We start from the raw sequence: 144,179 nt of genomic DNA on the forward strand, positions 1-144,179 counted from the left end.
AAGTATTTGAAAAGTCAACACAATTTGAACAAGAGACATGCTAAGTGGGTTGAGTTCATAGAGTCCTTCCCTTATGTAATCAAATACAAAAAGGGCAAGGAAAATGTGGTTGCGGATGCACTTTCCCGCAAGATTACTCTTTTACTCACCCGCTTGGAGTTTCACATTTTGGGTCTTGAGGAGATCAAAGAACTTTACCCATCCGACTCTTTCTTTGGACCAATCTTTGCAAAGTGTTCCGTTGACCGAGGTTTTGATGATTTCTATTTGCATGATGGCTACTTGTTTAAAGTTAACAAAGTTTGCATACCCGAGTCTTCTCTTCGTAAGTTGCTTTTGCAAGAGTCACATGGAGGTGGCCTCATGGGTCATTTTGGACGCGACAAGACTCTTTCGATGCTATCCACACACTATTATTGGCCACGCATGAAGCGAGACGTGGAGCGCCTTTGCAACCGTTGCACCACTTGTTTACAAGCTAAGTCAACATCCAATCCCCATGGTCTTTACATACCTTTACCCATTCCATATGCACCTTGGTCGGATATAAGCATGGACTTTGTGTTAGGCTTACCAAGAACAAAGCATGGGCATGATTCAATATTTGTGGTAGTGGATAGGTTCTCAAAAATGGCTCATTTCATACCATGTCATAAGAGCGATGATGCTTCACACATTGCTTCATTGTTTTTCAGGGAAGTGGTTCGAGACGTCAAGTTCATGAGTTATCTATGGAAATCGCTCATGGCAAAGTTTGGAGTCAAGCTTTTATTCTCATCGTCCTCGCACCCTCAAACCGATGGACAAACCGAAGTGGTCAATCGAAGCCTCTCCACACTCCTCCGCACACTTGTGAAGAAAAACTTGAAGTCATGGGAAGATTGCCTCCCCCACGCGGAGTTCGCCTACAATAGAGCCAAACACTCCACAACATTACGGAGTCCCTTCATGATCGTCTATGGATTCGAACCTCCAACGGCACTCGACATCCTCCCACTACCTCTTCATCAAAGGACCAACATGGACTTCGACGAGCGCACCACCGCCATGAAGAAACTACATGAAGAAACAAGAGCAACCATACAAGACCATGTCTTTCGCCAAGCTACCCGCCTCAACGCCAAGAAGAAAGAACGAGTGTTTGAAGAAGGAGACCTCATTTGGGTTCACCTAAGGAAAGAAAGGTTCCCTCAAGAACGCAACTCCAAGCTCAAGCCAAGAGGAGATGGGCCTTTCAAGGTACTCAAGCGCATCAACAACAACGCCTACGTCATCGACATACCGACATCCAAGTACTTGGTGAGCAACACTTTCAACATCTCGGATCTATCCCCACATCATGGAGATGAGGAGGAACAAGAGTCGAGGACGACTCTCTCCCAAGGGGGGGGAGATGATGTAGCCCCGCTCGCCAACGACACTACATCAAGGCCAACAAGTCCCCCAAGTGGACCAATGACACGGGCTCGAGCTAAAGCAATACATGACAAGGTGAACTCACTCCTCACTACCCTCGACCTCGGTACACCATTGGATGGAATGCTACCTCATGCCGAAACACTTTGTGTGATTAGGTACGTGGAGCATCAAGACCCCGGAGAGGATGAGACGCCATGGTCAAGGGAAGGAGAGGAGCAGCGGAACCTGAGGATGATCATGAAGCCGAAGCCGACGTCGCCCGAAGAGCTCCAAGGAAGAGACGGACGCTGGCCGGTCCAGGACCCGGTCAGACCGGATCCACGACCGGACGCCCCGGCCACAGGCCCGGTCAACCGTGCGCAAACCAGGCCAGTTCCCTCGTACCGGACGACGACCGGACCTAGGACCGGATTCTTCGCAGATTCCCGGTTGGCGACCGGTCGACCGGACAGCCCGGTCACAGGCCCGATCAGACCGGACCCCTAGCCGGACAGCCCGGTCACTGGCCCGGTCTGACCGGACGCACAACCGGATCCGACGGGAAGACCCCACCAAACTGCCTTAACTTATCCATTCGCGTACCTGTTCGCCCTTGCTGGCTGTGTGGCCCTATATAAGTAGCTGGAACCCCTCCTTTACTTGGCAGACTTGTTTAGAACTCAAACCTACCTTTGAGCTTAGTCTCCCTTGGGTATCATCCCTCTGTAATGAAGGCACTCTTGTTGTTGATTTGTGAATTGCTAAGTGAGATTCTAGTGCAAGGCACTCTCTCTCCCTTATCAATCCCCTTCTCTCCAACACCAATCTCTCTCCGGGAATTCTGCCGCGTGCCTCTTCCTTGGAGATTCTATTGGCGTGATCTACCGAGTCACGGGGGTAAGTATCGGGTGTATCGGGTTGATGTGCGTGCGTGAGTACCGGTGTTCTTCGTGTTCCTCGTGTTCCTCACGTTCTCCCTCCTTTTCCCCTTGGTCCTTGGGTTGAATCGCGAGATCGGGCCACATCCGGGATCTCAGATCTCATCAAAAAGGTAAGCATCGATCCTTCTTAGTCGCTCTAAAATGAAGCTGAATTTTGGGAGGTTTTTGAAATTTCCATGTTTGAAACCCAAAACCACTTCTCTTCATGCTTGACTTCATAAGACGAAGTTTAGGGTCGATAGGGGGTAGATACATGATTTGTCTGGTTAATTTGGATATATCTAGACCTTGTTTATCAACTTGAATGCTTACGATATGACATAAGAACACTATGTGCTTTTTTTTTATTTTTTTGTGCCATTTGAAACTTGGTCAAATCCTAGGTTTGACCAAGATTTAAACAAGTATAGAACATGAAAATGAAAAGGGAAGCCTGTATCCTTCTTAGTCACCCTAAAATGAAGTTTTGGGAGGTTTTTGAAATTTCCATGTTTGAAACCCAAAACCACTTCTCTTCATGCTTGACTTCATAAGACAGAGTTTAGGGTTAGGGGTAGATACATGTGCGCTTTGGTTTTTCATTTTTCTGTTTTTTTATTTTATGCCCATTTGAATCTTGGTCAAATCCTAGAGATTGACTTCATAAGGCAGAGTTTAGGGTTAGGGGTAGATATACACATGATTTTTCTGGTTTGAATATGTCTAGACCTTGTTTATCAACTTGAGTGTTTACTATATGACATAATTAAGAAGGCTATGTGCTTTGGTTTTTCATTCTTTAGATTTTTTGTCTGAATTTTTATGCCCATTTGAATCTTGGTCAAATCCTAGGTTTGACCAAGATTTAAATAAGTTTAAAACATGGAAATGAAAAGGTAAGCATCGATCCTTCTTAGTCGCTCTAAAATGAAGCTGAATTTTGGGAGGTTTTTGAAATTTCCATGTTTGAAACCCAAAACCACTTCTCTTCATGCTTGACTTCATAAGACGAAGTTTAGGGTCGATAGGGGGTAGATACATGATTTGTCTGGTTAATTTGGATATATCTAGACCTTGTTTATCAACTTGAATGCTTACGATATGACATAAGAACACTATGTGCTTTTTTTTATTTTTTTGTGCCCATTTGAATCTTGGTCAAATCCTAGGTTTGACCAAGATTTAAACAAGTATAGAACATGAAAATGAAAAGGGAAGCCTGTATCCTTCCTAGTCACCCTAAAATGAAGTTTTGGGAGGTTTTCGAAATTTCCATGTTTGAAACCCAAAACCACTTCTCTTCATTCTTTACTTCTTAAGACATAGTTTAGGGGTTAGCGGGTAGATACATGATTTGTATGGTTTGAATATGTCTAGACCTTGTTTATCAACTTTAATGCTTACTACATGACATAAGAAGACTATGTGCTTTGGTTTTTCATTTTTCTGTTTTTTTCTTGAATTTTCTGCCAATTTTGTTTGACCAAGATTTAGACAAGTTTTACACGTGAAAACGAATAAGTAAGCCTGGATCCTTCTTAGTCACTCCAAAATGTACCAATTGATAGGTGCGTTAACTTTGCTTCATGGAAAAAATAATGTCATGTAAATGAGTTAACTTGGATTTCCTACCCTTGAATCCATAGGAAACTTTGTTCTAATGCACTACAATAATCAACCGAGTTTTTACACCAACAGGTCTGTCACTTACGTGTGGTGCCCATGCGTGAGGTCCCACACTTCAGTGAGCACAAGTCACGTGCAATAGGTACGCAAACTCCCAGCCATTTTCTTTGTCAAGAGAAGACGCATCAGGATGCGTATTGGAAGTCTGTGGGTCCTTCTGGATCCTTCGGTCGTCCCTCTCACAAAAAAAAACAAATCTCTCTCATTCTCGGCCTCGCTCGACTCGCTCGCTCGCACCTCCTGCTCACTGACAAACCCTGCACAAAAGTCAACATCATCACCCGAAAAAGGGGAGACACCATAATTCTCTCCCTTCTTCTCTCCTTTCGAGTGATCCCTCTTCCTCCGAGTTTCACTCGACGGGCAAACACACATGTGCTGCATAGTAATAATAAAAAGGTAGAAAAATCGACCTACGAATCTATAATTAAATAGGTTAAACTAGGGTTTTGCCCAGTACTACAGATCAAGGTTCAAAAAATCCAACTACGGGGTTCGAACAACCCCATTTCTAATCCAAGATTTTTTTCGACCTCATCCAATGGCCTCAAACTATAGGCCGGGTTAGCATCTAGTGCAGTATGTGTGAGAATGTATGCACTATGTGTGCTATAACTTGTGTGTCTTTCAAATTTGAACCAAATTTGAATAAGTTTGAAATATTTGAAATGGGGCTTTTGGCTTAAACGTTTGAAACCCAATACGACTTCTCCTCATGCTAGACTTCATAAGACCGAGTTTAGGGTTAGGGGGTAGATACATGATTTGTCTGGTTTGAATATGTCTAAACCTTGTTTATCAACTTGAATGCTTACTATATGACATAAGAAGACCATGTGCTTTTGTTTTTCATTTTTCTATTTTTTTAAGAATTTTATGCACATTTGATTCTGGTCAAATCCTAGGTTCAACCAAGATTTAAACAAGTTTCAAGCATGAAAATGAAAACGTAAGCCAAGATCCTTCTTAATTAGTCACTCTAAAATATATGAAGCTTTTGGGACGTACTTGAAATTTCCATGTTTGAAACCCAAAACCAATTCTCTTCATGATTGACTTCATAAGACAGAGTTTAGGGTTAGGGGTAGATATACACATGATTTTTCTGGTTTGAATATGTCTAGACCTTGTTTATCAACTTGAGTGTTTACTATATGACATAATTAAGAAGGCTATGTGCTTTGGTTTTTCATTCTTTAGATTTTTTGTCTGAATTTTTATGCCCATTTGAATCTTGGTCAAATCCTAGGTTTGACCAAGATTTAAATAAGTTTAAAACATGGAAATGAAAAGGTAAGCATCGATCCTTCTTAGTCGCTTTAAAATGAAGCTGAATTTTGGGAGGTTTTTGAAATTTCCATGTTTGAAACCCAAAACCACTTCTCTTCATGCTTGACTTCATAAGACGAAGTTTAGGGTCGATAGGGGGTAGATACATGATTTGTCTTGTTTGAATATGTCTAGACCTTGTTTATCAACTTGAATGCTTACTATATGACATAAGAGGACTATGTGCATTGGTATTTCATTTTTTGATTTTTATGCCCATTTGAGAATCTTGGTAAAATCCTAGGTTTGTTGAGCAAGATTTAAACAAGTTTAACATGTGAAAATGATAAGGTAATTAAGTCTGGATCTTTCTCTTAGTAACTCTAAAATGAAACTTTTGGGAGGTTCTTGAATTTACCATGTTTGAAACCCAAAACCACCGTACTTCTGTTCATGCTTGACTTCATAAGACAGAGTTTAGGGTTAGGGGTAGATACATGATTTTTTTGGTTTGAATATGTCTAGACCATGTTTATCAGTTTGAATGCTTACTATATGACATAAGAAGGCTATGTGCTTTGGTTTTTCATTCTTTCGATTTTTTTCTGAATTGTTATGCCCATTTGAATCTTGGTCAAATCCTAGGTTCGACCAAGATTTAAACAAGTTTAAAACATGACAATGAAAAGGTAATTAATCATGGATCCTTCTTAATTAACCAGCCAGTCTAATTAAAATGAAGCTTTTTGGGAGGTTTTTGAAATTTTCATGTTTGAAACCCAAAACCACACTTCTCTGCTTCATGCTTGACTTCATATATAATTAAGACAAAGTTTAGGGTTAGGGGGTACATGATTTTTCTGGTTTGAATATGTCTAGACATTGTTTTTATGAACTTTTGAATGCTTACTATATGACATAAGAAGACTATGTGCTTTGGTTTTTTATTTTATTTATTTTTTTATTTTATGCCCATTTGAATATTGGTCAAATCCTAGGTTTGACCAAGATTTAAACAAGTTTAAAACATGAAAATGAAAAGGTAAGCCTGGATCCTTCTTAACTAGTCACTCTAAAATGAAGCTTTAATTTTGGGAGGTTTTTGAAATTTCCATGTTTGAAACCAAAAACCACTTCTCTTCATGCTTGACTTCATAAGACAGAGTTATTTATGGTTTTAGAGGGGTAGATACATGATTTGTCTTATTTGAATATGTCTAGAGCTAGACCTTGTTTATCAACTTTTGAATGCTTACTATATATATGTATGTGACATAAGAAAACTATGTGCTTTGGTTTTTCATTTTTTTGATTTTTTTTTGGAATTTTGATGCACATTTGAATCTTGGTCAAATCCTAGGTTTGACCAAGATTTAAACAAGTATAGAACATGGAAATGAAAATGGAAGCCTTTATCCTTCTTAGTCACCCTAAAATGAAGTTTTTGGGAGGTTTTTGAAATTTCCATGTTTGAAACCCAAAACCACTTATCTTCATGCTTGACTTCGTCATAAGACAGAGTTTAGGGGTTAGGGGGTAGATACATGATTTGTCTAGCTAGCTAGTTTGAATATGTCCAGACCTTGTTTATCAACTTTAATGCTTACTATATGACATATAAGAAGACTATGTGCGCTTTGGTTTTTCATTTTTCTGTTTTTTTATTTTATGCCCATTTGAATCTTGGTCAAATCCTAGAGATTGACTTCATAAGACAGAGTTTAGGGTTAGGGGTAGATATACACATGATTTTTCTGGTTTGAATATGTCTAGACCTTGTTTATCAACTTGAGTGTTTACTATATGACATAATTAAGAAGGCTATGTGCTTTGGTTTTTCATTCTTTAGATTTTTTGTCTGAATTTTTATGCCCATTTGAATCTTGGTCAAATCCTAGGTTTGACCAAGATTTAAATAAGTTTAAAACATGGAAATGAAAAGGTAAGCATCGATCCTTCTTAGTCGCTCTAAAATGAAGCTGAATTTTGGGAGGTTTTTGAAATTTCCATGTTTGAAACCCAAAACCACTTCTCTTCATGCTTGACTTCATAAGACGAAGTTTAGGGTTGATAGGGGGTAGATACATGATTTGTCTGGTTAATTTGGATATATCTAGACCTTGTTTATCAACTTGAATGCTTACGATATGACATAAGAACACTATGTGCTTTTTTTATTTTTTTGTGCCCATTTGAATCTTGGTCAAATCCTAGGTTTGACCAAGATTTAAACAAGTATAGAACATGAAAATGAAAAGGGAAGCCTGTATCCTTCTTAGTCACCCTAAAATGAAGTTTTGGGAGGTTTTTGAAATTTCCATGTTTGAAACCCAAAACCACTTCTCTTCATTCTTGACTTCTTAAGACATAGTTTAGGGGTTAGCGGGTAGATACATGATTTGTATGGTTTGAATATGTCTAGACCTTGTTTATCAACTTTAATGCTTACTACATGACATAAGAAGACTATGTGCTTTGGTTTTTCATTTTTCTGTTTTTTTTTTGAATTTTCTGCCAATTTTGTTTGACCAAGATTTAGACAAGTTTTACACGTGAAAACGAATAAGTAAGCCTGGATCCTTCTTAGTCACTCCAAAATGTACCAATTGATAGGTGCGTTAACTTTGCTTCATGGAAAAAATAATGTCATGTAAATGAGTTAACTTGGATTTCCTACCCTTGAATCCATAGGAAACTTTGTTCTAATGCACTATAATAATCAACCGAGTTTTTACACCAACAGGTCTGTCACTTACGTGTGGTGCCCATGCGTGAGGTCCCACACTTCAGTGAGCACAATTTTGGGAGGTTTGAACAAGTTTAAAACATGAAAATGAAAAGGTAAGCCTGGATCCTTCTTAACTAGTCACTCTAAAATGAAGCTTTAATTTTGGGAGGTTTTTGAAATTTCCATGTTTGAAACCCAAAACCACTTCTCTTCATGCTTGACTTCATAAGACGAAGTTTAGGGTCGATAGGGGGTAGATACATGATTTGTCTGGTTTGAATATGTCTAGACCATGTTTATCAAATCCTAGGTTTGACCAAGATTTAAACAAGTTTAAAACATGAAAATGAAAAGGGAAGCATGTATCCTTCTTAGTCACTCTAAAATGAAGTTTTTGGGCGGTTTTTGAAATTTCCATGTTTGAAACCCAAAACCACTTCTCTTCATGCTTGACTTCATAAGACATAGTTTAGGGGTTAGGGGGTAGATACATGATTTGTATGGTTTGAATATGTCTAGACCATGTTTATCAACTTTAATGCTTACTATATGACATAAGAAGACTATGTGCTTTGGTTTTTCATTTTTCTGATTTTTTTTTAGAATTTTGATGCACATTTGAATCTTGGTAAAATCCTAGGTTTGACCAAGATTTAAACAAGTATATATAGAACATGAAAATGAAAAGGGAAGCCTGTATCCTTCTTAGTCACCCTAAAATGAAGTTTTTGGGAGGTTTTTGAAATTTCCATGTTTGAAACCCAAAACCACTTATCTTCATGCTTGAGCAAGATTTGACCAAGATTTAAACAAGTTTAAATCATGAAAATGGAAAGGTAAGCCTGGATCCTTCTTAGTCGCTCTAAAATGAAGCTTTTGGGATGTTCTTGAAATTTCCATGTTTGAAACCCGGCCAAAACGACTTTTCTTCATGCTAGACTTCATAAGATCGACACGGGGTACATACATGATTTGTCTGGTTTGGATATATGTAGACCTTGTTTATCAACTTGAATGCTTACGATATGACATAAGAACACTATGTGCTTTTTGTTTTTCATTTTTTTGTGCCTATTTGTATCTTGGTCAAATCCTAGGTTTGACCAAGATTTAAACAAGTTTAAAACATGAAAATGAAAAGGGAAACATGTATCCTTCTTAGTCACTCTAAAATGAAGTTTTTGGGAGGTTTTTGAAATTTCCATGTTTGAAACCTAAAACCACTTCTCTTCATGCTTGACTTCATAAGACAGAGTTTAGGGTTAGAGGGGTAGATACATGATTTGGCTTATTTGAATATGTCTAGCTAGACCTTGTTTATCAACTTTTGAATGCTTACTATATATATATATATGACATAAGAAGACTATGTGCTTTTGTTTTTCATTTTTTCGATTTTTTTAATTTTATGCCCATTTAAATCTTGGTCAAATCCTAGGTTTGACAATGATTTAAACAAGTTTCAAATATGAAAATGAAAAGGCAAGCATGGATCCTTCTTAGTCACTCTAAAATGAAGCTTTTGATAGGTTTTTGAAATTTCCATATTTGAAACCCAAAACCACTTCTCTTCATGCTTGACTACATAAGACAAAGTTTAGGGTTAGGGGGTAGATAGATGATTTTCTTGTTTGAATATGTCTAGACCCTTGTTTATCAACTTTAATGCTTACTATATGACATAAGAAAACTATGTGCTTTGGTTTTTCATTTTTCTAATTTTTTTGGAATTTTGATGCACATTTGAATCTTGGTCAAATCCTAGGTTTGACCAAGATTTAAACAAGTATAGAACATGAAAATGAAAAGGGAAGCCTGTATCCTTCTTAGTCACCCTAAAATGAAGTTTTTGGGAGGTTTTTGAAATTTCCATGTTTGAAACCCAAAACCACTTAATCTTCATGCTTGACTTCGTCATAAGACAGAGTTTAGGGGTTAGGGGGTAGATACATGATTTGTCTAGTTTGAATATGTCTAGACCTTGTTTACCAACTTTAATGCTTACTATATGACATATAAGAAGACTATGTGCGCTTTGGTTTTTCATTTTTTTATTTTATGCCCATTTGAATCTTGGTCAAATCCTAGATTTGACCAAGATTTAAACAAGTTTAAAACATGAAAATGGAAAGGTAAGCCTGGATCCTTCTTAGTCGCTCTAAAATGAAGCTTTTGTGATGATTTTGAAATTTCCATGTTTGAAACCCAAAACCAATTCTCTTCATGCATGCTTGACTTCATAAGACATAGTTTAGGGTTAGGGGGTTAGATACATTATTTGTCTAGTTTGAATATGTCTAGACTTTGTATATCAACTTGAATATATTATTGTACCATGTCTCCACACAGCCCAAAATGCACATATTTTCAAAAGTTTTCATGCATGAGTACTTGTAACTAGTAAAAATAGAAAGTAAAAATAGGAACCCCATGTATGAAGGATACTAAAAAGAACTCTTTCACATTTTTTTGGTATAGATTATGAGTTTGCTTGGCTTCATACACAAGTGAGTACATGTCATGCCAAATTAACACGAAATTTAGTTATCATGACCCATTTTTGGCAGGCATTGTGCATATCGCCTTGAGAAACATCTTTGCGAGCAAGTGTATTAAACGTTTATTCACATATAATGGATTTTTTTACTTTATTAGTGCACACAATGACAGAATCGGCCAAATGTGTATGATTTTTGTGAAGGTGCTAGAAAAACAAGATGCACTACGATGAAGCATGAAAGGAGGCAAGGGGAGGAATAGTGAAGAGGTGGGAGAGACCGAGAGATGAACCGCAAGGTAATTAAAAAATTGGGGCCAAAACGATTCCAACTTCCTAGGCATTGACCAACTTTGCCCCTCTTAACCCAACGTGGCAGTGAACCCGTATAAGCAACAACTTCCTCTTACTCCGCTTCTCCGAAATGGTAAGAGAACCTCTCCAGCTTAAGTGACCAATCGACATAGCTATGGCCTTCCGACTTGGCTCTGGTCGCCGCGCGCGTAGTCCTACCACCGACGAGGAAGCGGAGCATCAGCGCCGCCTTCGCTTCGTCCATCGCGCACCAAGGCATAACCCGCCCGCTCTGCACTGGCCGGTTGTTCAGCCCGCGGCGGCGGCGCTGGCCGTGGAGCCCCTCGCGAGCCGCTTCCCGTGCGGGCCGATGGATGCAGAGGCAGGGATGTCCCACGCAACCGCGCATGCGACGCCCGCTCGGCCCTGGCCGGCTTTTCCGCCCGCGCATGCCGCATGGTTTTCTTTGCCAGCAGGTGAGATCCCCTTCCCGGCCGGCGCGAACGATGCGGAGGCAGGGAGCTCCCGTGGCCAGCCGCCTAATCCGACCGCACTTCAGGCGGTGCCGGCCGTGGAGCCAGGCCGTTCTTTCGAAGCGCATCACGGCGACGCCCTTTGCAGGAGCAACACCGCCAAGGAGCTCGTATATAACGTGATGTTCCCGGCACTCTATAGATGCCGGGATGCTCTGCAAGCTTTCGTGCAGGCTAAGAATGCGGCGGCTGCAAATCCCAGGGACGCAGCATTGCAGCGGCGCGCCGATGAGGCTAAGGTGGCGCACGCTTTCCACCAGGCGTGCCTCGACAGGCTTAACATCCAGCACGGCTTCGTGCAACCGCCAAACGCCGCTCCAGCTAAGATCCAAAAATACTCCGGTGAGCATATCACTCCGGAGTAGAACAATCCAATTTCTAGTACTGTAGGAGTACTTTATTAGTGCACAAACCTGGCGAAATTAAAGGTGTGTTCTTTGTGTGTGATGTAAATCTAAAAATTTGAAGGTTCTAGCAAAAACATTTCTTCACAAATATTCGATGTGTTTGCTTGGCCTTATCTATATATCCGGTGAGCATATATGGATGCCAAATCCTTTACAAACTTTATATTTTTTAAGTGATCGATGTGCATGCATCTATCTCGCCATGGTAAATTAATGAAACAAGTTGCATATTTGCCAGAATTCCAAACTTCGTGAGCAGTATAGAGATCGAGACCTTAATTAATTATTATGAGTAGGATGCATGCATGGCCATTTTCTAGGGTTTTAAAGGATACTAGAGCTTTTCTAGGTTAATTTGCAACTATATGTATATTTGTTTTCTAGTTCTGGGCTGATCATTAAACTCAACATTGAGTTGTAGATTATGTGAAATTAGTACATGCCATAAAATATAGTAATTTTTTATGTACCCTACGAGGCAGTACGTGTGGTGTACCCTTAATTATTAATTGGTAGACATGTACCGTTGGCATGTTTGAAGAAAATTTGAATTTGGAAGAAGTTTTTAAAGTAAAATTAACGCAAGCACAAAATCATGTGTGATGGTGAAATTTCTAGAACAAATTAATACAAACCTAGTAATATGAGTTTGTTTGGCTTTCTGCCCACAAGTGAGTATTGTGCGCATGTACTTTGATGCAAAATCCCGCCATACAAAACTTTTTAGTTATCATATGACCTCAAGTTTGGAAGAGATCGTATTTTAAGCAACTTCACAAACAAGAGATTCTAACAATTATATGCATGCATGAAAGAATGATTTCCCTTTTTTATTACTGTACAAAAATGGCTAGATGTGTGTTAATTGTGAAGGAGGGCTACCAAATTTTAACAGTTGCACATTATTGTCATTATTCCACCTTTTGGAAGCAGTAGGGTAGACATGCTTTCCGCTTGGTAGGATGTGTTAGTGCCATCAATTTTGTAGATATAGGTTCAAGGATTTGTTCATCTTAATCTGCAACTATATATGGATTTTTAAGCTTTTGCCTAGTAATTAAACTCATAATTGAAATAATGTAGGTTATTTAACTACATACATGCCATAAATTCTGACAGGAAATACTTGGACGTGCCTTGCGAGGGTGGTAACAAACAAGAACACAATGACCAAACTTCAAATGCCAATCCACCCACCAAGCTATACGATTGGCATGTACAATCGATCGACTCCTTCTAATCAAATTTGAATACAATAGAAGAAGTTTAAAAAAAATTCAAAATGAGATCAACTTGTGCATTGAGTCATCCTTTGTTATTTATTTGCTTGTAAAAATAGAAACATAGGCATATGAATGTATTCGAAACACTTCACTTTTCAACGGGGAAGGGACCCGAGAGAAAAACAAAAAAAAGATTACAATAGTAGTACTCCTTTGAGAAGGCAGTAGAAGAAGGATCCTCGAAGAGCCAAATGCTTTTATTATCCGCAGCTGTTCGGCTCTTTTCCTTCTCGTGTAAGCTATCGCGCAATGATTATACTAATGGTCGGATGGTAGTACAACCATTTTCGCAAACTTCTGCGCCCTTCGTCATGTCAGCATCGTATCCCAGTGTGCAAGCAGTCTGCTCGAATGAAATACTCCTAAGTACGTACGGTATTCCCTCCAAAGACACACCACACGGTATTCCCTCCAAAGACGCACCGTCGCCCTGATCTGCTCGAATGAAATACTCCAAAATACTTCTGCGCCCTTCGTCATGTCAGCATCGTATCCCAGTGTGCAAGCAGTCTCCTATGAACTGGAGACGACATTTTGTTGAAAAGTGTCGGTGCATGCTATATACCACACTAGTATGAGAGTTTTTACAGCATTATTCCGATTTCCACAGAATGCATTAAATTTGGACGCGATGCCACACTGACAAGAGTGGTTTAAACAAGGCCATTATTTTTATTATGTTATATTACTACAATACTCCAAGGTAGCACTAGTAGCCTTTGGTTGTACTCTGCCGGTCGCGCTGCCTCATTCGACCAGACTTTATTCTTCTTCTCATATATATATACAAAATACTGTCTGCCGAGGTTCGATGACCGCACCGTCGCCCCTCTCCGCGCCGCCGTCTTGGGCCGCGCCACCATTCTCCCCGCCGAGTTCTCCCCCGTCCCCGACGCACCACCGTCAAGCACCACCGGACCGATCTTCGCAGGTATGTACATCTCCAACCTCCGGCGAGTACAGAGGTTCATCTCGGTCATTGTGTTCGATATAACCTTAGTTTGGGGATTGCAATGTGAGTAACTTACTGGGTTTTCTAGGAAATGAAAACGGCGTCGCTCGATGCCTACACTGCGTCGGCGGATACATGGAAAGCGGAGACGGATGCTCTGCATGCATCGGCGGAGACATGTAAAGCGGATGCGGATGCGGATGCGGAGGCAAAGGCGAAGGCGGTGGCTAGGACGGGCCCGGGCGCTGTGGCGCTGGCAAATGCTCGTATCGAAGCTGCATTTTGTTGGAAAGTCTTGGCGCGTGCTTCGAGAGTTTTGGCGGCGCAGCCGGGAGAACCGTCGGAGGCTTCGAAGCTGGCTGCTTTGAACGCGTCGAGAGCTTGGATGGTGACTTGATCTAAGGCGGCGCTTGTTGCATATGATCGTGACTCGTCAACCCCTTTGTAAGTTCTACCTTCCCCAACTACAATGAGGTTAGATCTGGTGGATTGGGTTTTTTGCCCAAACCAGACGTGATGATGCATTGAGATGTTTTTGTATTTTTGATGATGCATTCTGCTTCTTTTGTAATTTGGGTGATTCATTATGCTTTTTAGGTAGTAATTTTTCTGATGCACTCACCTCTTTAGGAATTTTTCATGGTTTTTTTTCTGTCAACCTAGCTAATGCTCTCTGCTGTTTAGCCAAAAGTTGGATGATGCATTGTACTGTTTACATATATTTTACTCTGATGATGCATTTTGCTCTTTTAGCCTTTTAGGTAATTTTTCTGATTCCTTGAACAGTGTGGGAAATTTCGATGAAGAATTTTGCTGTCAACTTAGATGATGTATTGTACTGTATACATTTTATTACCTATATCAAAGCTAACCCCATCTGATGTTACCACAGCGTTTTGGGTCCTGTAGAGGTCTCTTTTTCCTCCAATCGTGTTGACACGTTAGCAATTATTACTGTATATGCGAGATTGCCTTCCGTTGGTGCGTCCTATTTTTGTGGTGTTTTTTTTTTGCAAATTAAGGGCTTCATTGATTATGCAACAGGATTACAATTGCATTGTCCTGTTTACAATATTTTGATTTTGCTGATGCATTGTGCTGTTCACATTATTTTGATTTTGCTGATGCATTGTCCTGTTTACATTATTTTGATTTTGCTGATGCATTGTGCTGTTTACACTATTTTGATTTTGCTGATGCACCGTGCAGTTTAGGAAACTTTGATGATGAATTAGATGATGCATTTTGCTGCTTAGTCAAATTAGATGTTGCATTTTGTTTTAAAAAATAGATGATGCAGTGTGCTGTTTACATAATTTTGACGATGCATCGTGCGATTTGCATAATCCTACCAGCTTCAGTCGAAGGACAGCCTCAACAATCAACGATCTGCCTGGAGATGTAGTCTCTCAGATTCTTGTCAGGCTTCCTCCCCATCCAACCTGCTTACTAGCTGCATCAGGCACCAAGAAAGCATGGAGGCAATGTATGGGAAGCAATTATTTCAGAAAGCTAACTGTGTCACACAACGGAGGAAACCCGTTGCTAGGGTTTTTCACCAACAACTCCGAGGACAATCGATTCATCACAGAGCATGATCTTCACCCGGCCATCTTGAAGATGCTGGCAATCCCGTCTCAAGTGAACGGTCCCAAAATCTATGTCCTGGGATGCCGCGATGGTATGGTGCTACTCCATTCTAATGTATCCAGTGGGTATATATCAGTCTGGGATCCAATTAGGCAAGTTCTCACAGCGATACCAGAACCACCATTGTGGCGCAATCACACAATTGAAAGCAGCGGCTCAATTCTCTGTTCGAGAAACAACTCTGAACCGTTTACACATTGTGGCAAGTTCTCAGTTGTTTGGATAACAACTAAACGTTACGATGCACAGGCTCATATCTACTCACCAGATTCAAAAGAATGGCAGTTTCTAGCTCGATCAACTCCGATGCTGTCAGAGATTGACCATAGACCGGCAACTCTCATAGGGGGTATTTTGTACTGGCCAACGAAGTCTAGATATATCATTGAGCTTGACCATGCAAAGAAGGCTCTGAAATATATTCAGTGCCCTCATGAGACGCATGATATATTCATGCTTAACATTCACATCTTCAAGGGACATAATGGAGATGTTGCCCTTGCTGTTATAAGAGACTTCACCCTACAAACATGGGCCAGTACAAGATCATCAATAGGCGATCACGAGTCATGGACATGTCATATAAATTTTGAATTGGATACTTTTTTTGGCCTTGACACATCATTTCCATACAATTGGAAACATGCAGTAAGGTTACTCTGCGTATTTGAGGACAAAAATGAGCTGGTTGTACGGGCAAAGGAGGGAGTATTCCAATTAGATATGAGCAACTGGCAGTGGAGAAAGTACAATTCTGCTAGACGTTGGTGCACTTTACATCCCTACTCAGTTAGACCGGGTTAGTCATTCATATGTAACCTTTGCATTCATTTACATATGACTTTTGCTGATCAATTTGTTCATATCCTGACAAGAATCGACCTGATCCAGAGTGCAACATCAAGGACACGAAAAAGAACGCGTTGTCAGGAACCCATCTAATTCAAAGTTCAACATCCATAAGAGAAAAGGAAGTCGCATATGAAGGAGCAAGGCTTGTTTGGGCAAGAAGTGATAGCCCAGCTTTTGTTTGGTCTGATGTCTTTTAGTTTTCGTTCTGGTGGAAATGTCGCTGCACCATTTGTTTGTACGGCAGCTCCATAGTGCTAGCTGCTAGTACGTTGGCGCTGTCCTACGTCTGCTTGTTTTGGGGGCATAAACATGCCACGAAACCTTTGTTTTATGTGATCAAACGGTCATCTCTGCATGTATATGTTCGGGTTCTGATGAAACCTTTTTTGTGATCTGTACATATATTTGAGTCAGTCTGTGTTTTGTTTTATGATGGGCAGGAGTATTTGTTTTACTACACCATTGTTTATCCGAATTGTATTACTCACTCTATTCAAAAAGTTAGCGGCTCACCTTTTTCCTTCAAGATACGGATGTATCTACACACTAAAAACATATATAGATGAAACCATCTTCAGACAAAGTTTAGTCACTTATGTATGGACGGGGGTAGTATTATTTATGTTGTGCTCCCAAACAAGCAGACATCGGACAGCGCCTGTTTAAAGTTCATATGTGTAATCTTATTCCCTTTGGAAGTTAAGCATTAAACTCTACTAGTACAACGTGGTGGTCTTGTGATGTAGTACTCTTTTGATGCATTTGTGATGTAGTAGTACAGTACTTTTTTTTGAACTGGTATAGTACTATCTAAGAAGAGTACTCCCTCCGATTCACATTCATTTTACACCAAGAAATATGGATCGGGGCGAGGGAGTAAATTAAACATGGCATCTCGTGCATGAAGCTTGACAGATCGATCAGGTTGGCTAGAATGGCAATACAATGCTCCTCATTAGGCAAATGCATGCCATGTACGATAGTATACATCCAGTAAAGAAGTCTATACTGACATAAAAAAGACTACATTGGGGATGAGAGTCAATTGGGGAATCTACAATACATAAAATCTTGCTCGTAGCTGATTTTGGCTAAGAGGGTTTTACTCACATTACACGTGCCACTTTCCTTGTCTGCAAAACAAGTTCCAATAAAGGAAGAGGAAAGAAGAGGACATTGTGGGCGAGATTGAACACCTTTTTATGTGTTAAGCTGAGGCTTTGTTTAGCTTAGGATTTTGACTTAGGCCTAACAGCTCAGCACACCCAGAAATAAATTTCCTTGCGCGCACCACTGTCAGCAAAAATAACAAAATTAGCACGCAAGATTAAGAACGAAGTGAATTTAAGTAAATTGGTTAGCTTTTCAAGCAATATATTCAGAGAAAGAGCACACATGTCCGGCTAGAAATAATCGTAAGAGAAGAACAATAAATCTAAGGCATCCCACTTCATATGCAGAAGGGACGCGACAGCGCATGGATTCATACCTTGAGACGTCTCCACCTCGATCTCACATGTGACTGCTTCTCGGTGGGCGGTGCGCCACGCCATGTAGAAGATCTATCAAAAGAGGAGAGCCCGATGACGCTACCGACGCCTCAACCTTGATAGCACCGGCTTGTTGCTCCGCACCGAGATGTGCCACGTGCAAGATTTAGCGGATGCGCCAATTTTAGAGATATGTCATGATCGTTGTAACAAATTTCAACATGATGATGATTTGATCCTGCACTCGGCCTTGAACATAAGTACTAGTACAGTCTCACAATTTTTTTTTATCATTATACTTTGCGAGATTTAGCGGATGCGCCAAATTCAGAGATAGATCATGATCATGGTAACACAATTTTCAATGTAATGATGATTTGATGTTGCACTAGACCTTGAACATAAGTACTAGTACGGTCTCACAATTTGGTATCATTATACTTTGCAAGTTTTAGCGGATGCGCCCATTTTCAGAGGATCATGGTAACAAATTTTCAACGTGATGATGATTTGATGTTGCACTCGACCTTGAACAGAAGTACTACTACTGTCTTACAATTTCTTTATCATTATACTTTGCAAGATTTAGCAGATGCGCCAAATTCAGAGATAGATCATGATCATGGTAACAAATTTTCAACGTGATGATGATTTGATGTTGCACTCGAACTTGAACAGAAGTACTAGTACAGTCTCACAATTTTTTATCATTATACTTTGTGAGATTTAGCGGATGCGCCAAATTCAGAGATAGATCGTGATCATGGTAACACACTTTTCAATGTAATGATGATTTGATGTTGCACTCGACCTTGAACATAAGTACTAGTACGGTCTCACAATTTTGTATCATTATACTTTGCAAGTTTTAGCGGATGCGCCCATTTTCAGAGGTACATCATGATCATGGTAACAAATTTTCAACGTGATGATGATTTGATGTTGCACTCGAACTTGAACAGAAGTACTAGTATGGTCTCACAATTTTTATTATCATTATACTTTGAAAGATATAGCGGATGCGCCAATTTCAGAGATAGATCATGATCATGGTAACAAATTTTCAATGTGATGATGATTTGATGTTGCACTCGGCCTAGAATAGAAGTACTAGTACGGTCTCACAATTTTTTTTATCATTATACTTTGATATAGCGGATACGCTAATTTCAGAGATAGATCATGACCATGGTAGTGACCAATATTCAAGGTGATGATGATTTGATTTTGCACTCGGCCTTGAACAGAGGTACTAGTACGGTCTCACAATTTTTTATCATTATACTTGGACCTTAGCGAAATTCAAAATCTCATAGCGGCAAAACTTCCCGCCTACAAAATACAAAAATTTCACACGCTTCTAAATTCCCATTCTACCCCTGTGGAGATGACAGCAAAGTCGGTTGGTGGGGGGGTCTGCCCGTCATTTTTTGGATCACCACCTCCCTAGCCCGGAAACCCTCCCAAAAAAAATTCATTTCCCTCAGACCACCCACCGGAACTTCCCAAGTCCCTCTCTCCCACCTCCACGACCACCGCACCGGAACATCCCCGCCGGACTTCCCTGGCCTACCCGAGGCCTCGCGATCCTCGTCATCCGGCTGCCTGCCGGAGCCGCTTCATCGACGCCGTCATCAACCGGACCGGATCATACCCGCCGAACCTCGAAACCATATGCTCATCCAGCAGTCTACCGCAGTCGCTTCAGCTGCGGCATCGTCCACCCCACCGGAGCCGCTTCGCCGGATCCGTCGTCCACCGCATCGGATCTTGCTCACCGACACCGCTGTGCATGAACCGGATCTGCTTCACCGGCGCCGTGCATGATCTAAACTCTTCTACTGTCGCTTTTCTATTGCTTGCCTGCAAGTTCTTGTTTAATCTTGGGGGAACCTGTTTGTGCTAACGACGCGCCGTTACGTTTTTGCAGACGAGATGAGTAACCATGAAGTGTAATGGCCGTCTCTCCAACCCCAAGTAGCACATGTAGCGTACTTCATCACCGGATCTATCAACCCCAGGAAGATCTCACGTGACTCCCACAGAGTGCTTCTCCTAATGTAAGTCCCTTGTTTTAGCGCCATGTTCTGGGTTCAGATGCTTGTTTGTCTGAAGCTCTTTTAGTTCATTCCTAGCTATGACCGTAACACCTTGCTATTTTCTACTTCATTGCTAACTTTAAGCGATTGAACATTTTGGTTTGCATTCCCTGCTCTGTAGATGTAGCCATCATAACTTCTATCTTGATATGACGTTGTTACAAAAATTATAGGTATTATAGTAACATCCTGCTATTATTTAGTTCATGGCCAATTTTAAGTAATTGCACATGTTGGTTCGCATTCCCTGCTCTATAGCTTTTGGCATCGTAACTTCTATATTTGGTTTACATTCCCTGCTCTGTAGATCTAGCCATCATAACTTTATCTTGCTCAGTCGTTGTTACAAAAATTATGGCCTGCTACTATGTTGTGTGTGCCAATTTTTTACTCCATGAACATGTTGGCTTGCATTCCCTGTACTACAGGTGATGCCATTGTTTTGTATCTAGTTCATTGTAAGCTAACAAAGTAAGGACTTAGTTTGGCATGCTATCACTCTGCTATCTAGCCTCGTAGTACAAATAAACTTGTCATACTACTAGATAATAATTTTGCGTGCCATCTTGTTCTTCAAAAGCTGCATTATTGACTTGTTTCTCCGACTTGGCATGACGCTCACATATGGAAAGCTGAACATATTGGTTTGCATTCCCTCTTATACAAGTTCACAGTGATCCCACTATATTCTCGTATCTGGTCCATCCTAAGCTCCAGCATTAACTATCCTCTATGTGTTGCTCATTACAAGTTTATATCCCGAAACATCTTGATTTGCATCCCCTTCACTATAAGTTCAGGAGTATTATTTAGTTCACGGCCAAAATGAAGTAATTGCACTTGGCACATGTTGGTTCACATTCCCTCCTCTTTAGCTTTTGCCATCGTAACTTCTATTTTTGGTTTACATTCCCTGCTCTGTAGATGTAGCCATCATAACTTCATCTTGCTCAGTCGTTGTTACAAAATTTATAGCCTGCTACTATGTTGTTCATGCCAATTTTGTACTCCCTGAACATGTTGGTTTGCATGGGACTCGACGTAGTAAGTCTCGTTTCATTCTAACATGCTCTGTTATATTGGCTGTTGGTATGCGGCATGCACTCTTTGTTTGCTTATTGTGCGCATTACAATGATCTTGTTATAATGACGAAATGATGAGTTCCAAATTCTTTGCCAAACAATATTGTAGTGTCTTTGCCTTTCCATTGTTGCTGTCTTAACTTGTAATGTCTTTGTTTCAGATATAGGTGCTGCATGGACAACTTAAAAGATTGCTGGATCGCTTCATTGTATTGCTAGGTTTAATTAACATTCAATTTCTCTGGGTTCTGTAATATTTTTTCAATGCCTTGCAGCTGATGTAATATTTAGTTAGTTTTTATAGTTCTTTCGCGCATTTTTTCTTTGGTGCTTGTGGTAAGTGAGGCTATCCGACAGAAATCAATGCTGCGTAAATATTCTCAGTATCTAAATCACGAATTCCCATCCCTTAAACGGCCCAATTAAGCGAAATCACATATGTGCCTGCCCGCAAAATCCTAAAGCGCATATTATGCCGGCAATATAAACAGCAACTAAACGGGCTGGCCCACTTGTTTTAAGGTGGACCCCACCCACTACTGGGCCGGCCCACTAAATGGGCCGGCCCTTTAAGAGGAAAGTGGGACTCACCTATGTTTTTTTTTGGCCCGGCCCACTATCTTGTTGGGCCGGCCCACTTGCTATATGGTGGACCCCACATACTAATTGGGCCGGCCCTTTAACAGGAAAGTGGGACCCACATGTGCTTTTGGCCCGGCCCACTATTTTGTCGGGCCAGCCCACTTACTATATGGTGGACCCCACATGTCAAATGGGCCGGCCCATTAACAGGAATGTGGGACCCACCTGTGTTTTTGGCCCGGCCCACTATCTTGGTGGGCCAGCCCACTTGCTATATGGTGGACCCCACATACTAAATGGGCCGGCCCTTTAACAGGAAAGTGGGACCCACATGTGTTTTGGCCCGGCCCACTATTTTGTTGGGCCGGCCCACTTGCTATATGGTGGACCCCACATACTAAATGGGCCGACGCTTTAACTGGAAAGTGGGACCCACCTATGTTTTTGGCCCGACCCACTAGCTTGTTGGGCCGGCCCACTTGCTATATGGTGGACCCCACACACTAAATGGGCCGGCCCTTTAACAGGAAAGTGGGACCCCCCTGTGTTTTTGGCCCGGCCCACTTGCTTCTTGGGCCGGCCCAGTTGCTGTAATGTGGACCCCACATGTTAAATGGGCCGGCCCTTTTAAGTTTTGACCAGTCAACCTTAGAGTTTAGGCCCGGCCCACGTAACTAATGGACCAGCCCAGCTATATATTTGACCGGTCAAACTATGTCATCTGGCCCGGCCCGCTTAAGACGTGGCAGGCCTCGTGTGGGCCTACCATCTACCACGGGGTTTCAGCCGGTTAACGCCGTTAACTGCCAGTTAACGGCGTCTGCCACGTGTCAGTTTGCATGACGTCAGCAGTCAACGGGCTCCCGAGAACACTTCCGCAACGGTCCGATTTTCCGTGGCGGAAGGGCGCCCAAACGCGACGGACCGAAAAAATCGTCGTTGGACTTTGCCTGACGCAGTTTCGACAACAGAACCCATATCGTCGGGTTAGGCCCATAGGCGACGAAAAATGCCCCTTAGTTGACGATTTTGGGATGTTGTCTATCAGAACTTTTCTTGTAGTGCATGAGAGTGCTCACGCACATGATCATCTACATCGAGCTCGTCATTTGGAACAACAAGAGCGTCCCCGCCATGATCGCCATCGACACTCTCCTCCGAGCTCAAGAAGGCGCCACAAGCAAAGTGCCAAGCTACATGAACCATCATCTAGGCATGTTGAGGATCGTCATCGACACTCGTCACCTCAAGATCGTCGTCGACCATCACCACCTCATGATCGCCATCGAGATGCGTCACCACATGATCATCGCCGACACAAGTCCCCTCATGTTCGCCATCGACATGCGTCACCACATGATCATCGCCGACACAAGTCACCTCATGTTCGCCATCGACCAACACCTCCCAAGGATCTTCGACGACACCCCCCAAGACATGGTGATGATGCAAGAAGACGAGAACCTCGACATGAGGCGGCCAAGGCTACAAAGAACAACAACACCAACCATATGGTGTCCACAAAGCCTAGCGCCACCACCAAAATGGCATCTCCAAGACCGCCTACACATGAGAAGATCTCCAATGATGCGAGGCAAGACGCTACATCAACAAGGCAGATGGTGGCAAGTGCAAATAAAGAGGAACCACCTATCATGGTGCTTCCCCCTCCTACCGCCACCACCACAATGGCGCCTACAAGAAGCTCAAACCCCAAGATGAAGACCATGGAGTCTACACTTCAAGATGAAGGACGGTCTACACAACTTTATGCCAACATGACAATGATTTGTCCACCAAGACCACGTAGCTCCCAATGCTTTCGTTGCACACAAGACGGTCATCATCTTTGGGAATGCCCCAATCTCCATTGTGATGTGTGCACATCCAACAAGCACATGACATGGGAGTGCAACACACCTCAAGCCCACAAGCTCTACTTCGCCCAATTGGATGCCCAATTCGCCAACAAGACACTTCAACATACCATCATCTTCAAAGAATGGTGCAAGGAAATGGACAAGATGACGACTATGAAGCCCATACTTCAAGATGGAGCACGAGAAGGCCAAGACAAGAGTGATGTTGATTCGAGCCTAGCTCTCAACAACACCATAGCGCCATCAAATGGTGTCCACATGGGAGGCGATGGAGTTGAGAATGGTGAGTATGGGATGATCCCTTCACCAATGGAGGCGCATGGAGTTGAGAATGGTGAGCATGGGATTCTCCCTTCACCCACGGAGGCGCATGGAGTTGAGATGGTTGAGCATGGGAAATTCCCTTCAACCACGGAGGCGCATGGAGATGAGCAAGTCGAACCTACTCCTACATGCTTGATTGATGAGTTGGTACCAACCCCATGTGAGCATGAGAGCCACTTAGCCCACTTGAGCGAGAGTGATAGTGAGTTGAGTGACTTCCACCCCATATGTGAGTTTGAGTGCTTCCATTTGGAGGACATGAGTGATACACAAAGTGAGTTGAGAGAGGTAGTTGATAGGTCCATGGAGGCCATTTCACATTCTAACAACTTAACCTCTACCTCTAGTGTGTCTTCTTATGTTGCAATAGGTTCCATGGAGGACGAGTTCCCGATCATGGAGAACATGTACAAGGTGCATGAAGATGATAATATCACACCATGCTTACAAGAAGTCAAAGATGTCGACCACATGGATCCTACCACTTCCACAACACCTACCTCAAATGAGTCGGACTACAAAGGTACCTATATGGGTGTTGATGATGCCATGATCCCACTAGTGGACATGATGACTTATGAGTGCATGCATGATCTTGAGAATACAATTGCTATGCCACATGCTTCGTTCATTCCCCCATGTGATGCTTTGCTTGATAACATTGTTGATCATGTGGAATTACTTGCTTGTGACAATATGGTCATGCCATGCTATGAGAGTTTCACTTTCTCTCCTATTGCTTGCAATATGTCGAACAATTGCTCTTTGCCATGTATTGCTTGCAATGAAAATGATGTTGCTAATGCTTGTGTTGTGACACCCTTGATGAACAATTGCTCTTTCCATAGGGTTGTCGACAACAATGATAACATGTTAAACATGCTTTGCCCAAAATGTTTACACTATTCCATGTTCCTTGCATCCAAGATTGTGAATAATGACTCTTTCTTATGCTTGGTATGCAAGAATGCTTATTTCATTGTCCATGAGATGGCCCCCATAGCCTTCTCAATTTTTGATGATCCTAAGTTACCACATACCATGAATGCACCTTCTTGCCATATGCACCATCACCATGCATTTCATACTATCTTGCTTGACACTAATGGTGATGTGCACAAGACATGGAACATCATGATGGATGATGTATTCATCTACCATGCACACACGCTTTTTGTTTTCTCCATTGTGTGTATAGGTACCCGAACGATAACATCCACCGCCACGGAGCATGAGTTGACGACACGTGCCATCGAGAGCTACCCCACCAAGGACAACCTCCATCACCAAACCCGCGGGATTCAAACCAAAGGGTATGTTTCCCAACGCCTTCGCCATCGTGTGTTTCCAACATTTCTTGTCGAGTTTCCGGTTTGGTCCAATTCCTCGTCACCTCTTTTGCTTCTTATGCAACATATCTTGAAAGATCTTGTTGGCACAATGGTTGTTGTATGTATTGATGATATCATCATACGCTCCGAGAACCTCAAGGATCATGTCATACATGTGAGAGACACCTTATGCACCTTGTGCCACATGTCACACCAAAAGTTGATCTCCTTTGGATTTCTCATTTCATCTTTGGCAATTACAATGGATTCTTTGACACTTGAGGATACCCATAATAGGCTCACGCCAACCATACTTGCCCAAGCTAGAAGTCTCCATAGCTTTGCCATTGCACATAACAATTTTGCCCCAAATTTTGCCGCCGATACTTGCATTTTGATTGTTCCATTTGTGTGGGACAATGCTACACACAACATTTTTGACACATTCCAAAGCAAACTTTTACATGCACAAATTTTTGCCCTACCACATTTGGGATACATCGACACTCTTTTGATTTCCATTTTTGCCAAATGCCTCTTGGATAAACGACTTGATGCATCGTATTTGATTGAGAGCATAATACAAGTGAGTTCAAGATCAAACCCGGCTCTAATACCTTTCCCATGCTTTGCATTGAACATGCCGAACAATTTCTCTTTCTCTTGGTTCTTTTGCAAGCATAATGATGTGATTCTTACAGTTGGTGTTGCCTCAAACAAGTTAACCAATTTCTCTTTCATTTGGTTTGTTGGCACACATGGTTGCGTAAATGTTGTTTTGATAAACATGTTGGAAGATATGTTGTATGGTGCACCAAATAGGAGGACCAATTTCTCTTTCCAATGGTTGGTGTGCACACATGTTGATGACATTTTGGACACTCTTTCGTATGTGTTTTTGCCAAATTCTCCACTTGTTGCTTCAAGGATGTTGAACAATTTCTCTTTCCGATGCCTTGAGAGCAACAATGAAAATGACTTTCTACATGAGATGGACACCACGGTTGTCTCACAATTGGGAGTTTTTGTGTTTCCACATTTGGAAGATGTTCATAAGGAGTTCTTCCACATTGACCTTGCACATGCCTTATTCTTGATATATTTGTGTTGTGCTAACGGTGTTGTGAACATGAATGGACATTTCGTTGATGATATGCTCCTCAATCACGCACACATATACTTTGCTTGGTCTATGGTGTGTGAAGGTACAAGTGACTTGTGGATGAGCGTCAACGAATGGGTTCAACCCCACACTTCGACTACACAAGATCTCTCCATGAAAGCACACCGACACTTTGATAAGGTGACCTCCTTCTACATAAGGCCCCTTGCTAAATCCGTTGAACATTGGCTATGCTTTGAGTGTTCTCTTGCTTCTCTTGTGCTATTGATAGGGCTCTTGACAAGTGACGAGACATTCAAGCGTGGTTGTCATCTACCTCCTATACAAGTTTGTCAAGAGCTATCGTCGAGGACGACTCTTTTTCAAGTGGGGGAAGATGATACGGGGCGACCTTCGGTCTTCACCGCATCATGTGCTTCATCGCCAAGACGGCACGCTAAGGTGAATCTTCTCCTTTACGCGTGCCTCGAATCGCCCATTTGGGACGATATACTACTTCATACTCCGTCATGTCTTGATGATAGGAACTCGACGACAAGTACGGAGGGAAGAGAGGATGCCATGGAGGCCCGAGGACGCAAGGCCGATGTCACGGAAGCATGGAAGAGAAGGAGAAAGAGGAGCTGGACGCTCCAGGCCGGAACTTCCGCCCCACCGGAACTTCCGCCCCCAAGGACCGGAACTTCCGCCCAGATGCCGCCAAGATGCCTTCCAGCGCCCAGAGAAAAGGATCAGGCCGGAACTTCCGCCCCGAGGGACCGGAACTTCCGCCCACTCGGAACTTCCTCCCAAGTTCCGCCCAAGTTCCGAAATTACGCCGAAACGCCCCTGGATGTTACTGCAAGGAAATTGGCCATTTTCGGAACTTGGCCGGAACTTCCGGCCGGACCGGAACTTCCGGCCCCGAAGACCGGAACTTCCGCCCATGACCGGAACTTCTGCCCAAGACGGCCGGAACTTCCGCCCTACCGAACTTCAGCACAACAACACTTTTCAGCGTGTAACTTATCCCTTCGCCCCCACCTATAAATAGGCTAGTTGGCTCAGATCTGGGATTAGACTTGATGTGAAATTAAACCTGAGCATGGCTCACCTTTGTGGGAACCCTACCTAGATCTATGATCTTGTATCCCCACCCGGGCTCCTTATCGACTCGTGAAGATCTCTTTGGCGACTTCTACCGTTTGTTTGATCTTTTGCTTGCACTTCTACCTATTTGGTCTTTTGCTTGCACTTCTATCAAACCTTCCGGTCTTTTCGCCCTTCTAGATCTCCCGAGCTTCGATTTGTGGATCTCTTTGCGGGACTTCTACCGGAAGGTCTTTTCCTGCAACCTCTATCGAGTTGGTGTTTCGAGCCAACGAGGGAAAACTCGAATTGTGTGCGTGTGTGTGTTGTATCCCCGCGATTCCCCCACGTGTTCATCGCGTTCATCCACCTACCCCCACGTATCCCTTCAAATCCGTGAAGATCGGGCACATCCCTGGGCTTAGCCCTTATCACCGGCTCTAATACCTTTCCCATGCTTTGCATTGAACATGCCAAACAATTTCTCTTTCTTATGGTTCTTTTGCAAGCATGATGATGTGATTCTTACCGTTGGTGTTGCCTCAAACAAGTGGGCCAATTGCTCTTTCATTTGGTTTGTTGGCACGCACGGTTGTGCAAATGTTGTTTTGATGAACCTTTTGGAAGATATATTGTGTGGTGCACCAAATAGGAGGACCAATTTCTCTTTCCAATGGTTTGTGTGCACACATGTTGATGACATTTTGGACACTCTTTCGTATGTGTTTTTGCCAAATTCTCCACTTGTTGCTTCAAGGATGTTGAACAATTTCTCTTTCCGATGCCTTGAGAGCAACAATGAAAATGACTTTCTACATGAGATGGACACCACGGTTGTCTCACAACTGGGAGTTTTTGTGTTTCCACATTTGGAAGATGTTCATAAGGAGTTTTTACACATTGACCTTGCACATGCATTATTCTTGATATATTTGTGTTGTGCTAACGGTGTTGTGAACATGAAAGGACATGTCATCGATGATGTGCTCCAATATCACACACAAACATATTTTGCTTGGTCTTTGTTGTGTGAAGGTACAAGTGTCTTGCGGATGAGCGTCAACGAATGGGTTCAACCCCACACTTCGACTACACAAGATCTCTCCATGAGAGCACACCGACATTATACTAAGGTGACCTCCTTCTACATAAGGCCCCTTGCTAAATCCGTTGAACATTGGCTATGCTTTGAGTGTTCTCTTGCTTCTCTTGTGCTATTGATAGGGCTCTTGACAAGTGACGAGACATTCAAGCGTGGTTGTCATCTACCTCCTATACAAGTTTGTGAAGAGCTATCGTCGAGGACGACTCTTTTTCAAGTGGGGGGAGATGATACGGGGCGACCTTCGGTCTTCACCGCATCATATGCTTCATCGCCAAGACAACACGCAAAGGTGAATCTTCTCCTTTACGCGTGTCTACAATCGCCTATGTGGAACGATATACTACTTCATACTCCGTCATATCTTGATGATAGGAATGCGACGACAAGTACGGAGGGAAGAGGGGATGCCATGGAGACCCGAGGACGCAAGGCCGATGTCACGGAAGCATGGAAGAGAAGGAGAAAGAGGAGCTGGACGCTCCAGGCCGGAACTTCCGCCCCTAATGGCCGGAACTTCCGCCCCACCGGAACTTTCGCCCCCAAGGACCGGAACTTCCGCCCAGATGTCGCCAAGATGCCTTCCAGCGCCCAGAGAAATGGAGCAGGCCGGAACTTCCGCCCCGAGAGACCGGAACTTCCGCCCACTCGGAACTTCCGCCCAAGTGCCGCCCAAGTTCCGAAATTACGCCAAAACGCCCCTGGATGTTACTGCAAGGAAATGGGCCATATTCGGAACTAGGCCGGAACTTGGCCGGATCTTCTGGCCGGACCGGAACTTCCGGCCCCCAAGACCGGAACTTCCGCCCCTGACCGGAACTTCCGCCCAAGATGGCCGGAACTTCCGCCCTACCAAACTTCAGCACAACAGCACTTTTCAGCGTGTAACTTATCCCTTCGCCCCCACCTATAAATAGGCTAGTTGGCTCAGATCTGAGATAAGACTTGATTTGAAAGAAAACCTGAGCTTAGCTCACCCTTGTGGGAACCCTACCTAGATCTATGATCTTGTATCCCCACCCGGGATCCTTATCAACTCGTGAAGATCTCTTTGGCGACTTCTACCGTTTGTTTGATCTTTTGCTTGCACTTCTACCTATTTGGTCTTTTGCTTGCACTTCTATCAAACCTTCCGGTCTTTTCGCCCTTCTAGATCTCCCGAGCTTTGATTTGTCGATCTCTTTGCGGTACTTCTACCGGAAGGTCTTTTCCTGCAATCTCTATCGAGTTGGTGTTTCGAGCTAACGAGGGAAAACTCGAATTGTGTGCGTGTGTGTGTTGTATCCCCGCGTTTCCCCCACGTGTTCATCGCGTTCATCCACCTACCCCCACGAATCCCTTCAAATCCGTGAAGATCGGGCACATCCCCGGGCTTAGCCCTTATCACTGATCCTTGCTGGTTGTTACATCGCCTTCCTCCTGTTTGGTAAGAACTTGTAAGAGCTTTGTATTTTGCTTGACGAATTGCGCGTGAACCACCATATTCCGTAGTTTTGTAGGCATATACATTTGTGCTTTTCTGTACTAACCATGTCAGGACTAGTTGATCCGGCCGCTGTTGACCCGGCCAAGATGACTAGTGAGCAGTTGCATGCTCATTTCACCCACCTTTTGGGCGGACACGCACGCGACATCGATGCGCGTATTGGTGATGTTGACGGCAAACTCACCGACGCGCTGGACAAGCTGGATGGCCTCGAGACAGCTTTCAACTCCAAGCTCGACGCCAAGTTCCAGGAGCTCTTGACTCGGTTGCCGCCACCTCGCGACAACGTGCGACGACGCGCACGCCGCGTCCCTATTGCGGATGTGCCTGCGGGTACCGCTCCTGCTGCAGCCGCCGCACCTGACGCGCCTTCGGATGAAGGATACGAGGATTATGGAGGGAACGAGGACGAGCATGTAGATGAGAACGTGCTGGATGACGAGGAGGTCCAACAACCTGCACCTGGTCATCCACGACAACTGAACCGCAACGTCGCCCACCTCCACGGCCGGTACGTGACGATGATCATGTTGCTAAACTTAAATTGAATATTCCGCCATTTGAGGGTAGATATAATCCTGATGCATATCTTACATGGGAATTGGAAGTAGAGCGACGCTTTGCATGTTTACGCTATCCTGATCATTTGCGTGTTAGTGCTGCTACTTGTGAGTTCACAGATTTTGCATCTATTTGGTGGTCTGAGCATTGTAGAGTACACCATGCTAATATTCCTACTACTTGGGTTGGTTTAAAACTTTCTATGCGTACTCGTTTTGTTCCTCCACATTATCAACGTGATTTGTTAAAGAAATTGTCTCGCTTAGAACAAGGAAAAAATTCTGTAGAAGACTATTATCAAGAATTGCAAACTGGCATGATTCGCTGTGGTATTGTAGAGGATAATGAGGCTATGCTTGCACGTTTCTTTGGTGGTTTGAATAAAGAGATTCAACATATTTTAGATTATAAGGAGTACAACACTATTACTCGCTTGTTTCATCTTGCTTGCAAAGCTGAACGTGAAGTGCAGGATCGTCAACCACCATGGAGAAAAGCTAATGTTTCTGCAGGTCGTACATCGTCATGGACTACGCGACAATCAGCGCCACAATCTCGTGGGGCTACACCAGCACCTTCTACCTCCAAGTACACCGCGCCTGCATCACGAGCAGCACCGGCTGCTACTTCACCACCATCTGCTGGTCCTCCTCGGAGTTCATCTTCGGTGACCTCCACGGGGAAGACGCGCGACATACAATGTGGCAAATGCTTGGGTTTTGGACACATAGAGAGAGAATGCAGAACCAAGCATGTGATGTTGGTGCGTGAAGATGGCGAATATGATTCTGCAAGTGACTTTGATGAAGATACATTGGCCCTTATTGCTGCACGTGATGGTGCTAATTCTGATTCTAAGAGAGAGATGGAGGTAATGGAAGCTGACACTGCTGATCAGTACAGGAGCTTAGTTGCACAACGTGTGTTGAGCATGCAATTGAGCAAAGCTGAGCATGATCAACGCCACAATCTGTTCCAAACAAGAGGCGTTGTCAAAGAGCGAGCTATAAGGATCATCATTGATGGAGGGAGCTGCAATAATCTGGCTAGCGTTGACATGGTGGAGAAGCTTTCTCTTCCTACAAGACAGCGCACACATCCATATTACATTCAATGTTTTGAGAGCTCTCGGAAGCTCAAGGTAACAAGAACTACACGTGTGCATTTTACTATTGGTACATATTCTGATTTTGTGGATTGTGATGTTGTACCTATGCAAGCTTGTTCTTTGTTACTTGGTAGACCTTGGCAATTTGATAGAGAATCTGTTCATAATGGTAAAACTAATCAGTATTCTCTTATGCATGATGGAAAGAAAATTGGTCTTAAACCTATGACTCCTGAACAAATACTAAAAGATGATCTTGCTAGAGCTAGTAGAGTAAAAAACGAGGAGAAACATAAGAGTGAGGATCAGATTGTTGCTGCAGATTTTGTGCCACATAAGATTAATATTAAATCTGATTCAAACCATGCTACTGAAATTCGTTTGAAAAATCCTTGTTTGCTTGCTAGCAAATCTGATATTGCTGAACTTGATGTGAACACTACTCAATGCTATGCTATTATTTGCAAAGAAGTTCTATTTTCATTTGAGGATATGCCTCCTTCTTTGCCACCTGCGGTTGCTAACCTTTTGCAGGAGTTCATTGATGTGTTCCCACAAGATGTACCACCTGGACTACCACCTATCCGTGGGATAGAACACCAGCTTGAATTGATTTCAGGTGCTTCGCTGCCCAACCGTGCGCCATATCGTACCAATCCTGACGAGACCAAAGAGATTCAGCGACAAATTCAGGTTCTCCAAGATAAAGGTTACATTCGTGAGTCTCTTAGCCCATGTGCTGTTCCTATTATCTTGGTACCTAAGAAGGATGGTTCTTCACGCCTGTGTACTGATTGTAGATCTATTAATAATATTACCATTCGTTATCGTCATCCTATACCTCGTTTAGATGATATGCTTGATGAATTGAGTGGTTCTATTATGTTCTCTAAAGTTTATTTGCGTAGTGGTTACCACCAGATTCGTATGCAATTAGGAGATGAATGGAAAACAGCATTTAAAACTAAGTTCGGTTTATATGAGTGGTTAGTAATGCCTTTTGGTTTAACTAATGCACCTAGTACTTTCATGAGACTGATGAACGAAGTTTTACGTGCTTTTATTGGACATTTTGTGGTGGTATACTTTGATGATATTCTGATTTATAGCAAATCTTTGGAGGAACATTTGGATCATTTACGTGCTGTTTTCAATGCTTTACGTGATGCACGTTTGTATGGTAATCTTGAGAAGTGCACCTTTTGCACCAATCGAGTTGCGTTTCTTGGCTATGTTGTTATCGCGCAGGAATTGAAGTTGATCCAGCCAAGATTGAGGCAATTGAGAGTTGGCCGCAGCCAAAGACGGTCACACAAGTGAGGAGTTTTCTTGGCCTCGCTGGTTTCTATAGGCGCTTTGTGAAAGATTTTGGATCCATTGCTGCGCCGCTGAATGAGCTTACAAAGAAGGATGTGCCCTTTGTGTGGGGCGATGCACAACAAGATGCCTTCATGATACTGAAAGATAAGTTAACACATGCTCCATTACTCCAACTTCCTGATTTCAATAAGACTTTTGAGCTTGAATGTGATGCTAGTGGAATTGGTTTGGGAGGTGTGTTATTACAAGAGGGCAAACCTGTTGCATATTTTAGTGAGAAATTGAGTGGGCCTAGTCTGAACTATTCTACTTATGATAAAGAATTATATGCGCTGGTTCGGACATTAGAAACTTGGCAACATTATTTATGGCCTAAAGAATTTGTTATACATTCTGATCATGAATCTTTGAAGCATATTCGTAGTCAAGCTAAGTTGAATCACCGCCATGCAAAGTGGGTTGAGTTTATTGAGTCTTTTCCTTATGTTATGAAACACAAAAAGGGTAAAGATAATGTTATTGCTGATGCTTTGTCGCGCCGTTATACTATGCTATCTCAACTTGACTTCAAGATTTTTGGATTAGAAACCATAAAGGAACAATACTTGCATGATGTTGATTTTAAAGATGTGTTGCTGAATTGTAAAGATGGTAGAACATGGAACAAATTCGTCCTCAATGATGGATTTGTGTTCCGTGCTAACAAGCTATGCATCCCAGATAGTTCCGTTCGTCTTTTGTTGTTGCAGGAGGCGCATGGAGGAGGATTGATGGGTCACTTTGGTGTGAAGAAGACGGAGGATGTACTTGCTGCACACTTCTTTTGGCCACGTATGCGTCGAGATGTTGAGAGATTTGTGGCACGCTGCACTACATGTCAAAAAGCTAAGTCTCGACTTAATCCACATGGTTTATATATGCCTCTTCCTGTTCCTAGTGTACCTTGGGAGGATATTTCTATGGATTTCGTTTTGGGTTTTCCTCGTACACAGAAGGGGAGGGATAGTATCTTTGTTGTTGTGGATAGGTTTTCTAAGATGGCACACTTTATTCCATGTCACAAAACTGATGATGCTACACATGTTGCTGATTTGTTCTTTTGTGAAATTGTGCGTTTACATGGTGTGCCAAATACTATTGTTTCTGATCGTGATACTAATTTTCTTAGCCACTTTTGGAGATGTTTATGGGCTAAGTTGGGGACTAAATTGCTGTTTAGTACTACATGTCATCCCCAAACTGATGGACAAACTGAAGTAGTAAATAGAACATTTTCTACTATGATGTGGGCTGTTTTGAAGAAGAACTTAAAATTGTGGGAAGAGTGTTTGCCTCATATTGAATTTCCTTACAATCGTTCGCTGCATTCTACCACTAAGATGTGCCCTTTTGAGATTGTGTATGGTTTTGTTCCACGTGCACCTATTGATTTATTGCCTTTACCATCTTTGGTGCAAAATGATTTGGATGCTACACAACGTGCTGAATTGATATTAAAATTGCATGAGACTACTAAAGACAACATAGAACACATGAATGCTAAGTATAAAATTGCTGGGGATAGAGGAAGAAAGCATGTTGTCTTTGATGTTGGTGATCTTGTGATGCGGGCTAAGCCCGAGGGTGTGCCCAATCTTCACGGTTTGACCCGGGTGAGTGTGATTACGGAGGGGGGATTCGCGGGGAAGTGGATGAACGCGAAGAACTCGATACAAACACACGCACACAACACAATCGGTTATCCTCGCTGGCCCGAAACACCAACTCGATAGAAGTTGCAGGAAAAGACCTTTCGGTAGAAGTCCCGCAAAAAGATCGACAAATCGAAGATCCTATGAATCTAGAAGGGTGAAAAGACCAAACTCAATAGAAGTGCAAGCAAAAGACCAAATAGGTAGAAGTGCAAGCAAAAGACTAAGATTGGTAGAAGTCACCAAAGAGATACAATAGGATTCGATAAGGAGCCCGGGTGGTACAATAGGAATTAACCTAAGGTGGGGGTTTCCCAAATCCACAAAGGGATAGTAGAGGCATAAGCCAATTCATCTAAACATCATCTCTCCCTCATGAATGTGGGGGTGGAGGTCTATTTATAGTGAACCACTAAGGAGGGGTAGTTTGGGGAAACTAAGATACAAGCACAGCCATACATGGGGCAACTTAGGGTTAGGTTTGGGACTGGTCACGACCTCGGCGGCAGTGCCGGCGTGGGGAGGGCGGCAGTGCCGGCCTGTGTAGGGCGGCAGTGCCGGCCCTGGAGCTTCCAGCTCCTCTTCCTCCTTCTCTTCCAAGCTTCCGTGACATCGGCCTTGCGTCCTCGGGTCTCCATGGCATCCTCTCTTCTCTCCGTACTTGTCGTCGAGTTCCTATCATCAAGATATGTCGGAGTATGAAGTAGTATATCGTCCCAAATAGGAGATTCGAGGCACGCGTAAAGGAGAAGATTCACCTTAGCGTGTCGTCTTGGCGATGAAGCACATGATGCGGTGAAGACCGAAGGTCGGGCTGCATCATCTCCCCCCACTTGAAAAAGAGTCGTCCTCGACGATAAATCTTCATGAACGTGTAGAGGAGGTAGATGACACCAACGCTTGAATGTCACTTCACTTGTCAAGAGCCCTATCAATAGCACAAGAAAAGCCAAGCAACACTCAAAGCATAGCCAATGTTCCACGGGTTTAGCAAGATAGCGCAAGTAGAAGGAGGTCACCTTAGTAAGATGTCGGTGTGCTCTCATTGAGAGATCTTGTGTAGTAGATGTATGGGGTTGAACCCATTCGTTGACGCTCATCCACAAGTCACTTGTACCTTCACACAACAAAGACCAAGCAAAGTATGTTTGTGTGTGATATTGGAGCACATCATCGATGACATGTCCTTTCATGGTCACAACACCGTTAGCATAACACAAATTTATCAAGAATAAGGCATGTGCATGGGCAATGTGTAAGAACTCCATATGAACATCTTCCAAATGCGGGAACACAAAAACTCCAAGATGTGAGACGACTATGATGTCCATCTCATGTAGAAACTCATGTGCATTGTTGCACTCAAGGCATCGGAAAGAGAAATTTTTCAACATCCTTGACGCAACAAGAGGAGAATTTGGCCAAAACACATAAGTGGTAGTGTCCGAAATATCATCAACATGTGTGCACACAAACCATTGGAAAGAGAAATTGGTCCTCATATTTGGTGCAACACACAACATATCATCCAAAAAGTTCATCAAGAAGACATTTGTACAACCGTGTGCGCCAACAAACCAAATGAAAGAGAAATTGGTCAACTTGTTTGAGGCAACACCAACGGTAAGAATCACATCATCATGCTTGCAAAAGAACCACAAGAAAGAGAAATTGTTCGACATGTTCAATGCAAAGCATGGGAAAGGTATTAGAGCCGGGTTCGATCTTGAACTCACTTGTATTATGCTCTCAAGAGCTTGTTTGGTCAACTCGTGCTCAATCGAGGTTGACCTTGTCTTCCGTGTACCTACACACACAATAGGCAAAGCAAAGAATGTGTGTGCATGGTATATGAACACATCATCCATCATGATGGTCCATCTCTTTTGCACATCACCATTAGCGTTAAGCAAAGCATCATAATAGATATGGTGAATATGCGGGGTAAACACATGAACATGCTCATCATGGATATAGGCAAAGTCTCCAAAATTTGAGAGAGCTATGGGGGCAATCTCATTCACAAGCATATTAACATCATTGCAAACCAAGCATTGGAAAGAGCAAGTATTCAACATTTTGGTTGCATTAATGGGAGAGTATTGCAAGCATTTTCCACAAAACATGTTCAAGATTTTAGCATTGTTGTCGACAAACCTAGGGAAAGAGCAATTGTTCGGCAAGGTTGTCACAACACAAGCATCATCATCATCATTGCAAGCAACACATGGGAAAGAGAAATTGTTCAACAAGTTGCATGCAATGGGATTTATATTGAAACACTCATAGCATGGCATGATCCTATTGTCACAAGCAAGCATACCCACATGATCAACAATGTTATCAAGCAAAGCATCACATGGAGGAATGAACAAAGCATATGACATAGCAATTGTATCATCAAGATCATGCATGCCCTCATAAGTCATCATGTCCACTAGTGGGATCATGGCATCATCAACACCCACATAGGTTCCTTTGTAGTCCTGCTCATATGAGGTAGGTGTTGTGGAAGTGGTAGGCTCCATATGGCCTCCATGTTCATCTTCAAGAAAGCATGGTGTGATAGCATCATCTTCATGCACCATGTACATCTTCTTTTCCGTGATCGACGTCTCGTCATCCATGGAACCTAATGAGACACAAGGAAACACACTAGAGGTAGAGGGTAAGTTGTTAGAATTCGAAATGGCCTCACATGACCTATCAACTACCACTCTCATCTCACTCGGTGTATCACTCATATCCTCAAGGTGGAGGCACTCAATCTCATGTATAGTGGATTCACTCATCTCACATATAGTGGAGTCACTCATCTCACATATAGTGGAGTCGCTCATCTCACATATAGTGGAGTCGCTCATCTCACATATAGTGGAGTCGCTCATCTCACATATAGTGGAGTCCATCATCTCCATGGCAATGACGTCGTCGATGTCCGAGCAACCTAGCAAAGAGGAAGACAACACAAGAGGAGTAGAGGTTAATGTGTTAGAAATCAAAGCGTCCTCACTCAACTCATGTGGTGTGGCACTCTTGCTCTCAAGGTGTTTGAAGTAGGATTTGCACTCGGCTTTATCTTGGGTGGTCATATTGGCTTCAAGAGCTTCTAGCTCGGCAAAGTAGGCTCTCATCTCGGCCTTTTCTTGTGGGGTCATTTTGGGTGGCTCTCACTAGGAAGGGTGTATGTATGTGGTGGAAGGAAAACTACCAAAAGGTCAAAACTCGCAAACCAAAATCGAGAAAATGGTTCAAGTTAGAGAATAACCTGATATAGGCTAAGCCCAGGGATGTGCCCGATCTTCACGGATTTGAAGGGATTCGTGGGGGTAGGTGGATGAACGCGATGAACACGTGGGGAAACGCGGGGATACACACACACACACAGATACAATTCGAGTTTTCCCTCGTTGGCTCGAAACACCAACTCGATAGAGATTGCAGGAAAAGACCTTCCGGTAGAAGTCCCGCAAAGAGATCGACTAATCGAAGCTCGGGAGATCTAGAAGGGTGAAAAGACCGGAAGGTTTGATGGAAGTGCAAGCAAAAGACCAAATAGGTAGAAGTGCAAGCAAAAGATCAAACAAACGGTAGAAGTCACCAAAGAGATCTTCACGAGTCGATAGGAGCCCGGGTGGCGATACAAGATCATAGATCTAGGTAAGGTTCCCACAAGGGTGAGCTAAGCTCAGGTTTTCTTTCAAAATCAAGTCTAATCTCAGATCTGAGCCAACTAGGCTATTTATAGGTAGGGGGCGAAGAGTTAAGTTACATGCTGAAAAGTGCTGTTGTGCTGAAGTTCGCGGTGGCGGAAGTTCCGGTCATCTTGGGCGGAAGTTCCGGTCAGGGGCGGAAGTTCCGGTCCTGGGGGCCGGAAGTTCCGGCCGGGCCGGAAGTTCCGGCCAAGTTCCGGCCAAGTTCCGAAATTAGCCCGTTTCCTTGCAGTAACATCCAGGGGCGATTTGACGGACTTTCGGAACTTGGGCGGAACTTGGGCGGAAGTTCCGACCGGGCGGAAGTTCCGGTCTCTCGGGGCGGAAGTTCCGGTCCGATGCTTCTTCCTGCGCGCTGGAGGGCATCTTGGGGGCATCTTGGAGGAATCTGGCCGGAAGTTCCGGTCCTGGGGGGCGGAAGTTCCGGCCTGGGCGCTGTAGCTCCATCTTCATCGTTTCCAGCTCTCTCTCCAACGTCTTGGTCTCCATGGCTTGTGTCTTGGTCGATGTACCTGATTGAACATAGGGTATTCGCATGAAGTAGCAAGCCATCCAAGGGGGTGTCAAAGTCATAGGTAGAGAGGAGCGAATTCACCTCTTGGCGTAGTGCTTGGGCTCGAGCTCGTGTCATTGGACCACGAGGAGGGCTTGTCGGTCTTGATGTAGTGTCGACCTTGGGTGGGGCTGCATCATCTCCCCCCCTTGGGAAAGAGTCGTCCTCGACTCGATGTTCTCCTCATCTCCATGGTATGGTGAGAGGTCGGATACATTGAACGTGTTGCTCACCAAGTACTTGGATGTTGGTATGTCGACGACGTAGGCGTTGTCGTTGATGCGCTTGAGGACCTTGAAGGGACCATCACCTCGGGGCTTGAGCTTGGAGTTTCTTTCTTGAGGGAAGCGGTCCTTGCGAAGGTGTATCCACACTAGGTCGCCTTCATTGAAGATCCGTGCTTTTTTCTTCAAGTTCAGTCTTGTGGATTGACGGAGAACTTGTTGCTCGATCGTTGCCCTTGTGTCTTCATGGAGTTTCTTCATGTATTGTGCTCGCTTGTCGATGTCCATGTTCACTTGCTCATGTAGCGGAAGAGGAAGAAGGTCGATCGCCGTAGGTGGTTCAAACCCGTAGACGACCATGAATGGGCTTCTCATTGTTGTGGAGTGCTTGGCGCGGTTGTAGGCAAACTCCGCATGTGGGATGCAATCTTCCCATGCTTTCAAATTCTTCTTGACAAGGACTCGTAGTAGTGTGGAGAGGCTTCGGTTCACCACTTCGGTTTGCCCATCGGTTTGGGGGTGCGAGGATGATGAGAACAAAAGCTTGACGTTGAACTTGGCCATTAGTGTCTTCCAAAGATAACTCATGAACTTGACATCTCGGTCGGAGACAATGCTTCTTGGTACACCGTGGAGTCTCACAATTTCCCTAAAAAACAAGGAGGCAATGTGTGAAGCATCATCCGTTCGGGAACATGGTATAAAATGAGCCATTTTTGAGAATCTATCCACTACCACAAAGATGGAATCATGACCATATTTAGTTCGAGGTAATCCTAGTACAAAATCCATGCTTATATCGGACAAAGGAGCATAAGGAGTAGGCAACGGTGTATAAAGACCATAAGAGTTGGAGGTGGACTTAGCTTGTAAACATGTCGTGCAACGGTTGCATAGGCGCTCCACATCGCGCTTCATTCGTGGCCAATAGTAATGGGTGGAGAGCATAGAGAGTGTCTTGTCACGTCCAAAGTGACCCATGAGACCACCACCATGCGATTCTTGTAAGAGCAAAAGGCGAAGCGAGGACATTGGAACACAAAGTTTGTTGCCCTTAAACAAGAATCCTTGGTGCAAATAGAAATCATCGATGCCCTTTTCAATGGAACACTTCGCAAAAATTGGGCCAAAGAAGGTATCGGAGGCATATTGTTCTTTGATTTCATCAAGACCCAACACATGGAAATCCAAACGAGTGAGTAAAAGGGTGAGCTTGCGGGAAAGGGCATCCGCAACGACATTGTCCTTGCCCTTCTTGTATTTGATTACATATGGAAAGGACTCAATGAACTCAACCCATTTTGCATGTCTTTTGTTCAAAGTGTGTTGACTTTTCAAATACTTCAAAGATTCATGGTCGGAGTGAATAATGAACTCTCTTGGCCAAAGATAGTGTTGCCAAACTTCAAGAACACGAACCAAAGCGTAAAGTTCCTTGTCATAAATAGGATAGTTGAGGCGTGCGCCGTCCAACTTCTCACTATAATATGCCACGGGTTTTCCGTTTTGCATGAGGACACCACCTATTCCAAGGCCACTCGCGTCACATTCTATCTCAAATGTCTTAGCAAAATCGGGAAGAACAAGTAGTGGTGCCTCGGTGAGTCTCTTTTTCAATTCATCAAAAGCTTTTTGTTGTGCTTTGCCCCAAACAAACGGAACATTCTTTTTTGTAAGCTCGTTTAAAGGGCAAGCGATGGTGCTAAAATCTTTCACAAAGCGGCGGTAAAATCCGGCGAGTCCATGGAAGCTTCGAACTTGACCAACATTTGTGGGAGTGGGCCAATTGTGGATGGTCTCAACTTTGGAAGAATCAACTTCAATCCCGTTGGCGGAAACCACAAAACCAATAAAAACCAATTTGTTTTAAGCGAAATGGCATTTTGGTAAGTTGGCAAAGAGCTTCTCGTGGCGCAAGATGCATAAGACTTCTCTCACATGTTGAACATGGTCCTCGAGATTTTTGCTATAGATGAGGATATCATCAAAATAGACAACCACGCTCTTGCCAATGAGAGGTCGCAAAATGTGATTCATAAGACGCATGAAAGTGGAAGGAGCATTGGAAAGACCAAATGGCATGACGAGCCATTCATAGAGACCAAGCTTGGTCTTGAATGCCGTCTTCCATTCATCACCGATTGCCATGCGAATTTGGTGGTAGCCACTACGCAAATCAATCTTTGAGAAAATGGTGGCACCACTCAATTCATCAAGCTTGTCATCTAAGCGCGGAATGGGATGTCGATAACGGATGGTAATGGCATTGATAGGTCTACAATCCATACACATCCGTTGCGTCTCATCCGGTTTAGGCACAAGAATGACGGGAACGGCACAAGGGCTAAGGCTTTCTCGAACGTACCCTTTAGCGAGGAGGTCTTGTATTTGGCGTTGAATCTCCTTGGTATCTTCGGGGTTGGTGCGGTAAGCGGCGCGGTTTGGTAGTGGAGCGCCGGGTATGAGGTCGATGCGATGCTCGATGCCCCGAAGCGGTGGTAGTCCATGAGGTAGCTCGTCGGGGAAGACATCTTGGAACTCCTTCAAAACAGACAACAAAGACGAAGGAATGTTGGTTAAGTTGTTAGTCTCCTCCGAGGGGCCCTTGCAAATGAGCACGTAGTGTAGGGTGGTGGATGGGTTGTGGTGCACTTCTCTCATCTCACTCTTGGTAGCTAGGAGGACACTCTTCATCTCACTCACATATGGTTTGTGGCGCTCACTCTCTTTTTGGTGGGTCACTCTCTCACCTCTCAACTCACTAGTGATAGTGGCTTCCTTAGCCCTCGCTAAAGCCTTTGCATTGTCCGCAATTACTTGGCTAGGAGTCATTGGGCGTAGGATGTATGTCTTGTCGTTGACCTTGAAGCTATAGGCATTTGTGTAGCCATCATGGTTGGCTTTCTTGTCGTATTGCCAAGGGCGACCAAGTAACATGTGGCACACCGTCATAGGCACGACGTCACAATCAATGGTGTCTTCATAAGCGCCAATCTTGAAGGATATCGTGACGGTGTGTTGGATCTTCACATTTCCATTGTCGCTTAGCCATTGCACATGGTAGGGATGGGGGTGTTTCCGGAGCGGAAGGTTGAGCTTGGTGCATAGTTCGGTGCTTGCAAGATTGTGGCAACTCCCTCCATCGATGATAACCTTTATTGACTTGCCATTGATTCCGGCTCTTGTTTAGAAGATATTGCACCTTTGGTCTTCATTGGGAAGTGCATGGGTTGTCAACACTTTGGTCACCACAAGAGAAGGGCTTGCATCATGCACACATAGGACTTGCTCTTGGTCTTCCAAGGCATCATCTTCATGAGAGGTTGCGGCTTGTACCAAGGCTTCATATTCACCTTCACTCAAGTACTCCACATCTCCATCATCTCGAGTGATCATAACTCTTGTGTTCTTGCATTCAAAGGATTTATGTCCTTGAGCACCACACTTGAAGCAAGTGATGTTACTAGATCCGGTGGAAGCTTTGGAGGACATGGTTGATTGCTCCGGCTTGAAGCTTGGTGTCTTGATGGCACTTCTTGCTTGCTTTGGAGGATCCTTGGAGGCAAGTGTACTTGTGTTCTTGATGCTTGAGGAGGCATTCATAGCATTTCTTGCGGCGAAGAAGGTCTTTGTCTTTGCACTTGCTAGGTCTTCTCGCACTTGGCGCTCGGCCCTTGTTGCTTGGTGGAGTAACTCAACCATGTTTTTGTAGGGCAAGAATTCCACTATCCTCTTGACGGGGATGTTTAGGCCATTCAAGAATCTTGCCATAGTTTGCTCTTCTCGCTCATCCACATTTGCACTCATCATTGTCATGTGCATCTCCTTGTAATATTCCTCAACGGACTTGTAGCTTTGCTTGAGTTGAGTGAGCTTGTTGAAGAGGTCACGCTTGTGGTGAGTTGGTACAAAGCGGGTGTGCATGACTTCTTGCATCTCTTCCCATGTGTCAATGGGTGCTAAGTCTTCCTTCTCACGCTTCTTGTTTACCTCTTCCCACCAAACATTTGCATATCCTTCAAATTCAAGTGATGCCATGGCAACTTTCTTTGCTTCGGAGAAGTTGTGGATGCGGAATATCTTATCAACCTTGAGGACCCAAGACAAGTATGCGTCCGGATCTTCCTCTCCTTGGAACTTGGGCATGGTGAATTTGAGCTTCCCAAAGATTTCTTCCTCATTGCGGTCATTGCGTCTAGGAGGTGGTCTTTCTTCACCATGAGCTTGACGTTGTTGAGGTTGAGGTTGTGGACCTTGAGCATCTTCATTGTTGTTTCTTTGTTGTTGAGGAGGAGGTGGTCTTCTATGACCTTCATCTTGATCATCATTGTTGTGGCGTTGATGAGGCCTCACACTTTCTTCACTTGATGCTTGTTGATGATTTGAGTCTTCTTCCATCTCAACATCTCGTGCTTGATGAGATGGTCTTCTACCATGAGGGCGATCATCATGATGACGACGGTTGTCTTGACCATGACGCCGTGGTACCCTATCACGAGGAGGTTGATCAACATTGATGATGCGGCGGTCTTGGTTCACTTCTTGTTCGGCATTATGGTGGTGCCTTTGAGCATTGGCCACTTGAGATGGGCGAGGTTGCCCTTGATGTTGACGTGCCTCTTGCTCTTGGCGGAGCCTTTCTTGCTCACGTGCATGAAGGAGATCTTGATCATGACGAAGACGTTGTTGTTCCTCTTGGAATTGAGCATGGAGATGTTCTTGTTGAAGGCGTTCTTCTTCAAGGCGTAGACGTTCTTGGACAAGTCGAATTCGTGCTTGCTCCGCTTCTTGAGCTTGTTGTTGAAGCACTTGAGCATCCACATTATGGTGGCGTGGGTCTTGATTGGAATCATGATGCGACGATGTAGGAGCTCGTGACCTTGAGCTATGAGAGCGTGAAGACCTTGAATGGTGTCTTCTATCTTCTTGACGGTTGAGTGTATGGAGGATGTTGTCCAACGCCGTCTTCATTTCTCTTGTTTCTTGACCTTGCATGGCAAGTGTTGCCTTCAACTCATTGCCTTGAGTTTCAATCTTCTCATTGAGTTCTTGAACTTGATTGTTGAGGTCAATCCTTTGCACTTGAGCTCTTTCTTCATAGCGGACGTTGGTATCCTTGAGCATGGCTTCAAATTGATTGAGCTTGGCGTGGACGGCTTGAGTAGCTATCCAATGTTGGTGCCGCGTCATCGGTAGTTGGTTCCCTTCTCCACTAGACATGGTTACAACTAAAACAAGAACTATGTGGTGGGTGGTTAGGAAAGACTACCAAAAGTGTCAAAACTTGCAAACCAAAATCGAAAAGATGTTTCAAGTCGAGGAACAACCGATATGTATGCACACACACAAAACAAAACTCTATATGGTGTTAGGTATGGATGTGGAAAGCCAAATGGAAGAACCAAACGAAAAGTCTATTGTCAAAAGTGGGTAAGATCCAAAAGTCACAAGTCAAAGGCGGTGATCACAAAAGGCATACACAAGGTGGAACACACGCGTGGGACAAAATGGGGTTAGCGCGACGGAAAAATGAGCACGAACAAAAATGGTCCTAACGAAGACTACTAGCTCGGTGTCACGCTAACGCAAGAGAGACCGTGGCTTGGTTGCAAAATTGAGAAGCAACAAGATTTGCGCAAGACGCCTCTCTTCTCTTTTCTCTCTTTTGCTTATAAGCTTTGGACTCTTTTGTGTATAGGTGTCACTCACACTCTTTTTCTTTTTCTTTTTCTCTTTTTTTTTGTATGCTTAGAAGCTTTCTTTTTCTCACTATCTATGTAAGTATGTCACACGTCTTTTGCCTATCTTTTCACACGAGCTTGCTTCATAGCTTTGCTCAACACACGCACACCCTCACGGTCGGGACGCTTGCGCAATGCTTCGCAACACTAGAAAGCCACTCTCGATAGGAAAGGTACGCAAAGGAAGCTTAGGCTACAAGTTAGGGGGCAAGTTATACCACTTGATGACGGTGGCCGACGATGTTGAACTTGCTATGGTGGAAGGTGTCAAATGAACCGCTTGGATCCTCGGGGTGCCGTATCGTAGTTGATGTTGCGGAAGCTTAGTGGTAGCTGAAATGGCACACACAACGAAGTCCAAACACAAGGGGTTAGTGCCAAAACGAAAAACGAAGAAAGCTGTCAAAATTTCGGCCAGGCGGAACTTCCGGTCCTGAGGGGCGGAACTTCCGGTCCGGGGGCGGAACTTCCGGTCCTCAGGGGCGGAACTTCCGGTCCCGGGCGGAACTTCCGGTCCTCAGGGGCGGAACTTCCGGTCGCAATCAGATCTGCGGGCTGTTCTTCGATTTGGGCGGAAATCCGGGCCGAAAATCTTCGAATTCGTGGAAAATTTGGCACTAAGAGCGGTGGGAAGGTGGGGGAATTGCAGATCAACACCAAAGACAAGTTTCTATTGGACCAAAACCACCAAAAACTCAACAAATCGCGAGATCCAACCAAGGCCAATTTGGGGCTATTTTTTTGGGAAAATTTTTTTTGGAAAATTTTTTGGGCGAAATTGGTGGAATTGGTGGGTGTGGGGGTCAAATCCGTGGCAACCAAGGAGCTCTTGATACCATATGATATAGGCTAAGCCCAGGGATGTGCCCGATCTTCACGGATTTGAAGGGATTCGTGGGGGTAGGTGGATGAACGCGATGAACACGTGGGGGAAACGCGGGGATACACACACACACAGATACAATTCGAGTTTTCCCTCGTTGGCTCGAAACACCAACTCGATAGAGATTGCAGGAAAAGACCTTCCGGTAGAAGTCCCGCAAAGAGATCGACTAATCGAAGCTCGGGAGATCTAGAAGGGTGAAAAGACCGGAAGGTTTGATGGAAGTGCAAGCAAAAGACCAAATAGGTAGAAGTGCAAGCAAAAGATCAAACAAACGGTAGAAGTCACCAAAGAGATCTTCACGAGTCGATAGGAGCCCGGGTGGCGATACAAGATCATAGATCTAGGTAAGGTTCCCACAAGGGTGAGCTAAGCTCAGGTTTTCTTTCAAAATCAAGTCTAATCTCAGATCTGAGCCAACTAGGCTATTTATAGGTAGGGGGCGAAGAGTTAAGTTACATGCTGAAAAGTGCTGTTGTGCTGAAGTTCGCGGTGGCGGAAGTTCCGGTCATCTTGGGCGGAAGTTCCGGTCAGGGGCGGAAGTTCCGGTCCTGGGGGCCGGAAGTTCCGGCCGGGCCGGAAGTTCCGGCCAAGTTCCGGCCAAGTTCCGAAATTAGCCCGTTTCCTTGCAGTAACATCCAGGGGCGATTTGACGGACTTTCGGAACTTGGGCGGAACTTGGGCGGAAGTTCCGACCGGGCGGAAGTTCCGGTCTCTCGGGGCGGAAGTTCCGGTCCGATGCTTCTTCCTGCGCGCTGGAGGGCATCTTGGGGGCATCTTGGAGGAATCTGGCCGGAAGTTCCGGTCCTGGGGGGCGGAAGTTCCGGCCTGGGCGCTGTAGCTCCATCTTCATCGTTTCCAGCTCTCTCTCCAACGTCTTGGTCTCCATGGCTTGTGTCTTGGTCGATGTACCTGATTGAACATAGGGTATTCGCATGAAGTAGCAAGCCATCCAAGGGGGTGTCAAAGTCATAGGTAGAGAGGAGCGAATTCACCTCTTGGCGTAGTGCTTGGGCTCGAGCTCGTGTCATTGGACCACGAGGAGGGCTTGTCGGTCTTGATGTAGTGTCGACCTTGGGTGGGGCTGCATCATAACCGATATGTACTCACACACACACTCAAAGCACACGCAAAAGGCTAAGAACTCTATATGGTGGTAGGTGGGGAAGTGGATAGCAAACGAAAAGAACCAAAGAAAATGTCTATTGTCAAATGTGGGTAAGATCCAAAGTCAAATGTCAAAAGCGATGATCTATGTCAAGAAAACACGGAAACACACACAAGGAAGAATAATGGGGTTAGCGCGACCAAGGAAGTGAGCAAGTAACAAGGATGGTCCTAACGAAGACTATTAGCTCGGTGTCGCGCCAACACAAGAGAGACCGTAGCTTGGTTGCATATGAGAGAAGCAACTAGATTTGCACAAATGCCACTCTTCTCTTATCTCTCTTAGTGCTCACAAGCTTTGCACTCCTTTGTATCGGTGAACACACACTCTTTTTGTATTTCCTTTTTCTCTTTTCTCTATTTTTTTGTATGCTTAGAAGCTTTATTTTTCTCTATGTCACACTTTTTCTTCTTTTGTGTATCTTTCTCACCGAGCTTGCTTCGGAGCTTTGCTCAACACAACGCACACACACCCTCTCACGGTCGTGACACTTGTGCAATGCTTCGCAACACTCGAAAAGCCACTCTCAATGGGATAGGTACACAAAGAAAGAAACGGGGCTACAAGGGGAGGCAAGTTATACCTATTGATGTTAGGCGGTGTCAAGCACACGAACTTGCGATGGCGAAGTGGTGGGGTCGATGACGATGGCGAAGTTGCGCCGGAATCCTGGGTGCCAACGGTGTCGTCGCGGTGTTGATGTAGGCGCGGAAGCGGGATAGACAACCGATGCACTCCAAATCGGAAACCGAGCAAATTATGTCAATGCCCGAAAAGTTGGGTCAAAACGAGCGGTCAAAAGTTGGGTTCCAAAAATCGTCAAAAATTAGACGTGGACTATGTGGGGTAGTTGGAGGATGTTGTTAAAGTTTGGAGTCAAACGGGCTTCGGAAAGTTGTCAAGATTTGGGGCAAAAAGATGGGTCGGAATTGGGTGAAAACTGAACAACGCGTGTATGTGGCCGGCACTGCCGGGTTGGGATGGGCGGCACTGCCGGAGTGCTTCGGGCGGGCGCTGCTTGGTGGGGTGGGCGGCCGTGGGGCTGAGCGGAGGGAGGTGGCCGGCGTGATGTAGTGGAGCAGCGGGCGTGGGCGAGCCTTGCTGCTGGTTCAGGCGGGCGGGCAGCCTGCGCGTGCGGAGCCAGGGACGGATCGAGGCGGGGCAAGCGGCGGCCAGGGGCGGTTGGTGCGGCTCGGGGCTGATGGCGGGGGCACTAGTAGGAAAAGCCTCATCAGTGGCGCACCAAAAATGGATTCTGTGGCGCATGGTTGGTGCGCCACAGAAACGTCGCCACAAAAATAAGGTTTCTGTGGCGCACCTGCCCATGCGCCACAGAATTAAGGTTTCTGTGGCGCACTGGTTCTTAGGTGCGCCACAGAAAAGCGTGCGCCACAGAATTGGTTTTTAGTGCGCCACAGAATTTGCTTGTATTATACACGATTTTGTGCTGCCTGCTATACACATGCAGTATAGACAGCAATACAGATATACAGATACACAGGTTATATACAGCAACATTCAGATATAATATAAATATCATGTACATTGCACAGATATAACATAGACATCATCATCACATTACTTAGAGCCCGATCGAATACATATATAGTGGCAATTAAGTGTCAAATGTTTTGCATACAACTCTTAATTCATACAAATTTCACAATTTCGAGATACAAAGTAGTCTTCTTCCGGTTCCTCCTTTGCTCCCTCATCTCTACCCACCAGGCTCGCTTGCATCGGGGTCTTCATATCCAGTTCCTACTATGATGAAAAGGAGGAACCGGCTCACTAGCGACACCCCGGAGTGTAAAGTTGACCGAACATTCTAATCATCGGCACTAAAATGGAAGAAAGAGCCAAGTGGTATCAACTAAATAGCATATGCCTCATACTTTGTTGGTCGAAACAAATATTAACATCCAGGGATGGAGTAAGTGAGGCCAGGTAGGATGCACAAGATATTGATATTTGTGCCATCACACCAGGCTCACTTGCTCCACCCCCGAGTGTACGAGTGATATCGACCAACCATCTAATCATCGGCAAGTACAAAAACACCACCAAACCAGCAACCATGGTGACATAAGTCAAGATGCAAAAACACACATAGCATGCATGGAGCAGATGCTCCAAAGGGATTATTCATCACTTGGTATATAGACCAAGTGATGCTGGCAAAAGAGAGGCCAATCAAGAACCAGTAAATCCAGTAAGTGATAGATATGCCTAAACAAGCAACAACACATAGCATATCCCAGCTAACCAGATGAGACAAGTCTTGGTAGCCAACTTAATCACCTAGCACCACCTAGCCTTTTAAAACCATCAGAAACAGTCCTTTTTCTTCAAAGGATACCACAGTGGCATTCATTTACATGATCCCCTACTGTGGATATCTCTATTTTCATCAAAGCCAACAAGAAATAGATCATAAGGCATCAATTAAGGAGGCAACCAGGGACAAAGGCATCAATTGGGGTAATGTTAAAATGTTTGTCTCCATATTTGGGAGAAATTTTTAATATTGGAGTCTAGCTAATGGAAATCAAGAACTAGTCTTGATCTCCAAATGGTGATCAGAGGGAATTTATTCATCTTAAGCAACATTAGGGACAAATGGGATCATGCAAGGGACTTGGGTCATTTGGATCATAAGGCATCAATTAAGGAGGCAACCAGGGACAAAGGGAAACATTTGATGATCCATTATCATAGGCAACAAAGCAGCAACTTTTCCCCTCTAATCTAGCTAGAGTCCTTAAAAGTCCCAAGCCAGGCTACACACACACACAGCCAAACAGCTCACCAGGCAGTGTGCATGCCCAACAGCACACACAGGCCAGTGAGTCACCACACATGCTTGCCAGGCCAAAATGGGTAGAATACCCAGTTTGTATCATCATCTGGCTACTAAGCCATTTGGTGGAAGCAAACTGAAGATCAGCCAGAAGGAAATCACCAAGGGAACATTGGTATGTCAGTATGGTGACACTACCAGAGAAATCCAACATGGATTAATCCCTAACTAGCCATCCAAACTCACCTAGCACCACACAGCTAGTTATACCATCAGAATATAGACATTTAAATGTCTATTTTGTTTTCAACAGCAAAAGCTACTAGTAATCTAGTCATGGATCAACCAGATAGCATGAGAGAGTCACAACAACAGCCACAGTAAAGGGGAGCCACCCTTGGACAACATAAAGGCTGTCAGGGCTACCTCAAACCCATAGGAACATTCACTAAGCCACTGCATCATAACCCAATAGGGCTCAGCATGAGCTAGGGTACCCAATCAATGATTGGCAACCCTCTAGCTACATCCAGTCCATCCATGAGATCATTACTGCTCAGCAGTTCATCTCATTTATCTAATCAATCAAGTTAAACTAACCAGATAAATGAAATGCATAATTAACAGTGCACCAGACTATTGCAAATGATCCAGAGGACATTTAAATCCGACAAAGTAATTTGGAGAGCAAACAAGCAGTAGCCATATCACTTGGTAATTTGGAGAGCAAACAAGCAGTAGCCATATCACTCAGTCCGACAAAGTAATTTCGTCGAGCACTTTGTGCCCGCACGGGAGAGGAAGAGGGAGGGGAGGGGAGAGGTGGAGCTCACCGACGATGCTGTTGGAGGAGCGGCCGGGTGTAGAGGAAGAGGGAGGGGCCGGGTAGGGGTGGACGAGGAGGTCGACGATGATGGCAGGGGCGGCGGCTCCTCCTCCTTGACGCGGAGCCGGCCCCTCCTCCTCCATGCGGCGGCCGCCCCTCCTCCTCCACGCCGCAGCGGCTTGTGCTGCTGGTGGCGGGGATGGGTGGAGCGTGGCGGCATGCGGCCCTCGCGGAGGAAGGAGGCGGCGGCGACGACGACAGCCACGCTCACCATGGAAGGCAGCGGCGCGCGAGGGAGAGGAAGAGGGGTGGACGAGGAAGTACGGGCGGCGGCGCGCGAGGGACAGGAAGAGGGGTGGAGGAGGAAGAAGTACGGGTGGCGGCGCGCGAGGGAGAGGAAGAGGGGTGGAGGAGGAAGAAGTACGGGCGGGGGGGGAGGGGGTACGGGTGGTTATAGAAGGCGCTATTTCTGTGGCGCACCAGCACAAGTGCGCCACAGAATCAACTACTTCTGTGGCGCACCAGAGCACGTGCGCCACAGAAACACTTATTTCTGTGGCGCAGCAAGCCATGTGCGCCACAGAAATACCTACACTAATTATTGGTGGTGGCAGGATGTGGGCCCCACATAATTTCTGTGGCGCACGGCCCGGTATTGCGCCACAAAAATAGCTTATTTTTGTGGCGCATTCTTCCTCGTGCGCCACAAAAAATCTTTCTGTGGCGCATTTATTTTGGTGCGCCACAGAACTAAGCTTTGCCTATAAGGGTTTTCCTACTAGTGGGGCGCGCGTGGTGGCTTGCTGTGAGCGGCGCGGCGCGGCGGCGTGTTGGCCGGCCTGGTGCGGGCGGAAGCTGGTGGAGGGCGGCGGCCTTGGGCGATTGGAGAAAGGGCGAAGCGGCTGCTGTGCGCGAGCGAGGTGAGCGGAGGAAGGAGGAGGCCAGCGGCGGCAGTGCCGGTGGGCCGGCAGTGCCGGTGGGCCGGCAGTGCCGGTGGGCCGGCAGTGCCGGTGAAACGAGGCCGGCAGTGCCGGTCGAGCACGAACAGGACGAACTGGACGAACACGGGGGCGGAAAATTGAGCAGAAAATCGTCGATTCTGAGCGAAATACAAGGAATTTGACGGTGAAATTTGGAGGAGATGTAGATCAACACAAGAGACAACAGATCTGTGGACCAAAACCACAAAAAACTCAACAAATCCAGAGATCCAAATTCGAGCTATTTTTTGGGGAAAATTTTTTGGGGAAATTTTTGGGCGAAATTGGTGGAATCGGAGGGTCAAATCCGTGGCAACCTTTGCTCAGATACCATATGATGCGGGCTAAGCCCGAGGGTGTGCCCAATCTTCACGGTTTGACCCGGGTGAGTGTGATTACGGAGGGGGGATTCACGGGGAAGTGGATGAACGCGAAGAACTCGATACAAACACACGCACACAACACAATCTGTTATCCTCGCTGGCCCGAAACACCAACTCGATAGAAGTTGCAGGAAAAGACCTTTCGGTAGAAGTCCCGCAAAAAGATCGACAAATCGAAGATCCTATGAATCTAGAAGGGTGAAAAGACCAAACTCAATAGAAGTGCAAGCAAAAGACCAAATAGGTAGAAGTGCAAGCAAAAGACTAAGATTGGTAGAAGTCACCAAAGAGATACAATAGGATTCGATAAGGAGCCCGGGTGGTACAATAGGAATTAACCTAAGGTGGGGTGATGCGGGGTGGCCTTCGGACACCTCCACACCAAGACCAACAAGTCCCCCAAGTGGACCAATGACGCGAGCTCGAGTTAAAGCGCTACACGATAAGGTGAACTCAATCCTCGCTATTCTTGACCTTGACACACCGTTGGACGGAATGCTACTTCATGCCGAAACCCTATGTGTCATTAGGTACAAGAATCATCGAGGATACGAGGAAGAGGAGGCGCCATTCATCGAGGAAGAAGCAGCTAAAGCCAATGGACTAGAAGAAGAAGAAAGAAGAAAGAAGAAGGGACAAGAGAAAGAGAGAGAGGAGGGTGGAGCCTCCAGGCCAAGGCTGGCCGGTACCTCCAGGCCATGGGGGGCCGGAGCCTCCACCCTGGCTGCGCGCAACAAGGGGAGACCGGTAGTACCGGCCCCTCCTGGCCGGTACTACCGGCGGGAGCTGGGCGGCACCTCCTGGTCGCCCCACGGAAATGAAGAGGAGGCCGGTACCCTGGCCGGTACCTCCGCCCAATGCACCGCTCGCCATCCGAGTCCCACAGTACACTTTCAACCAATTTGAGGCTGTTTCCGGTACCATGGCTGGAGCCTCCGCCCGAGGTACCGCCCGCGCGCGTTTTGGCTCAGATCTGAACCGTTGATCATAATCGAGCGGCTGTAACTTATTTAGCTCTTTCCCCAAACTACCCTTGGACGAATCTAGCTATATGTATCTCTTGTGCTGCTCATTTGTAGGGTTAGACAAGATTTAGCTTAGAATAGATTTTGAGCTTTGTCTCCCTAGGGTATCATCCCTCTGTAATCAAGGCCACCCTTGTTGTTGATTGGATTTGTGAGTGAGATTCTAGTGTGTGCACTCTCTCTCCCTCACCGATCTCCGTCTCCAACACCGGTCTCTCACCTCGGAATTCTACCGCGGTCTCTTCCGTGGGTGATTCTATTGGCGTCGTCCATCGAGCCACGGGGGTAAGTATCGATTGTTTCGGGTTGGTGTGCGTGCGTGTGTCCTCGTGTTCTTCGCGTTCGTCGTGTTCATCGTGTTCTTCGTTTCCCCTCTTTTCCCCTTTTGATTTTGGGTCGAATTCGCAAGATTGGGCCACAATCTAGGTCTTAGACCACATCATATGGTATCAGCAGCCTTTGGTTTCCGCGAATTTGACCCCCCACCCACCCAATTTCATCTCTGAAAAATTTCCAAAAAAATTCCCCAAAAATAGCCCAAATTTGCCTTTTGATGGATCTGCGATTTTGTTGCGTTTTGAGTGGTTTTGGTCCATGGATTCGGTGTCTCTAGTGTTGATCTACTAATTCCCCCAATTTCTATCCACAAATTCCTTCGATTTTCGAGTTTTGGGTCAATTGGATTTGGATTTGGGGAAGAACAGGAGAGAGAAAGAGTGGCCTCGCGTGAGCTCACAGGAAGAAGAAGGTGTGAGCGGTACCTCCGGGTGGAGGCTCCACCCTCCACTACCGCTCACCCTCCCCAAGGCCGGCCACCACCACCATTTCCGCCCCACCACCGCCGACCACCACCACTCCTCTCCGCAGCCGGCAAGCACCGCCACCCCCTTGATCACCGGCAAGCACCGCCAACCCCCTTCATCACCGGCAAGCACCGCCACCCCCCTAAATCACCGGCAAGCACCGCCACCCTCCCAAACCATCGGGAAACACCGCCGCGGCACCAGCACCACCATCGCCGCCACCGCAAGCTCACCGATACCGCCATCGGCATACCACCGGCAAACACCCACCACCACCATCGCCACCGCTAGCTCACCGATATCACCACCGGCATACCACCGCCATCGACGCCAAGCTATTTAGACCCATCTTATCCGCTAACTTGTGTTTGCTTGATCCGGTTTGAGTGCCTTGATTGTGACACTAACCCGCAGCTCCGACGCAAGCGACGACATCCGAGGCACCCCGGACTTGCAACCGTACTCTTGACACCACCGCCATCATCGCAAGTTGTGTGTTCCGACACCGCCTAACATTTTCATCTAGGTATAACTTGCTCCCCACTTTGTAACCCCTCTTCTTTTGCGATCTATCCTATCGAGCATTGCTTATCTAGTGTTGCGAGACATTGCACGTGGCCCCGATTGTGAGGTGTGTGTGTAGTGTGGAGTCAAGCTTCTAAGCAAAACTCGAGTGTCAAAATAGCAAAAGCAAGGCTAACGCTAACATAGTGCGAGAAAAAGGCCGCCAAAAACACAAAAAGTGTGCAAGTACCACCATAGAGCAAAAGTGTGCGAGTGCCATCATACATACAAATACACAAAAGAGTGTAAGTGCCACCAAATACAAAAAGAGGAAAAAGCTTTTAAGCAAAAGAGAGAAAAGAGAAGAGAGGCCGCGTGTGAATCTTGTTGTCTCTCATGTTGCAACCAAAGCTTTGCCTCTCCTTGTGTTAGTGTGACACCGAGCAACCTTGCTTTCGGGCTTCATACACTTTTCCGCTCATTCCTTGGTCGCACTAACCCCGCTTATCCCGTGTGTGAGTTCCACATCTTTTCCATGTTTATAGTGATCATCGCTTTGACATTTGAGTTTTTGGATCTTACCCACCCTTAACAACAAACTTGATTTCGGATTTCATCTTTTGGCTTTCCACCATACTCACCTAACACCATATTTACTAGCTTTTGCGTGTGTCTTTGTGTGAGTGCCCGATACAATTGTTCTAACTCTCGGTTTGTTGGATCACCCCAATCTTGTCATACCACGGTAAGATTGCGAGGTAGTGTTCTTCCACTAACATACACCATATAGATATTGTCGTGCTAACATGTATAGCGACGAAGAAGATACAGAGGAGTACATGGAGCACTTCGAGGAGGATGCCTCTTCAAGCACCGCGGATGTGGAGGAACATGTGGAGCTCTACACCGACTATGGCTCCACGAGCGTCGCCAACATGACCGACATCGAGGAGCTCTACACCGACTATGGCTCCGAGAGCATCGCCAACATGGACGACATCGACGAGCTCTACATCGACATTTGCTCAACAAGCATGGACGACATGGTGGAGCACCACCACGAGGACGACATCGACCCCACCATGTACACCGCCGATGCTCCCACATACCCCTACTTGGCCAATGGAGCTACATATGAAGATCGAGGACCTCCCCGATGGCACCATCATATGGATCATCAAGAGCGTCCCCAACATATTCGACATCGACACACTTCTCCGAGCTCCACAAGGCGCCATCATGAGAGTGCCTATGCACAAGATCATCGACATCACGGACATCATATGGAGCATCAAGAGCGCCCCCAACATGAGCCATCACCTAGGCATGGCAAGGACCGTCATCGACTCACACCATCTCATGATCGTCGTCGGCCACCACCACCTCATGGTCTACATCGACATCCGCCCACACATGATCTTCGACGACACCACTCAAGACATGGTGATGAGGCAAGAAGACGAGAGCCTCGACATGAAGACCTTCCTCATAAGGCGACTTCTACCTCTTGCGCCACCACCACAATGGCCCCTACCTCGTCATATGCCTATGGACTCCGATGCTACAAGTGCAAGCAACAAGGCCACCTTCCATGGGAATGTCCCAATCTCCTATGTGAGGTGTGCAAGACCAAGGGTCACGTGGCATGGCAATGCACAACGCCAAGCGCCAAGAAGCTCTACTTCGACGAGCTCAATGCACAAGTCTCCAAGATGCCACCACTTGAGGACGACTTAGGAGGCGAGGGAGTTGAGCATGGTGAGCACGGGATTCTCCCTTCACCTACGGAGGCGCATGGAGTTGAGATGGTTGAGCATGGGAAGTTCCCTTCAACCACGGAGGCACATGGAGATGAGAAAGTCGAGCCTACTCCTATATGCTTGTTTGATGAGTTGGTACCAACCCCATGTGAGCATGAGAGCCACTTAGCCCACTTGAGCGAGAGTGATAGTGAGTTGAGTGACTTCCACCCCATATGTGAGTTTGAGTGCTTCCATTTGGAGGACATGAGTGATACACAAAGTGAGTTGAGAGAGGTAGATGATAGGTCCATGGAGGACATCCCATTTACTAACACATTAACCTCTCCCTCGTTTGTGTCTTCTTATGTTGCACTAGGTTCCACGGAGGACGAGTTCCCGCTCATGGAGAAGATGTACATGGTGCATGAAGATGATAATATCTCACCATGCTTGCTCCAAGATGGACATGTCGACCACATGGATCCTCCTACTTCCACAACACCTACTTCACATGAGTCGGCCTACAAAGGTAACAACATAGGTGTTGATGATGCCATGATCCCACTAGTGGACATGATGACTTATGAGTGCATGCATGATCTTGATGATACATTTGCTACGTCACTTGATTCTTTCATATTCACATGTGATGCTTTGCTTGATAACATTGTTGACCATGTGGAATTGATTGATTGTGATAACATGAACATGCCATGCTATGAGAGTTTCATATTTGCTCCGCTTTCTTGCAATGATAGTGATTATGCTCATGCTTGTGTTGTGACTCCCTTGATGAACACTTGCTCTTTCCATAGGGTTGTCGACAACAATGATGACATTAGCTTTCACATGCTTTGCCCAAAATGTTTACACCATTCCATGATCCTTGCATCCAAGATTGTGAACAATTGCTCTTTCTTATGCTTGGAATGCAAAAATGCTTATTTCATTGTCCATGAGATGGCCCCCATAGCCTTCTCTATTTTTGATGATCATGAGTTACCACATGCCATGAATACACCTTCTTGCCATATACACCATCGCCATGCTTTTCATACTATATTGCTTGACATTAATGGTGATGTGCACAAGACATGGAACATCATGATGGATGATGTATTCATCTACCATGCACAAACGCTTTTTGTTTTCTCTTTTGATGCGGGGTGGCTTTCGCACACCTCCGCCTCAAGACCGTCAAGTGCAGCCCCGCCTATCGTCGACGCTACACCATGGTCAAGGAGTCCCACAAGTGGACCAACAACACCAACCCCCGCTATATATGTAAAGGTGAACTCAATCCTCTCTACCCTCGATCTCGATACCACCTTGGATGGAGTGCTACCTCATTCCGATTTGTCATGTGTTACTAGGTACGAGCTTCGTCAAGGATCCGGAGAGGAGGAGCCACTCACTTGGTGCAAGGAACTAGAAGAAGAAAGAAGAAAGAAGAAGGAGAAGAAGAAGAGAAGAGAGGAAGAGAGAGGGAGGCCGGAGCCTCTACCCAAGGGGAGGCCGGAGCCTCTACCCAAGGGTGGCCGGAGGCCAGCGCCAGGCTTGGCCGCGCGGGAGGAGGAGAGACCGGTAGTACCGGCCCCTCCTAGCCGGTACTACCGGCCAGTGCCCAGCGGCACCACTTTGGCTGCACGGGAGAAGGCCAGGCCGGTACCTCTGCCTGGAGGCTCCGGCCGAGGTACCGCCCAGCATCCCAGCGCCTCAGTAATGTATGCTGCCTCTCACCGGTACCGCGAGCGGTACCTCCGGCCGTGGTACCGCTCAGAGGTCCAGGCATACTGGACACATTCGACTCAAACCTTGGGTTTTCCGGTACCATGGCCGGTACCTCCGCCCGAGGTACCGCTCGGCCTAAACCGCCTCAAATCTGAACCGTTCCTCTTCATCCGAACGTCCATCCTTGATGCCATGTAATACCTAAAGTACCCTTGCACGAATCTGAGCTATATGTATCTCCCGTATCCCCATTTACTAGGGTTAGACAAGATTTGGCTTAGAATAGATTTTGAGCTTTGTCTCCCTAGGGTATCATCCCTCTGTAATCAAGGCCACCCTTGTTGTTGATTGGATTTGTGAGTGAGATTCTAGTGTGTGCACTCTCTCTCCCTCACCGATCTCCGTCTCCAACACCGGTCTCTCACCTCGGAATTCTACCGCGGTCTCTTCCGTGGGTGATTCTATTGGCGTGGTCCATCGAGCCACGGGGGTAAGTATCGATTGTATCAGGTTGGTGTGCGTGCGTGTGTCCTCGTGTTCTTCGCGTTTGTCGTGTTCATCGTGTTCTTCGTTTCCCCTCTTTTCCCCTTTTGATTTTGGGTCGAATTCGCAAGATTGGGCCACAATCTAGGTCTTAGACCACATCATATGGTATCAGCAGCTCAAGGTTACCGCGAATTTGACCCCCCACCCACCCAATTTCATCTCTGAAAAATTTCCCAAAAAATCCCCAAAAAATAGCCCTAATTTGCCTTTTTATGGATCTGCGATTTTGTTGCGTTTTGAGTGGTTTTGGTCCATGGATTTGGTGTCTCTAGTGTTGATCTACTATTTCCCCCACTTTCTATCCACAAATTCCTTCGATTTTCGAGTTTTGGGTCAATTGGATTTGGATTTGGGGAAGAACAAGAGAGAGAAAGAGTGGGCACGCGTGCTGCCAGGGAAGAAGAAAGAGTGAGCGGTACCTCCGGTGGAGGCTCCAGGCAGCCATGAGCGGTACCTCCAGTGGAGGCTCCACCCGTGCACGAGCGGTACCTCCGGGTGGATGCTCTACCCTCCACTACCGCTCCTCCTCCCCCAAGTCGGCCACCACCACCGTTTCTGCCCCACCACCGCCGACCACCACCACTCCTCTCCACCGCCGGCAAGCACCGCCACCCCCCTTAATCACCGGCAAACACCGCCACCCCCCCAAACCACCGGCAAACCACCACCACCACCGCCGCCACCGCAAGCTCACCGATACCGCCATCGGCATACCACCGGCAAACACCGCCGCTGCCCCACCACCACCACCGTCGCCGCAAGCTCACCGATACCACCACCGGCATACCACCGCCATCGACGCCAAGCTACTTTGACCCCATCTTATCCTCTAACTTGTGTTTGCTTATTCCGGTTTGAGTGCCTTGTTTGTGAAACTAACCCGCAGCTCCGAAGCAGGCGACGACATCCTCGGCACCCCGGACTTGCAAACGTACTCTTGACACCACCGCCGTCATAGCAAGTTGCGTGTTCATCACCGCCTAACATCTTAGGTATAACTTGCATTACCCTTGTAACCCCTCTTCTTTTGCGATCTATCCTATCGAGCATTGCTTATCGAGTGTTGCGAGACATTGCACGTGGCCCCGATTGTGAGGTGTGTGTGTAGTGTGGAGTCAAGCTTATAAGCAAGTACTCGTGTGGCAAAATAGCAAAAGCGAGCTAACGCTAACATAGAGCGAGAAAAAGAAAGAAAAGCACAAAAAGAGTGCAAGTGCCATCATACATACCAAAGTGTACAAAGTGCCACCATAGATACAAAAGAGTGCAAGTGCCACCAAATACAAAAGAGAAAAAGCTTTTAAGCAAAAGAGAGAAAAAGAGAAGAGAGGCCGCGTGTGAATCTTGTTGTCTCTCATGTTGCAACCAAAGCTTTGCCTCTCCTTGTGTTAGTGTGACACCGAGCAACCTTGCTTTCGGGCTTCATACACTTTTCCGCTCATTCCTTGGTTGCACTAACCCCGCTTATCCCGTGTGTGAGTTCCATATCTTTTCCGTGTTTATAGTGATCATCACTTTGACATTTGAGTTTTTGGATCTTACCCACCCTTAACAACAAACTTGATTTCGGATTTCATCTTTTGGCTTTCCACCACACTCACCTAACACCATATTTGCTAGCTTTTGCGTGTGTCTTTGTGTGAGTGCCCGATACAATTGTTCTAACTCTCGGTTTGTTGGATCACCCCAATCTTGTCATACCACGGTAAGATTGCGAGGTAGTGTTCTTCCACTAACATACACCATATAGATATTGTCGTGCTAACATGGATAGCGAAGACGAAGATACGGAGGAGTACACGGAGCACTTCGAGGAGGATACCTCTTCAAGCACCGCGGATGTGGAGGAACATGTGGAGCTCTACACCAACTATGGCTCCGCAAGCATCGCCAACATGACCGACATCGAGGAGCTCTACACCAACTATGGCTCCGCGAGCATCGCCAACATGGACGACATCGACGAGCTCTACATCGACACTTGCTCAACAAGCATGGACGACATGGTGGAGCACCACGATGAGGACGACATCGACCCCACCATGCATACCGCCGATGCTCCCACATACCCCTACTTGGCCAATGGAGCTACATATGAAGATCGAGGACCTCCACGATGGCATCATCATGTGGATCAGCAAGAGCGTCCCCAACATATTCGGCATCGACACACTTCTCCGAGCTCCACAAGGCGCCATCATGAGAGTGCCTATGCACAAGATCATCGACATCACGGACATCATATGGAGCATCAAGAGCGCCCCCAACATGAGCCATCACCTAGGCAAGGCAAGGACCGTCATCGACTCACACCATCTCATGATCGTCGTCGACCACCACCACCTCATGGTCTACATCGACATCCTTCCACACATGATCTTCGACGACACCACTCAAGACATGGTGATGAGGCAAGAAGACGAGAGCCTCGACATGAAGACCTTCCTCATAAGGCGACTTCTACCTCTTGCGCCACCACCACAATGGCCCCTACCTCGTCATATGCCTATGGACTCCGATGCTACAAGTGCAAGCAACAAGGCCACCTTCCACGGGAATGCCCCAATCTCCTATGTGAGGTGTGCAAGGCAAAGGGTCACATGGCATGGCAATGCACAACGCCAAGCGCCAAGAAGCTCTAGTTCGACGAGCTCAATGCACAAATCTCCAAGATGCCACCACTTGAGGACGACTTAGGAGGCGAGGGAGTTGAGCATGGTGAGCATGGGATTCTCCCTTCACCTACGGAGGCGCATGGAGTTGAGATGGTTGAGCATGGGAAGTTCCCTTCAACCAAGGAGGCGCATGGAGATGAGCAAGTCGAGCCTACTCCTATATGCTTGATTGATGAGTTGGTACCAATCCCATGTGAGCATGAGAGCCACTTAGCCCACTTGAGCGAGAGTGATAGTGAGTTGAGTGACTTCCACACCATATGTGAGTTTGAGTGCTTCCATTTGGAGGACATGAGTGATACACAAAGTGAGTTGAGAGAGGTAGATGATAGGTCCATGGAGGACATCGCATTTGCTAACACATTAACCTCTCCCTCGTTTGTGTCTTCTTATGTTGCACTAGGTTCCACGGAGGACGAGTTCCCGCTCATGGAGAAGATGTACATGGTGCATGAAGATGACGATATCTCACCATGCTTGCTCCAAGATGGACATGTCGACCACATGGATCCTCCTACTTCCACAACACCTACTTCACATGAGTCGGCCTACAAAGGTAACAATATAGGTGTTGTTGATGCCATGATCCCACTAGTGGACATGATGACTTATGAGTGCATGCATGATCTTGATGATACATTTGCTACATCACATACTTCCTTCATATTCCCATGTGATGCTTTGCTTGATAACATTGTTGATCATTTGGAATTGATTGATTGTGATAACATGAACATGCCATGCTATGAGATTTTCATATTTGCTCCGCTTGCTTGCAATGATAATGATTATGCTCATGCGTGTGTTGTCACACCCTTGATGAACACTTGCTCTTTCCATAGGGTTGTCGACAACAATGATAACATGTTGAACATGCTTTGCCCAAAATGTTTACACCATTCCATGATCCTTGCATCCAAGATTGTGAACAATTGCTCTTTCTTATGCTTGGAATGCAAGAATGCTTATTTTATTGTTCATGAGAAGGCCCCCATAGCCTTTTCCCTTTTTGATGATCATGCGTTACCACATGCCACGAATGCACCTTCATGCCATATGCACTATCACCATACATTTCATACTATCTTGCTTGACACTAATGGTGATGTGCACAAGACATGGAACATCATGATGGATGATGTATTCATCTACCATGCACACACGCTTTTTGTTTTCTCCATTGTGTGTATAGGTACCCGAACGACAACATCCACCGCCACGGAGCATGAGTTGACAACACGTGCCATTGAGAGCTACCCCACCACGGACGAACTCCATCACCAAACCCGCGGGATTCAAACCAAAGAGTATGTTTCCCAACGCCTTCGCCCTCGTGTGTTCCCGACGTTTCTTGTCGACCTTCCGGTTTGGTCCAATTCCTCGTCACCTCTTTTGCTTCTTATGCAACATATCTTGAAACATCTTGTTGGCATAATGGTTGTTGTATGTATTGATGATATAATCATACACTCCGAGAATCTCAAGGATCATGTCATACATGTGAGAGACACATTATGCACCTTGTGCCACATGTCGCACCAAAAGTTGCTCTCCTTTGGATTTCTCATTTCATCTTTGGCATTTGCAATGTATTCTTTGACACTTGAGGATACCCATACTCGGCTCACGCCAACCATACTTTCCCAAGCTAGAAGTCTCCATAGCTTTACCATTGCACATAACAATTTTGCCCCAAATTTTGCCGCCGATACTTGCCTTTTGATTGTTCCATTTGTGTGGGACAATGCTACACACAACATTTTTGACACCTTCCAAAGCAAACTTTTACATGCACAAACTTTTGCCCCACCAAATTTTGGACACATTGACACTCTCGTGGTTCCCATTTTTGCCATATGCCTATTGGAGAAACGACTTGATGCTTCGTATTTGATTGAGAGCCTCTTGTTCGTCGGTCACCAAATTGGCAACCACAAGTTTTCCTTTCGCAAGTTGTTTTTCCCCATGTTCTTCTTCGACCGAGACTTTGTCCCTCCACCACTACATGGGCGACCCATTATGGACTACAACAAAGACGCCCGCACTACGACGAGCATCCATAAGGATACAAGGGCACCTATACAAGTCCTTCACCAAGATACAAGGGTCAACGTCTACATCATCGGTGAGGAGGAACAAGAGTCGAGGACGACTCTTCCCCAAGGGGGGGGAGATGATGCGGGGTGGCTTTCGCACACCTCCGCCTCAAGACCGTCAAGTGCAGCCCCGCCTATCGTCGACGCTACACCATGGTCAAGGAGTCCCACAAGTGGACCAACAACACCAACCCCCGCTATATATGTAAAGGTGAACTCAATCCTCTCTACCCTCGATCTCGATACCACCTTGGATGGAGTGCTACCTCATTCCGATTTGTCATGTGTTACTAGGTACGAGCTTCGTCAAGGTTCCGGAGAGGAGGATCCACTCACTTGGTGCAAGGAACTAGAAGAAGAAAGAAGAAAGAAGAAGGAGAAGAAGAAGAGAAGAGAGGAAGAGAGAGGGAGGCCGGAGCCTCCACCCAAGGGGAGGCCGGAGCCTCTACCCAAGGGTGGCCGGAGGCCAGCGCCAGGCTTGGCCGCGCGGGAGGAGGAGAGACCGGTAGTACCGGCCCCTCCTAGCCGGTACTACCGGCCAGTGCCCAGCGGCACCACTTTGGCTGCGCGGGAGAAGGCCAGGCCGGTACCTCTGCCTGGAGGCTCCGGCCGAGGTACCGCCCAGCATCCCAGCGCCTCAGTAATGTATGCTGCCTCTCACCGGTACCGCGAGCGGTACCTCCGGTCGTGGTACCGCTCAGAGGTCCAGGCATACTGGACACATTCGACTCAAACCTTGGGTTTTCCGGTACCATGGCCGGTACCTCCGCCCGAGGTACCGCTCGGCCTAAACCGCCTCAAATCTGAACCGTTCCTCTTCATCTGAACTTCCATCCTTGATGCCATGTAATACCTAAAGTACCCTTGCACGAATCTGAGCTATATGTATCTCCCGTATCCCCATTTGCTAGGGTTAGACAAGATTTGGCTTAGAATAGATTTTGAGCTTTGTCTCCCTAGGGTATCATCCCTCTGTAATCAAGGCCACCCTTGTTGTTGATTGGATTTGTGAGTGAGATTCTAGTGTGTGCACTCTCTCTCCCTCACCGATCTCCGTCTCCAACACCGGTCTCTCACCTCGGAATTCTACCGCGGTCTCTTCCGTGGGTGATTCTATTGGCGTGGTCCATCGAGCCACGGGGGTAAGTATCGATTGTATCGGGTTGATGTGCGTGCCTGTGTCCTCGTGTTCTTCGCGTTCGTCGTGTTCATCGTGTTCTTCGTTTCCCCTCTTTTCCCCTTTTTATTTTGGGTCGAATTCGCAAGATTGGGCCACAATCTAGGTCTTAGACCACATCATCTTTTGTGTGTATAGCTACCCGAATAACAACTTCCACCGCTACGGAGCATGAGCTCGCGAAACGCGCAATTGAGAGCTACCCCAACACGGACGAGATACATGATCCAACCCATGGGATTCACGCCAAAGGGTATGTTCCCAAACGCCTTCGCTCTCGTGTGTTTCCGGCTTGTCTTGTCGAGCTTCCGGTTTGGACCAACTCCTCGTCACCTCTTTTGCTTCTTATGCAACATATCTTGAAACATCTTGTTGGCACAATGGTTGTTGTATGTATTGATGATATCATCATACACTACGAGAATCTCAAGGACCATGTCATACATGTGAGAGATACCTTATGCACCTTGTGCCACATGTTACACCAAAAGTTGCTCTTCTTTGGATTTCTCATTAAATCTTTGGCAATTGCAATGGATTCTTTGACACTTGGGGATACCCATACTCGGCTCACGCCACCCATACTTTCCCAAGCTAGAAGTCTCCATAGCTTTGTCATTGCACATAACAATTTTGCCCCAAATTTTGCCGCCGATACTTGCCTTTTGATTGTTCCATTTGTGTGGGACAATGCTACACACAACATTTTTGACACCTTCCAAAGCAAAATTTTACATGCATAAATTTTTGCCCTACCACATTTTGGATACGTCGACACTCTTTTGATTTCCATTTTTGCCAAATGCCTCTTGGAGAAACAACTTGATGCTTCGTATTTGATTGAGAGCCTCTTGTTCGCCGGTCACCCAATTGGCATCCACAAGCTTTCCTTTCGCAAGTTGTTTTTCCCCACGCTCTTCTTCGACCGAGACTTTGTCCCTCCACCACTACATGGGAGACCCACTATGGACTACTACAAGGACGCCCGCACCACGACGAGCATCCATAAGGATACAAGGGCAACTATACAAGTCCTTCCCCAAGCTACAAGCATCAACGTCTACATCATCGTTGAGGAGGAGCAAGAGTCGAGGACGACTCTTCCCCAAGGGGGGGGGGAGATGATGCGGGGTGGCCTTCGGACACCTCCACACCAAGACCAACAAGTCTCGGAAAGAAAAATTGTTCAACATCCTTGAAGCAACAAGTGGAGAATTTGGCAAAAACACATACGAAAGAGTATCCAAAATGTCATCAACATGTGTGCACACAAACCATTGGAAAGAGAAATTGGTCCTCCTATTTGGTGCACCACACAACATATCTTCCAACATGTTCGTCAAAACAACATTTGTACAACCGTGTGTGCCACCAAACCAAATGAAAGAGAAAGTGGTCAACTTGTTTGAGGCAACACCAACGGTAAGAATCACATCATCATGCTTGCAAAAGAACCATGAGAAAGAGAAATTGTTCGGCATGTTCAATGCAAAGCATGGGAAAGGTATTAGAGCCGGGTTCGATCTTGTACTCACTTGAATTATGCTCTCAAGAGCTCTCTTTGTCAACTCGTGCTCAATCGAGGTTGACATTGGCATTCTTGTTCCTACACACACAATCGGCAAAGCAAAGAACGTATGTGCATGGTATATGAACACATCATCCATCATGATGGTCCATTTCTTTTGCACATCACCATTAGCGTTAAGCAAAGCATCATAATAGATATGGTGAATATGCGGGGTAAACACATGAACATGCTCATCATGGATATAGGCAAAGTCTCCAAAATTTGAGAGAGCTATGGGGGCAATCTCATTTACAAGCATATTAACATCATTGCAAACCAAGCATTGGAAAGAGCAAGTATTCAACATTTTGGTTGCATTAATGGGAGAGTATTGCAAGCATTTTGCACAAAACATGTTCAAGGTTTGATCATTATTGTCGCCAAACCTATGGAAAGAGCAATTGTTCGTCAAGGTTGTCACAACACAAGCATCATCATTATCATTGCAAGCAACACATAGGAAAGAGCAATTGTTCGACATATTGCAAGCAATAGAAGAGAAAGTGAAACTCTCATAGCATGACATGACCATATTGTCACAAGCAAGTAATTCCACATGATCAACAATGTTATCAAGCAAAGCATCACATGGGAAAAGGAAATAAGCATATGACATAGCAATTGTATCATCAAGATCATGCATGCATTCATAAGTCATCATGTCCACTAGTGGGATCATGGCATCATCAACACCCATATAGGTACCTTTGTAGTCCGACTCATTTGAGGTAGGTGTTGTGGAAGTGGTAGGATCCATGTGGTCGACATCTTTGATTTCTTGTAAGCATGGTGTGATATCATCATCTTCATGCACCATGTACATCTTCTCCATGATCGGGAACTCGTCCTCCATGGAACCTATTGCAACATAAGAAGACACAAACGAGGGAGAGGTTAATGTGTTAGCAAAAGCGATGTCCTCCGTGGACCTATCATCTACCTCTCTCAACTCACTTTGTGTATCACTCATGTCCTCCAAATGGAAGCACTCAAACTCACATATGGGGTGGAAGTCACTCAACTCACCATCACTCTCGCTCAAGTGGGCTAAGTGGCTCTCATGCTCACATGGGGTTGGTACCAACTCATCATTCAAGCATATAGGAGTAGGCTCGATTTTGTCATCTCCATGCGCCTCCATTGGTGAAGGGATCATCCCATGCTCACCATTCTCAACTCCATTCGCCTCCCTTGGTGAAGGGATCATCCCATGCTCACCATTCTCAACTCCATCTTGAAGTGTGGGCTTCATAGTCGTCATCTTGTCCATTTCCTTGCACCATTCTTTGAACACGATGGTATCTTGAAGTGTCATGTTGGCGAATTGGGCATCCAATTGGGCGAAGTAGAGCTTGTGGGCTTGAGGTGTGTTGCACTCCCATGTCATGTGCTTGTTGGATGTGCACACATCACAATGGAGATTGGGGCATTCCCAAAGATGATGACCGTCTTGTGTGCAACGAAAGCATTGGGAGCTACGTGGTCTTGGTGGACAAATCATTGTCATGTTGGCATAAAGTTGTGTAGACCGTCCTTCATCTTGAAGTGTAGACTCCATGGTCTTCATCTTGGGGCTTGAGCTTCTTGTAGGCGCCATTGTGGTGGTGGCGGTAGTAGGGGAAAGCACCATGATAGGTGGTTCCTCTTGATGTGCACTTGCCACCATCTTCCTTGTTGATGTAGCGTCTTGTCTCGCACCATTGGAAATCTTCTCATGTGTAGGCGGTCTTGGAGATGCCATTTTGGTTGTGGCGCTAGGCTTTGTGGACACCATATTGTTGGTGTTGTTGTTCTTTGTAGCCTTGGCCGCTTCATGTCGAGGTTCTCGTCTTCTTGCATCATCACCATGTCTTGGGGGGTGTCGTCGAAGATCCTTTGGAGGTGTTGGTCGATGGCGAACATGAGGTGACTTGTGTCGGCGATGATCATGTGGTGACGCATGTCGATGGCGAACATGAGGTGACTTGTGTCGGCGATGATCATGTGGTGACGCATGTCGATGGCGATCATGAGGTGGTGATGGTCGACGACGATCTTGAGGTGACGAGTGGCGATGACGATCCTCAACATGCCTAGATGATGGTTCATGTAGCTTGGCACTTTGCTTGTGGTGCCTTCTTGAGCTCGGAGGAGAGTGTCGATGGCGATCATGGCAGGGACGCTCTTGTTGTTGCAAAGGACGAGCTCGATGTAGATGATCATGTGCGTAAGCACTCTCATGGTGGCGCCGTCTTGAAGGTCCGCAACCGTCATAAGTAGTTCCATTGGCCAAGGTGGGGAACTTGTAGGCACCGGTCTTGTGCAAGGTGGTGTTGAAGCTTGGTTCCACCATGGTGTCAATGTCATAGTCGAGGTAGTGCTCGGCGCGGTGCTCCATCATGGTGTCATGGTCGTAGTCGAGGTAGTGCTCGGTGCGGTGCTCCATCATGGTGTCGTAGTCGTAGTCGTAGTCGAGGTAGTGCTCGGTGCGGTGCTCCATCATGGTGTCGTAGTCGTAGTCGAGGTAGTGCTCCACCATGTCGTCGATGTTGTAGTTGACCTCGGAGTGGTGGTCCACCATGTTGTCCATGCTTGGCGAGTCATGGTCGGTGTAGAGATGCTCGATGTCGGTCGTGTCGCCAATGCTTGCGGAGCCATTGTCGGTGTCGAGCTCCACATGGTCCTCCATATCCGCGGTGCTTGCGGAGCTATCACCCTCATCGTACTCCATGTCGTCCTCCGTAGGTTCATCATCACTATCCATGTTAGTCTCTATGATTGGTGTATATATATGGTGGAAGGAAAACTACCAAAAGTGTCAAAACTTGCAAACCAAAATCGAAAAGGTGTTTCAAGTCGAGGAACAACCGATATGTATGCACACACACAAAACAAAACTCTATATGGTGTTAGGTATGGATGTGGAAAGCCAAATGGAAGAACCAAACGAAAAGTCTATTGTCAAAAGTGGGTAAGATCCAAAAGTCACAAGTCAAAGGCGGTGATCACAAAAGGCATACACAAGGTGGAACACACACGTGGGACAAAATGGGGTTAGCGCGACGGAAAATGAGCACGAACAAAATTGGTCCTAACGAAGACTACTAGCTCGGTGTCACGCTAACGCAAGAGAGACCGTGGCTTGGTTGCGAAATTGAGAAGCAACAAGATTTGCGCAAGACGCCTCTCTTCTCTTTTCTCTCTTTTGCTTATAAGCTTTGGACTCTTTTGTGTATAGGTGTCACTCACACTCTTTTTCTTTTTCTTTTTCTCCTTTTTTTTGTATGCTTAGAAGCTTTCTTTTTCTCACTATCTATGTAAGTATGTCACACTTCTTTTGCCTATCTTTTCACACGAGCTTGCTTCGTAGCTTTGCTCAACACACGCACACCCTCACGGTCGGGACGCTTGCGCAATGCTTCGCAACACTAGAAAGCCACTCTCGATAGGAAAGGTACACAAAGGAAGCTTAGGCTACAAGTTAGGGGGCAAGTTATACCACTTGATGACGGTGGCCGACGATGTTGAACTTGCTATGGTGGAAGGTGTCAAATGAACCGCTTGGATCCTCGGGGTGCCGTCGTCGTAGTTGATGTTGCGGAAGCTTAGTGGTAGCTGAAATGGCACACACATTGAAGTCCAAACACAAGGGGTTAGTGCCAAAACGAAAAACGAAGAATGCTGTCAAAATTTCGGCCAGGCGGAACTTCCGGTCCTGAGGGGCGGAACTTCCGGTCCGGGGGCGGAACTTCCGGTCCTCCGGGGCGGAACTTCCGGTCGCAATCAGATCTGCGAGCTGTTCTTCGATTTGGGCGGAAATCCGGGCCAAAAATCTTCGAATTCGTGGAAAATTTGGCACTAAGAGCGGTGGGAAGGTGGGGGAATTGCAGATCAACACGAAAGACAAGTTTCTATTGGACCAAAACCACCAAAAACTCAACAAATCGCGAGATCCAACCAAGGCCAATTTGGGACTATTTTTTTTTGGGAAATTTTTTTTTTGGAAATTTTTTTGGGCGAAATTGGTGGAATTGGTGGGTGTGGGGGTCAAATCCGTGGCAACCAAGGAGCTCTTGATACCATATGATAAGGGCTAAGCCCAGGGAGGTGCCCGATCTTCACGGATTTGAAGGGATTCGTGGGGGTAGGTGGATGAACGCGATGAACACGTGGGGGAAAGCGCGGGGATACACACACACACGGATACAATTCGAGTTTTCCCTCGTTGGCTCGAAACACCAACTCGATAGAGATTGCAGGAAAAGACCTTCCGGTAGAAGTCCCGCAAAGAGATCGACAAATCAAAGCTCGGGAGATCTAGAAGGGCGAAAAGACCGGAAGGTTTGATAGAAGTGCAAGCAAAAGACCAAATAGGTAGAAGTGCAAGCAAAAGATCAAACAAACGGTAGAAGTCGCCAAAGAGATCTTCACGAGTTGATAAGGAGCCCGGGTGGGGATACAAGATCATAGATCTAGGTAGGGTTCCCACAAGGGTGAGCCATGCTCAGGTTTAATTTCACATCAAGTCTTCCCTCAGATCTGAGCCAACTAGCCTATTTGTAGGTGGGGGCGAAGGGATAAGTCACACGCTGAAAAGTGCTGTTGTGCTGAAGTTCGGTAGGGCGGAAGTTCCGGCCGTCTTGGGCGGAAGTTCCGGTCATGGGCGGAAGTTCCGGTCTTCGGGGCCGGAAGTTCCGGTCCGGCCGGAAGTTTCGGTCAAGTTCCGGCCAAGTTCCGAATATGGCCCATTTCCTTGCAGTAACATCCAGGGGCATTTTGGTGGACTTTCGGAGCTTGGGCGGAACTTGGGCGGAAGTTCCGAGTGGGCGGAAGTTCCGGTCCCTCGGGGCGGAAGTTCCGGCCTGATCCATTTCTCTGGGCGCTGGAAGGCATCTTGGCGGCATCTGGGCGGAAGTTCCGGTCCTTGGGGGCGGAAGTTCCGGTGGGGCGGAAGTTCCAGCCATCAGGGGCGGAAGTTCCGGCCTGGAGCGTCCAGCTCCTCTTTTTCCTTCTCTTCCATGCTTCCGTGACATCGGCCTTGCGTCCTCGGGTCTCCATGGCATCCTCTCTTGGCGATGAAGTATATGATGCGGTGTAGACCGAAGGTCGGGCTGCATCAATCTAGGTCTTAGACCACATCATGGGGGTTTCCCAAATCCACAAAGGGATAGTAGAGGCATAAGCCAATTCATCTAAACATCATCTCTCCCTCATGAAGGTGGGGGTGGAGGTCTATTTATAGTGAACCACTAAGGAGGGGTAGTTTGGGGAAACTAAGATACAAGCACAGCCATACATGGGGCAACTTAGGGTTAGGTTTGGGACTGGTCACGACCTCGGCGGCAGTGCCGGCGTGGGGAGGGCGGTAGTGCCGGCCCAGGCGGCAGTACCGGCCTGTGTAGGGCGGCAGTGCCGGCCCTGGATCTTCCAGCTCCTCTTCCTCCTTCTCTTCCAAGCTTCCGTGACATCGGCCTTGCGTCCTCGGGTCTCCATGGCATCCTCTCTTCTCTCCGTACTTGTCGTCGAGTTCCTATCATCAAGATATGTTGGAGTATGAAGTAGTATATCGTCCCAAATAGGAGATTCGAGGCACGCGTAAAGGAGAAGATTCACCTTAGCGTGCCGTCTTGGCGATGAAGCACATGATGCGGTGAAGACCGAAGGTCGGGCTGCATCATCTTGTTTGGTTGCATTTGCGCAAAGATCGTTTTCCTGCATCGCGCAAGTTTAAGTTAATGCCCCGTGCCGCTGGTCCTTTTAAGGTGTTAGAGAAAATAAATGATAATGCATATAAACTTGGCTTCCTGCAGAATTGGGTCCGGTAAGTCCTACATTTAACATTGCAGATTTGAAGCCTTACTTTGGTGAAGAAGATGAGCTTGCGTCGAGGACGACTTCAATTCAAGAAGGGGGGCATGATGAGGACATCCCATCTATTGATACAACCGCTTTACCTACAGCCACACAAATACAAGGACCAATCACTCGAGCTCGTGCCAAACAACTTAACTATCAGGTACTTTCGTTTCTTGGAACTATTCCTCATATACATGAGAATATGATGCTGCCTAAATCAGATATGTTTGTTACTCTTAGGAATGATGGACCTAGCATGGATGAGGAGGACAAGCATTGGAGCATGATCACACATGGAGGAGATGGCAGCAAGCACTTGAGGATTGAAGATGACGCCACAAGTGGAGATTTCAGAACTTTGAAGCCACCATAAGAAGAGATGAAGACATGGACGAAATCTAGAGTTCTCCACTTCATAATTTCGTCCATAGCATAATATGGTGCTGCGTCACCTTTAGTTTTGGGCCAGGCCCATGTCATTTTCGCAGGAATTAAGTCAGCCACTTTTTAGAGTCCGTATTGAAGGGGGAAAGGCCTTCTAGGGTTTGGTTTGGCCACCATATGCATGGCTGGCCGAAACCCCACCTTTTCCTCCTTTAAATACCCCCATAGCCGTCACGTTTAGACTCGGATTTTGATTAGATAAAAAGTTAGCCATTGCTGCAACTCTCGTGTACTTCTTTTGAGGCCAACGCCCAGAACAAGACCGACTATTCGGAATCCCACCTTATTCAATAAAGCTTTCATCTTTCATCCGCAATATTCTGATTGCAATATTAGTTCTTACTTGTTCTCGACTTCAGGTAGGAATTAAGACCCTCGCTGGTCAGGCTGATCGTGCATCCACAAGATCAGTAACTCCCGGAGATTGTCCTAGCGATTGCATTGGCGCACGAGCTTTGCACGTGTAGTCGGATCGCCAAGCACGAACTCCACCAACAAATCGATTTATCCTTGTCTCATCGAAAGATCGGCCACCTTTGCCCTATCACCTTCAAATCTGGGAATTGAGAACTTGGGCTTACCCAAACCATCGTCTTGTTGTTGAGGAACACGGCGGGCTCCAATTTCAACAAAACCGCGATTGACTCCACGTGGAAGACCACGACCAACACCATGTCCCATGCCTTGAGCAGCAGCAGCATCCGCATTGTCACCATTGACACTGCCATCTTCATCAAGTGGTTGTTGTGATTGTTGTTGTACCATAGTACGGATATCCTGGACAGCTTGCGTCAAAGTATTCATAGATGCTTGAAGAGTCGTCATCGATGTTTGAACGGTGTTAATAGCCGTAGTAGCCTCATCGACCTTCAAGTTGACACCCTGAATTTCAGTATCAAATGTCTCCGTAGTAACACGAAGTTCACGTGTGAGGTGATCACGAAGAGCCGCATATTCCATCCAAGTAACCGGCATGGACGGATCCTTTTTCTGCATCACATTGAACTCAGAAGAAGACATGATTAGTAGGTTAGTGCACTAAACAAAAATCTTTGGTGGTACTCTCACAACTCACTCAAAACTGATAAGAATGGTTAATCTTACTGCACCAAAGTGAATTAGTATTGCTTACCAACTTGGATTGACGGACTAGTGCACGGATGTAGCGAAGCGAATATCAAGGGTATAAGAACAATCGCACGACTAAGCAGGATATATGTGGGGTTGTAGGTAGGCTACCTATTTGCACCAATAACAAGCTCTAGTGCTGACCGTAGACAACCAATGATACTCACACAAGGCGATATAATGGGGCAATGCAACTATATGTAGGAAAGGTTGCAATGCACTCGAGAGACGCTAGCAAAGCTCAACGAGACAGGCACAAGATTGCTCAACTACGGATGCAGTAAAGAAAACTTAGGCCTTCACTTGAATTCAACTAGCACAACACTTTTGTTGTTGGATTTTCTTTTTGTAACACACGCAGCTATGTAGCTCTTTTTGTTTCTTTTCGATGTTCTCTTTTTTTTTGATTTTTTTTTTGACTCAACTCCTTGATAACACGGCCAACAAGATATGCAAAGCACCAAACACCTAATGAGCAGCCTGTCGAGCGGTAAAACTAGTCTCTTCTGGGGAAGTTCCTAGTCATGTATATCGAAAGGCTGTGTCTATGGTTGGGAACAAGCACACTGTACGCTATGTGGACTCGGAGTAACAAAAACTGACACTAGACGACAAAGTAACACAAGATGATAGAGTAAACGCAAACCCTAAAATACTAGATGAAAGATAAAGTTACGCAAAAACAACTACGAAAAGCAACTAAAACTCGAAATTAGTGCAATCTAAGGCTATGGCAAACCCTAACCCTAATATTTTTGGCTTTTTCTGTATAGGAAAACACTCACAACTCAACTATGGGGAGGATTGTGGATGGCTTACCGAGGAATACTGGAAATCTGATACCAAGATGATAAGGGTTGGCCCGATCTTCTCAGTAAGCAACGGATGGTGATGAACACGATGGTGTATGCAGCGGAGGGAATCGATGATATGGTGTAGATAACTTGTATGACGCCGACGAAGTCTCTCGATTGATTCCTGTAGCCAATGCAACAGATCACAACCCTGCAAGATATTCGCAACTCCACACTCTTGCGCACGTAGCCGCCGACCACGAAGCGGTAAATTGCAATCTTCTAATCCCCAATGGAACAGCAGATCACACAAACTTTCAGTAGCATAAAACTCCAGATCGCAACGAATTGGAGAGTTGGGGAACAATAGTTTTGCGTAGCAAGCAACTATGAACTAGGGTTTATCTTAAACATGGTCTAAAGCAACTTTGGGGGCGTCCTATGGACTTATATAGGCGTCCAAGACGACCTCAGGTCGAAAAAGTACGAAACAAACCGACCCAGAATAGATCTGGTCGAGACAGACTCGGACTCGGCCGGTCTGGAATCCGGTCGACCGGGTCTGGGACCGGGTGGTCCGGTCTACAACCGGGCCTGGGACCGGGCTGAAACCGTACTTAGCGTCAATGCTCCCTGGATCTGCCCGGATGGCACCAGCATAGAATCCGGTTTGGGACCGGGCTGTCCGGTGCCACGGCCGGTCGGACCGGGCCTGGGACCGGCCTGAAGAACTCCTCCTCTCGCGAATGCCTCCCGCTCCTCCCTCGCGCGTCCATGGGATGTTTTCACGTCCAGCTCCACGTCCAGCTTCACGTCCAGCTTCTTGTCCAGCTTCACGTCCAGCTTCACGTCCAGCTGCTCCTCTCCTCCTCGTGCGATGCTTGGTTCCTCCTCATACCTGATCATACATAAGTAATACGACTTAGGTAGTATAAAATTCTCATTGATCAAAGTATCGTTTAGAAACAAGTTCACCTGTTGTTTAAGTAGCTTCGCACGAGCTCGTGTCATTGGTCCAATCCTAACTTCATTGGACTTGAGCTTCACAGCTTCATGATGCGGGGTGGCTTTCGGACCCCTCCGCCTCAAGACCGTCAAGTGCAACCCCGCCTATCGTCGACGCTACACCATGGTCAAGGAGTCCCCCAAGTGGACCAACAACACCAACCCCCGCCATATATGTCAAGGTGAACTCCTTCCTCTCGACACTCGACCTCGTCAATACCTTGGATGGAATGCTACCTCATGTCGGTGTGTTACATGTCATTAGGTACAAGAGTCATCGAGGAACCGGAGAGAAGGAACTCCCATGGTGCAAGGAAGAGAGAAGAAGAAGAATGAAGGAAGAAGAAAGGAAGAGGAAGAAGAGGCGGGAGGAGGAAGGCCGGCCGGTCACAGGCCCGGTCGACCGGGCTCCTGACCGGACCGCCCGGTCACAGGCCCGGTCAACCGGGCTCCTGACCAGCCGGCCGGTTTTCGACCGGAGCGTCGACCGGTGCCATCCGGAAGCAATCCCGGGGCTCCCGAAGCCCCGCCCGGTTACGTCCGGCCCAGAATCCGGTTTGGAACCGGATGGCCCGGTCCCAGACCCGGTCCAACCGGCCCTGTGACCGGATTCGTCGGGTTTGACCCACCAACTTGTACCTTTTTGACCCATGTCGCCTTGTATGCCTATATAAGACCCCAGCTCGCCCCCATAGCTGGTTAGACAAGATTTAGGCTTAAAACATAACTTTGAGCTTTGTCTCCCTAGGGTTTCATCCCCTTTGTATCAAGGCACCCCATGTTGGATGATTGGATCTATGTGAGTGAGATTCTAGTGTAGCCCACTCTCTCTCCCTCACCTACCTCCATCCTCAACACCGATCTCTCACTCCGGGATTCTACCTCGAGTCTCTCCCGTGGTGATTCTATTGGCGTGTTCCATCGAGCCACGAGGGTAAGTATCGATTGTATCGGGTTGGTGTGCGTTGTGTTCTTCGCGTTCTTCGTGTTCTTCCGCCTCTCCCTCTCTTTCCCCCTTTGGATCTTGGGTCATTCGCGAGATCGGGCCACACACGGGGTCTTAGACCTTAACACTTCATCTTGCAATGACGGAGGTAGTAGTGAGGTAGGGATGTCCTCATCACTCTGGCTCCCCTGGTCACTACTGTGAGTGATTCTTGCTGTTTAGCAAGTACCAGTGCTGCTTGGGTGATGATTAAAGGCTGTTGGCTCATGGTAGGCTTGGCCTTGCTTATTTGTTGTCCATATACAGCAATTCATTGATGATATGCTTCTGGATACAATCATAAAAATGGTTTGTGTAATTGTCTGTGATTCAATTGTTGCTTAACTGTGGCTGTTTGATTTATATGATTCCTGTGTTGATGCCAGTGATGCCCTAGCATGCTCAAGCTTCTGATGATCATATGATCATCAGTTGCTTGTAAAAGCTGCTGTGTTGCTTCAGTCAGGACCGGGCGCCGTACCGGGCGCCAACCGGAGGGAAATCTACGAAGTTCCCGGTTGGCGACCGGTCGACCGGTCTCAAGACCGAACGCTCCGGTGCCAGGCCCGGTCGGACCGGCCGCACGACCGGACACCCGGCGCCAGGCCCGGTCTGACCGGCCCCAGGACCGGATCCGTCGGGATTTCCCCACCAAACTGCCTAAGTTATCCTGTTTGCGTACCTTTTTGCCTTGCTGGCCATGTATGCCTATATAAGGACCCAGGACCCCTCCTTTACCCCTTAGACTTGAATTAAGCTTAAACGCAACTTTGAGCTTTGTCTCCCTAGGGTTAGCATCCTTTTGTAATCAAGGCAACCTTGTTGTTGATTTTGGTATTGTTGAGTGAGATTCTAGTACAAGCTACTCTCACTCCCTCACCAATCCCTTCTTCTCCAACCCAATCTCTCACCGGGAATTCTACCTCGTGCGTCTTCCTTGGTGATTCTATTGGTGTGGTCCATCGAGCCACGGAGGTAAGAATCGGGTGTATCGGGTTGGTGTGCGTGCGTGAGTACCGGTGTTCTTCGCGTTCCTCGTGTTCCTTGCGCTCTTCCACCTTTTCCCCTTGGATCTTGGGTCAAATCGCGAGATCGGGCCAAACCCTAGATCTCAGATCTCATCATATGGTATCAGCAGCGCTTGGTTACCGCGATTTTGACCCTCCACCCACCCGATTTCGTTTCTAGAAAATTTTCCAAAAAATAGCCCAAATTGCCTTTGGACCGATCTGTGATTTGGTTGAGTTTTGAGTGGTTTTGATCCGTGGATTTGGTGTCTTTGTGCTTGATCTACTATTCCCCCAACTTTTAGCCTCCAATTCCATCGTTTCCCGTCGATTTGATCTTTTGGTTTTGATTTGGGGAAGAACAAGAGAGAGAATCTGATAAGGGCTAAGCCCGGGGATGTGCCCGATCTTCACGGATTTGAAGGGATTCGTGGGGGGGGGTGGAGGAACGCGAAGAACACGGTGGTAGGTGGGATGGATCGGAGATACAAACGCAACGCACACACACAAACCGGTTGTTCTTCGTTGGCCCGATACATCAACCCAATAGAATTGCGAGGTAAAAGACTCACGAGGAGTAGAAGCCCTCACAAAAGATTGGCAATAGAAATCGATAGAGTTCCAAAGAGGAAAAGAGCGCAAAGATAGAATTGCAAATAGCAAAAGATCCAAACACTAGAATTCCTAGAATGGAAGAGATCGACTTCCTAGAAGAGTTGATAACTTCGTAGATGGTAGATCTAGAAGGGTTCCCACAAGGGTCAAGAGCAAAGCTCGTGTTTTAGTTTCACATCAATCCTAATCTCAGATCTGAGCCAACTAGCCTATTTATAGGTGGGGGCGAAGGGATAAGTTACACGCTGAAAAGTGCTGTTGTGCTGAAGTTCGGTAGGGCGGAAGTTCCGGCCGTCTTGGGCGGAAGTTCCGGTCATGGGCGGAAGTTCCGATCTTCGGGGCCGGAAGTTCCGGTCCGGCCGGAAGTTCCGGTCAAGTTCCGGCCAAGTTCCGAAAATGGCCAATTTCCTTGCAGTAACATCCAGGGGCGTTTTGGCGTAATTTCGGAACTTGGGCGGAAGTTCCGAGTGGGCGGAAGTTCCGGTCCCTCGGGGCGGAAGTTCCGGCCTGATCAATTTCTCTGTGCGCTGGGAGGCATCTGGAAGGCATCTTGGCGGCATCCGGGCGGAAGTTCCGGTCCTTGGGGGCGGAAGTTCCGGTGGGGCGGAAGTTCCGGCCATCAGGGGCGGAAGTTCCGGCCTGGAGCGTCCATCTCCTCTTTCTCCTTCTCTTCCATGCTTCCGTGACATCGGCCTTGCGTCCTCGGGTCTCCATGGCATCCTCTCTTGGCGATGAAGTATATGATGCGGTGTAGACCGAAGGTCGGGCTGCATCATCTCCCCCCACTTGAAAAAGAGTCGTCCTCGACGTTAACTCTTCATGAACGTGTATAGGAGGTAGATGACAATCACGCTTGAATGTCCCGTCACTTGTCAAGAGCCCTATCAATAGCACAAGAGAAGCAAGAGAACATTCAAAGCGTAGCCACTGTTCAACGGATTTAGCAATATGTCCCAAGTATAAGGAGGTCACCTTATCATAATGTCGGTGTGCTCTCATTGAGAGATCTTGTGTAGTAGATGTATGGGGTTGAACCCATTCGTTGACGCTCATCCACAAGTCACCTGTACCTTCACACAACAAAGACCAAGCAAAATATGTTTGTGTGTGATATTGGAGCACATCATCGATGACATGTCCTTTCATGTTCACAACACCGTTAGCACAACACAAATATATCAAGAATAATGCATGATATGGATATCCAGGCCTGGTACACTACGACAGCCATTGATACGAGGATTAAGTCTAAGGTTGTACCATTATTATTGTATCGTAGCATTGTTATTAGGAAATAATGTAGCCAGGTCATGTGGTGGGCCAAATTAGGGTTTTAATAGAGTCTATTTGACTTGGGCCTGTCCAAGTCGAATTAGGTTAGGCCCAATAAGGGCTGGCCGGCCACTCCACCCCTCATATAAGGTGGAGGTGCGGCTAGGGTTTCAGTAGATTAGATTGAATCCAGAATATGTAGAACTTTGAGTTCATACTATCACCGTCCCTATGGGATCGGGGTGCGTGACGGCGTCTTGGACGTTCGTCCGGTTATCCAATAAAGGTGTGAGAGTTCTTGAGTCTGTCAAGAGTAATCATATGTGCTTGAGTATCCTTGAATCTGTCAGGGGAGTTCAAGATCTATCGGTCCTATGGATCAACAAGGTGCATCGTGAAAGATCGGGAAAACCTTTTTCCTTATCATGTGGTATCAGTTTGCTAGGTTGATCACAGTGCAGATTGCTTTGTTGCTCGGTTGTTTCTGCTCGGTTGCCGTGGCCACCATTGGGTACGTCGCCGCCATGCTGTTGGTGAAAATTGAGGAGGAAAAAGTGGGCAGCAGAGTCAAGTTTCAAGAACATCTACGAGAAGGCCTTCGTTCGGTGCGTGTGTGTCGTCAGGTGGATCATTGATCTGTTGGGCGAAGAGTTTCTGGTGGCGATTGTTCTATTCTCACGAGTTATTGGAGATTGATGTGCAGTCAGGTGGTGTGATTGTCTTCAATCTCGATGAGTTTGTTTGACTTGGAGATCTGGTAGGATTTGTTTCTGTTTCACGTTGGATTGGTTGTCCGGGTTTGTCTGGTTTGATTGGCTGGTTGCTGAAAACTTGCGTGGAGCTAGCTAGCTCGGACTGCTAATTGGCTAACACGTTTTGGAAAGGAATCAGCATTAGTTTGGATCCGATGGATATACTGCGTGGAGTTCAGGCAGCAAAGGGAAGAAAAAAAAATAGGAAAGGAAGGTTTGGATTTGGTTGCTACGTTAGGTTCTTGCTGGAGAATTAAAAAAAAAAGTGCAATGCATAGTACGTGAGGAAAAGGAAAGAATCAATTGGACTGATCAAGAGTACCAAACGAGAGGCATATGCAGTTTTGATACGTGTGTTCAGGACATATTTTATTCAGATCGGATCATGCTGCATCTACGTGGCTATTAGCATCCATCTTTTTGGTACGGATAGTAGTGCAGGTTTTTGGCATGGCCAGCACTGCCGCCATATGTAGGCCAACACTGCCGCCTCTGGTCCTGGTTCTAATGTGACAGTTCGGTAGAGGTGCAGTTTTTGGTGCACGGGCCAGAAAAAAATGCGAAAATAAAAGGAGATATTCGTTTTCAGAAGGTTGCATACTCAGGTGTGTTCAGCTTATTTGGATCCATGGCGTGCAGGAGTTTGTTCTGTGTGTTTTGGGTGATATGTATGGTGCGCTTCAGTTGCATTTGGAAGGATACTTGTGTCTTCAATCAGGTTGATGGCGTCGAAGACCAAAGGGCGCAAGGTCAAGACAAGCTAGTCGAGAGGGAGGATGAGGTGTGGAAGACTGGCGAGACTTGAGGATGAAGATCAGCGATGTTCTTATCGGATTACCCTTTTTCTAGCAGACCCTCACGCGTTGGGGACAACGCTTCTTGAAGAAGGGGAGAATGATATGGATATCCAGGCCTGGTACACTAGGACAGCCATTGATACGAGGATTAAGTCTAAGGTTGTACCATTATTATTGTATCGTAGCATTGTTATTAGGAAATAATGTAGCCAGGTCATGTGGTGGGCCAAATTAGGGTTTTAATAGAGTCTATTTGACTTGGGCCTGTCCAAGTCGAATTAGGTTAGGCCCAATAAGGGCTGGCCGGCCACTCCACCCCTCATATAAGGTGGAGGTGCGGCTAGGGTTTCAGTAGATTAGATTGAATCCAGAATATGTAGAACTTTGAGTTCATACTATCACCGTCCCTATGGGATCGGGGTGCGTGACGGCGTCTTGGACGTTCGTCCGGTTATCCAATAAAGGTGTGAGAGTTCTTGAGTCTGTCAAGAGTAATCATATGTGCTTGAGTATCCTTGAATCTGTCAGGGGAGTTCAAGATCTATCGGTCCTATGGATCAACAAGGTGCATCGTGAAAGATCGGGAAAACCTTTTTCCTTATCAATGCATGTGCAAGGTCAATGTGTAAAAACTCCTTATGAATATCTTCCAAATGTGGAAACACAAAAACTCCCAATTGTGAGACAACCGTGGTGTCCATCTCATGTAGAAAGTCATTTTCATTGTTGCTCTCAAGGCATCGGAAAGAGAAATTGTTCAACATCCTTGAAGCAACAGGTGGAGCATTTGGCAAAAACACATACGAAAGAGTGTCCAAAATGTCATCAACATGTGTGCACACAAACCATTGGAAAGAGAAATTGGTCCTCCTATTTGGTGCACCACACAACATATCTTCCAACATGTTCATCAAAACAACATTTACGCAACCGTGCGTGCCAACAAACCAAATGAAAGAGAAATTGGTCAACTTGTTTGAGGCAACACCAACGGTAATAATCACATCATCATGCTTGCAAAAGAACCATAAGGAAGAGAAACTTTTCGGTATGTTCAATGCAAAGCATGGGAAACGTATTAGAGCCGGGTTCGATCTTGAACTAACTTGTATTATGCTCTCAATCAAATATGAAGCATCAAGTCGTTTCTTCAAGAGGCATTTTGCAAAAATGGTGATCAAAAGAGTTTTGATGTATCCAAAATGTGGTAGGACAAAAATTTGTGCAAGTAAAAGTTTGCTTTGGAAGGTGTCAAAAATGTTGTGTATAGCATTGTCCCACACAAATGGAACAATCAAAAGGCAAGTATCGGCGGCAAAATTTGGGGCAAAATTGTTATGTGCAATGGCAAAGCTATGGAGACTTCTAGCTTGGGCAAGTATGGTTGGCGTGAGCCTATTATGGGTATCCTCAAGTGTCAAAGAATCCATTGTAATTGCCAAAGATGAAATGAGAAATCCAAAGGAGAGCAACTTTTGGTGTGACATGTGGCACAAGGTGCATAATGTGTCTCTCACATGTATGACATGATCCTTGAGGTTCTCGGAGCGTATGATGATATCATCAATACATACAACAACCATTGTGCCAACAAGATCTTTCAAGATATGTTGCATAAGAAGCAAAAGAGGTGACGAGGAATTGAACCAAACCGGAAGCTCGACAAGAAAAATTGGAAACACACGATGGCGAAGGCGTAGGGAAACATACCCTTTGGTTTGAATCCCGCGGGTTTGGTGATGGAGGTTGTCCTTGGTGGGGTAGCTCTCGATGGCTCGTGTCGTCAACTCATGCTCCGTGGCGGTGGAAGTTGTCGTTCGGGTACCTCTACACACAATGGAGAAAATAAAAAGCGTGTGTGCATGGTAGATGAATGCATCATCCATCATGATGTTCTATGTCTTGTGCACATCACCATTAGTGTCAAGCAAGATAGTATGAAATGCATGGTGATGGTGCATATGGCAAGAAGGTGCATTCATGGCATGTGGTAACTTAGGATCATCAAAAATTGAGAAGGCTATGGGGGCCATCTCATGGACAATGAAATAAGCATTCTTGCATACCAAGCATAAGAAAGAGTCATTATTCACAATCTTGGATGCAAGGAACATGGAATAGTGCAAACATTTTGGGCAAAGCATGTTTAACATGTTATCATTGTTGTCGACAACCCTATGGAAAGAGCAAGTGTTCATCAAGGGTGGCACAACACAAACATGATCATAATCATTATCATTGCAAGCAAGCGGAGCAAATATGAAACTCTCATAGCATAGCATGTTCATGGTATCACAATCAATCAATTCCACATGATCAACAATGTTATCAAGCAAAGCATCACATGGGAATATGAAGGAAGCATGTGACGTAGCAAATGTATCATCAAGATCATGCATGCACTCATAAGTCATCATGTCCACTAGTGGGATCATGGCATCATCAACACCTATGTTGTTACCTTTGTAGGCCGACTCATGTGAAGTAGGTGTTGTGGAAGTAGGAGGATCCATGTGGTCGACATGTCCATCTTGGAGCAAGCATGGTGAGATATCATCATCTTCATGCACCATGTACATCTTCTCCATTAGCGGGAACACGTCCTCCGTGGAACCTAGTGCAACATAAGAAGACACAAACGAGGGAGAGGTTAATGTGTTAGCAAATGCGATGTCCTCCATGGACCTATCATCTACCTCTCTCAACTCACTTTGTGTATCACTCATGTCCTCCAAATGGAAGCACTCAATCTCACATATGGGGTGGGAGTCACTCAACTCACTATCACTCTCACTCAAGTGGGCTAAGTGGCTCTCATGCTCACATGGGATTGGTACCATCTCATCATTCAAGCATATAGGAGTAGGCTCGATTTTGTCATCTCCATGCGCCTCCATTGGTGAGGGGATCATCCCATGCTCACCATTCTCAACTCCATTCGCCTCCGTGGGTGAAGGGATCATCCCATGCTCAACCTTCTCAACTCCATCGCCTCCCATGTTGACACCATTTGATGGCGCTATGGTGTTGTTGAGAGCTAGGCTCGAATCAACGTCACTCTTGTCCATTTCCTTGCACCATTCTTTGAACACGATTGTATCTTGAAGTGTCATGTTGGCGAATTGGGCATCCAATTGGGCGAAGTAGAGCTTGTGGGCTTGCGGTGTGTTGCACTCCCATGTCATGTGCTTGTTGGATGTGCACACATCACAATGGAGATTGGGGCATTCCCAAAGATGACCGTCTTGTGTGCAACGAAAGCATTGGGAGCTACGTGGTCTTGGAGGACGAACCATTGTCATGTTGGCATAAAGATGGGTAGATCGTCCTTCATCTTGAAGTGTAGACTCCACGGTCTTCATCTTGGGGCTTGAGCTTCTTGTAGGTGCCATTGTGGTGATGGCGGTGGGAGGGGGAAGCACCATGATAGGTGGTTCCTCTTTATGTACCCTTGCCACCATCTTCCTTGTTGATGTAGCGTCTTGTCTCGCACCATTGGAGATCTTCTCATGTGTAGGCGGTCTTGGAGATGCCATTTTGGTGGTGGCGCTAGGCTTTGTGGACACCATATGGTTGGTGTTGTTGTTCTTTGTAGCCTTGGCCGCTTCATGTCGAGGCTCTCGTCTTCTTGCATCATCACCATGTCTTGTGGGGTGTCGTCGAAGATCCTTGGGAGGTGTTGGTCAATGGCGAACATGAGGTGACTTGTGTCGGCGATGATTATGTGGTGACACATGTCGATGGCGGTCATGAGGTGGTGATGGTCGACGACGATCATGAGGTGACGTGTGTCGATGACGATCCTCAACATGCCTAGATGATGGTTCATGTAGCTTGGCACTTTGCTTGTGGCGCCTTCTTGAGCTCGGAGGAGATTGTCGATGGCGATCATGGCGGGGACGCTCTTGTTGATCCAAAGGACGAGCTCGATGTAGATGACCATGTGCGTAAGCACTCTCATGGTGGCGCCATCTTGAAGGTCCGCAACCGTCATAAGTAGTTCCATTGGCCATGGTGGGGAACTTGTAGGCACCGGTCTTGTGCAAGGTGGTGTCGAAGCTCGGTTCCACCATGGTGTCCATGTCATAGTAGAGGTAGTGCTCGGTGCGGTGCTCCATCATGGTGTCGTAGTCGTAGTCGAGGTAGTGCTCGGTGCGGTGCTCCATCATGGTGTCGTAGTTGTAGTCAAGGTAGTGCTCGGTGCGGTGCTCCATCATGGTGTCGTAGTCGTAGTCGAGGTAGTGCTCCACCATGTCGTCGATGTTGTAGTCGAGCTCGGAGTGGTGGTCCACCATGTTGTCCATGCTTGGCGAGTCATGGTCGGTGTAGAGATGCTCGATGTCGGTCATGTCGCCAATGCTTGCGGAGCCATTGTCGGTGTCGAGCTCCACATGGTCCTCCATATCCGCGGTACTTGCGGAGCTATCACCCTCATCGTACTCCATGTCGTCCTCCGTAGATTCATCCTCACTATCCATGTTAGTCTCTATGATTGGTGTATATATGGTGGAAAGAAAACTACCAAAAGGTCAAAACTCGCAAGTAAGTCAAAAACTCACAACAAAATTGGAAAGGTGTGTCAAGGTGAGGAACAACCGGTTACACACACAGAACAAAAACTCTATATGGTGTTAAGTATGGGTGTGGAAAGCCAAATGGAAGAACCAAACGAAAAGTCTATGGTCAAAAGTGGGTAAGATCCAAAAGTCACAAGTCAAAGGCGGTGATCGCAAAAGGCATGCACAAGGTGGAACACACGCGCGGGACAAAATGGGGTTAGCGCGACGGGAAAATGAGCACGAACAAAATTGGTCCTAACAAAGACTACTAGCTCGGTGTCACGCTAACGCAAGAGAGACCGTGGCTTGGTTGCAAAATTGAGAAGCAACAAGATTTGCGCAAGACGCCTCTCTTCTCTTTTCTCTCTTTTGCTTATAAGCTTTGGACTCTTTTGTGAATAGGTGTCACTCACACTCTTTTTTTTTTCTTTTTCTCTTTTTTTTGTATGCTTAGAAGCTTTCTTTTTCTCACTATGGAAGACTACTACTATCTATGTAAGTATGTCACACTTCTTTTGCCTATCTTTTCACAACGAGCTTGCTTCGTAGGTTTGCTCAACACACGCACACCCTCACGGTCGGGACGCTTGCGCAATGCTTCGCAACACTAGAAAGCCACTCTCGATAGGAAAGGTACGCAAAGGAAGCTAAGGCGACAAGTTAGGGGGCAACTTATACCACGTGATGAAGGTGGTCGACAATCTTGAACTTGCTATGGTGGAAGGTGTCAAATGAACCGCTTGGATCCTCGGGGTGCCGTCGTCGTTGATGATGTTGCGGAAGCTTTGTGGTAGCTAAAATGGCACACACAACGAAGTCCAAACACAAGGGGTTAGTGCCAAAACGAAAAACGAAGGAAGCTTTCAAAATTTTGGCTGGCCGGAACTTCTGGTCCTGAGGGGCGGAACTTCCGGTCCCGGGCGGAACTTCCGGTCCCGGGCGGAACTTCCGGTCCCGGGCGGAACTTCCGGTTCGGCCTTGCGGAACTTCCGGTCGCAATCAGATCTGCGGGTTGTTCTTCGATTTGGGCGGAAATCCGGGCCAAAATCCTTCGAATTCGAGGAAAATTTGGCACTAGAAGCTGTGGGAAGGTGGGGGAATTGCAGATCAACACCAAAGACAAGTTTCTATTGGACCAAAACCACCAAAAACTCAACAAATCGCGAGATCCAACCAAGGCCAATTTGGGGCTATTTTTTGGGAAAATTTTTTGGAAATTTTTTTGGGCGAAATTGGTGGTATTGGTGGGTGTGGGGGGTCAAATCCATGGCAACCAAGGAGCTCTTGATACCATATGATAAGGGCTAAGCCCGGGGATGTACCCGATCTTCACGGATTTGAAGGGATTTGTGGGGGGAGGTGGAGGAACGCGAAGAACACGGTGGTAGGTGGGATGGATCGGAGATACAAACGCAACGCACACACACAAACCGGTTGTTCTTCGTTGGCCCGATACACCAACCCAATAGAATTGCGAGGTAAAAGACTCACGAGGAGTAGAAGCCCTCACAAAAGATTGGCAATAGAAATCGATAGAGTTCCAAAGAGGAAAAGAGCGCAAAGATAGAATTGCAAATAGCAAAAGATCCAAACACTAGAATTCCTAGAATGGAAGAGATCGACTTCCTAGAAGAGTTGATAACTTCGTAGATGGTAGATCTAGAAGGGTTCCCACAAGGGTCAAGAGCAAAGCTCGTGTTTTAGTTTCACATCAATCCTAATCTCAGATCTGAGCCAACTAGCCTATTTATAGGGGGCGAAGGGATAAGTTACACGCTGAAAAGTGCTGTTGTGCTGAAGTTCGGTATGGCGGAAGTTCCGGCCATCTTGGGCGGAAGTTCCGGTCATGGGCGGAAGTTCCGGTCTTCGGGACCGGAAGTTCCGGTCAAGTTCTGGCCAAGTTCCGAAAATGGCCAATTTCCTTGCAGTAATATCCAGGGGCGTTTTGGCGTAATTTCGGAACTTGGGCGGAACTTGGGCGGAAGTTCCGAGTGGGCGGAAGTTCCGGTCCCTCGGGGCGGAAGTTCCGGCCTGATCCATTTCTCTGTGCGCTGGGAGGCATCTGGAAGGCATCTTGGCGGCATCCGGGCGGAAGTTCCGGTCCTTGGGGGCGGAAGTTCCGGCCATCAGGGGCGGAAGTTCCGGCCTGGAGCGTCCAGCTCCTCTTTCTCCTTCTCTTCCATGCTTCCGTGACATCGGCCTTGCGTCCTCGGGTCTCCATGGCATCCTCTCTTGGCGATGAAGTATATGATGCGGTGTAGACCGAAGGTCGGGCTGCATCAGAATCGTGAAACCCGGTTGCGAACCCGGTCAACCGGCCCCCAGACCGGACCATCCGGCGCAGCACCCGGCCGACCGGCCACCAACCGGACAGCCGGCCTAGAGACCGGTCGTCCGTTCCCCAAACCGGACAAGTCGGCGCCAGCTCCGGTCAGACCGGCCCACCGACCAGGCTCCCGTCTTCGACATCGACTAACACCACCGCCGACCACCACCACCACCATCATCTCCACCATCGCAGGTATAACTTGCAGTCCCCCTTGTAGCCCTCTTCTTTTTGCGATCTATCCCACAAGCGATGCTTTTCGAGTGTTGCGAAACATCGCACGAGGTCCCGACCGTGAGGGTGTGCGTTGTGTGAGTAAAGCTCATAAGTGGAGCTCGTGAGTGGCAAGCAAAAGTGATGCGGGGTGGCCTTCGGACACCTCCTCACCAAGACCAACAAGTCCCCCAAGCGGACCAATGACAAGGGCTCGAGTTAAAGCTCTACATGATAAGGTGAACTCGCTCCTCACCACCCTTGATCTCGGTACGCCTTTGGATGGAATGCTACCTCATGCCGATGTGCTATGTGTCATTAGGTACAAGGACCATCAAGACCCCGGAGGGGAGGACGCACCATGGCCAAGGGAAGGAGAGAAGCAGCTGGACATGGAGATGATCATGAAGCCGAAGCCGACGTCGCCCGAAGCGCTCCAAGGAAGAGACGGACGCTGGCCGGTCCAGGACCCGGTCAGACCGGACCCACAACCGGACGCCCCGGTCAGAGGCCCGATCAACCGGGCGCAAACCGGGCCTGCTCCATTGTACCGGGCGACGAACGGACCCAAGACCGGAAACTTCGCAGATTTCCGGTTGGCACCCGGTCGACCGGACCCTTGACCGGACGGCCCGGTCCCAGGCCCGGTCGACCGGACCCATGACCGGACCGCCCGGTCATAGGCCCGGTCTGACCGGACACCAACCGGATCTGACGGGAATGCCCCACCAAACTACCTTAACTTATCCATTCGCGTACCTGTTCACCCTTGCTGGCCATGTGTGCCTATATAAGTAGCTGGAACCCCTCCTTTACTTTTTAGACTTGTTTAGAACTCAAACCTACCTTTGAGCTTAGTCTCCCTTGGGTATCATCCCTCTGTAATCAAGGCACTCTTGTTGTTGATTTGTGAATTGCTAAGTGAGATTCTAGTGCAAGGCACTCTCTCTCCCTTACCAATCCCCTTCTCTCCAACACCAATCTCTCTTCGGGAATTCTTCCGCGTGCCTCTTCCTTGGAGATTCTATTGGCGTGATCTACCGAGTCACGGGGGTAAGTATCGGGTGTATCGGGTTGGTGTGTGTGCGTGAGTCCCGTGTTCTTCGTGTTCCTCGTGTTCCTCGCGCTCTCCCACCTCTTCCCCTTGGTTCTTGGGTCGAATCGCGAGATCGGGCCACATCCTAGATCTCAGATCTCATCATATGGTATCAGCAGCCTTTGGTTACCGCGATTTTGACCCTCCACCCACCCGATTTCGTTTCTAGAAAATTTTCCAAAAAAAAATTAGCCTCAAAGTTCCTTTGGACCGATCTGTGATTTGGTTGAGTTTTGAGTGGTTTTGATCCGTGGATTTGGTGTCTTTGTGCTTGATCTACTATTTCCCCAACTTTGAGCCTCCAATACCATCATTTCCCTTCATTTTGGTCGATTTGGTTTTGGTTTGGGGAAGAACAGGAGAGAGAAAGCTCCAAATCGTGAAACCCGGTTTCGAACCCGGTCAAGCAAGACCACTGAGCCGGACGAGCCAGCACAGAACCCGGTCGACCGGGCGGCAACCAGATAGGCCGGTCCAGGATCCGGTCCAACCGGGCCCCAGACCGGGCGCATCTTAGCGCCCTCCCTCGACCTCGACGTCCGGCGATCTCCACCACCACCACCACCACCACCACCATTGCAGGTATAACTTGCAGTACCCTTGTAGCCCTCTTCTTTTTGCGATCTATCCCACGAGCGAAGCTTTTCGAGTGTTGCGAAACATCGCACGAGGTCCCGACCGTGAGGGTGTGCGTTGTGTGAGTAAAGCTCATAAGTGGAGCTCGTGAGTGGCAAGCAAAAGAGTAAGAGCATAGTGTGCTAGTGAAAAAAAAGCAAAGTGCAAAGTGCCACCGATACAAAAAGAGTGAAAAGCTTTTAAGCAAGCAAGAGAGATAGAGAAGAGAGACCTCGTGCGAATCTTGGTGTTTCTCCTCTATGCAACCTAGCTTCGATCTCTTCTTGCGTTAGTGTGACATTGAGCACCCTTGCTTCGGGGTTTTTCATTTTTCCGCTCGTTCCTTGGTTGCACTAACCCCGTTTATCTCGTGTGTGAGTTCCACATTTTTCCGTGTTTATAGTGATCTCCACTTTGACACTTGATTTTTGGACCTTACCCACTCTTAACAACATACTCGATTTTGGATTTCGTCTTTTGGCTTTCCACCATCCACACCTAACACCATATTTGCTAGCTTTTGCGTGTGTCTTTGTGTGTGTCCCGATACACTTGGTCTTACTTTGGTCTTGGTTGATTGCCTCAATACTATCTTACCAAGATAAGAGTGCGAGGTAGTCTCCTTCCACTAACATCCACAACATAGTTCTTGTCTTGTTATCATGGATAGGCACGGAGACCAAGCAAAGGAGGATGATGTCCTACACCCCTCCGAAAGGTTGGCAACCCAACACAACCTATGGGTGCAACGCCAAGAGTTCAAGGACCAACTCAACTTGTTCGAGACACGCATCGACGAGCAATATGAAGAAGTGGCTCACAACTTAGGCCAAGTGAACCAAGATATGAATCTTCTTCGTGAAGCTACGGACAACTTGCATGACCAAGTGACGGCCAATGATGCAAACATGGAGCGGCGCATGGATAGCCTCGAGCGCGCCATCAACAACTTGGGACGTCGACATCGCCATCGCTCTACTTCCTCATTGTCATCAACCTCGTCACACGGTGACTACTCCCATGATCGCCATTCCTCCTCTAGCTCCGACTCAAGGCATGGAGATCATCATCGACCTCGTCGCCCACATGTTCGTCAAGATGACTCTCGCTCGAACTCAAGGCGCGGAGAGTTCCATCGCCATGCTCGTCCTCATGAACGTCCTCAACAAGAACAAGCTCTTCACCAAGATCGTCATCAAGCGGCTCGCCATGCCCACCATGGGCATGACGACCAACCCCACGACAACGTCCTCCACAACATGGAACCGGCACCTCATCGTCAAGCCCATGTTGATGCTCAAGACCAAGGTCATCAAGATCCACCAAGGCGTGATCTCCGGAATCATCCTCGCCATGACCAAAGGGGCCGAGGACAACCACAACATGATCAAGATGAGAGGGCCATCATTGGGCAACGCCAACAACCTCGTCAAGATCCGCAACAACATCCTCAACATGAGCCAAGTGAAGCTAGTGTTCAACTCCACCGTCAACCCAACGCTATGGTTGGCCGTGGAAGACCTCCTCTACCACCCCAAGCCGCAAGAGATGAAGGTTTCCGTCCTCGCCGAAGGAACATGGAAGATGAAGAGAATATGTATGGAAAGCTCAAGTTCAACATGCCCAAGTTCAAGGGTGAAGACGATGCCGAGGCCTACCTCTCATGGGCAATCAAGGTTGACAAGATCTTCCGCATCCACAACTACTCCGGTGCCAAGAAAGTAGCCATGGCCTCCCTTGAGTTTGAAGAGTATGCCAACACATGGTGGGAACAAGTTGTTACTCAAAGGGAAGAAAAGGGTGAACCTCCAATTGACACTTGGGAAGATATGAAAGAGGAGATGCAAGCTCGCTTTGTCCCTACACACTACAAGACCGATCTCTTCAACAAGATCCAAAAGTTGAAGCAAGGCACCAAGACCGTTGAGGAGTTCTTCAAGGAAATGGAGTTAACTATGATGCGAGCAAACATCCAAGAGTCCGAGAACCAAACCATTGCTAGGTTCTTCAATGGCCTAAACTACCCCATCAAGAGGATTGTGGAGTTCCAACAATACTCAACATGGTTGAGTTGGTTCACCAAGCTTCCAAGGCCGAGCGTCAAGTGAATGAGGACATCAAGTACTCGAAGTCCAAGCAATACTTCGCCTCCAAACTTGCTACAACAACTCCCACAACAAGCGTCAAGCCAACCGCATCCTCTACACCTTCCAAGCAACCTACTATCCAAAGCCGCATGAAGCAAACGGTGTCCTCCACCGCCTCCTCCAAAGCCTCTACGAGATCCTCCAATGTCACTTGCTTCAAGTGTGGAACTCAAGGCCACAAGTCCTTCGAGTGCAACAACACCAAGGTTATGATCACTATGGAGAATGGTGACATAGAGACGCTAAGTGAGGGCGAATATGAAGCCCTAGTACAAGCCGCCGTTGCTAATGAGGAAGAGTATGATGAAGAAAGTGGAGAAGACCCTCTCTTATGCACACACGACCCAAGCCCTTCACTTGTGGTCACTCGAGTGCTCACAACTCAACCCCATGCTATGGAAGACCAAAGATGCAACATTTTCCAAACTCGAGCCGGCATTGGTGGCAAGTCAATCAAGGTCATCATCGATGGTGGGAGTTGCCACAACTTGGCAAGCACCGAGTTATGTGAGAAGCTCAATCTCACGCTTCGCAAGCATCCTCATCCATACCATGTTCAATGGTTGAGCGACAAGGGCAATGTCAAGATTCAACACACCGTCACCGTCAACTTTAAGATAGGACCCTATGAAGACACCGTTGAGTGTGACGTGGTGCCTATGACCGTGTGCCACATGTTGCTTGGCTGCCCATGGCAATTTGACAAGAAGGCCATACATGATGGTTACTCCAATGCATACACCTTCAAGGTCAAGGACAAGAAGTTCGAGCTTCGCCCAATGACTCCTAGCCAAATCATCGCCGACAATGCGAAGTCTTTAGCGAGGGCACAACACCAGACCCACCATAGTGAGTTGAGAGGAGAGGGAGCGACCCACCAAAAGGAGAGTGAGCGCCACCAACCACATATGAGTGAGCGAAAGAGTGTCCTCTTAGCCACAAAAAGCGAGTGGAGAGAAGTGAAAGACAACCCATCCACCACCATACACTACGTGCTCATTTGCAAGGGCCTATCGTCGGAGACTAACGACTTATCCAACATTCCTTCGTCTTTGTTGTCTCTTTTGAAGGAGTTCCAAGACATCTTCCCCGACGAGCTACCTCATGGACTACCACCGCTTCGGGGCATCAAGCACCGCATCGACCTCATACCCGGCGCTCCCCTACCAAACCGTGCCGCCTACCGCACCAACCCCGAAGAAACCAAGGAGATTCAACGACAAATACAAGACCTCCTCGCCAAAGGGTACGTTCGAGAAAGCCTTAGCCCTTGTGCCGTTCCCGTGATTCTTGTTCCTAAACCGGATGAGACGCAACGGATGTGTATGGATTGTCGCCCCATCAATGCCATTACCGTCCGTTATCGCCATCCCATTCCGCGTTTAGACGACATGCTTGATGAATTGAGTGGTGCCACCATTTTCTCTAAGGTTGATTTGCGTAGTGGCTACCACCAAATTCGCATGGCAATTGGTGATGAATGGAAGACGGCATTCCAGACCAAGCTTGGTCTATATGAATGGCTCGTCATGCCATTTGGTCTTTCAAATGCTCCTTCGACTTTCATGCGTCTTATGAATCACATTTTGCGACCTCTCATTGGCAAGAGCGTGGTTGTTTACTTTGATGACATTCTCATCTATAGCAAAAATCTCGAGGACCATGTTCAACATGTGAGAGAAGTCTTATGCATATTGTGCCACGAGAAGCTCTTTGCCAACCTCCCAAAATGCAACTTCGCTCAAAACAAATTGGTTTTTCTTGGTTTTGTGGTTTCCGCCAACGGGATTGAAGTTGATTCTTCCAAGATTGAGGCCATCCACAATTGGCCCACTCCCACAAATGTTGGTCAAGTTCGGAGTTTTCATGGACTCGCCGGTTTCTACCGCCGCTTTGTGAAAGATTTTAGCACCATCGCTTGCCCTTTAAATGAGCTTACTAAAAAGAATGTTCCGTTTGTTTGGGGCAAAGCACAACAAAACGCTTTTGATGAATTGAAAAAGAGACTCACCGAGGCACCATTACTTGTTCTTCCCGATTTCGCTCAAACATTTGAGATAGAATGTGATGCGAGTGGCTTTGGAATTGGCGGTGTCCTCATGCAAAATGGAAAACCCGTGGCATACTATAGCGAGAAGTTGGACGGCGCACGCCTCAACTATCCTATATATGACAAGGAGCTTTATGCTTTGGTTCGTGTTCTTGAAGTTTGGCAACATTACCTTTGGCCAAAAGAGTTTGTTATCCATTCGGATCATGAGTCCTTGAAATATTTGAAAAGTCAACACAATTTGAACAAGAGACATGCTAAGTGGGTTGAGTTCATAGAGTCCTTCCCTTATGTGATCAAATACAAAAAGGGCAAGGAAAATGTGGTTGCGGATGCACTTTCCCGCAAGAATACTCTTCTACTCACCCGCTTGGAGTTTCACATTTTGGGTCTTGAGGAGATCAAAGAACTTTACCCTTCCGACTCTTTCTTTGGACCAATCTTTGCAAAGTGTTCCGTTGACCGAGGATTTGATGATTTCTATTTGCATGATGGCAACTTGTTTAAAGCTAACAAGATTTGCATTCCCAAGTCTTCTCTTCGTAAGTTGCTTTTGCAAGAGTCACATGGAGGTGGTCTCATGGGTCACTTTGGACGAGAGAAGACATATGCCATGCTCTCAACCCACTACTATTGGCCAAGAATGTACCGCGACGTGGAACGCCTTTGCCGACGGTGTACAACGTGCTTACAAGCTAAGTCTACATCCAATCCCTATGGTCTTTACATGCCTTTACCCATTCCATATGCACCTTGGTCGGACATAAGCATGGACTTTGTACTTGGCTTACCACGCACAAAACATGGTCATGACTCAATATTTGTGGTAGTGGATAGGTTCTCTAAAATGGCTCATTTCATACCATATCATAAGAGCGATGATGCTTCACACATTGCTTCATTGTTTTTCAGGGAAGTGGTTCGCCTACATGGAATACCGGCAAGCATTGTGTCGGATCGAGACGTCAAGTTTATGAGTTACCTATGGAAGTCGCTCATGGCGAAGTTTGGAGTGAAGCTCTTGTTCTCATCGTCGTCGCACCCTCAAACCGATGGTCAAACCGAAGTTGTCAATCGAAGCCTCTCAACACTCCTCCGCACACTTGTGAAGACCAATTTGAAGTCATGGGAAGATTGCCTACCCCATGCGGAGTTCGCCTACAATCGAGCCAAGCACTCCACAACTTCACGGAGCCCCTTCATGATCGTCTATAGATTCGAACCTCCAACGGCACTCGACATCCTCCCACTACCTCTTCATGAAAGGACGAACATGGACTTCGACAAGCGCACCACCGCCATGAAGAAACTACATGAAGAAACAAGAGCAACCATACAAGAGCATGTACTTCGCCAAGCTAACCGCCTCAACGCCAAGAAAAATGAACGCGTCTTTGAAGAAGGAGACCTCGTTTGGATCCACCTACGGAAAGAAAGGTTCCCGCAAGAACGCAACTCCAAGCTCAAGCCAAGAGGAGATGGACCTTTCAAGGTCGTCAAGCGCATGAACAACAACGCCTACGTCATCGACATACCAACATCAAAATACTTGGTGAGCAACACTTTCAACATCTCGGATCTCTCACCCTATCATGGAGATGAGGAGGAACAAGAGTCGAGGACGACTCTCTCCCAAGGGGGGGGAGATGATGCGGGGTGGCCTTCGGACACCTCCTCACCAAGACCAACAAGTCCCCCAAGCGGACCAATGACAAGGGCTCGAGTTAAAGCTCTACATGATAAGGTGAACTCGCTCCTCACCACCCTTGATCTCGGTACGCCTTTGGATGGAATGCTACCTCATGCCGATGTGCTATGTGTCATTAGGTACAAGGACCATCAAGACCCCGGAGGGGAGGACGCACCATGGCCAAGGGAAGGAGAGAAGCAGCTGGACATGGAGATGATCATGAAGCCGAAGCCGACGTCGCCCGAAGCGCTCCAAGGAAGAGACGGACGCTGGCCGGTCCAGGACCCGGTCAGACCGGACCCACAACCGGACGCCCCGGTGATACGTCTCCGACGTATCGATAATTTCTTATGTTCCATGCTACTTTATTGATGATACCTACATGTTTTATGCACACTTTATGTCATATTCTTGCATTTTCTGGAACTAACCTATTAACAAGATGCCGAAGTGCCAGTTCCTGTTTTCTGCTGTTTTTGGTTTCAGAAATCCTAGTAACGAAATATTCTCGGAATCGGACGAAATCAACGCCCAGGTTCCTATTTTTCCCGGAACCATCCAGAACACCCGAGAGCCGCCAGAGGGAAGCCCTGGGGGCCCCACACCACACCCTGGCGCGGCCAGAGGGGGGCCGCGCCGCCCTATGGTGTGGTGGCCCCAGGCCCCCTCCGAGGCTGCCCTTTCGCCTATATAAAGCCCCTGCATCGAAAACCCTTACGGAGGAAGCCACGGTACGCGAAACCTTCCAGAGCCGCCGCCATCGCGAAGCCAAGATCTGGGGGACAGGAGTCTCTGTTCCGGCACCCTGCCGGACGGGGAAGTGCCCCCGGAAGGCTTCTCCATCGACACCGCTGCCATCTCCACCGCCATATTCATCACCGCTGCTGCTCCCATGAGGAGGGAGTAGTTCTCCATCGAGGCTCGGGGCTGTACCGGTAGCTATGTGGTTAATCTCTCTCCTATGTACTTCAATACAATGATCTCATGAGCTGCCTTACATGATTGAGATTCATATGAGTTTTGTATCACTATTCATCTATGTGCTACTCTAGTGATGTTATTGAAGTACTCTATTCCTCCTCCACGTGTGTAAAGGTGACAGTGTGTGCACCGTGTGAGTACTTGGCGTAGGCTATGATTATGATCTCTTATAGATTATGAAGTTAATTATTGCTATGATGGTATTGGTGTGATCTATTCCTCCTACATAAGCGTGAAGGTGACAGTGTGCATGCTATGTTAGTACTTGGTTTAGTCGTATCGATCTTTCTTACACTCTAAGGTTACTTAAATATGAACATCTAATTGTGGAGCTTGTTAACTCCGGCATTGAGGGTTCGTGTAATCCTACGCAATGTGTTCATCATCCAACAAGAGAGTGTAGAGTATGCATTTATCTATTCTGTTATGTGATCAATGTTGAGAGTGTCCACTAGTGAAAGTCTAATCCCTAGGACTTGTTCCTAAATACTGCTATCGCTGCTTGTTTACTGTTTTACTGAGTTACTACTGCTGCGTTACTACTGCATGTTTACTTCCTACAATATTACTACCGTCAACTGCACGCCAGCGAGCTATTTTCTGGCGCCGTACTACTGCTCATATTCATTCATACCACTTGTATTTCACTATCTCTTCGCCGAACTAGTGCACCTATTAGGTGTGTTGGGGACACAAGAGACTTCTTGCTTTGTGGTTGCAGGGTTGCATGAGAGGGATATCTTTGACCTCTTCCTCCCTGAGTTCGATAAACCTTGGGTAATCCACTTAAGGGAAACTTGCTGCTGTTCTACAAACCTCTGCTCTTGGAGGCCCAACACTGTCTACAAGAATAGAAGCACCCGTAGACATCAAGCACTTTTCTGGCACCGTTGCCGGGGAGGAAAGGTAAAAGGCACTAATACTCCGGTTCCAGGTAACAGTACTTTTCTGGCGCCATTGTGTGTGTGCTCGAAGCTATTTCCTTTAGACTCTGCAATTGCAACATTTGGTTTCTTGTTTACACTAGTTAGGCATAATGGACAACAATGACCTTTTTATTCTATTTCCTGATTTAAGACATGGATGGTTTGATGCGAAAATGAAAAAACCCATGGAACATATTAATATGAATGCTTTGAACACTATTGTTGCTAATGCTATGGAAAATTCTAAGCTTGGGGAAGCTGGTTTTGGTGAGCATGATATTTTTAGTCCCCCAAGCATTGAGGAGAAAATTTACTTTGATGATACTTTGCCTCCCATTTATGATGATTATAATGATAGCAGTCTTTTGTTACCACCTGTTATGGAGGATAAATTTGATTATGATTACAATATACCTCCTATATTTGATAGCTACTTTGTTGAATTTGCTCCCACTACAATTAATAAGAATGACTATGCCTATGTGGGGAGTAATAATTTTATGCATGAGACTCATGATAAGAATGCTTTATGTGATAGTTATATTGTTGAGTTTGCTCATGATGCTACTGAAAGTTATTATGAGAGAGGAAAATATGGTTGTAGGAATTTTCATGTTACTAAAATGCCTCTCTATGTGCTGAAATTTTTGAAGCTACACTTGTTTTATCTTCCTATGCTTGTTACTTAGCTCTTCATGAACTTGTTTATTTACAAGATTCCTATGCATAGGAAGCATGTTAGACTTAAATGTGTTTTTAAATTGCTTCTTGATGTTCTCTTTTGCTTCATTGTCTATTTTCATGAGAGCATCTTTAAAACTGCTGAGCCCATCTTAATGGCTATAAAGAAAGAACTTCTTGGGAGATAACCCATGTGTTATTTTGCTACAGTACTTTGTTTTATATTTGTGTCTTGGAAGTTGTTTACTACTGTAGCAACCTCTCCTTATCATGTTTTTGTGCCAAGTAAAGTTTCTATGCTAAAGTTGATGTTATATTTGGGATCGCTGCGCAGAAACGGCATTGCTGTCTGTCACGAATCTGGGCACAGGCTTCTGTAGAAAATTCGAAAAAATCTGCCAATTTACGAGCGTGATCCTCAGATATGTACGCAACTTTCATTAGTTTTGAGTTTTTCCATTTGAGCAAGTCTGGTGCCAGCTTTAAATTCGTCTTTACAGACTGTTCTGTTTTTGACAGATTCTGCCTTTTATTTCGCATTGCCTCTTTTGTTATGTTTGATTCATTTCTTTGATCCATTAATGTCCAGTAGCTTTATGCAATGTCCAGAAGTGAAAAGAATGTTTGTGTCACCTCTGAACATGTGAATTTTTGATTATGCACTAACCCTCTAATGAGTTTGCTTGAAGTTTGGTGTGAAGGAAGTTTTCAAGGGTCAAGAGAGGAGGATGATATATTACGATCAAGAAGAATGAAAAGTCTAAGCTTGGGGATGCCCCGGTGGTTCATCCCTGCATATTTCAAGAAGACTCAAGCATCTAAGCTTGGGGATGCCCAAGGCATCCCCTTCTTCATCGACAAAGTATCAGGTTCCTTCTCTTGAAACTATATTTTTATTCGGTCACATCTTATGTACTTTACTTGGAGCGTCTGTATGTTTTTGTTTTGTTTTTGTTTGAATAAATGATTGTTTGGGAGAGAGACACGCTTCGCTGGTTCGTATGAACACATGTGTTCTTAGCTTTTAATTTTCATGGCGAAGGTTGAAACTGCTTCATTAATTGTTATATGATTGGAAACGGGAAATGCTACATGTAGTAATTGGCGTAATGTCTTGGATAATGTGATACTTGGAAATTGTTGTGCTCATGTTTAAGCTCTTGCATCATATGCTTTGCACCCATTAATGAAGAAATACATAGAGCTTGCTAAAATTTGATTTGTATATTTGGTCTCTCTAAGGTCTAGATAATTTCTAGTATTGAGTTTTGAACAACAAGGAAGACGGTGTAGAGTCTTATAATGTTTACAATATGTCTTTTATGTGAGTTTTGCTGCACCGGTTCATCCTTGAGTTTGCTTCAAATAACCTTGCTAGCCTAAACCTTGTATCGAGAGGGAATACTTCTCATGCATCCAAAATCTTTGAGCCAACCACTATGCCATTTGTGTCCACCATACCTACCTACTACATGGTATTTCTCCGCCATTCCAAAGTAAATTGCTTGAGTGCTACCTTTAAAATTCCATCATTTACCTTTGCAATATATAGCTCATGGGACAAAATAGCCTTAAAAACTATCGTAGTATCGAATATGTACTTATGCACTTTATCTTTTATTAAGTTGCTTGTTGTGCGATAACCATGCTTCTGGGGAACGCCATCAACTATTCTTTGTTGAATATCATGTGAGTTGCTATGCATGTCCGTCTTGTCTGAAGGATCTATCATCTTAATGATTGGAGCATGCAAATTGTTAGAGAAGAACATTGGGCCGCTAACTAAAGCCATGAATCATGGTTGAAGTTTCAGTTTTGGACATATATCCTCAATCTCATATGAGAATAATAATTGTTGCTACATGCTTATCCATTTAAGAGGAGTCCATTATCTGTTGTCCATGTTGTCCCGGTATGGATGTCTAAGTTGAGAATAATCAAAAGCGAGAAATCCAAAATGCGAGCTTTCTCCTTAGACCTTTGTACAGGCGGCATGGAGGTACCCCTTTGTGACACTTGGTTAAAACATGGCATTGCGAAGATCCGGTAGTCCAAGCTAAGTAGGACAAGGTGCGGGCACTATTATTATACTATGCATGAGGCTTGCAACTTGTAAGATATAATTTACATAACTCATATGCTTTATTACTACCGTTGACAAAATTGTTTCATGTTTTCAAAATAAAAGCTCTAGCACAAATACAGCAATCGATGCTTTCCTCTTTGAAGGACCATTCTTTTACTTTTATTGTTGAGTCAGTTTACCTATCTCCCTCCACCTTAATAAGCAAACACTTGTGTGAACTGTGCATTGATTCCTACATACTTGCATATTGCACTTGTTATATTACTTTATGTTGACAATATCCATGAGATATACATGTTATAAGTTGAAAGCAACCGCTGAAACTTAATCTTCCTTTGTTTTGCTTCAATACCTTTACTTTGATTTATTGCTTTATGAGTTAACTCTTATGCAAGAATTATTGATGCTTGTCTTGAAGTACTATTCATGAAAAGTCTTTGCTTTATGATTCACTTGTTTACTCATGTCATTACCATTGTTTTGATCGCTGCATTCATTACATATGCTTACAATAGTATGATCAAGGTTATGATGGCATGTCACTTAAGAAATTATCTTTGTTATCGTTTTACCTGCTCGGGACGAGCAGAACTAAGCTTGGGGATGCTGATACGTCTCCGACGTATCGATAATTTCTTATGTTCCATGCTACTTTATTGATGATACCTACATGTTTTATGCACACTTTATGTCATATTCTTGCATTTTCTGGAACTAACCTATTAACAAGATGCCGAAGTGCCAGTTCCTGTTTTCTGCTGTTTTTGGTTTCAGAAATCCTAGTAACGAAATATTCTCGGAATCGGACGAAATCAACGCCCAGGTTACTATTTTTCCTGGAACCATCCAGAACACCCGAGAGCCGCCAGAGGGAAGCCCTGGGGGCCCCACACCACACCCTGGCGCGGCCAGAGGGGGGGCCGCGCCGCCCTATGGTGTGGTGGCCCCAGGCCCCCTCCGAGGCTGCCCTTTCGCCTATATAAAGCCCCTGCATCGAAAACCCTTACGGAGGAAGCCACGGTACGCGAAACCTTCCAGAGCCGCCGCCATCGCGAAGCCAAGATCTGGGGGACAGGAGTCTCTGTTCCGGCACCCTGCCGGACGGGGAAGTGCCCCCGGAAGGCTTCTCCATCGACACCGCTGCCATCTCCACCGCCATCTTCATCACCGCTGCTGCTCCCATGAGGAGGGAGTAGTTCTCCATCGAGGCTCGGGGCTGTACCGGTAGCTATGTGGTTAATCTCTCTCCTATGTACTTCAATACAATGATCTCATGAGCTGCCTTACATGATTGAGATTCATATGAGTTTTGTATCACTATTCATCTATGTGCTACTCTAGTGATGTTATTGAAGTACTCTATTCCTCCTCCACGTGTGTAAAGGTGACAGTGTGTGCACCGTGTGAGTACTTGGCGTAGGCTATGATTATGATCTCTTGTAGATTATGAAGTTAATTATTGCTATGATGGTATTGGTGTGATCTATTCCTCCTACATAAGCGTGAAGGTGACAGTGTGCATGCTATGTTAGTACTTGGTTTAGTCGTATCGATCTTTCTTACACTCTAAGGTTACTTAAATATGAACATCTAATTGTGGAGCTTGTTAACTCCGGCATTGAGGGTTCGTGTAATCCTACGCAATGTGTTCATCATCCAACAAGAGAGTGTAGAGTATGCATTTATCTATTCTGTTATGTGATCAATGTTGAGAGTGTCCACTAGTGAAAGTCTAATCCCTAGGCCTTGTTCCTAAATACTGCTATCGCTGCTTGTTTACTGTTTTGCTGAGTTACTACTGCTGCGTTACTACTGCATGTTTACTTCCTACAATATTACTACCATCAAATGCACGCCAGCGAGCTATTTTCTGGCGCCGTACTACTGCTCATATTCATTCATACCACTTGTATTTCACTATCTCTTCGCCGAACTAGTGCACCTATTAGGTGTGTTGGGGACACAAGAGACTTCTTGCTTTGTGGTTGCAGGGTTGCATGAGAGGGATATCTTTGACCTCTTCCTCCCTGAGTTCGATAAACCTTGGGTAATCCACTTAAGGGAAACTTGCTGCTGTTCTACAAACCTCTGCTCTTGGAGGCCCAACACTGTCTACAAGAATAGAAGCACCCGTAGACATCACCCGGTCAGAGGCCCGGTCAACCGGGCGCAAACCGGGCCTGCTCCATCGTACCGGGCGACGACCGGACCCAAGACCGGAAACTTCGCAGATTTCCGGTTGGCGCCCGGTCGACCGGACCCTTGACCGGACGGCCCGGTCCCAGGCCCGGTCGACCGGACCCATGACCGGACCGCCCGGTCATAGGCCCGGTCTGACCGGACACCAACCGGATCTGACGGGAATGCCCCACCAAACTGCCTTAACTTATCCATTCGCGTACCTGTTCGCCCTTGCTGGCCATGTGTGCCTATATAAGTAGCTGGAACCCCTCCTTTACTTTTTAGACTTGTTTAGAACTCAAACCTACCTTTGAGCTTAGTCTCCCTTGGGTATCATCCCTCTGTAATCAAGGCACTCTTGTTGTTGATTTGTGAATTGCTAAGTGAGATTCTAGTGCAAGGCACTCTCTCTCCCTTACCAATCCCCTTCTCTCCAACACCAATCTCTCTCCGGGAATTCTGCCGCGTGCCTCTTCCTTGGAGATTCTATTGGCGTGATCTACCGAGTCACGGGGGTAAGTATCGGGTGTATCGGGTTGGTGTGTGTGCGTGAGTCCCGTGTTCTTCGTGTTCCTCGTGTTCCTCGCGCTCTCCCACCTCTTCCCCTTGGTTCTTGGGTCGAATCGCGAGATCGGGCCACATCCTAGATCTCAGATCTCATCAAAAAGAGTAAGAGCATAGTGTGCTAGTGAAAAAAAAGAGAAAAAGCAAAGTGCAAAGTGCCACCGATACAAAAAGAGTGAAAAGATTTTAAGCAAGCAAGAGAGATAGAGAAGAGAGATCTCGTGCGAATCTTGGTGTTTCTACTCTATGCAACCTAGCTTCGACCTCTTCTTGTGTTAGTGTGACATTGAGCACCCTTCCTTAGGGGTTTTTCCTTTTTCCGCTCGTTCCTTGGTTGCACTAACCCCGCTCATCTCGTGTGTGAGTTCCACATTTTTCCGTGTTTATAGTGATCACCACTTTGACATTCGATTTTTGGACCTTACCCACTCTTAACAACATACCTAATTTTGGATTTCGTCTTTTGGCTTTCCACCCTACTCGCATAACACCATATTTGCTAGCTTTTGCGTGTGCCTTTGTGTGTGTACCCGATACACTTGATCTTACTTTCGGCTTGGTTGATTGCCTCAATACTATCTTACCTAGGTAAGAGTGCGAGGTAGTCTCCTTCCACTAACATCCACCACATAGTTCTTGTCTTGTTATCATGGATAGGCACGGCGACCAAGGAAAGGAAGATGAAGTTCTACGCACCTCCGAGAGGTTGGCCACCCAACACTATCTATGGGTGCAACGCCAAGAATTCAAGGAGCAACTCACCTTGTTCGAGACGCGCATCGACGAGCAATATGAAGAAGTGGCTCACAACTTCGCTCAAGTGAACCAAGATATGAATCTTCTTCGTGAAGCTACGGACAACTTGCATAACCAAGTGACGGCCAATGATGCAAACATGGAGAGGCGCATGGATAGCCTCGAGCGCGCCATCACCAACTTGGGTCGTCGACATCGACATCGCTCTACTTCCTCCTCGTCATCAACCTCGTCACATGATGACTACTCCCATGATCGCCATTCCTCCTCAAGCTCCGACTCAAGGCATGGAGATCATCATCGCTCTCATCGACCACACGCTCGTCATGAAGATTCTCGCTCAAACTCAAGGCGCGGAGAGTTCCATCGCCATGCTCGTCCTCATGAACATCCTCAACAAGAACAAGCTCTTCACCAAGATCGTCATCAAGCGGCTCGCCATGCCCACCATGTGATGAGATCTGAGATCTAGGATGTGGCCCGATCTCGCGATCCGACCCAAGAACCAAGGGAAAGAGGTGGGAGAGCGCGAGGAACACGAGGAACACGAAGAACACGGGACTCACGCACGCACACCAACCCGATACACCCGATACTTACCCCCGTGACTCGGTAGATCACGCCAATAGAATCTCCAAGGAAGAGGCACGCGGCAGAATTCCCGGAGAGAGATTGGTGTTGGAGAGAAGGGGATTGGTAAGGGAGAGAGAGTGCCTTGCACTAGAATCTCACTTAGCAATTCACAAATCAATAACAAGAGTGCCTTGATTACAGAGGGATGATACCCAAGGGAGACTAAGCTCAAAGGTAGGTTTGAGTTCTAAACAAGTCTAAACAATAAGGGAGGGGTCCTGGGTCCTTATATAGGCAGACATGGCCAGCAAGGCGAAAAGGTAATGATACGGGGCGACCTTCGGTCTCCACCGCATCATGTGCGTCAACGCCGACACGTCACGCAAAGGTGAATCTTCTCCTTTATGCGTGCCTACAATTGTCTCTCATGAATGGTATGCTACTTCATCCTTCTTCATATGACCATGATAGGAACACATCGACAAGTACGGAGGAAGTGGACGACACCATGGAGGCTCGAGGACTCAAGGCCGAGGTCGCGGAAGCATGGAAGAGAACGTCGAGGATAAGGAGACGCGCCAGGAAGACCGGCACTGCCGCACCGCCACTACGCCTGAGGACGACGGCACTGCCGCCCTACCTGCGCCGGCCCTATCGCCCTACCTGTGCTGGCCCTGACGCCCCACTGCAAAGAGCATCAAATCTGAACCCTTTATCCCTTTGTATGCCTAAACTACCCCTCCTTTAGTGGCTCCCTATATATAGGCTCCCACCTCCCCCTTCATTAGGTTAGACATAACTTGAGTGAGAACTTGGCTTATGCCTCCACCATCCCTTTGGGATTAGGGAAACCCCCTCCTCTCTTAGACACAAATCTATGAGTTGTATCAAGGCACTCCTTATATGATTTATCTTTCGCACTTGTGATTCTACCGCGGTCTCTCACTCGTGTGACTCCATAGATCGTATATGGGTCTTTCTCTCGGGGATTCTACCTCGTGTCTCTCCTTGAGGGATTCTATCGGGATAGTGGTTCGGGCTATCGGGAGTAAACCGAATTGTATCGGGTTGGTGTGCGTTGTGTTCTTCGTGTTCTTCGTGTTCTTCCGCCTCTCCCTCTCTTTCCCCCTTTGATTCTTGGGTCATTCGCGAGATCGGGCCACACACGGGGTCTTAGACCTCATCTTATGGTACCAGAGCAAAGGTTGCCACGAATTTGACCCCCAAATCTCTCCAATTTTCGCCCAAAAATTTTCCCCAAAAATTGCACCAAAAAATAGCTCGAAATTTGATCTCCGAATTTGTTGAGTTTTTTGTGGTTTTGGTCCACAGATCTGTTGTCTTAGTGGCTGATCTACATCCCTGCAAAATTTGATGGTCAAATTCCTTGTATTTCTCCTCCAATCGACAGATTTGTGAGCCAATTTTCCGCTCAGTTCGTCCCCATTTCGTCCTGTTCGTGCTCCACCGGCAGTGCCGGCGTCACCACCACGGCAGTGCCGGTCCCATCATCTCCCACCTCCCGCTGCACATCCATCGCCGCCCCGCCTCGATCCGCCCCAGGCCGCCAGCCATCGGCTCCGCAGCACCACACCAGGCCGCCACCACCAAGCAGCGCGCCGCCCATCCGAGCCACGCACGCGCGCAGCACAGCTCACCTCGCCTTCCCCCACGCGCGCGATCACGCCAAGCTGCAGCAGCTTCACCCACCGCGCCCCTGGCCCAGAGCCTCGCCCGCCCGCCCGTGCTGCAGCGCAGCAGCCGCCGACCACCTCGCTGCATCCCGCTCGCCCCAAGCCGCCGGCCCGCTTGCTTCACGCGCCCGCCGCCCAACCACCACTGGTTCGCCCTGTGCTCCAATCGCCCCACGCTGCTCCTCACAGCTCGCCACAGCCACGACCCGGCAACCTCCAGCGCTCGACCAAGCTCGCATCAGGGCCCTCCAGGCCACGCACTAGCTACTCCTCGCTGCACAGCAAGCACGCGCTTCCAGCTCCACCTAGCTGCCCATTGCGTGCAAATTTCAGAGCCCGGCACTGATACGTCTCCGACGTATCGATAATTTCTTATGTTCCATGCTACTTTATTGATGATACCTACATGTTTTATGCACAATTTATGTCATATTCGTGCATTTTCTGGAACTAACCTATTAACAAGATGCCGAAGTGCGAGTTCCTGTTTTCTGCTGTTTTTGGTTTCAGAAATCCTAGTAACGAAATATTCTCGGAATTGGACAAAATCAACGCCCAGGTTCCTATTTTGCCCGGAAGCATCCAGAACACCCGAGAACCGCCAGAGGAGGGCCCTGTGGGCCCCAGATGATAGGGTGGCGCGGCCTGGGCCCTGGCCGCGCCAGCCTATGGTGTGGTCGCCCCTTCGACCTTCTAACGCTGCCCTTTCGCCTATATAAAGCCCCTGCATCGAAAACCCTTACGGAGGACGAAACCCACAGAAACCATCCAGAGCCGCCGCCATCGCGAAGCCAAGATCTGGGGGACAGGAGTCTCTGTTCCGGCACCCGTCCGGACGGGGAAGTGCCCCCGGAAGGCTTCTCCATCGACACCGCTGCCATCTCCACCGCCATCTTCATCACCGCTGCTGCTCCCATGAGGAGGGAGTAGTTCTCCATCGAGGCTCGGGGCTGTACCGGTAGCTATGTGGTTCATCTCTCTCCTATGTGCTTCAATACAATAATCTCATGAGCTGCCTTACATGATTGAGATTCATATGATGATGCTTGTAATCTAGATGTCATTATGCTAGTCAAGTGAGTTTTACTTATGTGATCTCCGGAGACTCCTTTTCCCACGTGTGTAAAGGTGACAGTGTGTGCACCGTGTGGGTCTCTTAGGCTATATTTCACAGAATACTTATTCACTGTTATGAATGGCATAGTGAAGTGCTTATTTATATCTCTTTATGATTGCAATGTGTTTTGTATCACAATTTATCTATGTGCTACTCTAGCAATGTTATTAAAGTAGTTTTATTCCTCCTGCACGATGTAATGGTGACAGTGTGTGCATCCGTGTTAGTACTTGGTTTATGCTATGATCATGATCTCTTGTAGATTGCGAAGTTAACTATTGCTATGATAGTATTGATGTGTATTATTCCTCCTACATAAGCATGAAGGTGACAGTGTGCATGCTATGTTAGTACTTGGTTTAGTCGTATCGATCTTTCATGCACTCTAAGGTTACTTAAATATGAACATTTAATTGTGGAGCTTGTTAACTCCGGCATTGAGGGTTCGTGTAATCCTACGCAATGTGTTCATCATCCAACAAGAGAGTGTAGAGTATGCATTTATCTATTCTATTATGTGATCAATGTTGAGAGTGTCCACTAGTGAAAGTCTAATCCCTAGGCCTTGTTCCTAAATACTGCTATCGCTGCTTGTTACTGTTTTACTGCGTTACTACTGCTGCGTTACTACTGCATGTTTACTTCCTGCAATATTACTACCATCAACTGCACGCCAGCAAGCACTTTTCTGGCGCCGTACTACTGCTCATATTCATTCATACCACTTGTATTTCACTATCTCTTCGCCGAACTAGTACACCTATTAGGTGTGTTGGGGACACAAGAGACTTCTTGCTTTGTGGTTGCAGGGTTGCATGAGAGGGATATCTTTGACCTCTTCCTCCCTGAGTTCGATAAACCTTGGGTAATCCACTTAAGGGAAACTTGCTGCTGTTCTACAAACCTCTGCTCTTGGAGGCCCAACACTGTCTACAAGAATAGAAGCTCCCGTAGACATCAAGCACTTTTCTGGCGGCGTTGCCGGGGAGGAAAGGTAAAAGGCACTCATACTCCGGTTCCAGGTAACAGTACTTTTCTGGCGCCATTGTGTGTGTGCTCGAAGCTATTTCCTTTAGACTCTGCAATTGCGACATTTGGTTTCTTGTTTACACTAGTTAGGCATAATGGACAACAATGACCTTTTTATTCTATTTCCTGATTTAAGACATGGATGGTTTGATGCGAAAATTAAAAAACCCATGGAACATATTAATATGAATGCCTTGAACACTATTGTTGCTAATGCTATGGAAAATTCTAAGCTTGGGGAAGCTGGCTTTGATGAGCATGATATTTTTAGTACCCCAAGCATTGAGGAGAAAATTTACTTTGATGATACTTTGCCTCCTATACTTGATGATGAGAATAATAATGATAGCTACTTTGTTGAATTTGCTCCCACTACAACTAATAAAATTGATTATGCCTATGTGGAGAGTAATAATTTTATGCGTGAGACTCATGATAAGAATACTTTATGTGATAGTTATATTGTTGAGTTTGCTCATGTTGCTACTGAAAGTTATTATGAGAGAGGAAAATATGGTTGTAAAAATTTTCATGTTACTAAAATGCCTCTCTATGTGCTGAAATTTTTGAAGCTACACTTGTTTTATCTTCCTATGCTTGTTACTTTGCTCTTCATGAACTTGTTTATTTACAAGATTCTTATGCATAGGAAGCATGTTAGACTTAACTGTGTTTTGAATTTGCCTCTTGATGCTCTCTTTTGCTTCAACTTCTATTTCTTGCGAGTGCATCATTAAAACTGCTGAGCCCATCTTAATGGCTATAAAGAAAATAACTTTTTGGGAGATAACCCATGTGTTATTTTGCTACAGTACTTTGTTTTATATTTGTGTCTTGGAAGTTGTTTACTACTGTAGCAACCTCTCCTTATCTTAGTTTTGTGTTTTGTTGTGCCAAGTGAAGCCTCTAATCGAAGGTTGATACTAGATTTGGATTTCTGCGCAGAAACAGATTTCTATCTGTCACGAATCTGGGCTTATTTCTCTGTAGGAAACTCAGAAAAATCTGCCAATATACGTGCGTGATCCTCAGATATGTACGCAACTTTCATTAGTTTTGAGTTTTTCCATTTGAGCAAGTCTGGTGCCATTTTAAAATTCGTCTTTACGGACTGTTCTGTTTTTGACAGATTCTGCCTTTTATTTCGCATTGCCGCTTTTGTTAAGTTGAATGAGTTTCTTTGTTCCATTAACTTTCAGAAGTTTTGTGCAATGTCCAGAAGTGTTAAGAATGATTTTGTCACCTCTGAACATGTGAATTTTTGATTATGCACTAACCCTCTAATGAGTTTGCTTGAAGTTTGGTGTGAAGGAAGTTTTCAAGGGTCAAGAGAGGATTATGATATACTATGATCAAGAGGAGTGAAAGCTCTAAGCTTGGGGATGCCCCCGTGGTTCATCCCTGCATATTTTAAGAAGACTCAAGCATCTAAGCTTGGGGATGCCCAAGGCATCCCCTTCTTCATCGACAAAGTATCAGGTTCCTTCTCTTGAAACTATATTTTTATTCGGTCACATCTTATGTACTTTACTTGGAGCGTCTGTGTGAGCTTTTATTTTTGTTTTGTTATCTTAGTTCTCTGAATAAGTTCATCCTTGTGTGGGAGAGAGACACGCTCCGCTGGTTCGTATGAACACATGTGTTCTTAGCTCATAATATTCATGGCGAAGTTTCCTCTTCGTTAAATTGTTATATGGTTGGAATTTGAAAAATGCTACATGTAGTAATTGGTAAAATGTCTTGGATAATGTGATACTTGGCAATTGTTGTGCTCATGTTTAAGCTCTTGCATCATATACTTTGCACCTATTAGTGAAGAAATACATAGAGCATGCTAAAATTTGGTTTGCATAATTGGTCTCTCTAAGGTCTAGATAATTTCTAGTATTGAGTTTTGAACAACAAGGAAGACGGTGTAGAGTCTTATAATGTTTACAATATGTCTTTTATGTGAGTTTTGCTGCACCGGTTCATCCTTGTGTTTGTTTCAAATAAACCTTGCTAGCCTAAGCCTTGTATCGAGAGGGAATACTTCTCATGCATCCAAATCCTTGAGCCAACCACTATGCCATTTGTGTCCACCATACCTACCTACTACATGGTATTTTTCTGCCATTCCAAAGTATATTGCTTGAGTGCTACCTTTAAACAATTCAAAAGTTATTACCTCTTATTTGTGTCAATGTTTTATAGCTCATGAGGAAGTATGTGGTGTTTTATCTTTCGATCTTGTCATTTACTCCGGACAGACTTTCACAATGGACTAGTGGCTTCATCCGCTTATCCAATAATTTTGCAAAAAGAGCTGGCAATGAGGTTCCCAGCCTCAATTAATTAACTTGCATTAATAATTCTCTTCACATGTTTTGCTCTGATCTATCAGTAAGCAACTTAAATTTGCAAATAGACACTCCTCCATGGTATGTGAATGTTGGAAGGCACCCGAGGATTCGGTTAGCCATGGCTTGTGTAAGCAAAAGGTTGGGAGGAGTGTCATCCATAAATAAAGAAAAACTAAACTAAAGTACATGTGTAAACAAAAGAGAAGAGGGATGATCTACCTTGCTGGTAGAGATAACGTCCTTCATGGGAGCCGCTCTTGAAAGTCTGGTTGATGGGGTAGTTAGAGTGCCCACTACCATTCGTTGACAACAACAAGCACCTCTCAAAATTTTACTTTTATGCTCTCTTTATGTTTTCAAAATAAAAGCTCTAGCACAAATATAGCAATCGATGCTTTCCTCTTTGAAGGACCATTCTTTTACTTTTATTGTTGAGTCAGTTCACCTATCTCTCTCCACCTCAAGAAGCAAACACTTGTGTGAACTGTGCATTGATTCCTACATACTTGCATATTGCACTTATTATATTACTTTGCATTGACAACTATCCATGAGATATACATGTTATAAGTTGAAAGCAACCGCTGAAACTTAATCTTCCTTTGTGTTGCTTCGACACCTTTACTTTAAATTATTGCTTTATGAGTTAACTCTTATGCAAGACTTATTGATGCTTGTCTTGAAGTACTATTCATGAAAAGTCTTTGCTTTATGATTCAGTTGTTTACTCATGTCATTACCATTGTTTTGATCGCTGCATTCATTACATATGTTTACAATATGATCAAGTTTATGATGGCATGTCACTTCAGAAATTATCTTTGTTATCGTTTTACCTGCTCGGGACGAGCAGAACTAAGCTTGGGGATGCTGATACGTCTCCGACGTATCGATAATTTCTTATGTTCCATGCTACTTTATTGATGATACCTACATGTTTTATGCACAATTTATGTCATATTCGTGCATTTTCTGGAACTAACCTATTAACAAGATGCCGAAGTGCGAGTTCCTGTTTTCTGCTATTTTTGGTTTCAGAAATCCTAGTAACGAAATATTCTCGGAATTGGACGAAATCAACGCCCAGGTTCCTATTTTGCCCGGAAGCATCCAGAACACCCGAGAACCGCCAGAGGAGGGCCCTGTGGGCCCCACATGATAGGGTGGCGCGGCCTGGGCCCTGGCCGCGCCAGCCTATGGTGTGGTCGCCCCTTCGACCTTCTGACGCTGCCCTTTCGCCTATATAATGCCCCTGCATCGAAAACCCTTACGGAGGACGAAACCCACAGAAACCATCCAGAGCCGCCTCCATCGCGAAGCCAAGATCTGGGGGACAGGAGTCTCTGTTCCGGCACCCGGCCGGACGGGGAAGTGCCCCTGGAAGGCTTCTCCATCGACACCGCTGCCATCTCCACCGCCATCTTCATCACCGCTGCTGCTCCCATGAGGAGGGAGTAGTTCTCCATCGAGGCTCGGGGCTGTACCGGTAGCTATGTGGTTCATCTCTCTCCTATGTGCTTCAATACAATAATCTCATGAGCTGCCTTACATGATTGAGATTCATATGATGATGCTTGTAATCTAGATGTCATTATGCTAGTCAAGTGAGTTTTACTTATGTGATCTCCGGAGACTCCTTGTCCCACGTGTGTAAAGGTGACAGTGTCTGCACCGTGTGGGTCTCTTAGGCTATATTTCACAGAATACTTATTCACTGTTATGAATGGCATAGTGAAGTGCTTATTTATATCTCTTTATGATTGCAATGTGTTTTGTATCACAATTTATCTATGTGCTACTCTAGCAATGTTATTAAAGTAGTTTTATTCCTCCTGCACGATGTAATGGTGACAGTGTGTGCATCCGTGTTAGTACTTGGTTTATGCTATGATCATGATCTCTTGTAGATTGCGAAGTTAACTATTGCTATGATAGTATTGATGTGTATTATTCCTCCTACATAAGCATGAAGGTGACAGTGTGCATGCTATGTTAGTACTTGGTTTAGTCGTATCGATCTTTCATGCACTCTAAGGTTACTTAAATATGAACATTTAATTGTGGAGCTTGTTAACTCCGGCATTGAGGGTTCGTGTAATCCTACGCAATGTGTTCATCATCCAACAAGAGAGTGTAGAGTATGCATTTATCTATTCTATTATGTGATCAATGTTGAGAGTGTCCACTAGTGAAAGTCTAATCCCTAGGCCTTGTTCCTAAATACTGCTATCGCTGCTTGTTCTTGTTTCTTGCGTTACTACTGCTGCGTTACTACTGCATGTTTACTTCCTGCAATATTACTACCATCAACTGCACGCCAGCAAGCACTTTTCTGGCGCCGTACTACTGCTCATATTCATTCATACCACTTGTATTTCACTATCTCTTCGCCAAACTAGTACACCTATTAGGTGTGTTGGGGACACAAGAGACTTCTTGCTTTGTGGTTGCAGGGTTGCATGAGAGGGATATCTTTGACCTCTTCCTCCCTGAGTTCGATAAACCTTGGGTAATCCACTTAAGGGAAACTTGCTGCTGTTCTACAAACCTCTGCTCTTGGAGGCCCAACACTGTCTACAAGAATAGAAGCTCCCGTGGACATCAGGCACTGCCGGCCAAATCCTAGCGGTACTGCCGCCGAGCGCAGTCCGGCACTGCCGGCCACTGCCGCCCATATACACATGCTGTTCAAGTTTCGTGCAATTCCGACCCATCTTTTTGCCCCAAATTTTGACAACTTTTCGGGCATTGACTTATTTTGCTCGGTTTCCGATTTGGAGTGCATCGGTTGTCTATCCCGCTTCCGCGCCTACATCAACACCGCGACGACACCGTTGGCACCCCGGATTCCGGCGCAACTTCGCCATCGTCATCGACACCACCACTTCGCCATCGCAAGTTCGTGTGCTTGACACCGCCTAACATCAATAGGTATAACTTGCCTCCCCTTGTAGCCCCGTTTCTTTCTTTGTGTACCTATCCCATTGAGAGTGGCTTTCCGAGTGTTGCGAAGCATTGCACAAGTGTCACGACCGTGAGAGGGTGTGTGTGTGCGTTGTGTTGAGCAAAGCTCCGAAGCAAGCTCGGTGAAAAAAATACACAAAAGAAGAAAAAGGTGACATAGAGAAAAATAAAGCTTCTAAGCATAGAAAAAAAAAGTGAAAAAAAAGAGAAAAAGGAAAAGGAAATACAAAAAGAGTGTGTGTCCACCGATACAAAGGAGTGCAAAGCTTGTAAGCACTAAGAGAGAAAAGAGAAGAGTGGCATTTGTGCAAATCTTGTTGCTTCCCTCTTATGCAACCGAGCTACCGTCTCTCTTGTGTTGACGTGACACCGAGCTTATAGTCTTCGTTAGGACCATCTTGTTACTTAGCTCACTTCCTTGGTCGCGCTAACCCCATTGATCTTCTCGTGTGTGTTTCCGTGTTTCCTTGACATAGATCACCACTTTTGACATTTGACTTTGGATCTTACCCACATTTGACAATAGACTTTTCCGTTGATCTTTTTCGTTTGCTATCCACCCCTTACCCACCACATATAGAGTTCTTAGCCTTTTGCGTGTGTTTTGAGTGTGTGTGTGTGAGTAACCCCGATATATTTCGACTTTGCTCTTGACTTGAACCATTTTTCCGATACTTTCTTCAAAGGTGGGATACTTGTGTAGTTTTCCTTCCACCATACATATACACCTATCCTAGTGAGATATACATGATGACACCACAAGAGCAAGCCGAGATGAGAGCATACTTCGCCGAGCTAGATGCTCGAGAGGCCAAAATGACCCTCCAAGACAAAGCCGAGTGCAAATCCTACTTCAAACACCTTGAGACCATGAGTGACACTGATGAGGTCTAAGACCCCGATTGTGGCCCGATCTCGCGAATGACCCAAGGAATCAAGGGGGGAAAGAGGGGGAGAGGCGGAAGAACACGAAGAAAGAGAAGAACACACGAAGAACCACGCACACCAACTCGATACAATCGATGCTTACCCTCACGGCTCGATGGACCGTGCCAATAGAATCCGCCCGGAAGAGACTCGAGGTAGAATTCCGAGAGGAGAGACCGGTGGGGAGGACGAATCAAGGAGTGGGAGAGAGAGTGTAAACACTAGAATCTCTCACTACCAAATCCATACATCCACAAGGGTTGCCTTGATTACAGAGGGATGATACCCAAGGGAGACTAAGCTCAAAGTTAGGTTTGAGTTCTAAACAAGTCTAAGGGGAAAAAGGGGTGTCCAAGGTGCTTATATAGCGGTACAAGGCGACACGGGCCGAAAAGGCACAAAGGAAAACGTTTCGGGCCGAAAAGGCGTCTTTAGTCGTGCAGGCCGGTCAGGAGGCCGGTTGGACCGGACCTGGGACCGGGTCGTCCGGTCGGTGACCGGATCCTAGACCTGGCAGTAACCGGGCGAGGTTCTGGAGCCCCGGGAAGGCGTCCGGATGGCACCGGTTGGTGGCCCGGTTGGGGACCGGGTGGCCCGGTCAGGCGGCCGGTCGACCGGATTCTGAGCCGGGTGGCCCGGTCAGGGGGCCGGTCAGACCGGATTATGGACTGGCCGCTCATCGTCTCTTCCTTGCGTTCTTGGGGCGACGTCGGGTCCAGCTTCGTGTCCATCTTCTCGACCAGCTGCTCCTCTCCTTCCCTTGACCATGGTGTTTCATCCTCTCCGGGGTCTTGATGCTCCACGTACCTAATGACACAAAGCGTTTCGGCATGAGGTAGCATTCCATCCAATGGGGTACCAAGGTCGAGGGTAGTGAGGAGCGAGTTCACCTTGTCATGTATCGCTTTGGCTCGAGCCCGTGTCATTGGTCCACTTGGGGGACTTGTTGGCCTTGATGTAGTGTCGTTGGCGAGCGGGGCTACATCATCTCCCCCCCCTTGGAAGAGAGTCGTCCTCGACTCTTGTTCCTCCTCATCTCCATGATGTGGGGATAGATCCGAGATGTTGAAAGTGTTGCTCACCAAGTACTTGGATGTCGGTATGTCGATGACGTAGGCGTTGTTGTTGATGCGCTTGAGTACCTTGAAAGGCCCATCTCCTCTTGGCTTGAGCTTGGAGTTGCGTTCTTGAGGGAACCTTTCTTTCCTTAGGTGAACCCAAACGAGGTCTCCTTCTTCAAACACTCGTTCTTTCTTCTTGGCGTTGAGGCGGGTAGCTTGACGAAGGACATGGTCTTGTATGGTTGCTCTTGTTTCTTCATGTAGTTTCTTCATGGCGGTTGTGCGCTTGTCGAAGTCCATGTTCGTCCTTTGATGAAGAGGTAGTGGGAGGATGTCGAGTGCCGTTGGAGGTTCGAATCCATAGACGATCATGAAGTGATATGGGCTAAGCCCAGGGATGTGCCCGATCTTCACGGATTTGAAGGGATTCGTGGGGGTAGGTGGATGAATGCGATGAACACGTGGGGGAAACGCGGGGATACAACACACACACGCACACAATTCGAGTTTTCCCTCGTTGGCTCGAAACACCAACTCGATAGAGATTGCAGGAAAAGACCTTCCGGTAGAAGTCCCGCAAAGAGATCGACAAATCAAAGCTCGGGAGATCTAGAAGGGCGAAAAGACCGGAAGGTTTGATAGAAGTGCAAGCAAAAGACCAAATAGGTAGAAGTGCAAGCAAAAGATCAAACAAACGCTAGAAGTCGCCAAAGAGATCTTCACGAGTTGATAAGAAGCCCGGGTGGGGATACAAGATCATAGATCTAGGTAGGGTTCCCACAAGGGTGAGCTAAGCTTAGGTTTTCTTTCAAATCAAGTCTAATGTCAGATCTGAGCCAACTAGGCTATTTATAGGTAGGGGTTGAAGGGTTTAGTTACATGCTGAAAAGTGCTGTTGTGCTGAAGTTCGCGGTGGCGGAAGTTCCGGCCATCTTGGGCGGAAGTTCCGGTCAGGGGCGGAAGTTCCGGTCCTGGGGGCCGGAAGTTCCAGCCAGGCCGGAAGTTCCGGCCAAGTTCCGGCCAAGTTCCGAAAGTCGTCCATTTCCTCGCAGTAACATCCAGTGTTGTTTTCGCGTATTTTCGGAACTTGGGCGGAAGTTCCGACCGGGCGGAAGTTCCGGTCCCTCGGGGCGGAAGTTCCGGTCCAATGCTTTTTCCTGCGCGCTGGAGGGCATCTTGGGGGCATCTTGGAGGAATCTGGCCGGAAGTTCCGGTCCTGGGGGGCGGAAGTTCCGGCCTGGGCGCTGTAGCTCCATCTTCATCGTTTCCAGCTCTCTCTCCAACGTCTTGGTCTCCATGGCTTGTGTCTTGGTCGATGTACCTGATTGAACATAGGGTATTTGCATGAAGTAGCAAGCCATCCAAGGGGGTGTCAAAGTCATAGGTAGAGAGGAGCGAATTCACCTCTTGGCGTAGTGCATGGGCTCGAGCTCGTGTCATTGGACCACGAGGAGGGCTTGTCGGTCTTGAGGCGGCGGTGTCTATAGGCCACCCCGTATCATCTCCCCCCCCTTGGGAAAGAGTCGTCCTCGACTCTATGTTCTCCTCATCTCGATGATATGGTGAAAGGTCGGACACATTGAATGTGTTGCTCACCAAGTACTTGGATCTTGGTATGTCGACGACGTAGGCGTTGTCGTTGATGCGCTTGAGGACCTTGAAGGGACCATCACCTCGGGGCTTGAGCTTGGAGTTTCTTTCTTGAGGGAAGCGGTCCTTGCGAAGGTGTATCCACACTAGGTCGCCTTCATTGAAGATCCGTGCCTTTTTCTTCAAGTTTAGTCTTGTGGCTTGACGGAGAACTTGTTGCTCGATCGTTGCCCTTGTGTCTTCATGGAGTTTCTTCATGTATTGTGCTCGCTTGTCGATGTCCATGTTCACTTGCTCATGTAGCGGAAGAGGTAGGAGGTCAATCGTCGTAGGTGGTTCAAACCCGTAGACGACCATGAATGGGCTTGTCATTGTTGTGGAGTGCTTGGCGCGGTTGTAGGCAAACTCGGCATGTGGGATGCAATCTTCCCATGCTTTCAAATTCTTCTTGACAAGGACTCGTAGTAGTGTGGAGAGGCTTCGGTTCACCACTTCGGTTTGCCCATCGGTTTGGGGGTGTGAGGATGATGAGAACAAAAGCTTGACGTTGAACTTGGCCATTAGTGTCTTCCAAAGATAACTCATGAACTTGACGTCTCGGTCGGAGACAATGCTTCTTGGTACACCGTGGAGTCTCACAATTTCCCTAAAAAACAAGGAGGCAATGTGTGAAGCATCATCCGTTCGGGAACATGGTATAAAATGAGCCATTTTTGAGAATCTATCCACTACCACAAAGATTGAATCATGACCATATTTAGTTCGAGGTAATCCTAGTACAAAGTCCATGCTTATATCGGACCAAGGAGCATAAGGAATAGGCAACGGTGTATAAAGACCATATGGATTGGAAGAGGACTTAGCTTGTAAGCATGTTGTACACCGGCGGCAAAGGCGTTCCACGTCGCTGTACATTCTTGGCCAATAGTAGTGAGTGGATAGCATGGCATATGTCTTCTCTCGTCCAAAGTGACCCATGAGACCACCACCATGCGATTCTTGTAAGAGCAAGAGGCGAAGCGAGGACATTGGAACACAAAGTTTGTTGCTCTTAAACAGGAATCCTTGGTGCAAATAGAAATCATCGATGCCCTTTTCAATGGAACACTTTGCAAAAATTGGGCCAAAGAAAGTATCGGAGGCATATTGTTCTTTGATTTCATCAAGACCCAACACATGGAAATCCAAACGAGTGAGTAAAAGGGTGAGCTTGCGGGAAAGGGCATCCGCAACGACATTGTCCTTGCCCTTCTTGTATTTGATTACATATGGGAAGGACTCAATGAACTCAACCCATTTTGCATGTCTTTTGTTCAAAGTGTGTTGACTTTTCAAATACTTCAAAGATTCATGGTCGGAGTGAATAATGAACTCTCTTGGCCAAAGATAATGTTGCCAAACTTCAAGAACACGAACCAAAGCGTAAAGTTCCTTGTCATAAATAGGATAGTTGAGGCGTGCGCCGTCCAACTTCTCACTATAATATGCCACGGGTTTTCCATTTTGCATGAGGACACCACCGATTCCAAGGCCACTCGCGTCACATTCTATCTCAAATGTTTTAGCAAAATCGGGAAGAACAAGTAGTGGTGCCTCGGTGAGTCTCTTTTTCAATTCATCAAAAGCTTTTTGTTGTGCTTTGCCCCAAACAAACGGAACATTCTTTTTAGTAAGCTCGTTTAAAGGGCAAGCGATGGTGCTAAAATCTTTCACAAAGCGGCGGTAAAATCCGGCGAGTCCATGGAAGCTTCGAACTTGACCAACATTTGTGGGAGTGGGCCAATTGTGGATGGCCTCAACCTTGGAAGAATCAACTTCAATCCCATTGGCGGAAACCACAAAACCAAGAAAAACCAATTTGTTTTGAGCAAAGGTGCATTTTGGGAGGTTGGCATAGAGCTTCTCGTGGCGTAGTATGCATAAGACTTCTCTCACATGGTGAACATGGTCCTCGAGATTTTTGCTATAGACGAGAATGTCATCAAAGTAAACAACCACGCTCTTGCCAATGAGTGGTCTCAAAATGTGATTCATAAGACGCATGAAAGTCGAAGGAGCATTAGAAAGACCAAATGGCATGACAAGCCATTCATATAGACCAAGCTTGGTCTTGAATGCCGTCTTCCATTCATCACCAATTGCCATGCGAATTTGGTGGTAGCCACTACGCAAATCAATCTTAGAGAAAATGGTGGCACCACTCAATTCATCAAGCATGTCGTCTAAACGCGGAATGGGATGGCGATAACGGACGGTAATGGCATTGATGGGGCGACAATCCATACACAACCGTTGCGTCTCATCCAGTTTAGGCACAAGAATCACGGGAACGGCGCAAGGGCTAAGGCTTTCTCGAACGTACCCTTTGGCGAGGAGGTCTTGTATTTGGCGTTGAATCTCCTTTGTGTCTTCGGGGTTGGTGCGGTAGGCGGCTCGGTTTGGAAGGGGAGCGCCGGGTATGAGGTCGATGCGGTGCTCGATGCCCCGAAGCGGTGGTAGTCCGTGAGGTAGCTCGTCGGGGAAGACGTCTTGGAATTCCTTCAAAAGAGACAACAAAGATGAAGGAATGTTGGTTAAGTCGTTAGTCTCCGCCGAGGGGCCCTTGCAAATGAGCACGTAGTGTAGGGTGGTGGATGGGTTGTGGTGCACTTCTCTCATCTCACTCTTGGTAGCTAGGAGGACACTCTTCATCTCACTCACATATGGTTTGTGGCGCTCACTCTCTTTTTGGTGGATCACTCTCTCACCTCTCAACTCACTAGTGATAGTGGCTTCCTTAGCCCTCGCTAAAGCCTTTGCATTGTCCGCAATTACTTGGCTAGGAGTCATTGGGCGTAGGATGTAGGTCTTGTCGTTGACCTTGAAGCTATAGGCATTTGTGTAGCCATCATGGTTGGCTTTCTTGTCATATTGCCAAGGGCGACCAAGTAACATGTGGCACACCGTCATAGGCACGACGTCACAATCAATGGTGTCTTCATAAGCGCCAATCTTGAAGGATATCGTGACGGTGTGTTGGATCTTCACATTACCATTGTCGCTTAGCCATTGCACATGGTAGGGATGGGGGTGTTTCCGGAGCGGGAGGTTGAGCTTGGTGCATAGTTCGGTGCTTGCAAGATTGTGGCAACTCCCTCCATCGATGATAACCTTTATTGACTTGCCATTGATTCCGGCTCTTGTTTGGAAGATATTGCACCTTTGGTCTTCATTTGGAAGTGCATGGGTTGTCAACACTTTGGTCACCAGAAGAGAAGGGCTTGCATCATGCACACATAGGACTTGCTCTTGGTCTTCCAAGTCATCTTCTTCATGAGAGGTTGCGGCTTGTACCAAGGCTTCATATTCACCTTCACTCAAGTACTCCGCATCTCCATCATCTCGAGTGATCATAACTCTTGTGTTCTTGCATTCAAAGGATTTATGTCCATGAGCACCACACTTGAAGCAAGTGATGTTACTAGATCCGGTGGAAGCTTTGGAGGACATGGTTGATTGTTCCGGCTTGAAGCTTGTTGTCTTGATGGTACTTCTTGCTTGCTGTGGAGGATCCTTGGAGGCAAGTGCACTTGTGTTCTTGATGCTTGAGGAGGCATTCATGGCATTTCTTGTGGCGAAGAAGGTCTTTGTCTTTGCACTTGCTAGGTCTTCTCGCACTTGGCGCTCGGCCCTTGTTGCTTGGTGGAGTAGCTCAACCATGTTTTTGTAAGGCAAGAATTCCACTATCCTCTTGACGGGGATGTTCAAGCCATTCAAGAATCTTGCCATAGTTTGCTCTTCTCGCTCATCCACATTTGCACTCATCATGGTCATGTGCATCTCCTTGTAATATTCCTCAACGGACTTGTAGCTTTGCTTGAGTTGAGTGAGCTTGTTGAAGAGGTCACGCTTGTGGTGAGTTGGTACAAAGCGGGTGTGCATGACTTCTTGCATCTCTTCCCATGTGTCAATGGGTGCTAGGTCTTCCTTCTCACGCTTCTTGTTGACTTCTTACCACCAAACATTTGCATATCCTTCAAACTCAAGTGATGCCATTGCAACTTTCTTTGCTTCGGAGAAGTTGTGGATGCGGAATATCTTGTCAACCTTGAGTACCCAAGACAAGTATGCGTCGGGATCTTCCTCTCCTTGGAACTTGGGCATGGTGAATTTTAGCTTCCCAAAGATTTCTTCCTCATTGCGGTCATTGCGTCGAGGAGGTGGTCTTGCTTCACCATGGTCTTGACGTTGTTGAGGTTGAGGTTGTGGACCTTGAGCATCTTCATTGTTGTTTCTATGTTGTTGAGGAGGAGGTGGTCTTCCATGACCTTCATCATGATCATCATTGTTGTGGCGTTGATGAGGCCTCACACTTTCTTCACTTGATGCTTGGTGATGACTTGAGTCTTCCTCCATCTCAACATCTCGTGCTTGATGAGGTGGTCTTCTACCATGAGGGCGATCATCATGATGACGACGGTTGTCTTGACCTTGACGGCGTGGTGCCCTATCACGAGGAGGTTGATCAACATTGATGATGCAGCGGTCTTGGTTCACTTCTTGTTCGGCATTATGGTTGTGCCTTTGAGCATTGGCCACTTGAGATGGGCGAGGTTGCCCTTGATGATGACGTGCCTCTTGCTCTTGGCGGAGCCTTTCTTGCTCACGTGCATGAAGATCTTGATGATGACGAAGACGTTGTTGTTCCTCTTGGAATTGAGCATGGAGATGTTCTTGTTGAAGGCGTTCTTCTTCAAGGCGTAGACGTTCTTGGACAAGTCGAAGTCGTGCTTGCTCCGCTTCTTGAGCTTGTTGTTGAAGCACTTGAGCATCCACATTATGGTGGCGTGGGTCTTGATTGGAATCATGATGCGACGATGTAGGAGCTCGTGACATTGAGCTATGAGAGCGCGAAGACCTTGAATGGTGTCTTCTATCTTCTTGACGGTTGAGTGTATGGAGGATGTTGTCCAACGCCGTCTTCATTTCTCTTGTTTCTTGACCTTGTATGGCGAGTGTTGCCTTCAACTCATTGCCTTGAGTGTCGATCTTCTCATTGAGTTCTTGAACTTGATTGTTGAGGTCAATCCTTTGCACTTGAGCTCTTTCTTCATAGCGGACGTTGGTATCCTTGAGCATGGCTTCAAATTGATTGAGCTTGGCGTGGACGGCTTGAGTAGCTATCCAATGTTGGTGCCGCATCATCGGTAGTTGATTCCCTTCTCCACTAGACATGGTTACAACTAAAACAAGAACTATGTGGTGGGTGGTTAGGAAAGACTACCAAAAGTGTCAAAACTTGCAAACCAAAATCGAAAAGGTGTTTCAAGTCGAGGAACAACCGATATGTATGCACACACACAAAACAAAACTCTATATGGTGTTAGGTATGGATGTGGAAAGCCAAATGGAAGAACCAAACGAAAAGTCTATTGTCAAAAGTGGGTAAGATCCAAAAGTCACAAGTCAAAGGCGGTGATCACAAAAGGCATACACAAGGTGGAACACACACGTGGGACAAAATGGGGTTAGCGCGACAGAAAATGAGCACGAACAAAATTGGTCCTAACGAAGACTACTAGCTCGGTGTCACGCTAACGCAAGAGAGACCGTGGCTTGGTTGCAAAATTGAGAAGTAACAAGATTTGCGCAAGACGCCTCTCTTCTCTTTTCTCTCTTTTGCTTATAAGCTTTGGACTCTTTTGTGTATAGGTGTCACTCACACTCTTTTTCTTTTTCGTTTTCTCTTTTTTTTTGTATGCTTAGAAGCTTTCTTTTTCTCACTATCTATGTAAGTATGTCACTCTTCTTTTGCCTATCTTTTCACACGAGCTTGCTTCGTAGCTTTGCTCAACACACGCACACCCTCACGGTCGGGACGCTTGCGCAATGCTTCGCAACACTAGAAAGCCACTCTCGATAGGAAAGGTACGCAAAGGAAGCTAAGGCTACAAGTTAGGGGGCAAGTTATACCACTTGATGACGGTGGCCGACGATGTTGAACTTGCTATGGTGGAAGGTGTCAAATGAACCGCTTGGATCCTCGGGGTGCCGTCGTCGTAGTTGATGTTGCGGAAGCTTAGTGGTAGCTGAAATGGCACACACAACGAAGTCCAAACACAAGGGGTTAGTGCCAAAACGAAAAACGAAGAATGCTGTCAAAATTTCGGCCAGGCGGAACTTCCGGTCCTGAGGGGCGGAACTTCCGGTCCCCGGGCGGAACTTCCGGTCCTTCCGGGCGGAACTTCCGGTCGCAATCAGATCTGCGGGCTGTTCTTCGATTTGGGCGGAAATCCGGGCCGAAAATCTTCGAATTCGTGGAAAATTTGGCACTAAGAGCGGTGGGAAGGTGGGGGAATTGCAGATCAACACCAAAGACAAGTTTCTATTGGACCAAAACCACCAAAAACTCAACAAATCGCGAGATCCAACCAAGGCCAATTTGGGGCTATTTTTGGGGAAAATTTTATTGGAAATTTTTTTGGGCGAAATTAATGGAATTGGTGGGTGTGGGGGTCAAATCCGTGGCAACCAAGGAGCTCTTGATACCATATGATATGGGCTAAGCCCAGGGATGTGCCCGATCTTCACGGATTTGAAGGGATTCGTGGGGGTAGGTGGATGAACGCGATGAACACGTGGGGGAAACGCGGGGATACAACACACACACGCACACAATTCGAGTTTTCCCTCGTTGGCTCGAAACACCAACTCGATAGAGATTGCAGGAAAAGACCTTCCGGTAGAAGTCCCGCAAAGAGATCGACAAATCAAAGCTCGGGAGATCTAGAAGGGCGAAAAGACCGGAAGGTTTGATAGAAGTGCAAGCAAAAGACCAAATAGGTAGAAGTGCAAGCAAAAGATCAAACAAACGGTAGAAGTCGCCAAAGAGATCTTCACGAGTTGATAAGGAGCCCGGGTGGGGATACAAGATCATAGATCTAGGTAGGGTTCCCACAAGGGTGAGCTAAGCTCAGGTTTTCTTTCAAATCAAGTCTAATGTCAGATCTGAGCCAACTAGGCTATTTGTAGGTAGGGGGCGAAGGGTTAAGTTACATGCTGAAAAGTGCTGTTGTGCTGAAGTTCGCGGTGGCCGAAGTTCCGGCCATCTTGGGCGGAAGTTCCGGTCAGGGGCGGAAGTTCCGGTCCTGGGGGCCGGAAGTTCCGGCCAGGCCGGAAGTTCCGGCCAAGTTCCGGCCAAGTTCCGAAAGTCGTCCATTTCCTCGCAGTAACATCCAGTGTTGTTTTCGCGCATTTTCGGAACTTGGGCGGAACTTGGGCGGAAGTTCCGACCGGGCGGAAGTTCCGGTCCCTCGGGGCGGAAGTTCCGGTCCAATGCTTTTTCTTGCGCGCTGGAGGGCATCTTGGGGGCATCTTGGAGGAATCTGGCCGGAAGTTCCGGTCCTGGGGGGGCGGAAGTTCCGGCCTGGGCGCTGTAGCTCCATCTTCATCGTTTCCAGCTCTCTCTCCAACGTCTTGGTCTCCATGGCTTGTGTCTTGGTCGATGTACCTGATTGAACATAGGGTATTTGCATGAAGTAGCAAGCCATCCAAGGGGGTGTCAAAGTCATAGGTAGAGAGGAGCGAATTCACCTCTTGGCGTAGTGCTTGGGCTCGAGCTCGTGTCATTGGACCACGAGGAGGGCTTGTCGGTCTTGAGGCGACGGTGTCCATAGGCCACCCCGTATCATGAAGGGACTCCGTAATGTTGTGGAGTGCTTGGCTCTATTGTAGGCGAACTCCGCGTGGGGGAGGCAATCTTCCCATGACTTCAAGTTTTTCTTCACAAGTGTGCGGAGGAGTGTGGAGAGGCTTCGATTGACCACTTCGGTTTGTCCATCGGTTTGAGGGTGCGAGGACGATGAGAATAAGAGCTTCACTCCAAACTTGGCCATGAGCGACTTCCATAGATAACTCATGAACTTGACGTCTCGATCCGACACAATGCTTGCCGGTATTCCGTGTAGGCGAACCACTTCCCTGAAAAACAATGAAGCAATGTGTGAAGCATCATCGCTCTTATGACATGGTATGAAATGAGCCATTTTTGAGAACCTATCCACTACCACAAAGATTGAATCATGCCCATGTTTTGTGCGTGGTAAACCAAGTACAAAGTCCATGCTTATGTCCGACCAAGGTGCATGTGGAATGGGTAAGGGCATGTAAAGACCATGGGGGTTGGATGTCGACTTAGCTTGTAAACATGTGTTGCAATGGTTGCAAAGGCGCTCCACGTCTCGCTTCATGTGTGGCCAATAATAGTGTGTGGATAGCATCGAGAGAGTCTTGTCGCGTCCAAAATGACCCATGAGACCACCTCCATGTGACTCTTGCAAAAGCAACTTACGGAGAGAAGACTCGGGTATGCAAACTTTGTTAGCTTTAAACAAGTAGCCATCGTGCAAATAGAAATCATCAAAACCTCGGTCAATGGAACACTTTTCAAATATTGGTCCAAAGAAAGAGTCAGAAGTGTAAAGTTCTTTGATCTCCTCAAGACCCAAAATGTGAAACTCCAAGCGGGTGAGTAGAAGAGTATTCTTGCGGGAAAGTGCATCCGCAACCACGTTTTCCTTGCCCTTTTTGTATTTGATTACATAGGGGAAGGACTCTATGAACTCAACCCACTTAGCATGTCTCTTGTTCAAATTGTGTTGAGTTTTCAAATACTTCAAGGACTCATGATCCGAATGGATAACAAACTCTTTTGGCCAAAGGTAATGTTGCCAAACTTCAAGAACACGAACCAAAGCATAAAGCTCCTTGTCATATATAGGATAGTTGAGGCGTGCGCCGTCCAACTTCTCGCTATAGTATGCCACGGGTTTTCCATTTTGCATGAGGACACCACCAATTCCAAGGCCACTCGCATCACATTCTATCTCAAATGTTTGAGCGAAATTGGGAAGAACAAGTAATGGTGCCTCGGTGAGTCTCTTTTTCAATTCATCAAAAGCGTTTTGTTGTGCTTTGCCCCAAACAAACGGAACATTCTTTTTAGTAAGCTCATTTAAAGGGCAAGCGATGGTGCTAAAATCTTTCACAAAGCGGCGGTAGAAACCGGCGAGACCATGAAAACTCCGAACTTGACCAACATTTGTGGGAGTGGGCCAATTGTGGATGGCCTCAATCTTGGAAGAATCAACTTCAATCCCGTTGGCGGAAACCACAAAACCAAGAAAAACCAATTTGTTTTGTGCAAAGTTGCATTTTGGGAGGTTGGCAAAGAGCTTCTCGTGGCGCAATATGCATAAGACTTCTCTCCATGCTGAACATGGTCCTCGAGATTTTTGCTATAGATGAGAATGTCATCAAAGTAAACAACCACGCTCTTGCCAATGAGAGGTCGCAAAATGTGATTCATAAGACGCATGAAAGTCGAAGGAGCATTTGAAAGACCAAATGGCATGACGAGCCATTCATATAGACCAAGCTTGGTCTTGAATGCCGTCTTCCATTCATCACCAATTGCCATGCGAATTTGGTGGTAGCCACTACGCAAATCAATCTTAAAGAAAATGGTGGCACCACTCAATTCATCAAGCATGTCGTCTAAACGCGGAATGGGATGGCGATAACGGACGGTAATGGCATTGATGGGTCGAAAATCCATACACATCCGTTGCGTTTCATCCGGTTTAGGCACAAGGATGACGGGAACGGCACAAGGGCTAAGGCTTTCTCGGACGTACCCTTTAGCGAGGAGGTCTTGTATTTGGCGTTGTATCTCCTTAGTGTCTTCGGGGTTTGTGCGGTATGCGGCGCGGTTTGGAAGGGGAGCGCCGGGTATGAGGTCGATGCGGTGCTCGATGCCCCGAAGCGGTGGTAGTCCATGAGGTAGCTCGTCGGGGAAGACGTCTTGGAACTCCTTCAAAAGAGACAACAAAGACGAAGGAATGTTGGATAAGTCGTTAGTCTCCGACGAGAGGCCCTTGCAAATGAGCACGTAGTGTATGGTGGTGGATGGGTTGTCTTTCACTTCTCTCCACTCGCTTTTTGTGGCTAAGAGGACACTCTTTCGCTCACTCATATGTGGTTGGTGGCGCTCGCTCTCCTTTTGGTGGGTCGCTCCCTCTCCTCTCAACTCACTATGGTGGGTGTGGTGTTGTGCCCTCGCTAAAGCCTTCGCATTGTCGGCGATGATTTGGCTAGGAGTCATTGGGCGAAGCTCGAACTTCTTGTCCTTGACCTTGTAGGTGTATGCATTGGAGTAACCACCATGTATGGCCTTCTTGTCAAATTGCCATGGGCGGCCAAGCAACATGTGGCACACGGTCATAGGCACCACGTCACACTCGACGGTATCTTCATAGGGTCCTATCTTGAAGTTGACGGTCACGGTGTGTTGAATCTTGACATTGCCCTTGTCACTCAACCATTGGACATGGTATGGATGAGGATGTTTGCGAAGTGGGAGGTTGAGCTTCTCACATAACTCGGTGCTTGCCAAGTTGTGGCAACTCCCACCATCGATGATGACCTTGATTGACTTGCCACCAATGCCGGCACGAGTTTGGAAGATGTTGCATCTTTGGTCTTCCATAGCTTGTGGTTGAGTTGTGAGCACTCGAGTGACCACAAGTGAAGGGCTTGGGTCGTGTGTGCATAAGAGAGGGTCTTCTCCACTTTCTTCATCATACTCTTCCTCATTAGCAACGGCGGCTTGTACTAGGGCTTCATATTCTCCCTCACATAGCGTCTCTATGTCACCATTCTCCATAGTGATCATAACCTTGGTGTTCTTGCACTCGAATGACTTGTGGCCTTGAGTGCCACACTTGAAGCAAGTGACATTGGAGGATCCCGTAGAGGCTTTGGAGGAGGCGGTGGAGGACACCGTTTGCTTCATGCGACTTTGGATAGTAGGTTGCTTGGAAGGTGTAGAGGATGTGGTTGGCTTGACGCTTGGTTTGGGAGTTGTTGTAGCAAGTTTGGAGGCGAAGTATTGCTTGGACTTCGAGTACTTGATGTCCTCATTGACTTGACGCTCGGCCTTGGAAGCTTGGTGAACCAACTCAACCATGTTGGAGTATTGTTGGAACTCCACAATCCTCTTGATGGGGTAGTTGAGGCCATTGAAGAACCTAGCAATGGTTTGGTTCTCGGAGTCTTGGATGTTTGCTCGCATCATAGTTAACTCCATTTCCTTGAAGAACTCCTCAACGGTCTTGGTGCCTTGCTTCAACTTTTGGAGCTTGTTGAAGAGATCGGTCTTGTAGTGTGTAGGGACAAAGAGAGCTTGCATCTCCTCCTTCATATCTTCCCATGTGTCAATTGGAGGTTCACCCTTTTCTTCCCTTTGAGTAACAACTTGTTCCCACCATGTGTTGGCATACTCTTCAAACTCAAGGGAGGCCATGGCTACTTTCTTGGCACCGGAGTAGTTGTGGATGCGGAAGATCTTGTCAACCTTGAGTGCCCATGAGAGGTAGGCCTCGGCATCGTCTTCACCCTTGAACTTGGGCATGTTGAACTTGAGCTTTCCATACATATTCTCTTCATCTTCCATGTTCCTTCGGCGAGGACGGAAACCTTCATCTCTTGCGGCTTCGGGTGGTAGAGGAGGTCTTCCACGGCCAACCATAGCATTGGGTTGACGGTGGAGTTGAACACTAGCTTCACTTGGCTCATGTTGAGGATGTTGTTGCGGATCTTGACGAGGTTGTTGGCGTTGCCCAATGATGGCCCTCTCATCTTGATCATGTTGTGGTTGTCCTCGGCCCCTTTGGTCATGGCGAGGATGATTCCGGAGATCACGCCTTGGTGGACCTTGATGACCTTGGTCTTGAGCATCAACATGGGCTTGACGATGAGGTGCCGGTTCCATGTTGTGGAGGACGTTGTCGTGGGGTTGGTCGTCATGCCCATGGTGGGCATGGCGAGCCGCTTGATGACGATCTTGGTGAAGAGCTTGTTCTTGTTGCGGACGTTCATGAGGACGAGCATGGCGATGGAACTCTCCGCGCCTTGAGTTTGAGCGAGAGTCATCTTGACGAACATGTGGGCGCCGAGGTCGATGATGATCTCCATGCCTTGAGTCGGAGCTTGAGGAGGAATGGCGATCATGGGAGTAGTCACCGTGTGACGAGGTTGATGACGATGAGGAAGTAGAGCGATGGCGATGTCGACGTCCCAAGTTGTTGATGGCGCGCTCGAGGCTATCCATGCGCCGCTCCATGTTTGCATCATTGGCCGTCACTTGGTCATGCAAGTTGTCCGTAGCTTCACGAAGAAGATTCATATCTTGGTTCACTTGGCCGAAGTTGTGAGCCACTTCTTCGTATTGCTCGTCGATGCGTGTCTCGAACAAGTTGAGTTGGTCCTTGAACTCTTGGCGTTGCACCCATAGGTTGTGTTGGGTGGCCAACCTTTCGGAGGGGTGTAGGACCTCATCCTCCTTTGCTTGGTCTCCGTGCCTATCCATGATCACAAGACAAGAACTATGTTGTGGATGTTAGTGGAAGGAGACTACCTCGCACTCTTACATTGGTAAGATAGTATTGAGGCAATCAACCAAGACCAAAGTAAGACCAAGTGTATCGGGACACACACAAAAGGCACACGCAAAAGCTAGCAAATATGGTGTTAGGTGTGGACGGTGGAAAGCCAAAAGACGAAATCCAAAATCGAGTGTGTTGTTAAGAGTGGGTAAGGTCCAAAAATCAAGTGTCAAAGTGGCGATCACTATAAACACGGAAAAATGTGGAACTCACACACGAGATGAGCGGGGTTAGTGCAACCAAGGAACGAGCGGAAAAATGAAAAACCCCTAAGCAAGGGTGCTCAATGTCACACTAACGCAAGAAGAGATCGAAGCTAGGTTGCATAGAGGAGAAACACCAAGATTCGCACGAGGTCTCTCTTCTCTATCTCTCTTGCTTGCTTAAAAGCTTTTCACTCTTTTTGTATCGGTGGCACTTTGCACTTTGCTTTTCTCTTTTTTTTTCACTAGCACACTATGCTCTTACTCTTTTGCTTGCCACTCACGAGCTCCACTTATGAGCTTTAATCACACAACGCACACCCTCACGGTCGGGACCTCTTGCGATGTTTCGCAACACTCGAAAAGCTTCGCTCGTGGGATAGATCGCAAAAAGAAGAGGGCTACAAGGGGTACTGCCAGTTATACCTGCGATGGTGGTGGTGGTGGTGGTGGTGGTGGAAAACGCCGGACGTCGAGGTCGAGGGAGGGCGCGAAGATGCGCCCGGTCTGGGGTCCGATTGGACCGGATCCTGGACCGGCCTGTCCGGTTGCCGCCCGGTGGGACCGGGTTCTGTGCTGGCTCGTCCGGTCTGTGGCCCGGTTGACCGGGTTCGAAACCGGGTTTCACGATTTGGAGCTTTCTCTCTCCTGTTCTTCCCCAAACCAAAACCAAATCGACCAAAACGAAGGGAAACGATGGAACTGGAGGCTCAAAGTTGGGGAAATAGTAGATCAAGCACAACAACGCCAGATCCACGGACTAAAACCACTCAAAACTCAACCAAATCACAGATCCGTCCAAAGGCAATTTGGGGCTATTTTTTGGAAAATTTTCTAGAAACGAAATCGGGTGGGTGGAGGGTCAAAATTGCGGTAACCAAAGGCTGCTGATACCATATGATGAGATCTGAGATCTAGGATGTGGCCCGATCTCGCGATCCGACCCAAGAACCAAGGGAAAGACGTGGGAGAGCGTGAAGAACACGAGGAACACGAAGAACACGGGACTCACGCACGCACACCAACCCGATACACCCGATACTTGCCCCCGTGACTCGGTAGATCATGCCAATAGAATCTCCAAGGAAGAGGCACGCGGCAGAATTCCCGGAGAGAGATTGGTGTTGGAGAGAAGGGGATTGGTAAGGGAGAGAGAGTGCCTTGCACTAGAATCTCACTTAGCAATTCACAAATCAACAACAAGAGTGCCTTGATTACAGAGGGATGATACCCAAGGGAGACTAAGCTCAAAGGTAGGTTTGAGTTCTAAACAAGTCTAAACAATAAGGGAGGGGTCCTGAGTCCTTATATAGGCAGACATGGTGATGCAGCCCGACCTACGGTCTTCGCTTCATCATGTGCGTCAACGTCAAGAACCACACTCAAGGCCGAGATCACGGAGGCATGGAAGAGAAGAAGGAAGAAGAGCGTCCGAGGTCGCCAGGAAGAGAAGGCGCCTGCCACAAGTCAATTCGGGCCAAGGCCCATGTACCCCCTTGTTTCCCTAAACTACCCCTCCTTAGTGGCTCCCTATAAATAGGCACCCACCCCCACCTTCATTAGGATAGAGTTGAACTTGAGAGAACTAGGCTCATGCCTCCACCATCCCTTTGGGATTAGGGAAACCCCCTCCTTAGATTATCAAATCTATTGTACAAGGCACTCCTTATATGATTAGTCTCTCACACTTGTGATTCTACCACCGGTCTCTCACTCGTGTGATTCAACCGATCGTATACCGATCTTCCTCTCGGGGATTCAACCGCGTGTCTCTCCCTTGAGAGATTCTATCGGGATAGTGGTTCGGGCTATCGGGAGTAAACCGGAATTGTATCGGGTTGGTGTGTGTTTGCGTGTGTTCATCGTGTTCATCGCCGTGTTCTTCGTGTTCATCCCTCACCCCCTCTTGTTCTTGGTCAATTCGTGAGATCGGGCCACAACCGAGCCCTTAGGGCTTGTTCACATGGCCAGCAAGGCGAAAAGGTAAATAACTTAGGCGGTTTGGTGGGGCCTTCTCGACGAATCCGGTTGGCGGCCGGTCAGACCGGGCCTGGCGCCGGGTGTCCGGTCGTGCGGCCGGTCAGACCGGGCCTGGCGCCGGGGCATCCGGTCGTGGGGCCGGTCGACCGGTCGCCAACCGGAAACCTCGCAGATTTCCGTCCGGTTGGTCCCCGGTACGAGCTTGTGGGGGATCCGGTTGGCGACCGGTTGACCGGGCCTGGGGCCGGGTGGTCCGGTCTGGGGGCCGGTCTGACCGGGTTCTGGACCGGCCGGCGTCTTCTCTTCCTTCGAGCGCTTCGAGTGACGTCGGGTCCAGCTTCGTGTCCATCTCGACCAGCTGCTCCTCTCCTTCCCTTGACCATGGTGTTTCATCCTCTCCGGGGTCTTGATGCTCCACGTACCTAATGACACAAAGCGTTTCGGCATGAGGTAGCATTCCATCCAATGGGGTACCAAGGTCGAGGGTAGTGAGGAGCGAGTTCACCTTGTCATGTATCGCTTTGGCTCGAGCCCGTGTCATTGGTCCACTTGGGGGACTTGTTGGCCTTGATGTAGTGTCGTTGGCGAGCGGGGCTACATCACCATGGGCATGACGACCAACCACACGACAACGTCCTCCACAACATGGACCCGGCACCTCATCGTCAAGCCCATGTGGATGCTCAAGACCAAGGTCATCAAGATCCACCAAGGCGTGATCTCCGAAATCATCCTCGCCATGACCAAAGGGGCCGAGGACAACCACAACATGATCAAGATGAGAGGGCCATCATTGGACAACGCCAACAACCTCGTCAAGATCCGCAACAACATCATCAACGAGAGCCAAGTGAAGCTAGTGTTCACCTCCACCGCCAACCCAATGCTATGGTTGGCCGTGGAAGACCTCCTCTACCACCTCAAGCCGCAAGGGATGAAGGCATCCGTCCTCGCCGCCGAAACTTGGAAGATGAAGATAATATGTATGGAAAGCTCAAGTTCAACATGCCAAAGTTCAAGGGTGAAGACGATGCCGAGTCCTACCTCTCATGGGCACTCAAGGTTGACAAGATCTTCCGCATCCACAACTACTCCGGTGCCAAGAAAGTAGCCATGGCCTCCCTCGAGTTTGAAGACTACGCCAACACTTGGTGGGAACAAGTTGTCACTCTAAGGGAAGAAAAGGGTGAACCTCCAATTGACACTTGGGAAGACATGAAGGAGGAGATGCAAGCTCGCTTTGTTCCACAACACTACAAGACCGATCTCTTCAACAAGCTAAAAAAGTTGAAGCAAGGCACCAAGACCGTCGAGGAGTTCTTCAAGGAGATGGAGTTAACAATCATGCGAGCAAACATCCAAGAGTCCGAGAACCAAACCATCGCTAGGTTCTTCAATGGTCTCAATTACCCCATCAAGAGGATTGTGGAGTTTCAACAATACTCCAACATGGTTGAGTTGGTCCACCAAGCATCCAAGGCCGAGCACCAAGTGAATGAGGACCTCAAGTACTCAAAGTCCAAGCAATACTTCGCCTCCAAACTTGCTACAACAACTCCCACAACAAGTGTCAAGCCAACAACATCCTCTACACCTTCCAAGCAACCTTCTATCCAAAGTCGCATGAAGCAAACGGTGTCCTCCACCGCCTCCTCCAAGGCCTCTACGGGACCCTCCAATGTCACTTGTTTCAAGTGTGGCACCCAAGGCCACAAGTCCTTCAGTGCAAGAACACCAAGGTTATGATCACTATGGAGAATGGTGACATAGAGACGCTAAGTGCGGGCGAATATGAAGCCCTTGTTGATAAGGGCTAAGCCCAGGGATGTGCCCGATATTCACGGATTTGAAAGGGATTCGTGGGGGTAGGTGGATGAACGTGATGAACACGTGGGGGAATCGCGGGGATACAACACACACACCCACACAATTCGAGTTTTCCCTCGTTGGCTCGAAACACCAACTCGATAGAGGTTGCGAGAAAAGACCTTCCGGTAGAAGTCCCGCAAAGAGATCGACAAATCGAAGCTCGGGAGATCTAGAAGGGCGAAAAGACCGGAAGGTTTGATAGAAGTGCAAGCAAAAGACCAAATAGGTAGAAGTGCAAGCAAAAGATCAAACAAACGGTAGAAGTCGCCAAAGAGATCTTCACGAGTCGATAAGGAGCCCGGGTGGGGATACAAGATCATAGATCTAGGTAGGGTTCCCACAAGGGTGAGCCATGCTCAGGTTTAATTTCACATCAAGTCTAATCTCAGATCTGAGCCAACTAGCCTATTTATAGGTGGGGGCGAAGGGATAAGTTACACGCTGAAAAGTGCTGTTGTGCTGAAGTTCGGTGGGGCGGAAGTTCTGGCCGTCTTGGGCGGAAGTTCCGGTCATGGGCGGAAGTTCCGGTCTTGGGGGCCGGAAGTTCCGGTCCGGCCGGAAGTTCCGGTCCGGCCGGAAGTTCCGGCCAAGTTCCGGCCTAGTTTCGAAAATGGCCAATTTCCTTGCAGTAACATCCAGGGGCGTTTTGGCGCATTTTCGGAACTTGGGCGGAACTTGGGCGGAAGTTCCGGGTGGGCGGAAGTTCCGGTCACTCGGGGCGGAAGTTCCGGCCTGATCCATTTCTCGGGGCGCTGGAAGGCATCTTGGCGGCATCTGGGCGGAAGTTCCGGTCCTTGGGGGCGGAAGTTCCGGTGGGGCGGAAGTTCCGGCCATCAGGGGCGGAAGTTCCGGCCTGGAGCGTCCAGCTCCTCTTTCTCCTTCTCTTCCATGCTTCCGTGACATCGGCCTTGCGTCCTCGGGTCCCCATGGCATCCTCTCTTGGCGATGAAGTATATGATGCGGTGTAGACCGAAGGTCGGGCTGCATCATCTCCCCCCACTTGAAAAAGAGTCGTCCTCGACGATAACTCTTCATGAATGTGTAAAGGAGGTAGATGACACCAACGCTTGAATGTCCCTTCATTTGTCAAGAGCCCTATGAATAGCACAAGAAAAGCAAAGCAACACTCAAAGCGTAGCCAATGTTCAACGGATTTAGCAATATGTCCCAAGTATAAGGAGGTCACCTTAGTATAATGTCGGTGTGCTCTCATGGAGAGATCTTGTGTAGTCGAAGTGTGGGGTTGAACCCATTCGTTGACGCTCATCCACAAGTCACTTGTACCTTCACACAACAAAGACCAAGAAAAATATGTTTGTGTGTGATATTGGAGCACATCATCGATGACATGTCCTTTCATGTTCACAACACCGTTAGCACAACACAAATATATCAAGAATAATGCATGTGCAAGGTCAATGTGTAAAAACTCCTTATGAACATCTTCCAAATGTGGAAACACAAAAACTCCCAATTGTGAGACAACCCTGGTGTCCATCTCATGTAGAAAGTCATTTTCATTGTTGCTCTCAAGGCATCGGAAAGAGAAATTGTTCAACATCCTTGAAGCAACAATTGGAGAATTTGGCAAAAACACATACGAAAGAGTGTCCAAAATGTCATCAACATGTGTGCACACAAACCATTGGAAAGAGATATTGGTCCTCCTATTTGGTGCACCACACAACATATTTTCCAACATGTTCATCAAAACAACATTTACGCAACCGTGTGTGCCAACAAACCAAATGAAATAGGAATTGGTCAACTTGTTTGAGGCAACACCAACGGTAAGAATCACATCATCATGCTTGCCAAAGAACCATGAGAAAGAGAAATTGTTCGGCATGTTCAATGCAAAGCATGGTAAAGGTATTAGAGCTGGGTTCGATCTTGAACTTACTTTTATTATGCTCTCAATCAAATACGAAGCATCAAGTCGTTTCTCCAAGAGGCATTTTGCAAAAATGGTGATCAAAAGAGTTTCGATGTATCCAAAATGTGGTAGGGCAAAAATTTGTGTAAGTGAAAGTTTGCTTTGGAAGGTGTAAAAAATGTTGTGTATAGCATTGTCCCACACAAAAGGAACAATCAAAAGGCAAGTATCGGCGGCAAAATTTGGGGCAAAATTGTTATGTGCAATGGCAAAGATATGGAGACTTCTAGCTTGGGCAAGTATGGTTGGCGTGAGCCTATTATGGGTATCCTCAAGTGTCAAAGAATCCATTGTAATTGCCAAAGATGAAATGAGAAATCCAAAGGAGAGCAACTTTTGGTGTGACATGTGGCACAAGGTGCATAAGGTGTCTCTCACATGTATGACATGATCCTTGAGATTCTCGGAGCGTATGATGATATCATCAATACATACAACAACCATTGTGCCAACAAGATCTTTCAAGATATGTTGCATAAAAAGCAAAAGAGGTGACGAGGAATTGAACCAAACCGGAAGCTCGACAAGAAAGATTGGAAACACACGATGGCGAAGGCGTTGGGAAACATACCCTTTGGTTTGAATCCCGCGGGTTTGGTGATGGAGTTTGTCCTTGGTGGGGTAGCTCTCGATGGCACGTGTCGTCAACTCATGCTCCGTGGCGGTGGATGTTGTCGTTCGGGTACCTATACACACAATGGAGAAAACAAAAAGTGATGAGGTCTAAGACCCCGTGTGTGGCCCGATCTCGCGAATGACCCAAGATCCAAAGGGGGAAAGAGAGGGAGATGCGGAAGAACACGAAGAACGCGAAGAACACAACGCACACCAACCCGATACAATCGATACTTACCCTCGTGGCTCGATGGACCACGCCAATAGAATCACCACGGGAGAGACTCGAGGTAGAATCCCGGAGTGAGAGATCGGTGTTGGGGACGGAGACCGGTGAGGGAGAGAGAGTGGGCTACACTAGAATCTCACACACATAGATCCAATCATCCAACATGGGGTGCCTTGATACAAAGGGGATGAAACCCTAGGGAGACAAAGCTCAAAGTCATGTTTAAGCCTAAATCTTGTCTAACCAGCTATGGGGGCGAGCTGGGGTCTTATATAGGCATACAAGGCAACAGGGGTCGAAAAGGCACAAGTTGGTGGGCCAAACCCGACGGATCCGGTCCTGGGGCCGGTCTGACCGGGCCTGGGGCCGGCGGGTCCGGTCGTGGGGCCAGTCGACCGGTCGCCAACCGGAAATGTCGCAGATCTCCGTCCGGTTGGCTTCCGGTACGACGCCCGGTTGTCGACTGGGCGCGCCCGGTCTGTGGCCCGGTCTGACCGGCCTCTGCGCCGCCTGTCCACTCAGGTGGCCCGGCCCGACCGGCCTCTGGGCTGGCCGGCCTGTTCCTCCCTCCTGTTCTTCCTCTTCCTTCTCCTCTTCTTCCCTTCTTCTTCTTCCTTCTTCCATGTACCATGGGGGGTTCCTTCTCTCTTGGTCCTTGTCGACGTCGGCACCTATAGACATCAAGATGATAGGCATGAGGTAGCATACCATTCAAGTTGGTGTTGAGATCGACCATAGAGAGGAAGGAGTTCACCTTGACATATATGGCGTGGTTTTGTGTTGTTGGTCCACTTGGGGGACTCCTTGGCCATGGTGTAGCGTCGATGATAGTCGGGGGTTCACTTGTTGGTCTTGAGGCGTAGGTGTCCAAAGGCCACCCCGCATCATCTCCCCACCCTTGGGGAAGAGTCGTCCTCGACTCTTGCTCCTCCTCACCGATGAGGTAGACGGGAAGGACTTGTATAGGTGCCCTTGTGTCCTTAGGGATGCTCGTCGTAGTGCAGGCGTCTTTGTTGTAGTCCATAACGGGTCTCCCATGTAGTGGTGGAGGGGCCAAGTCTCGGTCGAAGAAGAACAAGGGGAAAAACAACTTGCAAAAGGAAAGCTTGTGGATGCCAACTTGGTGACCGGTGAACAAGAGGCTCTCAATCAAAAACGAAGCATCAAGTCGTTTCTCCAAGAGGCATGTGGCAAAAATGGTAATTGAAAGAGTGTCGATGTATCCAAAATTTGGTGGGGCAAAAGTTTGTGCATGTAAGAGTTTGGTTTGTAAAGTGTCAAAAATGTGATGTGTCGTATTGTCCCACACAAATGGAACAATCAAAAGGCAAGTATCGGCGGCAAAATTTGGGGAAAAATTGTTATGTGCAATGGCAAAACTATGGAGACTTCTAGCTTGGGAAAGTATGGTTGGCGTGAGCCGAGTATGGGTATCCTCAAGTTTCAAAGAATCCATTGCAATTGCCATAGATGAAATTAGAAATCCAAAGGAGAGCAACTTTTTGTGTAACTTGTGGCACAAGGTGCATAAGGTGTCTCTCACATGTATGACATGGTGATGTAGCCCCACCCAAGGTCGACACTACATCAAGACCGACAAGCCCTCCTCGTGGTCCAATGACACGAGCTCGAGCCCAAGCACTACGCCAAGAGGTGACTTTGCTCCTCTCCACCTATGACTTTGACACCCCCTTGGATGGCTTGCTACTTCATGCAAATACCCTATGTTCAATCAGGTACATCGACCAAGACACAAGCCATGGAGACCAAGACGTTGGAGAGAGAGCTGGAAACGATGAAGATGGAGCTACAGCGCCCAGGCCGGAACTTCCGCCCCCCAGGATCGGAACTTCCGGCCAGATTCCCCAAAGATGCCCCCAAGATGCCCTCCAGCGCGCAGGAAAAAGCATCGGACCGGAACTTCCGCCCCGAGGGACCGGAACTTCCGCCCAAGTTCCGCCCAAGTTCTGAAAGTCCGTCAAAACGCCCCTGGATGTTACTGCAAGGAAACGGGCTAATTTCGGAACTTGTCCGGAACTTGGCCGGAACTTCCGGCCGGGCCGGAACTTCCGCCTTCCAGGGCCGGAACTTCCGCCCCTGACCGGAACTTCCGCCCAAGTCGGCCGGAACTTCCGCCACCGCGAACTTCAGCACAGCACTACTTTTCAGCGTGTAACTTAACTCTTCGCCCCCTACCTATAAATAGCCTAGTTGGCTCAGATCTGAGATTAGACTTGATTTGAAAGAAAACCTGAGCTTAGCTCACCCTTGTGGGAACCCTACCTAGATCTATGATCTTGTATCCCCACCCGGGCTCCTTATCAACTCGTGAAGATCTCTTTGACGACTTCTACCGATTGTTTGATCTTTTGCTTGCACTTCTACCTTATTTGGTCTTTTGCTTGCACTTCTATCAAGCCTTCCGGTCTTTTTGCCCTTCTAGATCTCCCGAGCTTTGATTTGTCGATCTCTTTGCGGGACTTCTACCGGAAGGTCTTTTCCTGCAATCTCTATCGAGTTGGTGTTTCTAGCCAACGAGGGAAAACTCGAATTGTGTGCGTGTGTGTGTTGTATCCCCGCGATTACCCCACGTGTTCATCGCGTTCATCCACCTACCCCCACGTATCCATTCAAATCCGTGAAGATCGGGCACATCCCCGGGCTTAGCCCTTATCATATGGTATCAAGAGCTCCTTGGTTGCCACGGATTTGACCCCCACACCCACCAATTCCACCAATTTCGCCCAAAAAAATTTCCAAAAAATTTTCCCAAAAAATAGCCCCAAATTGGCCTTGGTTGGATCTCGCGATTTGTTGAGTTTTTGGTGGTTTTGGTCCAATAGAAACTTGTCTTTGGTGTTGATCTGCAATTTCCCCACCTTCCCACCGCTCTTAGTGCCAAATTTTCCACGAATTCGAAGATTTTCGGCCCGGATTTCCGCCCAAATCGAAGAACAGCCCGCAGATCTGATTGCGACCGGAAGTTCCGCCCCGCAGGACCGGAAGTTCCGCCCCTCAGGACCGGAAGTTCCGCCTGGCCGAAATTTTGACAGCATTCTTCGTTTTTCGTTTTGGCACTAACCCCTTGTGTTTGGACTTCGTTGTGTGTGCCATTTCAGCTACCACAAAGCTTCCGCAACATCAACTACGACGACGGCACCCCGAGGATCCAAGCGGTTCACTTGACACATCCCACCATAGCAAGTTCAACATCGTCGGCCACCATCATCAAGTGGTATAACTTGCCCCCTAACTTGTAGCCTAAGCTTCCTTTGCGTACCTTTCCTATCGAGAGTGGCTTTCTAGTGTTGCGAAGCGTTGCGCAAGCGTCCCGACGTGAGGGTGTGCGTGTGTTGAGCAAAGCTACGAAGCAAGCTCGTGTGAAAAGATAGGCAAAAGAAGTGTGACATACTTACATAGATAGTGAGAAAAAGAAAGCTTCTAAGCATACAAAAAAAAAGAGAAAAAGAAAAAGAGTGTGAGTGACACCTATACACAAAAGAGTCCAAAGCTTATAAGCAAAAGAGAGAAAAGAGAAGAGAGGCGTCTTGCGCAAATCTTGTTGCTTCTCAATTTTGCAACCAAGCCACGGTCTCTCTTGCGTTAGCGTGACACCGAGCTAGTAGTCTTCGTTAGGACCAATTTTGTTCGTGCTCATTTTCCGTCGCGCTAACCCCATTTTGTCCCACGTGTGTGTTCCACCTTGTGTATGCCTTTTGTGATCACCGCCTTTGACTTGTGACTTTTGGATCTTACCCACTTTTGACAATAGACTTTTCGTTTGGTTCTTCCATTTGGCTTTCCACATCCATACCTAACACCATATAGAGTTTTGTTTTGTGTGTGTGCATACATATCGGTTGTTCCTCGACTTGAAACACCTTTTCAATTTTGGTTTGCAAGTTTTGACACTTTTGGTAGTCTTTCCTAACCACCCACCACATAGTTCTTGTTTTAGTTGTAACCATGTCTAGTGGAGAAGGGAACCAACTACCGATGACGCGACACCAACATTGGATAGCTACTCAAGCCGTCCACGCCAAGCTCAATCAATTTGAAGCCATGCTCAAGGATACCAACGTCCGCTATGAAGAAAGAGCTCAAGTGCAAAGGATTGACCTCAACAATCAAGTTCAAGAACTCAATGGGAAGATTGAAACTCAAGGCAATGAGTTGAAGGCAACAGTCGCCATACAAGGTCAAGAAACAAGAGAAATGAAGACGAAGTTGGACAACATCCTCCATACACTCAACCGTCAAGAAGATAGAAGACACCATTCAAGGTCTTCGCGCTCTCATAGCTCAAGGTCACGAGCTCCTACATCGTCGCATCATGATTCCAATCAAGACCCACGCCACCATAATGTGGATGCTCAAGTGCTTCAACAACAAGCTCAAGAAGCGGAGCAAGCACGACTTCGACTTGTCCAAGAACGTCTACGCCTTGAAGAAGAACGCCTTCAACAAGAACATCTCCATGCTCAATTCCAAGAGGAACAACAACGTCTTCGTCATGATCAAGATCTCCTTCATGCACGTGAGCAAGAAAGGCTCCGCCAAGAGCAAGAGGCACGTCGTCATCAAGGGCAACCTCGCCCATCTCAAGTGGCCAATGCTCAAAGGCACCACCATAATGCCGAACAAGAAGTGAACCAAGACCGCCGCATCATCAATGTTGATCAACCTCCTCGTGATAGGGCACCACGCCGTCAAGGTCAAGACAACCGTCGTCATCATGATGATCGCCCTCATGGTAGAAGACCACCTCATCAAGCACGAGATGTTGAGATGGAGGAAGAATCAAATCATCACCAAGCACCAAGTGAAGAAAGTGTGAGGCCTCATCAACGCCACAACAATGATGATCAAGATGAAGGTCATGGAAGACCACCTCCTCCTCAACAACAAAGAAACAACAATGAAGATGCTCAAGGTCCACAACCTCAACCTCAACAACGTCAAGCTCATGGTGAAGAAAGACCACCTCCTAGACGCAATGACCGCAATGAGGAAGAAATCTTTGGGAAGCTAAGATTCACCATGCCCAAGTTCCAAGGAGAGGAAGATCCCGACGCATACTTGTCTTGGGTACTCAAGGTTGACAAGATATTGCGCATCCACAACTTCTCCGAAGCAAAGAAAGTTGCCATGGCATCACTTGACTTTGAAGGATATGCAAATGTTTGGTGGGAAGAGGTCAACAAGAAGCGTGAGAAGGAAGACTTAGCACCCATTGACACATGGGAAGAGATGCAAGAAGTCATGCACACCCGCTTTGTACCAACTCACCACAAGCGTGACCTCTTCAACAAGCTCACTCAACTCAAGCAAAGCTACAAGTCCGTTGAGGAATATTACAAGGAGATGCACATGACCATGATGAGTGCAAATGTGGATGAGCGAGAAGAGCAAACTATGGCAAGATTCTTGAATGGCTTAAACATCCCCGTCAAAAGGATAGTGGAATTCTTGCCTTACAAAAACATGGTTGAGTTACTCCACCGAGCAACAAGGGCCGAACGCCAAGTGCGAGAAGACATAGCAAGTGCAAAGACAAAGACCTTCTTCGCCGCAAGAAATGCTATGAATGCCTCCTCAAGCATCAAGAACACAAGTCCACTTGCCTCCAAGGATCCTCCAAAGCAAGCAAGAAGTGCCATCAAAACAACAAGCTTCAAGCCGGAGCAATCAACCATGTCCTCCAAAGCTTCCACCGGATCTAGTAACATCACTTGCTTCAAGTGTGGTGCTCAAGGACATAAATCCTTTGAATGCAAGAACACAAGAGTTATGATCACTCGAGATGATGGAGATGTGGAGTACTTGAGTGAAGGTGAATATGAAGCCTTGGTACAAGCCGCAACCTCTCATGAAGATGATGCCTTGGAAAACCAAGAGCAAGTCCTATGTGTGCATGATGCAAGCCCTTCTCTTGTGGTGACCAAAGTGTTGACAACCCATGCACTTCCCAATGAAGACCAAAGGTGCAATATCTTCCAAACAAGAGCCAGAATCAATGGCAAGTCAATAAAGGTTATCATCGATGGAGGGAGTTGCCACAATCTTGCAAGCACCAAACTATGCACCAAGCTCAACCTCCCGCTCCGGAAACACCCCCATCCCTACCATGTGCAATGGCTAAGCGACAATGGAAATGTGAAGATCCAACACACCGTCACGATATCCTTCAAGATTGGCGCTTATGAAGACACCATTGATTGTGACGTCGTGCCTATGACGGTGTGCCACATGTTACTTGGTCGCCCTTGGCAATACGACAAGAAAGCCAACCATGATGGCTACACAAATGCCTATAGCTTCAAGGTCAACGACAAGACCTACATCCTACGCCCAATGACTCCTAGCCAAGTAATTGCGGACAATGCAAAGGCTTTAGCGAGGGCTAAGGAAGCCACTATCACTAGTGAGTTGAGAGGTGAGAGAGTGATCCACCAAAAAGAGAGTGAGCACCACAAACCATATGTGAGTGAGATGAAAAGTGTCCTCCTAGCTACCAAGAGTGAGATGAGAGAAGTGCACCACAACCCATCCACCACCCTACACTACGTGCTCATTTGCAAGGGACCCTCGGTGGAGACTAACGACTTAACCAACATTCCTTCGTCTTTGTTGTCTATTTTGAAGGAATTCCAAGACGTCTTCCCCGACGAGCTACCTCATGGACTACCACCGCTTCGGGGCATCGAGCACCGCATCGACCTCATACCCGGCGCTCCCCTTCCAAACCGAGCCGCCTACCGCACCAACCCCGAAGACACAAAGGAGATTCAACGCCAAATACAAGACCTCCTCGCCAAAGGGTACGTTCGAGAAAGCCTTAGCCCTTGTGCCGTTCCCGTGATTCTTGTGCCTAAACCGGATGAGACGCAACGGATGTGTATGGATTGTCGCCCCATCAATGCCATTACCGTCCGTTATCGCCATCCCATTCCGCGTTTAGACGACATGCTTGATGAATTGAGTGGTGCCACCATTTTCTCTAAGATTGATTTGCGTAGTGGCTACCACCAAATTCGCATGGCAATTGGTGATGAATGGAAGACGACATTCAAGACCAAGCTTGGTCTATATGAATGGCTTGTCATGCCATTTGGTCTTTCTAATGCTCCTTCGACTTTCATGCGTCTTATGAATCACATTTTGAGACCACTCATTGGCAAGAGCGTGGTTGTTTACTTTGATGACATTCTCGTCTATAGCAAAAATCTCGAGGACCATGTTCAACATGTGAGAGAAGTCTTATGCATATTGCGCCACGAGAAGCTCTATGCCAACCTCCCAAAATGCACCTTTGCTCAAAACAAATTGGTTTTTCTTGGTTTTGTGGTTTCCGCCAACGGGATTGAAGTTGATTCTTCCAAGGTTGAGGCCATCCACAATTGGACCACTCCCACAAATGTTGGTCAAGTTCGAAGCTTCCATGGACTCGCCGGATTTTACCGCCGCTTTGTGAAAGATTTTAGCACCATCGCTTGCCCTTTAAACGAGCTTACTAAAAAGAATGTTCCGTTTGTTTGGGGAAAAGCACAACAAAAAGCTTTTGATGAATTGAAAAAGAGACTCACCGAGGCACCACTACTTGTTCTTCCCGATTTTGCTAAAACATTTGAGATAGAATGTGACGCGAGTGGCCTTGGAATCGGTGGTGTCCTCATGCAAAATGGAAAACCCGTGGCATATTATAGTGAGAAGTTGGACGGCGCACGCCTCAACTATCCTATTTATGACAAGGAACTTTACGCTTTGGTTCGTGTTCTTGAAGTTTGGCAACACTATCTTTGGCCAAGAGAATTCATTATTCACTCCGACCATGAATCGTTGAAGTATTTGAAAAGTCAACACACTTTGAACAAAAGACATGCAAAATGGGTTGAGTTCATTGAGTCCTTTCCATATGTAATCAAATACAAGAAGGGCAAGGACAATGTCGTTGCGGATGCCCTTTCCCGCAAGCTCACCCTTTTACTCACTCGTTTGGATTTCCATGTGTTGGGTCTTGATGAAATCAAAGAACAATATGCCTCCGATACTTTCTTTGGCCCAATTTTTGCAAAGTGTTCCATTGAAAAGGGCATCGATGATTTCTATTTGCACCAAGGATTCTTGTTTAAGGGCAACAAACTTTGTGTTCCAATGTCCTCGCTTCGCCTCTTGCTCTTACAAGAATCGCATGGTGGTGGTCTCA

Source organism: Lolium perenne, chromosome 5 (genome assembly GCF_019359855.2).
Source record: "Lolium perenne isolate Kyuss_39 chromosome 5, Kyuss_2.0, whole genome shotgun sequence".
Classification (NCBI taxonomy): Eukaryota; Viridiplantae; Streptophyta; class Magnoliopsida; order Poales; family Poaceae; genus Lolium; species Lolium perenne.